This window comes from Pleurodeles waltl, chromosome 11 (genome assembly GCF_031143425.1).
Source record: "Pleurodeles waltl isolate 20211129_DDA chromosome 11, aPleWal1.hap1.20221129, whole genome shotgun sequence".
In the NCBI taxonomy this organism is placed as follows: Eukaryota; Metazoa; Chordata; class Amphibia; order Caudata; family Salamandridae; genus Pleurodeles; species Pleurodeles waltl.
In genome coordinates this window covers 807,175,298-807,319,476 of record NC_090450.1, presented here as the reverse complement: position 1 = coordinate 807,319,476, position 144,179 = coordinate 807,175,298, and the positions used below count along the sequence as shown (strand labels likewise).

General features: G+C 45.2%; 1 protein-coding gene across 1 annotated transcript; it reads right to left on the bottom strand.

Annotated features, from left to right (window-relative positions):
• Window positions 1–32,848: 32,848 nt before the first annotated feature.
• Window positions 32,849–126,339, bottom strand: NEFH (neurofilament heavy chain). The gene is made up of 4 exons (XM_069214582.1): window positions 124,987–126,339; window positions 52,329–52,528; window positions 49,033–49,157; window positions 32,849–36,276 (listed from the first exon to the last, which is right to left on the bottom strand). Exons 1-4 carry the CDS (start codon window positions 125,801–125,803, stop codon window positions 33,414–33,416), a joined length of 4,005 nt encoding a protein of 1,334 aa, XP_069070683.1. The 5' UTR covers window positions 125,804–126,339; the 3' UTR covers window positions 32,849–33,413.
• Between the last annotated feature and the right edge of the window lie 17,840 nt (window positions 126,340–144,179).

The following is a 144,179-nucleotide window of genomic DNA, read 5'->3' as shown; positions in this document are numbered from 1 at the left end:
TATATATATTGTAAACGTGCGCAGATGTGGAGTTAAGAACATTACATCTATATTTTCCTGAAGAAAATAGTGTTATTTGGTATTCTAGACTCAATATTTTCGTAAGTAGATGTGAAAAACTCGATAACGTATTAGAACAGAATTGTCACTTCACTGGAACCAAAACATTTGAGCACAGCTGACCTTGACTTCATGTTGTCTTTAAGCTCCAAATTCACAACCAGGACCCTGTGCACTGCAAGAACCACATCTTTAGGAGTAAATTGAGGAACAGTTCGGTCTGCACAACCTACAGCAGAGATTTTACTAAACCTTTATTAGGAAAGCTAAGAGTGCCTAATCCGTGCTGACTGTCCCTCAATGGAGTTTGCCAGTTGTCTGTATTAAGTTCATACCTCATCATCTTGACATGCTTGTGATGCCCTCCCAATGATTTGAGTAAAAAAGCCGTAGCCCCTGAGACACACCGTGCAGAGCAGATCGCCCTGGATCAGACACAGCGCTATTGAATCGCTGATCCACAACCTCATCCTTTGCCCGAGTTGCCTCTTGCCATACTGGTGTGAATTTAAGTTTATGTTATGTATGTTGTGCCTGCCATCTGCACATTATTGAAGTTTGCGTTCTCTGATGAGATAAAAAAAGGGCCGCCATCTGTAAGTTGTACATGGAAAGGGCCGGTGTGTTAAAGAAACATCCTAGAACAAAGTTCATTTTGTGTACCTCGCTCTTCCACAGTTAAGAGTTTGGCGTCAACTGCAGTTATTTACCTTGCATTATATCCAACCAGTGGCAACACGAATATGGTTGTCTTTTGTTATTTCTAGCATTTTTTGCTGCGGCTGCCTAACAGTTTCACAGGAATTTGTCTGCCTCTTCATATCTATTAATAAACACTGTTTGTTTGTGAAAGTAAATATTAGCCACAGTACATCATGTGTGCTCCTTTCTGCCGCGAAGCAGCCAGCTAAGTGCTGTGGTACAAACCCACCCAAGGTTTTCTCTCCGATTCCTGTCTAATGTTGACGTTCTTTGTTGATGTGCTAATGTTCTTATGTTCTTACCAAGATTCCACCTTCTTACTTTCTGAGCGACCTTTCTGTGACTGACAATTCTTTTATATGCCACAGGGAACCACAGAATCGGATACCTAGTTTGTGTCCTTGGCAGAGCCAGGCAAGAATTCCGGAGAACTCCATGAAACGTGCATTGTTCTGCAACAGACACAGACGTTTTGTGCATTAGGTTTGCAGATTGGTTACCACGCCTGTCTAAGCTCACCTTCTCTGACAGGCGTCTGGTGGGATCTCTGGGGTACCTGGTGCTTCTGACATCCGATCCCATGAGTGTGATGGATTGGAGAGAGTGGCCTTGCAGAAGAATAGCTCATTCAGTGAGGCACTGCTTTCTGGACTTGCTATGGCAGATTTGTAAGCACAGTGGTTGAACACTCTGCTGTGACAGCATAGGTTTGGGAGTGAAGAACAACAAACGTGATACTGATCACAAAATCATCACTCTGTGCCAAAAGAAGATTCATGCAACCGGGAACTTACACAGCTAGGCTTGGCATTGTAGGCAGATCAGCAGAAGCAGTTCTGTGGAATTCGTGTGGATTTTGAACTTGGACGTTGCACTCAGGTCTTGGTATTTGCCTACCCTCCTCACTGTCTGGAATTTCCGCTTTCTGGTGTCTTTTGTAGGAGAAATGACTGAGTCTAGATAGGTCCCCTCAATCTTCTCAACTGGAGAGTGGTCTACTTAACCTCCCCCTCTGGCAAATTACTCTGTATTTCTTTTCTTCATTATCCATCTCTGGGTCCCATTGACCAGGGTACTAGGTCCTGTCTGCTTTAATACTGTGAGTAAGCGTGCATGGGATAAGTGGGCTGGTTAGGCTGCAGAACTCTTTCTTAACTCCACAGGAGTCACCAGGCACCAGGCACTGAGGAACATATACCCAGTTCCAGATGCCTTTTATAAATATTCCATTTAGCACCACTAAAAAGTGATTGGTGTGCTCTATTCCAACCCTGGCAATCCACAAAGGGTTAATACATCAAGTCTATAATTCGTTAGTGATTAGTTCATAACTTCCTAGGCTAGTTAACAATTAATGCACCTTTTGCTCTTTAATCATGTGTTCTTGCATTAAATGAGTGCTCTTGCCACATGTTTGGATTATGGGAAAATATTGTTTTCATTAATGATAAGTCATACAGTGCCTATGAAAATCAGGTTAGATATAGGTACAGAAATAGGCCCTTAGGCATACGATGATATTGGGAAACAGGTGAAATATAGATATGCAGGTAAGCCATCACTGGACGCTCTAAACACGCCCACCCAAATACTGATTAGGTATTTAGTTGCAAATCCAAATTGCTATTTGGTAACGTGTTGCCAAATACCAATCTGGGTTTGTTACATACCAAAACAGCCCAATCAAACCTTTTGCAAATGCAAAATGCCTTCATACATCTGCCCCCTGGTGTGATATATGTGCCGGATGAGCCATGAGTTACAGGACGCTAATAAAAACCTGGTGAGATATGTGAGCCTAGATAAGCCACGAGTCACAGGATGCTTATAGGAACAAGTGTGCTACATGTGCCCAGATAAGATGTGAGTCATACCTTGTGAATAGGAAACTGGTGCGATATATGTGTTGAGGTAAGCCTGAGTCATGGGTTGCTAATAGGAACCTGGTGCGATATATGTGCCAAGGGAAGCCACAAGTCACCAGATCCTAATAGGAACCAGATACAACATATATGCCTAAGTAAGCAGTGAGTCAAAGGATGCTAATAGGAACTAGTGGCCAGATGTATGATAATGAAGAATGGATGCGCAAAAAATGTCCACAATTTGCGCACTGAAGGCCAGATTTACAATGCTCTAGTGCCTCCTTGTGCCACATTAGCATAATTTTTTTTACGCTAATGTGGCTCAACAAGGCACAAATCACAGCGCGCATATTTACAATGTGGTTCAATGCGCGCATTGTGGCACTCTGCAACCCCTTGCGCCACATTATGCCTGCACCAGGCATAATGCATGCAAAGGGAGCGTTCCGGTGTTAGGAGGCCCTCAAAAATGGTGCAATTAAATCTACAAGATCAAAGCAGGTGTTAAAAGAATGCACCCATTTAAATCAATGGTCCTCCTTGTACTTTGCTCTACTAGTGTCAACATTTCTGATGCTAGTGGAGCAAAGTGCCACAATAGCGTAAAGTTTTTTGACACGTTTGGCCTAACTTGCACCATGGTGCGCCATAGTGTAAATACGGTGCACCCATGGTGTCGTTAGGTGGCGGTCAGTACTGATGCGCCAGATTCTTGTATATGTGGGCCCGAGTTTTTGTTAACCCAGCCTGATTTTGTGAATCAAGTTATGTACTAATAGGTCGGTTCACAGACTGACCTACCAAATGTATAATAATTAGGCAATCTTCTACTCGCGGCTACAATTACAAGACTAGTGGCCTGCAAGGGACAGCCAAAACACCATTTCACTGATCGCTTTTCAATGATGACACCTTTTTTAAAGCAGCCTAATTTCCTTTTAGGAAATGATGCAAGTTTCCAGTTTTTAAAAAGTTTCAATGAGTGTGGCCACCTAGACCACTTCCTACTCCCTCTGAAGCACTCAACCCAATTTGCAAGGTATAAAGGCACCCCTTCCCATATGTGAAGAGTACCCTAACTCGCAAGATGATAACATATCAATGGTTGTCACGGACCACTTGACGCATAGGGATGCAAATTGTAATTTGGACTGCCACAACACACCCCTTTCCAAATTGCGATTAGGTATAAATGAGCAAACTCATTTGAGGAGCCGGTAAAACTTTCTTTTTAAATTGCTTTTATTGAGTTTTTTCCTCATAAATAACAGCACACACAAAGCAGTAACTGCATTTAAAAGGCTATGGTTCCACCAGGTCATAATGTACATACAGTACAGCATGCAGCTGAAATGAGGGGGGTAAATGCAAATGAAAAAAGGGGAAAGCAAACTAGCCACTCAGCAAGCGATATAACCTAGAAATGAGGGGGCAGCCACTAATGCAACATCTCTCTGTTCAACAGTTTCGGGGATAGTCTCACACAAGGGCAACTCATTCGTAATAGCAAATGAGCATCACCCCTCCTTGCTAAGCCAGAAGCTGAAAGATAAAATTATATTTAATTATCGTTTTATCTTTCAGCTGCTGGCTCAGCCAGCAGCGTGTTCAGGGAGGGGTGGGGTGGGGCTGGGCCACGGGAGAGGGTAAGGGGGAGGAATGGAGTGCACTAAGCACGCATGTGTGTTTGGCCAGCCATCTCAGGCCGGCCAAACACACATGCCACTTAGGTTTCACCAACTCAGCTGTGTTAAACAGCTGGGCTGGAGAAACTGCACAGAACCCAGGGCAGTGTCAGACCAAGCCGCTCAGACCAATCCTTGTGCTGCTTTCATGCTATTTTTATTATGAAAGCAGCACCAGGATTGTTGAGGAGTCTGTGTTGTCCCAGGGGCTGCTGGGACACCACAAGAAGACCAGAGGAGCAACGCGGCAGGAGGCAGCAGTGGTGACGGGAAAAGGTGAGGTTTTTTTTTATAATCAAATATTTTTTATTTGCTCCCCGTCCCCCATCCCTCCCCTACCCCACCCCTTGAGATTTGCTACAACGGACACTGGTCTCACATCCCTCTAAGGGCCACGAGACAGGACTCCCTGCCGAGGATGACACCCCCATACCATGGTTAGCCAGTTCAGCAGGCCGGGGAGCAGAGGGGGCATCGCTAGAGTCCTCAGGCATGTCCATATATAACACAAAGAGGGAACCATATATATGTGGGCCGGGAGCAGACCAGCATCAGCTCCCAATAAGCGTTCAGCTGCTCCCAGCAGAAAGCAGCATCTCCGAGCCACCTGTCCCTGCGTGGCACCTGGAGTCTACCCCAGTGCATCACCATCCTGCGCTTGACAAGTAACAGGATGATTGCAGTCAGTTTGTGCACCTCCGGCAGGACCTCCTTGACATATTCAAGTACTGTGACTTTCAGAGAACGCTCAGATGCGTGATCTGTGATTTTTGTTAGATTGCCAAACACTGACGACCAGAGTGCTGTATCCCAGGAGTGGGAAGCTGGCACCCTGTTGCAGTACCTCACACACACCTTTTGCCTGGTTTATGGATGCAACTCGGACTGGAGTGCACTGGGATACCGCTAACCAGGTCCCCAGTGCCAGTGTCCTTTCCTTAAAAATGGCAAAGGTATTGATACAACTTTAGCTGCCCCTATAAGTCCCTAGTAAATGGTACTTAGGTACCCAGGGCATGGGTACTAAGGGTACGCCTCTGAGGGCAGCAGCACAGATTGTGCCACCCTCCAAACCATGCATCCAGATGCAACCAGCACTTGAGGAAATTCGATTTTTAATACGATCGTATCGACCCGCCATTTTGTGGCCCGCCGCCATTTTATGTTGCCTTCACTCAGGCAGCACAGCGAACGAAGTCCATTCTGCCTTTTCTGCTTATTCTGCAACATGGTGTTCAAAACAGTCTTCTGCCTCTATCTTTACAAGACTGGTATTAAGGTCTGACCGAGTACACTAATCCCTGTCTGGTTTTCTAATCCTTGTTTCAACTATCTGTAGGCTCACACTATTCTCCGCCGATCTTATCTTATCGTCTGGCCTTCGCTGTCCTTTGCTAGTATTCTCTCATTTCACAACTGTCTTCCAAACGCACACAAACTTATCGCACCACATGCAACTTCGTTGTGGATCGGTTAATGAATTAGTTCAAGGGAGGGGTGACAAACACAGCTGGAGGGGAGGCAACCTTAAGTCACTTGATACTTTGTTCTGTCTTGTTTTCCGACATTTCTATTGACTCTGCTCTATCTTTACATCATTCTTACTGGCTCCTTTCTATGTGTTCTGGGAGTGTATGTAGTTAATAAGTGTTTTTATACGGTATATAAGATTGTGCGCCACAAAGTAAAGTGGCAGTCTCCTGAGAACATACCTTGTGTACTTCTTGGACAACTGTACTAGCTGCAGCTAATAAAATCTGATCTTTTACGCCTGACAGAGTGTCCCGTGTCTCTGTTAGTTGAGGCAGGTGAATCCAAGGAGATTTTAGGCATACCCTGCGCCGCCAGGCCCAAAAGGTTCTGGTTCTTCAACTGGCGCCCAACGTGGGGCGGCTTCAGCGGTACCGGTTCTGCCTGAAGGTCGTGAGGAACCCCGCAAAAAAATTCTGGAGGAATCGCGAGCCACGTCAAGCGACCCCTGTATGTCGAAGTGGTCCGAAGGTCTTTTTCAGCGCGGTTACTCCTTCCTGACGGCTACTGACGACTGCTGCCCTGACTGCCGCCCTGCCTTGGCCCTTTCTTTGATGATGTATGGTAAAGCGAGACGATAGACGGGCCTCTGTTGGTGTAAGAAGACATCCTTAGTTAAGTATTTGGTGGGTCGCGCCCACAAATTTTGGTCTTTGTTTTGTCCTTAGGTTCTTAGATTTGGCCATTGCAGTGGCCAAAGCCGAGGGGTAAGTGCATTTGTGCTGTGTAAACTGAAAGTTTTACCCCCTTGATGTTTGTGAACAGCCAGTAAAAATCGTGAGATGTCTGGTCTGACTAAGTTTGGAAAACTTTGTTGCTTTGGTTGTAATAGGGACTCCCAGCTTGAGGACTCCTGTCCGATTCCTTCGGTTGGAACTCCCACATATGAGCTCTATTCTAAACATGGTGTTGGTCCTATTGCCTTTAATAAGACATGGACCCGATATACAAAGAAAGATGGTGTTTTAAAATGGCCAGAAAATGGTAGTTTCGAAACTGATGTGCTAGATAATTTGGAAGCAACGTTATTTAAAAGAAAAGCCCGGCCGGCAATGTTTGACTCTTTTCGCCTTTGGCGTAAGGAAGCCAAACAGAGAGAAATTAAACAAGCGAAACGAGATAGGAAAACACAGGGAATGACGATTATACAGGCTGCTCAGCAATTCAAAGATGATGAAATAGATAATGCAATGGAAATTTCAGACAGACAGCATCGAATGGCAATAGATAAATGCTATCCGACGTTGCCTATCTCTTCCCTTGATAAAAGAAAAGATTTTGAGGAAGATTCCTTAATGTCCCACTTATTGAAATTGCCTCCGCCCTATGTACAAGGTGCTAATGCACCCCCGATGTTACAGCCTGTTCAGCCGCCAGTTGTGCTTCCGCCTGCTCCAGCTTTTCCACATTTGCCTCCTCAAGTATTGCCTATGCCAGCTTTGCCTTTAACTCCTTTGCCTTCTGCTCCTTTGGCAATTCCTAATGCTCCTTTAGTTAATTCACCTAATACCTTGTCCCCTATCCTTATGTCAAATTCTCCATCTACGCGTAAGCGATTTACCGATACTGTCTCTGGTCTCTTATCACCTTTCTTTGAAGCTTTAAACGTGTCTCCAGCTTTTTCTCGAAGACAGTCTCGTAGTCAATTCCCAGACTCCGAAGAGCGAGAAAAATTGGACTCACTTGCTTGTAGATGGATCAAGAAGGGTCCCCAATATAGTATGTCTGATATTATGTCCACCTTTCTGCAATGGAATGCACCTACGCAGAGATATGTTTTTAAAGTTATGTGCGATACTCTCGCTAAGGAATGGGAGGATATGAATTTGGGTTCGGTCCCACAGGATCTGTTAGATGTTCAGGCTGACTTTGACAAAAGACTTATTGTAGGTCCTAAGGTTGAAAACGCTGTCAGAACACTTATTTCTTTCAGATCCCTATTGTTCTCACAGACTTTTCCTGATTCTGATCCTTCAGTTAGGACAGTACTGAAAAACTATCCCATGAGAGAGGTTTCTCCAATATGGAAGGAAGAAGTTGCAGCAGCAGGTGCTAATCCAGCTATTCCTGCGCATTTTCAGCGCATATGGATACATGTCCCCTGGAAAAGGTCTGAAGTTTTAGCACTTAAACAGTCACTACCAGATTCACGCAAAAATCCTGCTGGTTACTATAAAGAGTTGTCGCAAACAGTTGATGCATGTACTATGAATTTAGCAGATATTGACATGTTGATGGGAAATGTAGTTCCACAGACAATATGGGCTAAAATTCGTAGAGAGGATCACGCTCAAGAATTAGGCGGCGATTGGAACGCTATTATTGCCGCAGATAGAGGTCAAGTAGGTGGTGCAAAACCCGACGCTTTGATCTCAGAACTCCCTGGTAGGATTATTACATTAATGAAAACAATGATGCCTGCTTTGAGAGTTAATTGGGATAAGCTAGCAGCATGTAAACAAAAGAAAGATGAAAGTGTTTCCGATTTCTTTACCCGATTTGAGGAGACATTCATTGATCACAGTGGTCAAGATATGGCTACAGAAGGGGGACAGCTATTATTTGTGGATAAGTTCGTATATAACTTGCTTCCTGAACTATCACACAAGCTAAAAGACTCCGAGAGTTCATGGGCAGTTTCTTCTTCCGCCCAGATATTGGCTACTGCACAATATTATGAAAATAGAGACAAAGAAGAAAAGGAAAAACAAGAGAAAAAGACAAAAGAATTAAAAACTAAAGTTCTCTTGCAACAGGCTTATCCTCCTCGTTATGTTCAGCCTCAGTTTCAACAGCCTCCGCAGTTTCAGAGGTTGTATCAAAAGCCTGAACCATTCATTCCAAGACCTTTGCTAGGTCCCAATCAATGTGCTTATTGTAGGGAGGAAGGTCATTTTAAGAACAGTTGTCCGGCATTGTTGCAGCGTAATGGAGCAACATCTGCTTCACGAGGTCGTGGTGGTCTTCAGTCAGCAAATAGAGGTAGAGGTCGAGGTGTGTTAACCCAAGGGCAGCGTTCTTTTGTTCCTCCAAATTCCGGAAATTACTTTGACCAGCAAAATGTTAGGTCTACACAGTATTACAGTGAGGATCAGTATATTGAAGGAGGGAATGAAAGTCTTCATTTTGAATAGGACAGCCATGGACAAAGTAAGGGGGTTACGTCAATTCCAGTGGATCAGAATGGACCTTATGTTAATGTCACTACAATGGGTGTTTCAGAGCCATTTCTTTTAGATACTGGTGCCATGAGAAGCTCTATCATTCATTCTAAACTCCCTGGCGCACCTTTGTCTGGCTTAACGAATGTATCTGTAGGATTTTCTGGCGCCCCTGTTCGCAATCCAGTTTCTTGCCCTTTGCCTGTTTCAATAGGCCCTTATGATTTAGAAGCTCCGCTTCTTCTGACGAATGGTTGTGGTGAAAATCTGTTGGGTTTAGATCTATTAAAAAGAATGCATGCTACGATATATTGTTCACCTTCTGGTGTATACCTCACTCTAGGACAGAAAATGACTAGTCCAATGTACTTATCAAAAGATCAATTCCCACCTGAATTGCTTTCTCTTCCCGAAACGCTTTGGGCTACGGGTCCGAATGACGTTGGTTGTCTTGAGATCCCACCTTATGTTGTTACTCTTAAACCCAATGCTGAAATGCCACGTATTCCGCAATACAGAATCTCTACTGAAGGAGAGAAAGCACTTCTGGAAATTGTCCATGATTTGATTCAGAAGGGTGTGGTTGAGGAAACGAGAGGAAATATATGTAACAGTCCTGTTCTTCCGGTTCTTAAACGCACTGATCCTTCTCAGCCTCCTGTTTATCGTTTTGTAATTGATCTTCGGGAGGTAAACAAGATTGTCGTACCGCAGTTTCCTGTAGTCCCAGATATCACTGCTCTATTGACGATGATACCTTCTACAGCGACTTGGTTTTCAGTTATCGATTTAAAGAACGCTTTCTTTAGTATGCCCATCGCCGAGGAGAGTAGAGATATTTTTGGTTTTTCCCTCGGAGGCCGAAGCTTCCGGTTTAAACGCGCACCTCAAGGTTATTGTGAAAGTCCCTCTGTTTACAGTCAAGCTCTAAAATGTCATCTTGATGCCTTTTCCTTACCGTCCGGTGCCGCTCTCATTCAGTACATGGATGACTTGTTAGTTGCCGCTGATTCAGAGGAGATTTGCAAAAACGTGACCGTTGCACTGTTGCGTCATTTGTTTGATCTAAATCACAAGGTTTCTCCTTCTAAATTGCAATATGTCTGTCGCGAGGTGACTTATTTGGGTCATCTCTTGTCAAAGGAGGGACGACGATTGACCCCCGAACGAATTCAGGCAATTGCACAAATGTCAGTGCCATCCACACAAAGAGAGGTACGTGCCTTTTTGGGCATTACTTCTTATTGTAGACAGTGGATTCCGAGTTTCTCTTTATTGGCTAAACCGCTGTTGGCACTAACTTTAAAAGATACGCCTCAGCCTCTTCCGTGGACTGACGAGTGTCAGAAGAGTTTTACTGATTTGCGTATTGCTTTGTGTTCTGCTCCTGTATTGGGTACTCCTGATTACAGTAAGCCCTTTACGCTCTATGTCCACGAAAGAGAGGGTTGTGCATTGTCAGTCTTAACGCAGCGTTTTGGAGACCAACAGCGACCATGCGCATATTTCTCAGCTACGTTAGATCCAGTAGCTAAAGCATTGCCTAGTTGTCTTAAGGCGACAGCGGCAGCAGCAATTTCTATTCGACAGTCTGCTGGAGTAGTGCTAGATAATACTCTCATTGTTATGGTGCCACATGCAGTGGATATTTTACTAAATAGGACAAAAACGCAGCATCTTACGAGTGCTCGGTTGTCCGGATATGAGCTGACGCTTTTGGCTAGTCACATACACATCAAACGATGTAATACCCTGAATCCAGCTACTTTGTTGCCTCTTCCAGAAGAGAGAGATGTCTCTGAACAGCATGATTGTTTTCTCCGTACTGAAGAAGAGACTAAGGGTAGAATTGACCTAAAAGACACGCCATTGGTGAATCCAGATGGAACACTATGGGTAGATGGTTCTTGTTTCAAGCTCCCGAATGGAGATACAGTTTCAGCCTACGCTATTACCACTTTGCATACGATTGTGGAGACAGCACGCATTAGACATAATTCAGCTCAGGCAGCTGAATTGATAGCCTTAACTAGAGCGTGTGTGTTATCCAAAGGAAAAAGAGTAAACGTGTACACTGATAGCCAATACGCTTTTGGTGTAGCGTTTAACTTTGGGCGCTTATGGAAGGAAAGAGGATTCTTTACTTCCCATGGTACTAAGATACAACATGGTCAATTAGTGACTGAACTTCTTGAGTCACTTACAATGCCTACTCAGATAGCGATCGTGAAGTGTAGTGCACACAAAAAGATTGTGGACGATGTTGGTCGGGGAAATGCATTTGCAGATGAGGTAGCGAAAAAGACAGCCAGAGACAACACAAGTCGAATGTATGTTGCAGGTCCCGCAAACTGCGTAAGAGAAAAGGGAATGTGTGAAGATACAGTAGAGAGTGTGAAATCAATTCAAGGAGAGGCTACGGAGAATGAGTTGAGAAAGTGGAAGGAAAGTACAGGAATGTTAGATGAGATGGGATGTTGGGTTGAATTATCAGAACATCAACGTTGGCTGTTGCCAGATGCTTATGTACTACCTGTAGTTACTATGGCACATGGTCCAGCTCACCTAAGTGCAAAAGGAATATGTAAACTTCTGGCTCCAGTGTGGCAAAATGAGGGGATCCCAAAGTGTGCAAATAATGTAGTAAAACATTGTATTGTTTGCTTGATGTACAATCCGGGAAAGGGAACCCCAACTCCAGCAGGTCATTTTGCTCCTCCGACATATCCATTTGAGGTGTTGCAGATCGATTATATTCACATGGAACGATGCAACAACCTCAAATATGTTCTGGTGGTAGTATGTGCTTTTTCTAGATGGGTAGAAGCCTACCCTCTGAAGGACAATACTGCTTTATCAACTGCCAAAATACTTTTGAAAGAATTCTTCCCTAGGTTTGGTTTGCCGCGCATTGTCTGGAGTGACAATGGGAGCGAATTTGTGGGTCAAGTCATGCAAAAAGTTTGTGCAGGTCTTGGCATAAAACAGAAGTTCCACGCAGCGAATCACCCACAGTCGGCTGGTTTAGTAGAATGCTACAATGGAACCTTGAAGCTTAAAATTGCTAAGGTGCAAGCTAGCACAGGACTTAATTGGCCTGATGCTTTACCATTGGCTCTTCTGTCCACCAGAACAGCAGTACACTCTCGTTTGGGGCTTAGCCCTTACGAAGTGATATTTGGTCGCCCAGCTAATGTATGGGGAGTTCCTCGCCCTAAGAAATACTCAGACTTGCCATACCCGATGTTGATTGACTACTTGCATGACCTTACAACTAAATTGCGTGTTCTTCATCAACAGGTTCAGAGTGCTCTACCAGAGGCTTCCACAGACCCAGGTCATTCCATCCGACCAGGTGACTGGGTCTGCACGAAAAATTTCCAACGACAGAGAAATTTGGAGCCCAGATGGAGAGAGCCACGCCTGGTTCTTTTGACCACAAGAACAGCAGTTAAAGTCGAAGGAAAGAAAAACTGGGTGCATGCCGTGCACTGCAAGAAAGTGCCTTTGCCTTTGCCTTTCGATCAATGGGTCCGTAGAGGCATCAGTGACTCTGAAAGTGAGAAAGTTCCGCAATTTGTACCATTCAGTGATGCGCGTCTAATTGGAACACTTTCTGAGAAAGAGGACGACGACATCCTTCAAGAAGCAATACCATCGCATCGACGCTTAAACACGACAAATCCAGGAACATTGTTTCAAAACCAGACTGCCTCTGGACAGGAACGCTATAATTTGAGACCAAGACCAAAGAACTTGTAACTTTCTCTCCTATGTAGTACTCTATCCCGGTTGCAGGGTCACGGTAGGAGTCTTAGTCACGACCTGAGTAAGTGGCAATAGGCCTGCAGGACCTCACAGTGTCATAGGACGGTAGATAATCGTGACTACAGTGATTGAGGAAGATTGCCGTGAGCATCCACTTAGAAAGATGGAGGCTACATTAAATAAAAGAGAAAGTAAAAATGTACAGAATAATTGTAAAGAAATATGTAGTCGTTGTAGTATTGCTCTATGCGTCATTATATTGTCGTGTATTCTTTTGGCATCTGTAAACTGGATCATTATTACTCTGCAGCAAAAAGTTGTCTCTTCTCCTACCTCTACATCTCCTTCTACTATCTCTCCGCACCTATTCCACACTCTTCCCCAGCATGAACTCATTAGAAGAACTGAATACTTTAACAATTCCTTCGTCCAGTTGTTACATCAACATCAGTTAGTGATCAATACAACTGACTGTTGGGTGTGTGGACTCATACCACATACGGTAGAAAAAGGAATGCCATATTTAGTTCTTCCATTCTCCTATGAAGGTTCCGCTTGGGCTTATTTTGTCATTTTCAATAATGCATATCAAAGTAAAATTAAACAACCTGTCAGTTCACATAGTGTTGGTTCAGATTTCAGTCATAGTTTATTGATAAAGGGAATGGTAGCTATGGCTAAAATCATGGAAAAAAGTGAAGCTTCCATAGATGAAAGAAAAGCATATACCAATTGGAACATAACTAATTACATTTCCAGCCTCAATGATAAGGTTGAGCAAGGAAAATCTCCTCCGATACGGGTCATACCCCAACAAGGAAATTTCTGTCTGCAAATAAATGGAAGAACTCCAAACACCGGACAAAGAGAAAGTTTATGTTCCCATACATATGTTTATTCAGCCCTGAATTCACCGCCGTTAGTACCATCTCAAGGTACATACTTCGTTTGCCACGATAGGGCTTATACATGGTTGCCAGCTGATTTTTCTGGTACTTGTTATATAGCCTTTCTTCTTCCCCCTACATACACCGCTCCTGCGAACCATCATAAAAATAGATATGGCAGAGGGATTGTGGATTCGAAAGACACAGCAGGACAAGAGGGAGGAGATTTCCTCAAAGGATTTCTTCCCTTCTGGGGTCCAATGGCCAACAGCAGAAATATAAGGCAATTGGTTCGTGTCGTAGAAACCACCATAGACATCACTGTAGGAGCTTTAAGTAACATTACAGCTGAACTACAGGCTGATCGTCTTATGACCTTGCAGAACCGTGTTGCCTTAGACTTTGTTCTTGCGGACCGTGGTGGAGTATGCAAATTGATCGGATCAAGTTGCTGTATTTTCATACCTAATGACGCTCTGACAGTATACCAAGCTATCTCTAAGTTACACATAATCTCCGAGTCGATTCATCAGGACGAAGGAGATTGGTCCTTTTCAGAGTGGTTTTGGGGATTACTGTCCAAATGGGGTTGGAAGGTATTGACATTCTTTGGAGTAATTTTAGCTTTTATATTCTCTTGTTGTCTTTGTATGCACTGCGGTCCTGCCGTCTGCAACCTATGTGCTACTGCATGTATTCCCAAACCCAAGTCACAAAGAACAGAGAATATCAAAATGATGGTACAGCAACAGCTTGATGACCTCATGGCCATAGACATCGACTCAGATTAACATGAGTTTGTGTATCTTGCCTGAGTTCTGGCAAAAGGAGGGTCTGAGGAAATTCGATTTTTAATACGATCGTATCGACCCGCCATTTTGTGGCCCGCCGCCATTTTATGTTGCCTTCACTCAGGCAGCACAGCGAACGAAGTCCATTCTGCCTTTTCTGCTTATTCTGCAACATGGTGTTCAAAACAGTCTTCTGCCTCTATCTTTACAAGACTGGTATTAAGGTCTGACCGAGTACACTAATCCCTGTCTGGTTTTCTAATCCTTGTTTCAACTATCTGTAGGCTCACACTATTCTCCGCCGATCTTATCTTATCGTCTGGCCTTCGCTGTCCTTTGCTAGTATTCTCTCATTTCACAACTGTCTTCCAAACGCACACAAACTTATCGCACCACATGCAACTTCGTTGTGGATCGGTTAATGAATTAGTTCAAGGGAGGGGTGACAAACACAGCTGGAGGGGAGGCAACCTTAAGTCACTTGATACTTTGTTCTGTCTTGTTTTCCGACATTTCTATTGACTCTGCTCTATCTTTACATCATTCTTACTGGCTCCTTTCTATGTGTTCTGGGAGTGTATGTAGTTAATAAGTGTTTTTATACGGTATATAAGATTGTGCGCCACAAAGTAAAGTGGCAGTCTCCTGAGAACATACCTTGTGTACTTCTTGGACAACTGTACTAGCTGCAGCTACTAAAATCTGATCTTTTACGCCTGACAGAGTGTCCCGTGTCTCTGTTAGTTGAGGCAGGTGAATCCAAGGAGATTTTAGGCGTACCCTGCGCCGCCAGGCCCAAAAGGTTCTGGTTCTTCAACTGCCATTGCAGGTTGAGTGTTCTGATGGAATCCTAAAATGCTTGACGGCACACAGCCTGTGTGTCCTGTCCACTATACACTGCATGCAATATAGGTAGGTCACCCCTCTGGCAGGCCTTCTAGCCCTAAAGCAGAGAGCACTATCTTGTATGTGTGGGCATATATGCATGAGCAATATGCCCATACTGGGTCCTTGCCAAACTTAGGACATAGAAAGTGAACAGAGCAGCCATTTTAAATGCATGTACTGGACACTGGTCAGTGCAAGTTTCACAGCTACGTGATGGCTACTCTGAATCCTGGGTTGTTTGGTATCAAACAACTCAGAATGATAAATCCAAACTGGTACCAGTATTGGATTTATTACAAAATGTACCCGGGGTCACCTTAGAGGTGCCCCCTGCAAAAGCTAACTACCCTGGCATGGTTGCTGGCTTGTCACAACCAGCCTGTCACCACCAGACAAGATTCTGTAACCCTGGGGTGGGAGATCCTGCTCTCTGGGTCCCGGAACAAAGCCCTTCCTGGGTGGAGGTGTAAACACCCCCACCCTCAGGAATGTGCACTGCTCTGCTAGCGAGCTTCAAAAGGCTTACTGCCCTTGAAACTCGACCCCCAAGCCTGCTGCTGGCAGCAGATGGACGCTGCCATTGCAAACCTCAACTTTTGGTGGGAGGAACGGCGGAAAACCACACAAAAGGCAGGAGGAGTGGTCATCCCTAGCTTGAACCACCCCTAAGGTGTTGCATGCAAGGTGACCTCTCCATTTCATTTTCCTCCATCTTGCATTGAAGGAAAATAGCCAATCAGGTGTAGGGAAGTGATCTCTGCCCACAGGAAGAGGTCACCCAGTGGGTGTAGCCACCCTAAGGTAGATGACCCATTGGTTACTACTAGTTTCTCCCCTAAACGCCCACTATATACGACAATCGCCGATGAGGGTTTGCTTGGACACTGGACAGCCTCTACAATCCCCCAGAGGACTTCCACTCTTCAAAAATAGCCAAAGATCTCCCTCCAGAGTGAAGGCATCACTGTCCTGCAACCCAAGACGAAAGACCCAGTGAAGGACACTTCACTGATCGACTGCTGACCAAGAAACCGGACACCGCAGCTGGACCAATCTCCACTCAACAGACCGTGGAGACAAACTCTTCAAGTGTGCCAAGTTTGGTGACACTGCACTCTCCAGTGGCCAAACCATGCAGTAGCCCTAGCTATATGTCACTTTGGACACCAAGAAGGACAGTCCATTCTAGACTGAAAAAAGGACCAGGATGAAGCCCCATTTGAGGGACTTCAGAAAACAGCAGGACCTCCCACCAGGGTGCCCCTGCTAACATGAAAGGGACCTTTGAAGTGACCTACCTCCTGCTTCCAAGGGCCCCTTTGCGCACAGCAACTGTCTCACCGATTCGCTCTGCACCCAGTCGCCCTGTGCCCTGCACCGAAAATCCAACTGTACCCTAAGGGTCCCCCACCCCTTGCAACCTCGACACTGTCCACCTGTGCAGTGTTTTTCCAAGTGGCCCCCGCAGTGGCCTGGCACCAGCTTCAACAACTTTCTGCAGCTGCTCCCGCCGAAACCGGGTGCCGCCCTAACTTCTCCTCGACATACCTGCAAAAGGAGACATTGATAAATACATTGCCTAATTTTATGTGCATTTTCAAATGATTTTCTCCATTGATTCCTATGGTGCGTAATTACGCACAGAGACTACTTTAATTAAAACTTCATAAATTCATAACTTGAAAAGTACTAACCCAATTTTGATGATCCTACTCTTAAATTATTTTATAAAAATCTGAAACATTTTTGTAAATTTGTCTCAAGTTATTCTTTTGAGTGTGTGGTCTCATTTATTGATACTGTGAGTACAACAAATGCTTTGCACTTCTCCAAGACTAACGTAACTGCTCGACCAAGCTGCCATAAAAATTAGAGCATTAGGTGGTCTAGTTGTTACCTCTGCAAACCAACGTGTGGTTTCCCGGACCCTCTGCACAGTGTGCCTCACTTTGCACACTACACAGAGGGCCAGCCTCTTACACCGGGGCTTTCCCATGTCAAATGCAAGAAGTCAGCAGTAGGCGCAGCACAGCACGCGCAGCTCACATCTGCTACCAGGCCCATCCTGTGCAGTCTCTCAGGTGTGAAATACAGTTTATGTAGATGGTTAAAATGGACTAAACGCAGCCTGTAGTTCGGGGAGAGAGCCCTGGATTGTGTGTAGCAATACTTCCATTGCTCCTCACTAACGGGGATGTTGAGGTCAGCAGACAATGTTTGGCAGGCTGTGGGTGTGCGAAGCAGTGCTATCTCCTTCATTCCAACATAAAGGTGCATGACAAGTGTGCCCAGGGATGAGTTCATTATTTTCACTTCTAGCATGCTAAGTACTTGGAGGGTCCTCCAGAAAAGTATCCTGGATGGCTTGTAGAGCTGCCTGAATGTGGTCAAGATGGCAGCAGGAGCGTTCACTTGAACTCAAGTTCCATCCCAGCACAACCTGAATCCTAAATTAGCTGTAGCTGTTGATCTCACACCCTGTTGAAAATAGGGGGTAGCGACACCACCTACCACCCCTAACTGCAGTGGAAGGCCGGGCACCTGGTACGCAGCTCTGTCTGCAGCACACACAAAAAGTGCTGGAGAAGCAGGCGATCGAGCTAGCTGCTACAGGCACTCCAAGCCCAAATCGGGGGCTCTGAGAGGGTTGACTCGATACCGAGGCTTGGCGACGTGACACCCTTTCAGCCTCAAGGACTGTCCAGAGCTCCAACCTGGTGGGGAGCTGCACTGTGGCTGCAGAAGGGAGATGCAAGTCAGCTCCTCCTCCACTGGCATTGCTGCTGGCCCTGCACGATTGCAGAGACCGGCCACGATGCGCCGGCTCTGGGGACTCCATACTTGAGCCCGCAATTAGAGGAGAAGAGCTCCTGGCTCTGACCACAATCCTCCCAACATCCAGCCCATTCCACAAGGGGGCAGACCTACTCATCCCCGCACTGCTTCCCTGCTCTTCTGGAGAGGGCCCGGAGATGTTGGCTGGGGTAGCTGCTAACGTGCTGGACCCTGGAGGCCTACAATCATGACACTGGTGGCTCGAGCAAAGATGCTGGATGGCGGAGGAGCAGTCCCACCGGGCGGTGAGATCTGAGCAGAAGCATACACGAGGTAACATCCTCACCATGGGCCCCTCGCCCTGCCTCCCATGATGCTGTAAGAGCATAGGGGTCAATGCATGGCCAGGCAGGCCTGGCTGCAGCACACGAGCTGGTGACATAGGAGGGGGCAAGGGACCTGCACATAGTACTTTGAATCCGATCTGGGCCCTGCAACAAGAATGGCTTTTACTTGCCACACTTCAGCGCTGAAGAAGTAAAAAGCACTAAGGCCACTGATCATTGTTTCAGCTACGGACCCTCATGGACTGTGCATCCTGGCAGGACCTTGAGGCATAGATGAAAACACTGGGCAGTGGTGGCTTCACATGTGAGTTCTTGGAGGTGATGATCTCAGAATGTATCGCTATTCTCAAAGGTGGCACTATCACTGCCCAAATTGAAGACCACAGAAGGGACACTGTTGCTCACGTTAGGGGAGCGATATACGCCTGATGGTGCGGACTGCCTTCCTGGGGCACCTGGAAGACTGCGGGTGTACCACCCGATTGAGGAGCACTGCCTTGGATATATACACCATGTGCTGGATCACTTGCAGTGCTGGTACACTGAGCAATATGCGACAGGCACTGGTTGAGGCCATGCCGACAGTGATGATAGTGGGTGACCGAGGGGGGTGGTCTGCTTGACACCTGGACAATCCTTGGAATGCCATGATTGTGAAACAGAAAAGTTTTAAAGGTGGTGAGAACCATCAGGCCCCATTTTGACCGAGGTGCACTCTTCCCAGACTGGGGCACCTCTTATCATGGAGCATATGGTGCAAGACACTAATGCACAATTTACAGAACTTCTCACCACTGGGCACAATTTGAAGATGTCACTGGAGCCCAAGTTAGACACGTTGATCGTTGACATAGGGCATATACAGGATGAGCCCAATAAACTAAAGGCGAAGGTGATCACGCAGGAGACAACAATATCAGAACTGTGTTGATGACACAGGTATAGATTGTGGCACTTCAACAGGAGGTGGAACTACTGTGGCACAGGGCAGATGATGAGGAGGGGCAATCATGCTGCAACAATATCTGAGGTGTGGGATTAGCCGAGAAGATGGAGGGCCCGAGCACGGATTTCCACATGGAGCAACCTCAACCTTTTTCTCCCTGGATCAGGCTCATCGAGTGCCGTTCGGAGCACCCACACCCCGGGCATCTCCATGCCCAGTTGTAGCGTGATTTAATTATCACGACAGGGATAACATCTTGCTGATCACACACTCCAAAGCCCCCTGGCAGGTGAACAACCAGACAGCCACAATCTTGCTGTGAGAGAGAGCTTCATACTACTCATTGAGGCAAAAACTCTTAAATGCACTTTGATATTCCCAGCCAAACTCAAGGTCCTAGAAGGCAACAGGGTGCCCATCTTTCAGTCGGCAGAGGAAGCCTGGTAGTGAGTGGAATTCAGGGGATAACACCCACCCCCGATCAACTTTAGACTGGCGAAGGATAGAAGTCAGAGAGGAATAGGTGCAGATTAGACTGCAGGTTGTGGACCCACTCGACCAAGGAACAAGCGGCTCAGGAACCTGCACAAGTGATGGCGGAACTGGAAAGAGCTTGGTCTCCTGGTTCTGTTGGCCTAGATGGACCTGGGGTGCCCTCACTGTGTGGCTCCCTTCTGAGACGAGATACTGGAGGCCTTATTGGGGAGGCCCTTTGGTCACCCCGATGACAGCAGATCTACTATGAAGATCCAAACTTTGCTATATCCTTTATGCTAAATCCCTGGGGACAGCAGAGCTGGCCCTGTTGCCTAGTACTGCAATACTGGGGTTTTCTTTGGCAGTGTAGAAGGGTGGGGAGAACCTCACACAAGATGAGGAGCCGGAAAACTCACGGAGTACTTTAATTTCCTCAGCTGTTGTCATGCAGTAACTCGTACCATACACAGGACTTTTATTTTTGTTTATTATATTTTGTAAAGTTTGTGGCCAGTTGCAGCACTGCTGCTCAACGGCTTGGGAAGAGGAGTTCAGGGAGACTATTATATTTGACCAGGTATGGGAGTTGGGAGAGCTAGCCCACCCACATACCCTCGCCCCAAAGTACATTGAAAGTACAGACATATGGTCACTACATGCCCCCACAGAATTTCAGACTACTCACCTGGAAAGTGAGAGTCATTGGTTCATATGTCAAGTGCCACAGGGTCTATTCCTACTTAGGGAGATGACAGGTGCACTTTGTATGTCTTCAGGAAACACACCTTACAGCAGTGGAACTTATCAAACTCTGTCGGCGCTGGAGGGGCAGTGGTTTCGGCATGTCCTTCTCGAGCTATGCCAGTGGGCAGCCCCAAGGTTCCATTCATGGTCTCTCATACTATAATAGACCCCAATGGCTGCTTTGTGGTTGTGTGGGAAACATAGGATGGATTGCCACTGATTTTTGGTAGTGTTGTATGCACCAGGACAGGTGGCCTTTTTGCAACTCTGACACCTACCCTGCTGGTAGACCCTGTGGACCCTACAATCTGATGCGGGGTCTTCAATAGGGTCATGGACCTAATGACAGATAGATCCACCCCTCCCCTACTAATAGGGGCACAGACAGGTATGGTCTCACACCATCTGCGTACAAGGGCACAAAACATGCAGTTATGAGCAATCTGGAGATTGCTATACCCAGTGGATGGGGAATACTTACATTACTCAACACTGAATGCACTACACTCCAGACTACATCTGATGTGATCCCACAGTGTACACATGCAGAATAATTAGGGCGTACCATATCAGATCACAAGCCCTTAATGATAGCTCAAGTGAGGAAGACCCAGACAGAAGAACCCTACTTGGCGCCTACCTACATCTGCACTGGATGATGGAGGATTTATCACCCAAATAGGTGAAGCCATAGAGCGCTACTTTCAGGAAAATGAAGACACTGCCTCAGTGGCACTAATCAAATGGGACACATTCAAAATAGTCTTGAGAGGGCTGTTTTTAAAAATGGTATATCAGGTGCAGAAGTACATGACAACAGAGCTGTGCTCGTTGTAGAAGACCACTGAGTATTTCAGAAAGATGGAATAGCTGACCAAAATAGTCACCAAGCATTGAATACCTTGTGAAAAGACTATAAGACTAGCCGACTACCTAGTTTTGACTATAAGACCTACCTTCAGTGACAACACGAACAGGGGGATAGTGCGGGTCGCCTGATAGCTTGGCTTCTCCACTGGGTCCGGGTGGTATCCCCGAACTGCCAGATCATGGCTCTCCGCCTGCGACCACGCCAAGACGTGAATTCACCAACTGAGATTCCTGCAGCCTTTGAGGACTACTGTAAAGGGCTGTACTGGAAGATTCCGGAAATAACAGCTTACCTGGCTGCCGTGTACCTAGTGAGGATACAAATCCCACTGACAATCCCCCACAGAAGCAAGAGCTAGATAGACCGCTGACTCTAGAAGAAGTAAAAGAGGCCATAACACAAATGGCATGCTGGAATGTACCAGTCACAGATGGGTTCCCAAGTGAGTTCTATGCCTCCTATAAGACTCTGCTGCTGCCCAAACTACTGAAAGTGTATGAGGAGGAGGTGACCTGTGGGCATCCCCCACCCTCCATGAGAGAGGTGGTGATAGTTATACTCCCTAGGCCCAGCCGTGACCCCCCCTGAACGTGTCATCCTATCGGCCCCTATCACTGCTAAACGTAGACTATAAGATGCTCGGCAAGATCTTGGCTAATTAACTGGCTGAAGTGGTGGGAGTACTGATGCACCCCGACTAGAATGGTTTTATGCAAGAGTGGAATACGTTTCTCAACTTGAGGTGACAATCCATACCATGGACTGGACGAGGTGCACGAGGATGGCGGGATGGGTGGCATCCCTAGACATAGAAAAGGCATTCAACACCCTTGAGTGGCATTGTCAAAAAGAGGCCATGAGACATGGGATTTTGCCCTCTTTTTCTCAAATGGGTGGTGCTATTATACACTGGTCCTGTTGCCCGGGTACACACTGGGGAACTAATATCTGATGTATTCATCATAGCAAGGGGAACGAGATAGGGGTTCCCTTTGTCTCCATTGTTGTTTGCTCTGGCAATGGAACAGTTGGCTTGGTTGTTGTGGGACTGAACACCACAATGGGGCCTAACGGTGGTGGGGTAGCCCCAGATCATTTCCCTCTATGCAGATGATGCACTTGTGTACCTGAGGGGGGATGATGCTCCACTTCCTGAAGTCATGACGGTGCTAGAGCACTTTGGGAGTATATCGGGACTCTGTATTAACTGAGAAAACTCCTGCCTATTCCCCCGACACCAGTGAGAGATGATCAGAGAGAGGCATTGCCGGACACCGGGTTGACTTGGCAGTTTGACTCTATCAAATACCGGGGGGTTCAAGTGTATCATAAGGAGGATGCCCTACTAGAAGGGAACCTAGGTAAGGTGATGACATCCATTTGCTGATCACTTCCTTTTTGGACCAGCATACCTCTGTCCCCGATGGGAAGGATTGCCATTTCTAAAATCCTTTGTTTCTCATGGCAATCCCATTGGTCCTACTGAAGACATTCTTCAGGGAACTGAAGGGTCTATTAACACAACTAATATGGGGTAACAGTAGATGAAGAGTGGTTCTAAGCAAACTTTATGCAACATTAGATGAGGGTGGATTAAGCGCTCCAAATTACAATTTGTATCATGCAGCAGCCCAGCTGCAATGGCTGATGTAGTGGCTGGCCCATGCTCCACAGCTGGAATACTCAGGTGTATTACATGAATTAGGTGGACGACACCTTATACATAGACTACTGGATGCCACACCTCCCGGGACCTCGGATGATATTATGTTGCGAGTTGCAATACACACGTGGAGGCATTACGCCTGTGGTGGTGTGAGGTCCACGGATGATATTATGTTGCGAGTGGCAATACGCACGTGGAGGCATTACGCCTGTGGTGGTGTGAGGTCCACGCCCTACACTCCCAGTCTTCCATTATGGGCAATGCCAGAATGTGCAGGCTTGAAGGCAGCATACAGGACGAGGGATTGGGAAGAGGTGGGGATTCGCACATGGGCAGACGTGATGTCTGATGAGGGTTTGCATGCATTCAAGGAGTTGTCACTAGAATACAGACTTGGACCGGAGCAGTTCATGCTATACTCAGCCCTTAGAGGTCTGATGCGGAAGACCTGGGGCTTTATAGGGAGCATATATAAGCTTCTACTAGGGCTCCTCCGGCTTACTCACTCCTTAGCGCTTCGATGCTACGGCCAGAATGTGCTCTATAAATACTAAATACTACTACTACTTCCAACACAGGGTGTCCCACTGGATGCTGTACTGAATGGAAGGCACTGCTCCAAGGCTATTACTTACCTACATGCTGCTCTGGGGCAACATTCTACTAGAGGGACTGAGAATCTAAGGGACTGGTGGAGGACTGCACTGACTGTCTACATCCCAGACAAGAGAAGGACCATTTGTCTGCAATCAGTTAGGCGAAAAACACCAAATGCACGTTTCTGACGTATTCCGTTGTAATGCCTACACCACGCATACCTGTCCCCTAAGAGGATCGGGCAAATGTACCCAGGGGCCGCTAGTGAGCGCCGCAGGTGTGGGGGAGAGGAAGCAGGCTTTGTGCACATGGCATGGTCATCTGCGGTGATATCTCTCTACTGACAGCAAGTCATGCAGACCGTGACGAGGAGAATGGGCTTCCTGTTTCCCCTGAACCCAATATGGTGCATTCGCAATATAGGGTACATTGTTAAAAACAGGAAAGGCCTGATGAGGTTCCAAAATTTGGCATCGATTCTGGCAAAGTGCTGTCTAACAATGGCGTGGAAATCGTCTGCAGTGCCCCTGCTACACCAGTGGCGTGCTGAAAAACACAAGTGGGCCGTGGCTGAATTAGCAGTACATAGAGGACGGCGCACTGGGGGGCGAGGAGACGATTGGTTCACTGCTGGGATACCTACCTGTTAACATTAGAGGCTCACCCAGAAGCTCGCCCTCCGTGAGGACACAGAGGTTCCGTATGAATGACACTGGACAGGACAAGGGACGCACTTAACAGACCAGACCGCTGATGCATACAGGGGTGCAAGACATGGAGACTAGGGGCAACCAGAGAGACACCGCCTATCGTGGTAGGTGAAAGATTACACTTATACCAGATTGTGACACTAGGGGGCACAAGGGGGTGCGCGGGGGCAGGAGGAGGAGTAGGGCTAGACACACCCACAACTATGATTGTTGATCTCCTTTATATGCCGTATCACATTGAACTGTGAAAGCTCTAACCAACCTCCCTTCACCCATCTGGAGTATTGTTACAATATGTGATATGCAGATTCGTTCTGTTTATGTAACGCAATAAACAAATTAGAAAAGGTCCATATCCGGGGCTCCCAGTTTACCCAGTCCACCCTGTTGAAAGGGAAGTGTTAGTATTTCCCATGCCACCTGGGGTTGTTTCCCTGCCCATGCCAGTGTTATACGTGGGATCTAGGCCGCTTGGGAAGTGCACCTGTAAGGGAATCAGCATATTAATAAACAACTACAAGAAATCAGGAAGAACCACGTCTCAGCAATGGCCAGTCTCCCTGTAAGGGACAGTGGGAGCTTCGCCCTCCCCACCATGCGGTCTTCTAGCAGGTCATCAATCTGCCATAGTCGGCTCGCCCGAGCTCCTCTTAACTGAGCCAGATCTCCAGATAGGGCACTGGGCCTTGCGCCCACGTCAAAGGGAATTCAGACAAAACACCGTCTCGCTGCCCTTTAGTGGGGGAATATGATGGATTTAGCCCAATTGATGTTTATGCCTCCAATCCCACCAAAACAAGTGAACCCCCTAATGAGCAGATCCAGATTGTCCTGTGGGTTTCTAATCTACAAAGTAAAGTCATCCACATACATTGAAACCAGAACTCTACAGGGAGCAAATGCCAGCCCGCGGTGGGGTGATGCTGTGCAGTCTAGCTGCCGGAGGTTCCAGCGTGATCGCGAATGGTATGGGGCATAGAGAGTATCCCTGCTGGGTGACTTGATATCGTGAATGGGGGAGGATTGTTCCACTGAACCTCAACCTAGCAACGGGCTGGTTATAGAGTAGGCCAATAAGTCTTGCAAGGTTGTCTCCCACCCCAACGCGCGGCAGAAGCTTAAATAGGTAGGGCCATTCGAGCGAGTTAAACTCCTAAATTGCGTCTAAGGACACAGCAGCAGTGCTAAAGCCAGAATCGATTGTTTGCAAGAGAGCAAAGAAAGTTCGCAGATTGTGGGCCGTGTATTGGCCAGGTACAAATCCAGACTGATCGGGTGGACTATGGTCAGCAGTAGCTGGAGGAGCGGCGAGGCAAACAATTTTGCCGATATTTTATTATCTGTGTTTATTATTATCGACAAGGGTTGGTAGCATTCACGTATGTGGGTGCTCTTATCCGGTTTTAAAGTAGTGACAATCAGGGCCTCACAGAGGGAAGGGAGGAGTATACCTTTAGATAAGGATTTCTCATACTTAAGTAGGAGATGTTGGACAAGAATTTGGGCATACTCCTTATAGAAGGCGGCTGTGAGGCCATCTAGGCCAGGGGCCTTTTTGCCAGGTAAAGCACTAATAGCCTGGACTACTTCCTTCACCGTGAAAGTTTCTTCAAGGAAGCACCTGTGGCCCTATTGCAGCCAAAGCAACTGCACGGAGTCCAAGTATGACACGAGGTCGGGGTGGGGAGTAGTAGCTGAGAGGACGTATATAAGACGGGGAAGAAGGAAGTCATCTCGCGCTGTATGGAGTTCACCCTAGCATGCATGTTCTGCAGCTCGTCTAGTAATTCAACTATATAATCACTCACCCAGGGTTTTCACGGCATGCCAACCAGGGTCTTACCTGCTCTATCTCCCTCTCCGTACCGTCATGCTCAGGCCTCCATCCTCAGACAATGTGCTTCCATGTGCACTACTTTCTCGAACTCTGAGAGTTTGCTACGGATGGACACCAGGATGGATTTGCCACATGTGTCAAAGTATTGAAGTTCTAAGGCTCTAATCTCCACCTCTAGTCTTGTCAGCTCGCCCCACAGTATTTTAAGTAGTCTGGCTTGCTTAGCTAAGGTACTGAGCCTATGGATCAGTACCTTGAAGGTCTCCTGAATGATGGACGGGGAGGAGACTAACTGCTTATTGTAATCAAAATACTCAAGGATGGCCATCCACACCTGGCTAGGGAACACCTGGTCCCGGAGGGCACCCCCCAGTAATCCCCATGAAAAAGTGTGTAATGTGCAATCAAGAGGGGCCATTTCCATCAGGACTGGGGCATGATCTGACAGTGTCTGTGTTAGGAGAGCATCATTAGTGGTCCAAATGTCTCCATCTTTAGTAGCTAGCCAGTAGTCAATTCTTGACCATGTGTTATGTGTAGATGCAATACAAATGCCCTGTACACTGCCAACGTGTCTGGATCTCCATTGTCATTGTCTGACATTAGGATGTGCAATTGTGCTGTGGTGTTTGGGCGTGAGCGTTGGGAGTAACTCAATCTGTTTGCTCCTGCATCAAGGATCACATTGAAAGCTCCCCTCCCATACAATTGCCCCCAGGCCCACTGTCCCAGGTAACTTCCAAACCTCTGTGAAGAAGAGGGGGTCATCAATGAGGAGGTCATCAACGCAGGGACCATACACACATATCAGTATCAAATGGTGACCTTGTAATGTGTCCGCAGGTACAACATATCGACCCTGCTTGTCACATAGCAAGTAGCAGATGTGCCATGGAATGCCCTTGTGTATCAGCACTGCAACCCCCTTGCACAATTACAGTAATATGACACATGCCGCTCTGTGATCCAGCCCGCCCGTTGGCGTGCCTGAGTCACTTCGGTTAAATGCAGCTCCTGCAGAAAGCAGATATCAGCATAATGCCGCTGCAGATGCACCAGCATGTCTCACCTTGCCCCTATTGTTGAGCCCCCTTATGTTCCAAGTCACACATTTAACCAGCAACATCTAGGGATCAGGGACGAAATGAGACATCTCAATAATCAGGCATTGGCATTCAGTGTAAGGGGCAAAAAAAAAAACCTCAGTGGCTCAAAGAGAAGAATTCAAACAGTAACCAAGCATCAACAACAGTGTCCCATAATCTAATCCTCCTCCCACTTTGACCCCCCCAATCGAGCCAAATAGCACCCTCCCACCCACCTAACCAAGTCCCACTTGAAGCCAAAGATATCTGGAACGGAATCATCCGGGGGGGCATCCAGGAGACCCAGCACACTTTAGCCTTGTGGAAAGCCAGGTGGGGGCAGTCAGTTTTCCACTAGTCAGAACTCCAGCCACACACTGGTGAGGGAAGCAGATTCAAGAGGGCAGTCACCAACAACCTACAGAACCTTTCGCTGGTAAAGTCTTGCTAGGCTGTTTCACCAGGCCAACAGTACTTCCTTCCAATACCTTCAAGTTTCAGTCTTGTGAGGCAGTCCTTCAGTCATTGTCACTGGGGGGGCGTGGCCCGAGGCCGTGGGAGATGTCAGGAGTTGGGTATCAGCTGAAGGGAGTCCCCTAGCAAACTTCTCAGCGGCCTTTGGATCAGTGAAATGATGAGTTTTATCTGAGTGGGAAATATGAAGCTTAGCAAGGTAAAGCAATGAGTACCTGGTGATGGTTTTCTGCAGTTATGTGCTTCATTGGGAGGAATTCTCGTCGGGCTGACTGCACGGCCAGGCACAAAGCAGTGTCCATGACACAGTAGTTTAGTAGCCTAGCAATGATCGGGCGTGCATGGGTGACTGGGGGCAGCCACTGTCCCAGAGACCTGTGGTCTCTCTCTACAATTAACATGGGCAATAGTTCTGACCCAAATAACTACGGAGCATTGCCTCTACATAGTCTTCCATGCGTTCCATTGTCGTGGACTTGGGGACCCCTATCAATTATAGATTATTCCGTCTGGAAAGCTCTGCCAGGTCCTCATTTATGCTTTGTATGACCTGTACTTTTTCCATCTGAAGCAGATGCTCCCCAGCTGAGGAGTGTGCATCCTCTACTTCTGATGTATGATGATCCATTTGTTCAATGAATTATGTTTAAGGTCCAAGAACATGGAGTGGATGTCGCCTCCGGTGTGGTCCCCCTCTGGTCTGGGGGCCAGGCCCCCAGTCTACCATGCTTAGTTAAGTATTGCGTGTAACCCTGCGTGACTAAAACTGCAGCTTGGTCTGCTTATGTCAGATTTGCTAGTAGTGGTCAGTGAGGGTGTGGTCTAGACTCGTCCAGGGGCCACCGCTCCCAACAGGCCCTCCCAAATCCAGGGAGCAAGGCTCTAGCCCAAACAAGGTCCTCCCACTCACCCACATCTCCAGCCAAGGGGGCACCAGCGGAGGCAGCAGGCCCGCCCTGCTCAGGAACTCTTAAGCAAACAGTGGCTCACAGCAAAATTCAACGCTGCAGTGCCAACGGGCACTTTGGTGGTGCTCCTCGCTCTGGTAGCCCCCCCGCCAGGCCCCAACTCACTCCGAGATCCAGGAGTGGGGGCATGAACAGGCCCAGGGGCCCCTGGTAGGTTCAGTAGGTGAGGGTCCATGCGCCAGCACAGGTGGCAGATGCCATGGATTGAGGGTGCAAGCAGGGCAGGCCCCAAATCGGTGTACCCTGTCACCAGGTGGCCTCACGCCGGTGAGGGTTTCTCAGGTCTCAACAGGCTTGAGAGCTGGAGCACCACTGCCATCACATGTCCAGCGTAGCCCCACCCCCGAGTGCAAGTCATCGCCACTCGAGCACCCAGCCACTACGCATACCAGCCATGCTCCCGTAGTCAGCTCCTTCATTTGGGCCCGCCATCTCCCCAGAATCTCACACAGGGTAGACGAGTAGGCCCAAGCAAACTGATGAATTTAGGCGGGGAAGGAAAGGTTCCGCAGTGCTCAGGTGGCCCGTGCCACAGGGCCAAGCAGGCCCGGTTCCAGACATTTTTATCTGAATGGGCCAAGGGTGCGTTCCGGTGTGCCGATGTGTACCCAATTTTGGCAATTCTGTAAATAGCCTACAATCACTAGATTTACATATTTTCTTCCCAACACTCATACAGAGCATGTGGAGAGATATTTGAGAGTAAAAGCTGTTGTCTATACTCATCAGGCCTAACGCTCATAATTTTCTGCAGGCCAGGCCTCAATAAAAGCACCTGGACACCAAGCATATTGTAATAGTAGTTCATGTTTGACGAGGTCCCTGTAACCACACCCAACCCTTTTGCATCCTTGCACTAAGAAGACTGGCTTTGGGCTAGGCACAGAGGCACAGTCATTCCCTCATTTGCATGGGGCCATGCTCCTATGAAAACGAGGAAATGCCCTCTGAGATAGCACTGGCTCGAAATGTGTGTTAGTGCTATCAGTATTACAGAAGGGGCTGCACATGCGGCCCCCCTCTGTAATACCATAGGGCCCCAGAGTGCACAAAGTTGTCCGATGCACACTTGAGGCTTTCTGTGTGATACGCCCATAGGGTTACCTCTCGGACTGCAATTACCATTTAGGAAAACTGTTGTCAGGTATCAAGAATTCTGCTTTTTTAAAACTTTGCTGTTTTTTTAAACAGATTAAATTTTCTCCTAAAAATTGTACATATTTATTTTTAATATAGCTTTAACATGTATATACCGTGATGTACACAGAGACTATTCATTTATTTGAAAATCATACTATTAGCGATATCAATTTTAAAACGGTTTCTATGGAATGAATCATTTAGTTCTGAGGTACATTTGAATAACCAGCCGTAATGCCAACATGTGTATATCATGCCATGTTGCATAACTCTTGGTAGCTTGTATTACACTGAGTTTTGATCAATGCCATTACTATTACATGTGAAGAACAAGGTCAATATAAACAGGATTCCTGAAATTATGCGTTGTGGAGGACTACATTATGCAGCAAGAAAAGACACATAATGTGGCATAATAAGGCACATTGTGTGATAGCATTACCTCATTACGTTGTCATATTTATACACTTGTTATCACTCTCTGGGCATAGGTTGCACCTTAGTAGTAGAAGTCTACTACCCAAGTATAGCAATAAGCAACAGAAAAGTGACCAATCAACTTTTGCAAGGGGCTTCAACTGTGTGGCAGCACGAGTTGCAGTATTTTTAGTGACTTTTGATCCATTTGAGTTAGAAATATTTATTTAACGTCTGCAGAGTATGTTCAGAATGTGAATTATGGGGCAAATCCACAATTTTGCAGAAAACACCATACCTGCAAAATTGCATAATTCCATTGACCCCCAACAATAACCTGGGAATGTGCAATGCACTGTAACAAAATTTCAGAATATGAAATGCGCTTGCTTGTAATCCTGCTACAGTGGTGAGAAGAAATACAGTTTAGCACAATTTCTTACTTGAGATAAAACAGTTATTTACTTTATCACAGCATCGGGCAGAGAACAGATAAACGCACGTTCCAGTAGGCATTGTAATTCCACAATATGAACTGCTCATCCAATGAGGCATGTACTGCCACTATCTAAATGGTATAATGCATGCCCTATCCTAAAGTTTATTACTGCGCGCATCCTACACAGACTAAACGAGATAACGCTCTCAGTACCCCTACACAGAAACAACCATAACTGAGTTGCAGAAGGCTGTTCACCGCCCTGGTGCAACTGCACCTGCTGCATCATTGGCAGGTAAACCATTGTCCCTCTTCCCCAACACATACTGTCCCAATGCAGCTTGCCTCAGACACGAGCTAGGGTTGCCACTGGGCTGTTTGACATGATCAGCATTGTAATGACTCAGTTGGTAAAAAATAGGGAAAATCATCTGAATACGTATTTTTCTCCTTAGCAGTACATAATTAAAACAGCTATTATTAGAACAATGAACTTTAAAAGGTATTCTAGAGGTTCCTTGATGATCCCGGATGGATAATTAAGGGAAACAAAGTGAACAAAAATCACGTTTGGCCATCGACATGAGGGAAGCACTTAACAGGTGCTTTCTCTGTGGCCTCTTCTGCCATGGCTGGGAGGCCTAAAGGTCATGTTTGGGTGGATCTGGCCCACCAGCCCATCCTGTAGAGCGGGGCCTGGGGCCAAGGTCACACCACCTCCATGCAGATGTGTCTCGCAGGGCCCCAGGCAACATTTAAGCTCGGCCTCACCTTTCAGGGGGCACTAGTCCCGATGCATCATTCTCTGCAACTCCCCTGCCTCTGATGCAGTCCACGATCGGGTGCCGGCGCCAGCAGAAGCGTGCGTGGGTCACGGGGCCCAGACCAAGCCTGGGAATGTGCAGGCGAGGTAGACCGCGCTAGGAGTCGCGGCCCGCACCTCACCAGGGGCCGTATTGCATGTTTTTCGTCCCCCCCACCAGCAGTAGCGCCTCAGATTGTGCAGCAGGTCATGAGGGATTTAATGCAGGTAGGTGAGGAGCAGATGCCGCCTGACGTGGAAGATAAATGTCTATTTACTGACCCCTCAAATGGGATTAGTAAATTAGAAAAACTAGTTTTACTGTTGCAATCTCTGAAATGTTTGTGAATCGCATCGTTTTGCGACTGCAGAATTATTAGTAGGGATCTAAGAAATCTGATATTTCTAGGGCTATAATCTGTAAATCACAGAATGCTGATAGACACCAGGAGAACTGCTGGTATAGCCATAACTCATCAAGCACAGGAGTCTAGTAGGAGTTAGGTGGCATGTAAGGAGAATCCACAAGCAGCAAGCTCAGGTAATGATGATAGCCTACAGGCTGGAGGGTGCATATCGTAACTAGGTGAGATATATGCAGAGAGACCCTTGAGATACCCAATGTTAATAGACACGATGATCAAATGAGGTATGAGATGCTGACAGCAACAAAGTGGTCCATAGGGTCAGAGATAACAAGCAAGCTATGGCATACTTGCAGAACCCAGGGGAAGCAAAAGATATAGCGATAAAGCAGACATATGCATCAGATGCTTATAGAAACCTGTTGAGATGTAAATGTGGAGATAGCTCATGAATTCTAATAAAAACCGGAGGAGATATACATATTGGAATAATCCATGAGGCTAAGCATGCCATTAGAAACCAATTGAGATACGAGTATGGGGATAGCACAAGAAATATAGGATGTTAAAGGAAACTAGATGAGTTATTATTATGACGATGAACACATGAGGTATAAGGGACAGAGAGAAACAGGCAAGCCATCAGGTTTCTAGCTACACCTCATGGAGATTACATCAAGGAATAGTATGTTTTGTAACAGTAGGTCATCCTTAGCTAAGCAGATTAAACCAGCGAGACATGGTATGCGAACAAGAAACAGATTTGAGAGACAAAGGTGAAGTGGTACTCCAGGAGAGAGGGGTGCTGAGGGCACAGAGTGCTAAGAGAAACCAGGCATACCCATCCAAGTTAAAACTTGCTTGTTTATTTTTATAACAATTTATTACACTTATTAGTAAGCAAAGAGGTCTTCTGTTAGTGCACCATTAGTTTCTGTATATATGTGAGTGTGTTGTGTTGGCATGTAAGCAGTTTGACACCCGTGCCCGACAAAGCCACTCTGTGTTTTTATTTTTAAAATAAAAAAACATTTTGAACATTAACGAGGAAAGGTTCAAGCATATATATGTCTCACAAGCACAGGCTGTGACCCTAGCATTTACACATACACCTGGTCTATAGGGTTGTCCCAGGCCTACACAGGTAGTAAAATAAATGCACTTATTTGAGAGGGGAGTTTTCCAAGTGGAAGTTTTAAGTTTTCAAACATGGCATTTGGCATACTCTCCTATTTTGCTACTTCAAGCTATCATAACATAATTGATCACCATTTGTGTCCTTGTGGTCGCCTAAACATATTGCTAATACAGTTTTTTGCTTAGAGAAGAATGGCACCTACGCCAAGCACAGTCTCTCTTGTCACAATGGCATATCTCTTAGGAGAAATCTTCTCTGTTTGGCCATCACTGATAGTGCTACTTCTTCTCACTCTTGGCTTTGTCATCAGAAGGTTTCTCTATGGCTATGTCATCTTTTGGGTCCGTGCTGGAAGACTTTTCAACCTTCTCAGTTTTGGGCTTGCTGGGTTTAGGGGATTCCTGCTCAGCCTCTGGCTTTTTTGTAACCTTGTCAGCTTTTGGTTTACTGTCTGCTTTCGGTTTACCATCCGATTTTGGCTTCTCCTCTTTCTCTGACTCTTTCTTGGATTCTTGCTTTGTGTCCTTTTTGGGTTCCTCTTTCTTTTCTTCCTTTTTTGATTCCGCCTTCTTTTCCTCTTTTTTTGATTCATCCTTCTTCACCACTTTCTTGGTTTCTTCCTTCTTTGTCTGGTCTCCCTTTACCACCTCTTTTTTTGACTCCTCTTTCTTTGGTTCTTTCTTGGGTTCTTCCTTCGTTACCTCCTTTTTCGCTTCCTCTTTTTTTATCTCTTTTTTAGGTTCAGATTTTTCTTCTTTCTTAGTTTCTTCCTTCTTCACTTCCGTCTTGGGTACTTCCTTTTTCACATCCTCTTTCTTCAGTTCCTCCTCCTTTACCTCTTTTTTAGGTTCTGCTTTCTTTAACTCTTTCTTAGGTTCTTCTTCTTGTACATCGTCTTTCTTAGATTTTTCCTCCTTTACTTCTTTTTTTGGTTCTTCCTTTTTTACTTCATCTTTCTTTTGCTCTTCTGCAACACCTTTTTTGGGTTGTTGTATCTCAGCCTCTTTTTTGGCTTCCCCTTTTTTAGTGTCTTCTTTCTTAGTCTCTTCCTTTTTTACCTCTTTTTTTGGTTCATCTTTCTTTATCTCTTTTTTGGGTTCTTCCTTCTTTACCTCCTCTTTCTTTGGTTCCTCCTTTTTTATCTCTTTCTTGGACTCCTCCTCCTTAGCTTCTTTTTTTGATTCTTCCTTTTTCACCTCTTTTTTTGATTCTTCCTTTGTTACACCCTCTTTCTTGGGTTCTTCCTTTTTCATCTCTTTCTTGGGCTCCTCCTCCTTAGCCTCTTTTTTGAGTTCTTCCTTTTTCACCTCTTTTTTGGGTTCTTCCTTTTTTACCTCTTTCTTAGGGTCTGTCTCCTTTACCTCTTTTTTAGGTTCTTCCTTCTTTGTCTCTTTCTTGGGTTCTTCTTTTTTTAATTCTTTCTTGGGTTCTTCCTTTTCTACCTCTTTTTTTGATTCTTCCTTGACCGCCTTTTTGGGTTCGTCCACTTTAACATCCTTTGTACGGTCTTTGGTCTCCTTAATTTCTGCCTTTTCCTTCTTTACTTCCTTTCTAGGTTCATCCTTCTTTATTTCCTTCTTTGGTTCTTCTTCCTTTAATTCTGTTTGGGGTTTTTCTTCTTTAACTTCCTTTTTGGGTTCATCCTTCTTTACTTCGTTTTTGGGTTCTTCTTTTTTTACTTCCTTTTTGGACTCTTCCTTTTTTACTTCCATTTTAGGTTCTTCCTCTAAGACATCCTTTTTGGGTTCGTCTTTCTTTATGCCCTTTTTGGCTTCTTCCTTCTTTGCTTCTTTTTTGGGAACTTCCTTATTTACATCTTTTTTGGCTTCTTCCTCTTCAGCATCCTTTTTGGGTTCTTCCTTTTTAACCACCTTTTTGGGCTCTTCTTTCTTGGCCTCTTTTTTTGGTTCCTTCTGCTCCTTATCTCCCTTTGGCTCTTCCTTCTTTTCAGTTGCTTTCTTGACGTCAGACTTTGTTTTTTCTTCTTCCTTGTGCACTGGTTCCTTAACTTTGCTATCCTTCTCTTGAGGTTTTGGCTCAAGCTTGGCTTCTGCAGGCAACTCCTCTATTTTCTTTTCTTCTTTTGGCTTTGCTTCCTTCACTTTTTTCTCTTCTTCATGCTCAGCCTTCACCAAATCCTTCTGCTTAGGGGCGGCACTATCTTGTACCTCCGTTTTAGGAGGCTTAGCCTTTGGAGTCACTTTCTCATCATCTTGTGCTTTATCCTCAGCCTTAGCAGGTTTGGTGCATTTCTCTTCTGCTTCTGCTTTGGGTGCTTCTTTCTCTTTTGGCTTCTTCTCTTCTACTGTAGTTTCCTCTTTAGATGGGGGCTTCTTTATAGATGGTTCTTCTTTTTTGCTATCTGTTTTAGGCATGGGCTTATCCTCAGCCCTCTTGGGAGGCTCTTTTTCTTCAGTCTTGGTTGACGTTTCCTTACTGTCTGCCTTTGTTTTTATTTCTGTCTCTTCTTTTTCCTTTTGGTTTTCTTCTGGTTTGGGTTTACTTGGTTGTTCTTTAGGAGCTTTTGATTTTTCTTCAGTTGGAGATGTTATGTCTTCTTTCTCTGGAGATTTGGCATCTTCTTTCTCCAGTGACTTTTTCTCTTCATCTGCAGACATAGCGTCCTCTTTCTGTGGAGACATTGCTTCTTCCTTTGGAGACTTGGCACCCTCTTCATCTGAAGACTTCCCTATTGGAGACTTGGCTTCTGGAGACTTGGCCTCTTTTTTCTTAGACAACTTGATCTTTTCTGTGAGTGGTGATTTGGCCTCCTCTTTACCAGGCAATTTGACATGCTCTGTTTCGGGGGTCCTGGCCTCCTCTGTCTCTGGGGTCTTTACCTCCTTTTCTGGGGACTCAGCTTCTTCCTTCTCTGAGGACTTGACTTCCTCTTCCACTGGAGACTCAGCCTCCTTTTCAACCTCCTCATCTTCCTCAGTTACCTCTTCTGTCACTTGAATTTCTTCAGTTTGCTCTTCTACAATGACTCTTTCCTTTTCAGACTTTTCCACAATTGTGGTTTTCTCCTTACTTTTCACCTTGATGTGTTTTGAAGCCGCAGGAACTTTAGAAGAACTATCTCCATATGGAAACACACTTCCTCCAAAACCAATGCGACATTCCTCTCCCTCCAGGAGCTTTCTGCAGGAAACAGAGAAAAGTTTGAGAGTTTAAAGCTACACATGGAATATGTGATTTGTAGAACAATTTAGGTAACTCTATCTCTTAAATTAAGTTTTGATCAGTGATATAATATAAAAAACGTATACACACTCTACTCCACACTACACACAATTGGGAAATCTTCCTCTAGCATACAAGAACACACTCTTGTAATGTGGATGAAAATAACCAAGTGCCTTGTAAAGGAAACAGTACTGACAAGTCTTCAAAAATGTAATTTGCTATGTTTTGACTGAGTCTCCATTTTTCACCCCTTGACAAACATTACACATGTTCCAAAATCTATAAAATCCATTTTATATGATGTAGGTTCTCATATGTCAGTAACCCCACAAAGCCGTTTTCCTGCATTATTGTGGAATGACCACCAAGGCAGTCATAGGTAAGGAGCTTTGTGAACAAGGCAAAGAAAAGAAAATGGAAAGTACTGTGGTCTGAGAGCTGCTGGTGCCTAAGATTTTAGCAGCATCAGCGTAGCTGGGGGTTGAGTCTGTAAAGAATCCTTGTCCTCTTTATAGTGTGGCTGATCTTGGTGCCTGGATTCTGTCGGCATGCATGTGAATGTGTTTGAGGATAATTGTGACAGAAAACAGTGCATTTTAAGCATTTTATGTCCGTATCAAACATAACCTTTTTCCAAACCTTATTATATTTAAAAACTTTCAGGTGGACAAAAGCTTGCACTTCATGCAGTTTCAATAATGTTTCTACTGGTGGTGCTTTTAGACCTAGCCCCTTGATATATCACTGTAGAAAAATTGTTGTCCAGAGATTTTCATTTTTGATTTGTGATTTTGAGTCATTAGAGAAGTAGTTTAGCTTGGGTAGACATTTCTTATCTGGTCGTTTTTTTCTGGACAACATTTTAAAAAAAGAGATGTGTTGCAGTGATGATGCAATATTTCAGGAACCATGAGACGTATATACTTCATTTTGGTGTCAAAACATATGTTTTGGGGGTCAAGTAGTCTTATAAAGACAGAAAATAACTTATAATTTGGAAAGCCCAGTTCCAGGCAGCTATCTGGGAGGTGCTGGGTGTAACATTATGAAAACGGTATTATTTAGTACACTTGTGAAGAGCAGTACGTCTGCACCAGCATCATGTAGTGGCATTCTAGCGTTTTGCAAAGTTACAGCAGAAGTTCATGGTCCCTATCCAATGGAGAGCCAGGAGCCATTGCTAGTATTCTTCAGTGGTCTCCCTCTGCTCATTACCACTACAGCCCATTGCTGATATGCCAATTCATATGCACTGGAAGTAGGTGCTGCAGTTAGTGCTGTGCCAATCCCCGACCTTGGTCATCTAAACTCCCACTTAGTTTCCCCTCAGAGAATCTCTTTCCCCTGCCAAGCAGAGCAGTTTGTCTGTGTGCAACGAGCAGAAGCAGCATTTTCTGGTACTTTGGTTCTGATGTGGGTGACTTATCTCCGGCCCGTTTGCTTCAAAGCAAATACTCTGGAACTCGCTTCTTGCTGCAGAAGACTTGTTTTAAGGAATGCAGCTTCTGCAGGGTGAAGGCCCAGGATACTGACCCCAGTATCACCTAGTAATGATTCCTAGTCCCAGTATCTAATCACCTAATTTAGTATTCGGATTCTTAATTGACCCGGACTTGGAAAGCTGCGGGGGCAGGTCATCAGTACAGCACACACTCACTTGAAGCTTCATCACTTCCTTGGTAGGAGAATGAGCAAAAACCTTTCTTCACAAGACCTCAATGAACTGGTTATCCCGCTAGATAGGTCAGAGAAAAAAAAACTCTCTAAGTCTCTCAGCGCACCATATAAGTACTTACCCGACCAGGGACTCCCTTCAAGTACCAATATGGTCATCCAAAGAAGCATATTGACCCTTATCTTCACTGGCACCACTTCACAGTGGTCCTACCGAGTTTCTAATGGGACCCTCCAGCAGGTATAGTTTAGGGCTTTTTCTAATTCCATGTCACCGGTACAATTGCTTATGGCACAGAGCCTATGGCACTACAAATGCGCTGCAATTCTGGGCACAGTCAGCCTAATATTCTGCCCTCCACAAACCCCTCTTGGGGATAAAGGTATAGACAAGGTTCACTATGAAAGGTGAGGCACACACAGTATCAGCGGTAGCAACAAGCACCCAAAGGCACCTGTGTCCAAACAGACCGATTGTGCCATAAGGAGAATGCTATTGCCTCGTACCACTTGGATTCACTCCACCGGAGATGACAAGTGTGGGTCCAGGAAGGCTGTATCCTTGCTAGTTTGTAACCATAATCGAATTTGGCTCCAAAAAACGAATTTACAGTGTATGCAAACGTATCTGACCTTTGTCAGTCAACTGTGCACTAAAGTTTTCATTTTCCCTGGACACTGTACATTAATGCCTCCCTTCTAAATAATTGTCGGAGGGCAGCCCCTGGAAGAATACAGGACATAATATTCAAGCTATTTCCCCATCCTTTACAATACAGAGCTAGTCATAAGTGCAATCATAAACCATTTTCATAAACCACCCTCCGTAAGATAGCTGTTAGAAACATGCTTGGTCACAGTGACTTGGGTTTTCTGTTATATCCTCTTTCCTCCTCCATGACAGAGATATTGATTGTGAAACCCATGACACCCTCCTGGGACATTTATCCACTTTAAGCTACCACCACAAAGATTCCCACCAAGGGCATAGCCATTCTTCTTTCTATGGCCTTATAATATCCCAGGGATATTTCATAGCCTGGAGATACATCATCTACAGTTATTGAGCATGACAGCTCATCCGCCCTACAACAAACTATTTTGCAACTACTATGTAGGAGGTTTCAGCTACTTCATGAGGAGTCAAACATTGACAGGATTCTTTCAAGAACTGATCTCATAGGTGTTTACCTTTCCACACTGAGCTGTACCTCAAAGCCAGCCAGTAGCACTTCTTGCTATAAAATAAGGACCTGAATGACGCAGATAGCACAGGTGACTGTGATGCATCATTTCATACAGGAGTTGGCACCAGCCTTAACCCCTATTGAACCTGATCGGTTAAGCCATCTTCTGAAACAATGATGGACCTACATAGGTTTTGTCTCAAGATGGATGGCAAGAAGAAGAACTTTTACATCAAGGGGCAACTTTTTCCCTTGTTGAGTACACAGTGAATAGGCTGAGTTGTATTGAAAGGGGTACTGTAAAGAAATGGCTCCCTGTTGCAGTTACCCCCCACTTTTTGCCTGATACTGATGCTGACTTGACTGAGAAGAGTGCTGGGACCCTGCTAACCAGGCCCCAGCACCAGTGTTCCTTCACCTAAAATGTACCATTGTATCCACAATTGGCACACCCTGGCATCCAGATAAGTCCCTTGTAACTGGTACTTCTAGTACCAAGGGCCCTGATGCCAAGGAAGGTCTCTAAGGGCTGCAGCATGTCTTATGCCACCCTAGAGACCCCTCACTCAGCACAGACACACTGCTTACAAGCCTGTGTGTGCTAGTGAGAACAAAATGAGTAAGTCGACATGGCACTCCCCTCAGGGTGCCATGCCAGCCTCTCACTGCCTATGCAGTATAGGTAAGACACCCCTCTAGCAGGCCTTACAGCCCTAAGGCAGGGTGCACTATACCATAGGTGAGGGTACCAGTGCATGAGCATGGTACCCCTACAGTGTCTAAACAAAACCTTAGACATTGTAAGTGCAGGGTAGCCATAAGAGTATATGGTCTGGGAGTCTGTCAAACACGAACTCCACAGCTCCATAATGGCTACACTGAAAACTGGGAAGTTTGGTATCAAACTTCTCAGCACAATAAATGCCCACTGATGCCAGTGTACATTTTATTGTAAAATACACCCCAGAGGGCACCTTAGAGGTGCCCCCTGAAACTTAACCGACTATCTGTGTAGGCTGACTAGTTTTAGCAGCCTGCCACAAACCGAGACATGTTGCTGGCCCCATGGGGAGAGTGCCTTTGTCACTCTGAGGCCAGTAACAAAGCCTGCACTGGGTGGAGATGCTAACACCTCCCCCAGGCAGGAATTGTCACACCTGGCGGTGAGCCTCAAAGGCTCACCTCCTTTGTGCCAACCCAGCCGGACACTCCAGCTAGTGGAGTTGCCCGCCCCCTCCGGCCCGGCCCCCACTTTTGGCGGCAAGGCCGGAGAAAATAATGAGAATAACAAGGAGGAGTCACTGGCCAGTCAGGACAGCCCCTAAGGTGTCCTGAGCTGAGGTGACTCTAACTTTTAGAAATCCTCCATCTTGCAGATGGAGGATTCCCCCAATAGGGTTAGGATTGTGACCCCCTCCCCTTGGGAGGAGGCACAAAGAGGGTGTACCCACCCTCAGGGCTAGTAGCCATTGGCTACTAACCCCCCAGACCTAAACACGCCCTTAAATTTAGTATTTAAGGGCTACCCTGAACCCTAGAAAATTAGATTCCTGCAACTACAAGAAGAAGGACTGCCCAGCTGAAAACCCCTGCAGCGGAAGACCAGAAGACGACAACTGCCTTGGCTCCAGAAACTCACCGGCCTGTCTCCTGCCTTCCAAAGATCCTGCTTCAGCGACGCCTTCCAAAGGGACCAGCGACCTCGACATCCTCTGAGGACTGCCCCTGCTTCGAAAAGACAAGAAACTCCCGAGGACAGCGGACCTGCTCCAAGAAAAGCTGCAACTTTGTTTCCAGCAGCTTTAAAGAACCCTGCAAGCTCCCCGCAAGAAGCGTGAGACTTGCAACACTGCACCCGGCGACCCCGACTCGGCTGGTGGCGATCCAACACCTCAGGAGGGACCCCAGGACTACTCTGATACTGTGAGTACCAAAACCTGTCCCCCCTGAGCCCCCACAGCGCCGCCTGCAGAGGGAATCCCGAGGCTTCCCCTGACCGCGACTCTTTGAACCTAAAGTCCCGACGCCTGGGAGAGACCCTGCACCCGCAGCCCCCAGGACCTGAAGGACCGGACTTTCACTGGAGAAGTGACCCCCAGGAGTCCCTCTCCCTTGCCCAAGTGGAGGTTTCCCCGAGGAATCCCCCCCTTGCCTGCCTGCAGCGCTGAAGAGATCCCGAGATCTCTCATAGACTAACATTGAAAACCCGACGCTTGTTTCTACACTGCACCCGGCCGCCCCCGCGCTGCTGAGGGTGAAATTTCTGTGTGGACTTGTGTCCCCCCCGGTGCCCTACAAAACCCCCCTGGTCTGCCCTCCGACGACGCGGGTACTTACCTGCAAGCAGACCGGAACCGGGGCACCCCCTTCTCTCCATTCTAGCCTATGTGTTTTGGGCACCACTTTGAACTCTGCACCTGACCGGCCCTGAGCTGCTGGTGTGGTGACTTTGGGGTTGCTCTGAACCCCCAACGGTGGGCTACCTTGGACCAAGAACTAAGCCCTGTAAGTGTCTTACTTACCTGGTTAACCTAACAAATACTTACCTCCCCTAGGAACTGTGAAAATTGCACTGTGTCCACTTTTAAAACAGCTATTTGTGAATAACTTGAAAAGTATACATGCAATTTTGATGATTTGAAGTTCCTAAAGTACTTACCTGCAATACCTTTCGAATGAGATATTACATGTAGAATTTGAACCTGTGGTTCTTAAAATAAACTAAGAAAAGATATTTTTCTATACAAAAACCTATTGGCTGGATTTGTCTCTGAGTGTGTGTACCTCATTTATTGTCTATGTGTATGTACAACAAATGCTTAACACTACTCCTTGGATAAGCCTACTGCTCGACCACACTACCACAAAATAGAGCATTAGTATTATCTATTTTTACCACTATTTCGCCTCTAAGGGGAACCCTTGGACTCTGTGCATGCTATTCCTTACTTTGAAATAGCACATACAGAGCCAACTTCCTACAGGTACTGGCTCCTATATTCCCAAAGTAAAACACACAGAAGTCTGGGAAAAGCAACTCTCCTTCAGTTTCCAATATAGAGAACTAAGAAAATGTACAGACAAGACACTTTTGTAATGTAAAACAGCAGCTGTTACACCAGAGTGTCAAAATCCCTGCACATTAGCTTAATAAAAACGGTGGTGCCTTATCCCTTTTCAATTTAATTGGGTAGACATAGGGCCCCTGGCTTAACATGGCGTTTTAGGGATTTTTGCTGAATAGGTGTGATGATGTTCACAAACTACATATGGGTGGAAGAAAGATGGTAAAGAGATGAGTCTTTAGTAGTTTCTCAGATAAATGGCAGTTTGATGAACTTGCCTACAATCAACTATCTTCCCAATTTAAATGCCCCTTCCAGTTTTAAACTTAAAGGCTATAGTTTCTTCTGTGGCTCATAATCACTTTGGATCCATGGTATCCAGTGATGCTACATAGATGACAAGCACAATTGTCTTTGATATTGCTGCTATGCCTGCCTATTAAAGGAGCCAATTCAAAAGGGCAGTGTTAGAACCCAATGCCTCATTTCTACAGATGATCCTATCAGATTGTCCCATGAAGCACAACATTTGTCTTGCAGTTTGCTTTCCTAGCCTTTCTTTGGATGTTTGACAGCTCTTCACAACCTTAGCAATGGTTTCAGGTTCTATCTCAAATTCACAAGGCCTTCTGATCCATGAAGTGACTCATTATTTACCATGGTCATCACCATGAAGAGATGCTGTCAATGGCCCTAGCGCACATTTGATACACTTGTGTAACTTTGACTGATACTATGCATTGAGGTTGTTTTCCTCTGGTTTTCATGCAGTTCTATTCAAGTCGACCTCAGTGAATTCACAATGCCTCTGAAGGTCATCTACAAGGCAGACAACTAGACATTCCCCCACACTTCTTATGAACGTCAGCATTCATATCATTCTTTGGTTTGGCAAAACCATGTTTATGAAGATTTTTGGCTAAACCGTAAAGGATGTTTGGTAGCTGTTAACCCATCAACATTTTCAGTTCCTGTGAATCATCCCACAACCATACAGCAAGGAAGGCGGTAGAGGTAGAAGGTATTAAAGGCTATTCTCTGTATTGGAATTACAGTGGCATTTTTTAAGTTGTTCTTTCCCTCTTCTGGGTAAAATGGCATGCAAATAGGGAGGAAGGATGTGTGTTGGACCAGAAGTTCAAGAGCTATTACTGTGGTGCATTATAGGATGAAATGCGCCAGCATGGTACAGAGATGGTCTAAATGTCGAATGTGTGATATTCTGATTGGTCCTGGTAAGTCACATTGTGCTGGTGTTCAGTAGTGGGTGAGGTGTTTGTCCTTCATTCAAATGCTATGTGCATCAGACTAGAAACAAGTTGAATTGTGTATATATGGGGGTCAGGCAGTGCATGCCTGCTGCAGAACTCTGCATGTAACCTTCAGAACACTGGTTTCAATCCTGAGTGTCCCAATTCAACCTTCAGCTTTTTCTCATTGATGCACACATCAGTGTGATAGCTATATTAATAAAACGACTTGCTAGTACTATGAGGTCATTCAGATTGCACTGTGTGCTGTGTACATGTTCAATATTATTATTAATTTACGATGTAATTGTTGCAATCAGAGTAGCTAGCGTGGAGGGACTTTAGGCATAGAGTGGATGGGCATAGAGTGGATAAGAGTGTCATAGAGTGGGGTAGAGTGCAGTATAATGTTATAGAGTGGAGTTGCATACAGTGGAGTAGAGTGTCTGACAGTGGAGTGGCGTAAAGTGGAGTATGGTATAGTGACATAGAGTAGGATAAAGTGGAGTAGAGTGGAGTATAGTCGAGTACACTGGAGTTGGTTAGTATAGAGTGGAGTAAAGTGTGATAGAGTGGAGTGGCATGTCAGAGACTATAGTGACGTGGAGTGCAGTAGAGTGGAGTGGCGTAGCATACAGTTGAGTAATGTGTCATAAACTAGAATACCATGTTCTACCGTAGAGTGTATTGGGGTGTCGTACAGTATTGGAAAGTGATGTAGACTACAGTAGGGTGGCATACAGTTTAGTTGATTTTTGTAGAGTGGAGTTGTGCTCAAGACAGTGCAGTGTTGAAGAGTGTGGTACACTAGTGTAGAGGACAATGGCATTGAGTGGCATAGAGCGAAGTGACGTACAGTGGAGTAGAGTGGAGTACTGTGTCAGAGTAGAGTGGAGTAAAGTGGGGTGAAGTGGCATACAAAGAGTTGCATACAGTGTCGTATAGTGGACTGGAGTATCGTAAAGTGGAGTACCCTAATATATAATCCTGCCATCATGTAAATTTCATGTAAATCTTTTCAGCCGCTTTCGCTCTACGTCAAATACAATAGTCAATGGAAAATGCATTGGTGGAAAAACGTGTTTTATGACCCCCTTTCATCTTTGCACCTCCCCCCTTAATGATTCACCACAAAAAAATTACATCATCTCAAAATGTAGAAATTGCTATACGTTTGGAAATGTTTGTGGTGATTCGTCAAATGGGTGGAAGGTTATTAGGGGGATAATATCCAAATAATTCCTAAATTTTGAAATAATAACTATCACTACAGAGTGGCAATCATATTTAATGTGATTTCTTTCTTTTTATTTATTGTGTTTGTTATGTATTTGTTTATTGTTTAACATAGTCATGTGACCATAAACGTGTCTTTAGTTGTTCATGTAGCAGTTGTGAAACTTTACATATGCAATGTAATTTATGTTTTTGGGCTTCCTTGCTGCTTTTAGTAGTATTGTGCTGCATATGAATTCCAAAGTAAATGAAATACAATCATTGTTGTTGTAAAAATTAAGATTATCATTGTTTTCCTAATGGCCAATTATCATGTCCTTTATATAGTAGTTTGTATAGCTGACTGCTAGGTCACTTTTCCATTTTGTTGCACAGGAGTACATCAGGATGATGGCTTTTGTTTGGCTTGTTGGTCCCAGTTTTATTTTGTGAGCCAGAGAGCGTGCAAAGAAAATTTATGTAGATTAATATGTATTCTATCCATTATATATTTGTTTATAGGTTTCCATTAGCATGTGACCATAAATGGATCTTTCAGTTGTTTGTGTAGTAAATCCGAAACTTTACACATGCAGTCTACTTTGTTCTTTTGGCTTCCCAGCTACATTTAGTAGGATTGTACTACATCTGAAGACCAAAGTGAATGAAAGGCATTCGTTATTGTTATAAAAATTGAGTTTTTTTTGTTTTTCCTAGTGGCCAATTATCATGCCTGCCAATAGTAGTTTGTGTGGCTCACTGCTAGGTCAGTTTTTCATTTTGTTATACAGGGGCAAAAGAAATATGTTTTTTGTTTGGCTTGTTGGACCAGTTTTATTTTGTGAGCCAGAGAGCATGCAAGGAAAACTCAGGTAGATTAAGGTTCTATTCGTTATGTATTTGTTTATAGATTTACATTAGCATGTGACCATAAACAGGTCTTTTAGTTGTTCATGTAGTACATTTGAAACTTTATGCAGTCCAGTTTAATTTTGTGGGCTTCTTTGCTACTCTTAGTAGTATTGTGATACAAGATATCACTAAGTTGTAATATTGCCAAATTTCATAACAATTCAGTTGACAGTTTTTGCGCTATGCGAAATACAAAAGTCTATGGAAAATGCATTGGATTTGAAGCCCGTTTTCAGACCCTTTTTTAGGTCAAGCGTGCAAGCGCTTTGACCTGTTGTAAGTATTGTGGGCTTTTAATCATGCCCAATCATTTTCACTTGTTTGTGGGTTTACCTTTCAAAAATCCCTTGATGTCATTGGTAATTGCTTTACATTTGTCTTGCCTTGGGGTGGTTTTGTTACCACCTTGCAGACTGACCCTGTTACATGGATAATTGCACGACTGCCAATTTACTTCAGGGTGGGTGAACTATTTATTTCTTTTGTCTCTCCCCTTCGTGCTCCATGGCAGCTATGGCCCTCACAGCGCCAACAGCGCAAACTCCATTGGTGGTATTGGAGTGCTGGTCACCTTGTTCACACTGTTACCTAACGCTTCTTTTGGCTCTCCCCCTCACGCTCCATAGCTTTCCCAAAAACACTTATAATTGATAAATGCTTTACTAAAAACATAGAAATCTACAACAGCGGCTCTCCCGGCACAGCAGGAGAGCCGATACTACAATATTCACTGCACTCAGGAAAAGTCGCCCCATAATGTTTTGCAAGCATTCTTTTTCAAAACATTTTTGCCCATAACTCAGTCCGTGGGGGTCCTAGGACAATGGGACCACCACCAAAACGTTCAGCATGATGCACGCCAAATTGGTGGGGACCCCAAAATAATAATCCCTCCCAGTGTCCAATCCCTTTTTAAGCTCTCTTATGGCTGGAACTTTTGTTTTATAGCTTGGAGTAGTTTGTTTTCTAAGGGCCTTAGTGTTTGCAGTAGGCCTGCTAGGTCTGAAAACGTGCAAGGCATTACGCTCTCTAGGGGCTAAATATATGGTTTCTCTGCATTATGTTCCTGACATTCTGTTTTCATGTGGTTATGCTTGCTAGGGGCTAATTATATGGTTACATGACCATGTTTCTTATAAATGACATTTTTATTGTGGTGTCCTCTAGCAGCTGTTCTGAACATTACAGTCTAATGATAAACATTTATTTCTGATAAAGGTTTTTATTGGGTTTATATGATAATTGTATATGTTTTATTTATCTCTCCTTATTGCAGTTATGACCATGATTCAGGCCAACCTAACTTCCTTATTACTCTGATTGTTTGAACACTCTTGATATGTTTGGGTGACCCTTTTAGTTTATTTCTCTTGTTACTCCTCCGTGGCTGTCTTGGTTTGGGAATTGTGTTGGCCAGCCAGCAACTCTGATGGTGGGGTGGTGAAAATGGTATTGTATTGGAATTAGCAAGGCAATTTAAATTAGGATGCTAAATGGCAACATTTTCATTTTTGGCTGCAGGAGAAGGTAAATGGAAGAGCTTCAGTTATATGCAGGGTCACTGGAATTATGTGGCAGGAAAAGACCAAATTAAGAGGCACGGTTGACCAATTTATGCTGGGGACTTCCAGCTTCCAAATCAAATAAATAGCCCTGTATGTCATCTAACAACGTCTGTTTGCAATAGATATAGGGAGAGGCTATAGCTTGGATGAACTCAGGATTTGGCATACCTAGCCTGATTTTGGGGGTAGGTGAAAAAAAGCATGGAACTGATGGCCCCACTGAACTAATTTGCATGTAGTTCTTGCTGTTTCAGGTTATTCCTTGTAAAAAAGGCTATGATTCTATCTCCTGAAACGGTTTAGCTTAAGAGAGGTGCTATAGGAAAGGGTTGTGGCGCCGATGTGCAACAAACATACAAGATGTTTGTTTGGTTACCTTGCTAGTTTGCCTTGTGGCCACTGGTGGCAATGGTGATGTCATGATGTATGTGCTTGGCATAACATTAGAGGTCAGGTGCCTATGAGCCTGCTCCATCTCTAGAAGTAGCTGACCTGTGGTTGCTGGATATAGAAGATGGCCATAAAGACTGTGGGGAATTACTTGGTGTTCCCTAGGACTGCAGTCACCATGCCACAGCGATGCGTAAGGGTTTATATGAAGTAAGATGTGCCATTATCAAATTTTGAGGGAATCTTGAAAGCAACTTCAACTCTGTTCCTCCATTAGAATTTACCTTAGACAAAATCTGTTTTCACCAACAAAATGTGACAAAATATGTGCAGCTGAAAAAAACACTTGGTATGACCACCAAACCTTTTATATACTGGTGTGAATGAAATCTCCTTGGTTTTGACCACTCAGTAAAGCAATGAGGAGTGTGCAAACTATCCCCCAGGGTGAGAACTTTATTATCATCTACCGGGTTTACTAAGCCTTTGTGCTGGCACAAAGGAACGCATTGTATTTACTATCCAGCACAACAGGTGTTTTGCACTTGAGAGGTGCAATTTTCTCAGTTCAGAAACTGCTTCACAATATTTTGCATCAAATGGGTGTTCCCAGAGCAGATCAGCGCTATCATCAATAGGCTTTGACATTAAGGCCCTCATCAAACTCGTACCGCCATAAAGCCGCCTGTGCAGCCTGAACACCGACGGCCCTATTAAGAGTTCACCCCAGGGCCGGCTGGTGGAAACAGTGTTTCCGCCTGGCGGCCCTGCAGTGAACAGGGCCTTAACATTGACACCGGCTCATAATGGAGCCGGCAGCAATGTGGCGATGCAGCAGGTGCAGTAGCACCCATCATGCATTCTACTGCCCGTAGCACGGGCAGTGGAATTTGCGACGGGGCAGTGCATGGGGGCCACTGCACTGCCCAGGCCAAGTGCAGGGGCCCCCAGGGAGCCCCCATTCCCCCAGCCTTTCCATGGCGGTGAAACCGCCATGAAAAGGCTGGCGGTATGGGGACTCGTATTCCGAATTACAGCCGCCGGGTCCGCCAGGCTGTTTCAGCACGTCTGATATTGGTTTAATTGATCATGATGTTGTCATTTTGGTATCTGATTCCCATCTGCTGATATACAATGTTGTATCAGAAATGGATCCTCTGGAATGTACAAATTGTTACAACTGTTAATTGGCAGGCAGCATTCAAGCAGGAGAGGTTGTGGGCCTTGACAAAGAATGTATTTTCTGCACATATAGCAAGATGGAGCTGATTTTCCACTCAAACGGTGAGCATCTTCAATGGTTGGGTCCATTCTTTTTCTGCAAAACCTCAGTAAAACCAACTAATAGACATGGGTGAAGCAGGTAGGAGAGGTCTTTTGCAGCCCCTGGATTATTGACTAATTCTGATGTTAACTTTTGACTGACATCTAGTCGCATTTGAAGCAGTAGTACCTGTAGGCAGCAATCTCAATGTCAAGGGCCATCTTCACATTGAGTAGGTCCTGGTACTCTCGTAGTTGGGAGGACATTTCCCACTTGGTGCCCCTCAGTTCGTTCTCCAGCTGTTGTATGGTGTCCTGTGGGCAGAAGAAATTGGGGAGAGATTTAGTAACTTGAATAAAGATCATTACAGCTGGAGAAGAGTTAACATGCTGAGTTCCCCCCACTCAGTGGTGACTCTTCAATTAAACGAATTAGGAGTTGAGAGAACTGATGCTTATTCTGTTGGCACTGGTAGGACATCCGTCATTATGGTTGGGTTGAGGCTTTAATCGCTACAGGAGGCAGATAAGTCATTCAGACTGTGGCTTTTCACAGAGTCTGCTTTTCAGTGAAAGAGGTGATTGCAGTGACGTCAGTATATCTATAAGTTAACACCAGTAAAAATTTGATTTCTCCAAATCAGGACATTATCGTGATATCATAGCCCGTTGCCAACAGCACTAAAGGGTGTTTAAGGCCTTCTTTATATTATGGGCCCAAGCCACAAGCAAGGGCTTATAAAAAGGTTCATGGCCTTTAGCAACTGTTACAACGTGAGGCAGAAGGTCTATAAGGCTATTAGAAAATTCCACTCACTGAGTGTGGAATGTCCTAAAATAAACAGGGAGAAACAGAAAGCCAAGCATGGGAATGTTAGCACAGATGCCCCATTCCAGCCATTATTCACTGTCAGCCACTCCATTCGATGGAGCTTTTCAAAAGAGCTTCAGTATTCCAATGTTTTAATATTTCTTCCTGCCATTAATTTTTCTAAATAGGTCTCAGCAAATGAGATGTCTGTGATGAGCAGCACAATGTTCAGAAGCCTCAGCTCAGTTGGTACACTGTGAGTTTAGGCACCTCTGAGTGTGTGCCTTGTAAAACCTCTCATAACTGTCCTCGGACCTGGTGTACTTTTGATTCTGAAGTCCAATGTGGAGTTTCTCACCCCCATGACAGAAAGGCAGATATGCGTATCTGTGCATACAGGCAATCTGAGGTGTGGCATCCTGTGACACAGAAGAATGGCCTGGCTTGAGGCTGTCATGCCTCTTTGAACACAGACACCTGCGTAATCTAGTGTAAGTGAGAGCTACATTCATAAAAGGTTTTTAGTATATTGTGGCCTCAAAGTCACCACTCTTTTTCTCCCATCTAAACTGGTCTTGTGATCGTTCAGACTTTTAAAATCGTCTTCCTAACATCTATTCCTAAAATTTAATTTCTAATACAGATTTTACAAAAACCTTGTTTACTACTTATCTATTATTTTGAACAAAGCTTGTTTCTATGCATTTTAACCTCCCATCTTAACATCCTTTTATTTACTTGTGTTTTTACATTGTATTTGGGCTTGTTTGATACCAAGTCAATGTAGAGAACTATCCCTGTTTGCATACTCGCAACCATTTTTTCCCCATAAACTTATAAGTTGAGCTCCCGTACCACACCAACCTTAAATATTTGGCTGCCACACCAAACACACACTTTCAAAAATGTGTCACCTCTAAGCATTTATAAGTATTGTCTTTTTTTAGCTTTTAGGTATTCCCCTTTTCTGAATTATATCGGTTGGTTATTAGATATATATGTCAAAATGTAAATTGCAAATTTATTCAGGCTATTATTCATTTGTATATAATAATCAATTCTGTTTGAATATATTCACGTTATTGAGTATGAACCAAATATGTTCTTTTAGTCATTGTTTTGAATGATAGACAAAGTTTCATGGAAGCTGATAATTTGACTTATCACTATTGTTTTTTAAACAAAAAATGTAGCTTCGCAGAAGTAAACTACATGAAAGGGTGCTAATGCCTTTTCCGCTAATTGCTTACTCTGAAAAATTCAACAAATAATAGACATGCCATGAACTAAGAAAAGAGTGTAAAAAGATAGAGGAGACTTCATGCCAGAAATTCGAGACAGAAGCCATACAGAACTGTATCACCTTTCTTTGCTGAAGACTGCCAGAATCACACTTAGGCCCATATTTATACTTTTTTAGCGCCGCATTTGCACCACTTTTTGACACAAAAGCGGTGCAAACTTACAAAATACAATTTGACGCAAATGCGGCACTAAAAAAGTATAAATATGGGCCTTAGATCTTCATTCTGTGGGCTTATCGTCGTTGCTTTCAGTGCAGATGGAAATAGCAGAAGGTATTAGCTCACTGAACATTGACTTGATTGTTCAGCTGAGACATGCTGGTGTGAACCGTCTTTGAAACTCAGAATTAGGCTTGTCTTTTGGCACTGGGGGTAGTTTCGCTAGCCAAAGGCATGAGGGTGGAGCTAGAATTTCAATGTAAAAGAATCTTATGGTCTTACCAATATGTGACAGAACTATTCGTTGTTCTATGTGATGGTAAATTTGACGATCACTATATTATTGATTTTTATAATAGTCACTTGAGTGTGCATTTCTATTGTGAAAGAGGGTTTCAATTACACAGACTGTCCCTGTGATATCTAGTAGGATTGATTGTCACCTAAAGCTCATCCCAATAGTGCCAAGTTGGCTTTTGGGTGGTTGCAGTCAAACTGACTTTCTCTCTTGGGTTGGCACATTGACAAAGTTCTTAGCACCGGGGCATCTACAAAGTCTATTCCCAGGCCATCTTCTTAAAGAATTATCCAGAAAAATTATCAGTGCCACTTACTTTAATCGTACTAAATTGTCTTTAGACATTTTAAATTGCTTTTTACATTTTCTGTTCGCTTTTTAAATAGTAAAACAAAATACAGATTAAAACAAATTCTTAAAACATTTTCAAACTTTACTGATGATTATGTGACATTCCATTCTCAATTGAGAAAAAACGAATTTTCAGTTTAGGGTCCATGGATGGAAATGCAAGAATAAGTCTAAAATATTATGGAGGTGGAGGTTATTTTAAAAGATGCTTCGAAAAGCAATTTTAGCGAATGGTGCTTAGAAAAACAATTTACTTATATGCTGCACTTTTAATGTCATCTAGTATTAGAGGACTTGGCCTGAACATCACTGGCTTGATGGTGGGTGGTTCCTCACTTTATTCTCCTTTCAGCTATACAGTGTAGGGTTCAATTACTACTGTGACTCTTAATTGCGAAACTGTTAAAGCCCACATTACATCAATCATTCTCTGATCTGACTAGAAAAAAATAAAATTGGTCTAATGAAGTAAGTGCCAGGAGATTACTCATACCAACTGTGCACTCTAAAAATAAGCAGCACTGATTAGTTGGAGGTCCAGGTCTACTTGGTGGTGGAGGTACCTGATAGGCCAGCACATCAGCATTGTGTTGGTCTTCCATATCCAAACGTTGCCTCTCCATGGACTCCTTGGATCCCCTCAGGGAGTCCAGCTCAGTCATCTTAGACTGCAGCTGACGGCGGTAATCTGAAATCTCATCTTGGCTGGAGCGAATGGCATTGGTGTTTACGTGGGCCGCCTCAGACAACTTCTCTAGCCTCACTGCCAGGGCAGAGCCGAGAGTGAGGAAGGAGGTGGGTGAAGATGAGTAGATGCAAAATTGGAGAAAAGAAAAGATGTGACAAGATATTAATAAAAGGTACGTACAGAGGTAAGGATACAACTAATTATGAAAGAGAACACATAACAAATAATTTATTTTTGATATAATGTTTCATGATAACGTAGTTTCACATTCATTAGCCAGTCTGTCGTCTCAGAGGAGGTTGATTAGACATGAAACCTCTAGTGCGTCTGTTTTACATCATTTATTGCAGCAGCTACTCATATGTGAATTCTGACAGCAAACAGCAAACCAGTTGAGGAAAGTCTGACCCCTGAACCTTTTTGAATAGTAAAATCAACCCCGAGTAGAGGTGGGCGGCTGGAAAGAGCCAGACAGGTGCACCACATGTCCCTGACTCAACACCGACCAACCATCTGTGGTTGGAGGAATCTTGCAGAGAGAGAAGAGAGCCAACTAGAAACATCCAGGCTATAACAAACAGCTGAATAACAGACCTAACAGAGAGACAGATAAGGAGAAAGCGAGCCAGAGAGAGCAAGTGAGAGGATATAAAGACATAGGTGGGGGAAAAATAAGATAGAGAGGAAGTGAAAGAGGAGAAAGTGAAAGGGAAATACAGGATGTGACTATGAGTGCCACAGAGATGTATTTAGTATTTATTGCAGCTGATAAATGCCAACACTCCTGGGTTTCAAATTTGTCAAGTGCAATAAATAGCTCCAAAATAGCACATATTCTGGGTTGCCATCAGCTGCGAACCATAGCATACTCCAAAATGTTCTTGTCCAGGTAATTACTGGATTTGCAAATGTAGACTTTTGGGGACAGGACTGGTTGGAATATGGTGGGGGGTTTCTCATTGTAATTTGCTAGGAGGGGGGCTAAGATTTAATTACACCATTGCATCTTTCTTTTATTTCTTGCCTTTAGCTCCTCCTCTTTTCTCCATCCATGTCACAGAGTTTTGTTACGGTAACACTCACCTGACCGTAGGAAATGCCATGGACCACCCAATTCGTCTAAAAAGTAGATATTTGCGCTTACAGGAGTTGTCAAACAATGTAATACATTACACAATGGGTATTAAACCTGAATGGACAGGGAATTATGCAGCAGTGGAGGACCACATTATGTGGCAGAGATGACCAAATTATGTGGAAGAAAAGGCAAGTTGTGCATCTCAACGTGACACAATATGTAGCAGTATAATTTCATTATTTTGTCATTTTATCAAATTTATACTCTATGGCAAAGTTTGCATCTCTTTCGTACTAGTTTGACACCTGAGTACAGCAGCTGGAACTGAAGGCTTCCAACAGATGCGCTTCTGTGTGAAACTATATGTGCCTCATTTCTTTAATAGCTTTTTCTCTGTAACCTAGAAACATTTTTGTAGCATCTGTAAATCATGATCAGATGCTGGATTATGTAGCAAAGGCAGCAAATCCATGATTATGCGGAAAACATCATGGCCGTAGAATTGCACAATTGTTGACTTTGTTCAGCAAATTTGAGAGAAAGAAATGGGATAGACCAGTGGTGTCCGGCAGTTGTCTATTACCACCAGCGCCATGCAAAAATCTCAGCATAATCACTGGCTATGTAATGATTCATATTTATATTAATTGTAGGTACATTTATCTCATGTGGATACCTCCAAACTCCAACACAGTTTCAACTTTCCTGTATCCAGTGCTTTAAATGGAAAAATAGAAGTGCAGGTACTCTCTATCAGAGTACCTGCTTGTTTCTGAGAAGTGCCGGTACTCTCCAATTAAAAGTATTACGTTTTTCTTGAGATATGCCGGTACTCTCCCTCTCAAAATAAAAAAGTGCTGGTACTCAGTACCGGAGAGTACCGGCCCATTTAAAGCACTGCCTGTATCTATATTTGATCCACCCTCTGGTATAACAATACAAAGTTCTCAGTGTAAAAGGCCTGGTTGATGACATGCAAAGAATGGCAAGGCCTGGTCAGGAGGGGTCTTCTGCTCTCTTCTTTATGATCATGTCGCTAGGCTTGCTGGTCCGACATCAGGAACTGGCACCTGAGTGTATCTGATTATTTTGCAGAGGAAGGAGACTTTCCACGTTTTTCAAGTGTGGAGTAGGGCCTAGAGAGAGGATTGGAAATGGGAGCTTGGTGCTTCTGAACTCTTCATTTCAGTATCCACCAATTTTTGGAGACCTGACATCTCTCTTGGCTTTCAAGGTCTTCGATGTTCAGTGTAGGTTGCTGGGTTTTATGCAAACCGCTTCCCTGTGCAGTGTCACGAGTCAACTCCCTGTGTCCCTTTGCTTCTGGTACTATTCTCTTATTCTTTTCCTACAAAATATTCCAGTTATGTCCGTAAGTAATTTATTTATAATAGAACGCAGCTGTCCCAAAAAGTCTTTTAATGTGGCTGGCGTTTGCGCTTTGACATATTAAGTGCATTTTAAGTCCGCTTTTTGTCTTTTTCTGCAGTTCCATGAACGTTTTGATTTTTGGAACCTGTACACGTGAAGCCATAATACCTTTCACTCATTCACTTAAGAAAAGTTGTTATCACTCTCACCTCTATGCAATGGCTTTTCTGAGCACTTACATTTTTGTGTGAATCACTTTTCCACTTGTATTTTGTTTTGCACACTTCTCATTGGATTGTTTGATTAGCTCGGATGTGAATTTCAGGCAACTGGTGTTTTTCTTTGTCCTGAGATAGCCTTTATAGCAAATCTCTCCCTCCTCTGAAAAACAAGTTTCAGTTGGGAGAATCTACATATGATCCTCGGGGGATTCTTCTTGGTGAAATTATTCACTCTTTATCTCTCCCAATTCCTTGCATCAGCACCAGTAACATCACTATCTGCCCCGAATAGACTAGTCTAGGCAACCTGCCCCTATTTCCCAGTACCCCATAAATATGGCAGATTCTTGGACGTCAATATTATCTGGGATAAAATTGACTCGAAGTCTTTTTAATGGCATGCAAAGACTATAGCACATCTTCCAAAGGAACACTGCAGGAATAGGTTGCATCTGTCCCTGGGGTGTCTTTGTATGCACGACCCAGACCCCTCTGCGGCATGTTTGTGGAGAATCCACATTTCATCTACTCATGAAATGCTGCATAATCTTTTGAATAAGTAGCCATTCGCCTGCTCATGATATGCTGAATTTTTGGACTGAGGAGTCATTCACATACCGCTAATTTAAGCATTGCTTGAGAGCACACCTCATTGCATCCCATTGATGCCCTTACTCAGTGCTCATGTTGGTGTCCAGATAAGTCAAATCTAGTTGGCACACGGGAAGGTTAGCAGTGAAGCTTTTCTTTAGTGCATGGTGTGATCATACTGTAATCTGAGACACCTCTCGATCCTGGGGAAATGCCTCTAAGGGTTGGTAAGAATGGAGATTAGGTCAGCAGGTATTTACATTGCACTGCCAGCTGGACTCTATCGATAAGCTAGACCACTCAGTTCTTCTTACATGACTAGTGGCCTCTAGAGATTGGTTCAAAGTTCTGAATCATGGAAAATCCTCTTATTTCTGGAGGAAGTGTTAACTCTGGTGGAGAAATCACTGGCAGAATGTCTTCCACATTGGGGATAGAATGGTAGAATGAACTGCACTATGGATTCTCTTTTGCATTTAGCACGTCCTCCATAAATCAGACGACCTGCTGTAACCACCCAAGTATGAATCAAATCCTAAAACCAAATGCAGCCGCCACAGTAAGTGCAATTCCCACTGCTGACTGGCTTCTATGCATTACAAGTAGGGCTTCATCAGGGCAAATATAACTCAAGTCCTCAGGAGTAAAGATCTTATTACGAGTGCTCCTGTAACTACAATACGACGTAAAAGGAGTTACTAGTCCCATCGAAATTATATTATCTGGGGTTTTACTTTGGATACCTTGTCTTTCACCAGAGGACGAAAGGTCTCATTACGAGTTTCTTGGTTACACCATTCGGGCTGTTAACACAAGTTACCAGCCCAGGAACTGGTAGCAGAAGTTACCAATACCACTGGAGTTATGAGATACACACAACCACTGTGGATCCGTTTAGAGTTCGGCTACTGCCAGCAGGTGAATTCTCTGTGGCACACTCTAGGGAAAATATGGAATTACAAGTGGAATCAAATCTGGAATTAGTGATTCCTCTGGTAATTCGTCATCTAGTGGGACTCTCAAGATCCCATCTGTAAACCCCAGTAACTCTGTTCCCCAGAGGTACTGATGCCTCTGATAGAGGGGTGAACTTACAGGGGATAAAAACAGGGACCTCTTAATGAGGTCCAAAATCTCCAGTTCAGACCACACAGAAACGGGGCGTAAGGTATCCCTGATTACGTAGTACATCCCCATTTTGAAGGGGACTGGGTCTGGTAAATATTTAAAATCAGAAATGAGGATTATATGGGAAATTATGCACTGACAAACCCCCTCCATCACTACCAGTCACCAGCAGTAGGCATTCCAGAATCTTCCCTTGTTTAGTGAAGTTTATTTTGAAACCGTTTGTGACATCCTTCACTGCTTGGCCCTTTAGAGGGATCGTGTTCAACCATTTTATCAATAGTAAACTGCTTTAAGCTAGAGTTCGGGTGTAAAGTGACTTGCAGTCCCTCCACCCAGCTAAAGGTGGCAGTATATTATCCTCACATTTGGTGTAAAGAATTGATCTAGTGAAGATCAAAGAGAACATGAATTGTAATTTCTACAAAAACGGGTTATAGTTTTAGAAAAGACTGTAAAAATAAAATAAAAAAAAACTTGTTCAACTAGTACCATATGTTTACGCCATCAGTGAGTAAACACAAAACATATATACTGTACATTACCCAGTGCTGGTTGGCTCCCTAGCTTCTAGAAGACTTTCTAAAGTTTAACAAGGGTAATTAAATCTCAGCACGTTTGTCCCATTACTAATATTTTTTTAAATTAGACACCACCAGATATGGTTGCACGTGGTGTTCCTAAAGCATGAAACTAGACAAAGACACAGGAGCACACCAATTCAGACTTTTTATGGGGCATGGCGCTAGAATATATCATGGACATCATGACAGAAATGTTGTGTTCCAAATATAATTGACATTGCAGTATTGGAGTTATGTTTATCTGTAGTTTTATTACCATAGTTATCTGTCTGTCTGTCTAACATGGTTTTCTGCCAAGTTAGAATGGTAAACTAAAGATGTTTGCTGTAGTGCGCCACGCGTTCTTAACAATGCATGCATGCACATGCGCTATGATGTACGCAAGAATACGGTCTAATGTGCATGCATTACAATATATGTGCCCATCATATTGTGTGAGCATGGATGCATTGTGAACCATGGTTCCATTCCTGTCTTGGAGTGGGCTTTCTTTAACGTAAAACCTGTTGCAGGGATACAGGCCATGTATGGGCCTGTGTCTAGATACATGCGTCTTGATGCATGTGTTTGCATGTGAAACTAGAAAGCATTGGCAAGGCCAATACCTCAGCCTTTTAGATCTGTGGCATGTTGGCATTGCCAATGCCTGTTTTTCCTCTGCCTCGGCCCCAGGTTGATCAATGTGATTTTGGCTACTTCATAAGAAGCTGTAGCATAAAAATGTTCATTGTTCAGCTATACACGTCTGGTGAGAGATACTACTGGCTCCATGGGCAGGGTTACTGCAGACGTTTGCCATGGGGCACCACTATAAACTGCAATAAAAATACAATCAAGCAAGGGTCATCGATGGATGAACACAGAAAAGATCAATTAACAGGATGAAGAAGAACGCCAGACCACTTCCTCAGATGGATGACAAATGCTGCTGGCTTTCTTAAACACAGAGACTTGCTTAACAACAAGCATTGGCAAAGTCAATACGTCTCACCTTTGGGACCCTTTTGCTTTGCTAAAGGTTTCAGCCAGCATCCTTGACACTGTCGGCATGGCTAATAAACAGGAAGAAAAGCCTACACAACTGACTGCATCATTTAATAAGCATGAGCACCATGTATGCACATATCTACAAAATGATGCAATCATATTTTTGTTTTTGTTTTCTCATCTGAGTTGGATCGGTAAGAAAAACAAAATACCACAAGCAAGTGGAGGAGAGAATACAGATAGGGGAAGCAACATGGAGATTGGAATTCTGGAGGGCAGGGAAGTAAGAGAAGAGCAGCAGAAGCAATACATGGGTGTGCCGTGTGAAGCAACACAGGGGGCGTGGGTGGGGGAAGCAACATGGAGGACGTAAGGAGGGGTGGAAACAGAGCCAAGTCAAAGTGGAAAGGGTGTGGAAGCAAAAGAACAAAAGAGAGCTGAACATGGAGTTAAAGCACTCGGCAGAGTGGCTTGAAGGGTAAAGCTGTATAAAAGTGAAAGTGCACGAAAGGGCCGCTCCGTGGACAAAGTTGTGGAAGATGATATTTTTATAATGTTACGAAACGAAATGTGATGAGAAAAGCAGGCAAAAGGGATGAATGGTAAAAACGCATGCACTCTCATGAAAGTTTTAAGAAACGCAGAGTTTAAATTTTTTACATTATAATAGTATAACGATAAGAAATGAAATGTGCACATAAAAGTATAGTAAAGGTCCTAGATGAAATGGTTGCACACTGATAAAGCATGAGAGGGCAAGTATAGAAAACAGTAAATGCAATGGGAGCGGCATGAAGGAAAATATGTTGAAAGTAGAACTATTATAATGTTATGAAAAGAAATGTGCTAAGAGAAGTGGGGGAAAAACAAAGAATGGGTGAAACTCATGCACTCTCCTGGAGTGCTAGTAAAAAAAAATTAAGAAAAGTTCCAGAAAAGTAGACACTTGTAGAAGGATAAAAGGAGCCAATCAGAAAGAAGGATCAAAGGCTATGCGCACTGGAGAGATAAAGACTAGATAGATGGGCTAAAACAATATAAGCCATCTAGAAGAAAGCAAGAAAATAAGAATGACAAAAAGCCAATGGACAGCAATGGGCAGAGTTGCTTTGAGGTCATCTATGAAGTGTCTACAATAAGTCTTTTACATCGGAATAGCTGCACTGTCTGGCAGCCTTCGATCTGAAAAGGGCTAGGCAGTCGCAGAGTGCAAGGCATCACAAACATTTCTTGAAGTTTTCGTTATGTATAAAAGATTAAATTAAGCTTTTGCAGTTTGGAAAATGTCTATTGAGCACTCTCACTCAACAAGCACCGGGTCTCTCTGTCCGTTAGATACACCCAGGGTTTAATTTATAAAATAATAAGTGGCATTGCCCTCATCAGGAGGCCACTACAACTCGCACCACCCATTGCCCCCGCCAGCTCTGCCAGCTACTGTACAAACACAACTAGCAACTATCACACTCCTACAAGTGGGACAATTCAGACTACTCCAGGCCACCCAAAGCCTTAAGAAGGGTTTGGGTGGCAGTACTGGTCATTCTTTTTTTTTAAATACTTCTTATTTAGTTTGTATAGTAGTAACTTTGCAAGCACAAGCCCCACATTATGTAAAAGAGTCTACAATAATTTACACATGAGTACAATTGTGGGTTGAAGCAAAAGGTAAACAATAGTGCCTTTAACTTTGGAAGTGCATATTAGAGGGCTTGCAACCAAATTAATGTTCATTGAAATTAACCGAACTGTGGTATGTAGTCACTTGCACTTGGACCAGTGCTTAATTTATAAATAAAGATGTGCCGGTGCCCAAAGCCCTCCTCGTAAACACACGGCTGCTGCAATTAATTGTGCGAGCAGGGAATACTGAGGCGGCATAATCCTGAAGACACCTCGGGCCTCTTTAATCCATTTAAAGCCACTCCCCGCCCCTTCAGCTCACTCTAGCAGCTTTCTACTTTCTCCCTTTGTGATGCTTTTTCGTTTTTCCCTTCCTCTGTCTTTCCCATAGGTGTCTTTTGCTCGCAGCAACTGCTTTTGGCAGAAGAATAAGCCCCGGCCCTCAAAAATAAGTGCCGGTGCTCAGCACCGGAAACAACAAGCACAAATTAAGCACCGACTTGGATGGGTGTCAGGTGTGGGGGGCTGAATAGGAGGGGATGGAGAGGGGAGAGAATGAGAGAGGATCGCTTGTCATTAACCAATGAGGGACTAGTGCCAATATGGAATTAAATCTGGACAGAAAACATGTTGGTGTTGCAAATAGTAATATAGAGCATCATCCTTAAGAGAGAAGAGTGAGCATGTGTCTTGTGTTCCCAGGAGTGAGGGCAGCGTAACATGCATTCAGGGTGGCCTGTCGTTAGATTTAGCTTCTACCTTCTCCAAATATTTGTTCAATCAGGAGGCCGGACCAGCGCCAAGTGCCCTGATTGGCCCCTATTCAGTGAGTGCCTGTTGCTCACCAGTATTCCAGAGCTTAGGTCTGACAACCACAGACGGATGTGGGAAGGGCCATAGCAGATTTGCAGCTCATGGTTATTCTAAGTTTAGCCGGGACGAAGGCTAAATCAATGAATTTATTAACAGATGTACGCACCGCAGTGCGAAACGCAATGCCCAGCAAGCAATGCAATCCCTCCCTCTGGAGCGGGGAGGCCAAGGCCTCGGAGAGGAACCTCGCTATCTAACCCTAACAAGGGTCCAGCTGAGGGCAGCTCCAGACCATGTGTATGAAATCTGCTCACTAGCCTGGCAGCGGGGGCAGGTGTCTGTGGCCCCCAGGTACATGCAAGTCAACCATTGCGGGGTAAGGTAGATATAGAGGAGTTAATTAAATTGCGTATATTTCAGTCTGGTGTTCGTGGAGATTAATTTTGGTATCCCTATACATTGTCCCATTGTTTGTCTGTAAGCGTGTTGTCAAGGGCAGCATCCCAATAGGCTCAAAGAGAGCAGATGGGACCTCCCTGTCAATGCACAGAGAGCTATACATTTCAGAGATGTGTAACAGCCCTGTGTCCCTCCATGCACCAGCAACACCTGAAAGAATAATGAAGTCTCCAGCTCTCCGTGTGTTTTACGCCAAACTGTGTGTAATTGTCGCGTAAGTGTAGAGTAGATAAGGAAGGAGCCCAGTGGTATACCATAATCATCCACAAAGCTCTCAAACGTACCAAGAACCTTGTCTGTCAAAAGATCGCCCTAAACCGTAAGGCCAGCCTCTGACCATGAGGTTGCATCTGGCTGAGTGTAACTCTGAGAACCCTGGTAATGCCCAGAGAGATTGCTCTGGCGCATATGGAGGGCAGATATGGTCTTGACTGTATATGTGATTCAACAAGTCTTAGCCACGTGCATAAGGACCTTTCCTCCCTTTCCAAGTATCTCTGCCTCAGAGCCCAACAGCCATGGCAACACCAGCAGTGGCATTGCCCTACCAAACCTGTATCCTAGTTCAAACATCTTCTGGCCTGCTAAACATCGCATGGGCAACTGCATCTGGGCAGCAGCACAGTAGTATTCATAGTTTGTGGAGCATATTCCACCCTGCTCCAAAGGAGTGTAGAGTTTGGAGACCTCATCTCGCCTTCAGCCCTTGCCCCATATCAGTGTGGCCAGGAGTGAGCGTAGTTCTGCAAATAGGACAGAGATGGTGGAAAATAAATACATTAACTTGGGGAGTATTAATATCTTGGAGGTGGCAATCCTACGTGCTGGGGAGAGCAAGACATTTGTCCAAAATGGGAGGGATGATCTTGCACCGGTAAGGACTCTGCCTATGCTGCTGTCTGTCAAATCCTTGTCAGAATGATACACTCGGATGCCTAAGTATTTAAAGGAGTCGCAAGGCCAGGGGAGTGGGGTATACAGACGCTCCCTCTGCTGTCCTTCTGACAAAGCTCTCAGGGGACACAGATGGGATTTTTCCCAGTTCATCCTCCATCCAGATGCTTCTACAAACTGTTGTAGGAGTTCCATAAGTCAGGGGAGTACCATAGCATCATCCATCAGGTATTTCAGAGCATCATCAGCATAAAACGAGATTATGTGCCAGCTGTCTCCGGCTTGGATTCCCCATTCCATGGCTTGCGCCTTGAGTGCACATGGAAGGGGTTCCATAGCCAATGCAAAACCTATTGGGTTTAAGGGGCAGTCCAGGCAGGGTAGGACATTTCCTCCCTTTCCAGGGAGTTTAATATTAAATAGGTCAGATGTAGGGCATCCAGTTTTCACGCAGGTTAGAGGTGTATTGTATAGTAGACCAGTCCATTTAAGGAATCTGGGACCGACCCAAACTCTTGCAAGGACTTCTTTCAGATATTCCCACCTGAGGGTGTCAAACGCCTTCTCTATGTCCAGTGATGCATCCCAGGGTTTCGCACCCGAGGTCCATGACCAATTCATCAGCATGAACAGGCAATGCAGGTTCAGGAACGTGTTCCTGCTGGGTATAAACCTGTTCTGATATGCTTGTACTACATGTTATGCCATAGGGTTCAGCCAGCACCTCACCTAGGATCTTATAATCTGAGTTTAATAGGGAGAGGGGATGATAAGAAACCACCAATAGGATGTACCTATGGGGTTTAGGCAGGACAACCAGTACCATCTCCCAAGTGAGGTGTAGAGTATATCTGTGGAATAGGCAGATATAAATACTTGGGGGGTGAGTTGGGATTTAAAAGTAGAGTAAAATTTGAGCGGTCAGCTGTCTGCCCTGGGAGTCTTGCCATACGCCATTTGTTTGATCGTGCCCGAAATTTCAATTTCCATAGGGTGCCTCAAGATCGGCCTGCTGGGTACGCCTGTAATTGCAGCAAGGGTATATTATCCAGGAACGACCTAATGAAGTTTGTATCTACCGGCCTCAGACTGTATATAGCTTGGCATAATTACAGCAAAAATGATATTAATGGCTTCTTGAGTATTGGGCACTGGTCCCGTCTTGCCACGAATAGTGGTAATTGGAACCCAGGGGGAATCAGAGGGGAGGAGCCAGAAGTATACCTGCCTTGTCACACTCCACATGTTTTCTCGCCAGATAGTCATTGTGGTCTAATTTGCCCAGCTCCTCTAGTGTTGTCTTGCGGGCGAGCCGTGCTCGCACAAGTGGGGAAGCCACTGTCCGGTCTGCAGACACCATCCTTTCATACCTCTGGATGTTCGTTTCCCAGGAGTGGAGCTCTCTACACAGCACTAACTTAGTGCCATACATCATCTTGTCCATGAAGGAGTACTTTGAATGCAACACGTTCTAAGCTGGTGTTCGAGGCCGTGCCTTCATTATCTTTGAAGTCTGAGGTGATAGGGTTCAATTGGGTATTGCAAAATGCTCTCTCTTGCAGGGCATCCGTGGGCCCCATGATAGTTGGAATTGTAATGGGAAGTGGTCTGAAGAGGTGCATCCCAGATATTCAGCATGGGTAACCCTTAATAGTGCCTCTGAGCTACAGTAAAATGGTCAATCCTAGTGTGTAGGTCATGTAACCCCAAATAGGAGGATTATTCTCTAGATGTGGGATGTAGGTTACACCACGTGTCCAATACCCGAGTGCGGGAAACCCAGCGTCTAAGTTGTTGGGTAAGAGCTGTGGATTGAGCTCTGGAACTGGTGGGCAAGAGCGGTCACGGTCTAAACCCAGAATTAAATTAAAGTCCTTGCCCCAGTAGCAATTCACTTGTGCAATATGCAGCAAAATAGAGATTGGTGGTCTCACCATAAATCCAATATGCATGTTCAATTCTTCACACTGTCAAAATGTTTTTGATTAATGCGCTGAGTCAAGTCAATGAGTCCAGTGAATATCTATTATAACACACTCCTGAAGCAACAGCCGACATGTGTTTCGCCCTGGGGCTTTCTCAAGGCTGTGAAAATATGAACAAAATAAATGAAATAAAATAAAAAATAGAAGAGTTACCCAATCTTGCTCATACCCAAGGTGTGAAAAAGAAGGAAAGATCATTCAAAAATTACTTTTATTGAATATGGTGCAAAAGGAAAAAGCCACTGCGTGTGAAAACAATATATGAAAGGAAAATAAAACAGAGAAAAACTGAATGTAATTCCATATATTAATCATATAATTGTGATAAGAAAATGCTGGATGATGCACCACAGCCGGGGGAGAGAACAGAGGAAATGGGTCAGATTGGTGTTGGGAGCATACAAAGAAACAAATGACACAGGGAGGCCATCAGGGATCCCTTCCAATACCGCATACCTCCCTTACAGATCTACCTTAGTGTGTAACACCTCCAGCTGTACCCCTGGTGCTACATATATGAGCGCGCCTCTAGCATATTGGGAATAGGTGGAACCCCATTAATGTGCCTTGCCAGAGCCTGTGCATGATCTCGAACTCCGGGGTAGTAAGATGGGTCTCCTGGATAAGTGCAACATGAATCTTGCATCTACGTAGATATTGATGCACACGATATCGCTTCATGTAACTAGCTAGCCCTCTAACATTCTAGGTCAGAAACAGGTATTGTGTCCCAGCTCTACCACCATGCACAATCTTATAACATTAGACATATAAGAAGCATCTCCACTACAGCCTCATGGACCCCCAGCCTCGGCCAGCCACCCCCCCGCCCCAAGCCCAGCAGACTGCACACCTATTAAAACATGCAACAAAGAAGCAACACTTAAAGAATAAAAACAAGCATACACTTGTCATCAATCACCCCCTCCTGGGCTAGTACACCAATGTGTGACTGGCCAGTAGCACTGTAATGCAACAAAGAAAGAAGTTATAAACCAGTCAATGTCTGTGTCACTGTCTATAGAAGGGGTAGTGACAATGTACCAATAACCATATCAATGGATGTGGCACTCACACCCCTGAGCCACTATACCAATATGATGCCCCCCACCCATGCAGTCTATTCAGCATTGTATGGTACTCACAAAATCATAGTGTAGGCAATTTCAAACCCGGTGAATATTTGCAACTATATAATTTACTCAGAACTTTGAGGAATTAGAACAGGACCCCTCCCAAGCAAGGCATCAACCAATGTTAAGGCGTTGTGTGATGTCTTGTCGTCGAGTTTTCCCGTCACTGATCCTGTAGGGGATGGGGTTGCTGCTCGCTGTTCCACTTCTGCAACTGCCTGTGCCCTTTCTTTGGCAGCCTATTGCTTTGTTGAGCCAGCTAGAGGGTGTTTGTTACGAGGTCTATGATGTCTCTGCACCTTCCATGCAGTGGAGAAGTCCACGTTCTCCAGAGGTGAGGCTGCAATGCCTCTTCATCCCAGCCAAGTCCAGGCCTCTTCCAGGGTAGAGCAAAAGATGGCACTATCTCTGTGCATTATCTGGAGCATATCAGGAAACTGTAGAGAAAGTCTGATGTCATGTTTGTGGAGGCACGTTTTCACGGCCAGAAAGGGGTACCCCCAGTGCTGCACCTCTGTGGTGTAGTCAGGGAAAATATTAACTTGAGAGTTCTCTATCTTCCACTGCAGTCGCTCTGTCTTGTTTTGGGCAAGCCATGAGGGTGAATCGCAATGCCAATGAGTAATGCTGCAAGGTAGTCCCAGGGGCCCTCTGTTCACCAGGTGTGGTATGTCTACGTTTGTGTCAGACACGGGGTATGTTAAATGGTGGAGTTCAAAGGAGCAATGGGGTGCAGACCCCACAATGTAGTTCATTGTGATCGCACCCCCCTCTCAGGTCAGCATCGGTTCCCCAAACAGTCAAGTATGAAAGCATAATATGCAGAGTTAGGGGCAATCGTAGAAGGACTGCACTGGGTCCCTGTTTCAAGGTGTTGTTACTAACTAGCGATAATGAGGTGGGGCGATCCCCTCTGTGATGTGCTAGGTTGTGCCACAGGGGCTCCGGCACCGGTGTGTGTCACTGTCCTCAGCAGCCCGGGGCAGCCAGCAGAACTACTCAGGACCTGGTCAGGAGAAGAAAGCCAGCAGGGAGGGGCAAAGTAATGGTGGCCATCCCAGTCTCCTCAGGGGAGTGAGGGGGAAGGACTGTGAGCAGACTTATGGGACACCTATGTTATACATTCACCTGGGTTACTACGGGGGGCAGTGCATCCATGTTACAGCAGTGGCTTCTCATGGTGCTGAAGGGGAGCGGCGGCCATAGTAGCACATCTTTACACGCGGCAGCTGCTTCATGGCCGCGCCCAATAGGGGAGAGCCGACGCGGCCAGGTGCAGCACAGATTGTCCTCCCGGCCTCCAGGGAGGCCAGTTGGCCGCAGAGCGAGTGGCTTCTGCAGTTTCCCAGATAGGAAGCTAACAGTCCGGGCATCTCAGATTTTGCTTTAAGGCAGTCTGGGACCCTCGGGCTGATGTGATCCTGCCAGAGGCCACATCCACAGGTAGCCATTCCTCGGCAGCTTCAGAGGCCTTAGCAAGGGCGGTGTGGGTTACTGCGACGTGCCGTCAGTGGACGGGGTAGTCATCAGCGTTACAGGTGGTGGGGGCCTCCGTGGTAGGTCAGGATGTAGGGATTAGGGCAGAGGGCTGAGGAATTCCATGTTATGGGTCTTGCATGGCTGCGATCTCGGCTCCAGTATTAGTCATTCTTAATGTATGTTTAATTAATAAACAACTGTTGTTGTGCTCATCTCTAAATTAGACAGACATCACCCAATGTGGCAGACTGTCGTAAGTGCCAGTGTTGACAATTAAGTGCCAGTGGCGAGCAACAGAAACCACTGCCTCAGATTCAGTACATGGTACACCTCAACCACCTACACGGCCAATGGACAGTTCTGGATGTGAGTCCAGTGTGCCCGGTGTGTTGACCTGCTTACTCCTGCCTCAAATGGCAGGAATTGTCTAACGTGCACTGTTGTTTTGGAGCCACAGAACTCCTCAATGTGAAGCGCAATTTCCCATAACTGCCAGAGAAAATAGGAAGCTTGAGCACTCGCTGCACTCTGCAAATCTGTTTAAATAAATAACTATACTGCAACATCCAGCCTACACCAAGGAGTGCTTCCTAGACATTACTGCAACAATTGAAATGCCCTCTTCTGAGAGGCAGATGTTTAAAAGTGTTCCCAAGGGGCAGTTCTGTATTCATAGAAAAATTCCAAATGGAGTAATGGGTGTGTCACCAATACTCACCGAAAGAAGTGTGGCTCAAAGAAGTGCAGTGTACACAAAATCCACGGATTACTTCAAAATTTACCTCATAACAACACAATTCTCTAAGGCCTCGGTTGGAAGGCCAGAAAACGACTCCCAGTGGATCACTCTTACGTTTGAAGTGGATTTCCAGTTTCATGGGGAGTCACAAACATTACCAGAAGTACATATAGTTATATATATATATATATCAGTCAGAATTTCCAGAATTTCTACAATAATATGTAGAATTACCATATGCAGAACTTGCAAGAGGTGGAAACGTCTGCATATAGAAATGTGCATTTACACATGTAACTTATCTTTTTGTGTTGCCCATTTAAAAATCTTTTTCTCTGTTGCGAAACCCATGCACCTATAACCCCCGTTAATTAAGGGGCGTTCCCCTACTTCCCTTCACCCTGACAATTCACTAGTGCTTTTGGCAGCAGCAGACTTGTGCGCGTATTTCGAATGGATCTTTACCTGGAAGGGGTTTGCGAACCTCAACTCACTTGTAAGGAGGTCACCCCCTCTAACGAGCCCAAATCTTCCCCTACCCACAAACCTGTAAATATTGTAACTCTACCATACTGACAGAATGTCCACATCCGTATAGAATTGTGAAGGTAAACTTCCACCAATTCAGAGTCAGGGTAGAGGTTTTTCTTCACCAATGTTCAACTTTGAGGGTGCTAAATGCTTATGACTTTGAGGGTGCTAAATGCTTATGACTATGAGGGGCTAAATGATTTTGACTCTTCCTGCAATTTCCACAGTTCCAGCGACATGCAGAGACCAGTGCTTGCAAGTACATTATACTGAGGGGAACTAGTGAGACAGGAGTCCACTGGGGTGTTAATGACTATAGAATTCATTTCTGAAGGCTGCCATTATGCAGGGGTGGCTCCTTCACTATGGCGAAGGAGCGTTGCTCCCCTGGCTCACCCAGCAGTACAGGGGAGGGGTGGGGCTGGGCCACCCAAGGTGGGAGGGGGAGGAGGGGAGAAGGAGGTAGTGCACTAAATGTTCATGTGTGTTTGGCTGGCTGTCTGAGGCCGGCCAAACAAACATGCGCACTTAGGTTTCTCCAACCCGGCTGTATACACAGATAAAAATGGTACCTCACAAGTGTAGGTAGGCCTAGTGCTCGCGATAGGGAAACCCCCAAAACACAACATGGACACATCACATTTTCCTAAAGAAAACAGACCTGTTTTTGCAAAGTGTAAATCTGCAACAGGCTGATGTGCCACCAAAGGGGCCAGAAATGGCCTAAAGACAATTTGCCCCCAGGGAGCGACCCTTGCCTAAGGGGTCGCTCTCCCACATGTAAAAAATAAAACAAAACAAAAAAAAATTATCCCTGGTGTCTAGAGGTTTCTGCCTCCCGGGGGAAGATCAGCCTAATTACGATAGGCCAATAATTTGCCCCCCAGGGAGCGACCATTGCCCAAGGGGTCTCTCCCCTCATGTCAATAACACACAAAAAAAACCATGCCTGGTGTTTTGTGGGTTCTGCCCCCCCCCCCCGGGGGCAGATTGGCCTAATTAAAATAGACCGATCTGCCCCCAAGGGGGGCAGAAAAGGCCTTTTAAAAAATGCCCCCCCCCCCCTTGGGGAGCTCACCTCATGCCAATTTCACAGAAAAACGAATTCCCTGGTGTCTAGTAGGCATTTCTGCAACCCGATTGCTTCACGATCGCTCAGAGAGACATCAAAGGAAAGGGCTTTCCTTTCCTTTTATGCCTCTCCCGCCCCCATGAGGTCCTTGGCGGGGAAGGGGTTAATTGAACCAAAAAACTAAATACTCCAAAAATAATCAGTTTGTCACAGAGTTGTACATTGCAGAAAGTCGGGAAGTAGAAAAGTTGGAAAAAGTTGGTGTTAGCATGAAAGTTCCAACATCCTGTGCATCTTTACCACCCCGCCATTTATCCTATGCCCCTGAAGAGTCACCTTTTTAAATTTTTGACAACAGTTTGTGGTGACCTGATTTCAAGGGCTCTCCAAACTGAAAATTGGTGATTCACAAGGAAACTATTTGGGTGTACTCTTAGAGAGAAGTCAATTCATTTGTCTCCAAATATTGTAGTTATCGGCGTAACCGCCACTGTGCACAAGCCTATTTTGATGGTGGCATATCATAGTTTTAGGGATGCAGTAGCGGAATCCATGTGAGCAAGCTAGTGACCATTTGTAAAAATCATGCCCAGATGAATGGGGGCATACAGGGATCCCATTGTGTTTATTATATTTTGTATGTCTGCACCTATTGTTGCCATAACATTTTTACAAGCTTAATAGCGATAATCAGAGTATGTGCACATAGGTAATGCTTTGGAAACACAACCAGTACATTTTTTGTTAGGAGTACCTCTAGCTATTAACAATCATTTTTTTCAGTAAAACAGGGAGTTGCAAAATGGAGGATGGCTCTTGGAGAACAAACCAATCCCCCACCTTTTCCACTGCTGATTCTCAGTTTACAATGTTTGGGGTTGTTAGAAGGGAAAGCACAAAGCTTCCCCCTGAGGAGTGCCTTGAAGAGCGCACCTGGTTCTCTCAACATTTTCATTGACGACTGCAATGCCTTCTGGAGAGAGAACCTCTCCAAAGGTCTCTCCAAAGAGAAGTATCCTGCCCCAATGTAATTAGTTGGACCATTTGAATCTCAAGGATGCATTTATGGGAATGGTAGTTGGTCATGGCCTACATGCCTGATCTTGGACAAATAATCTTCCCTATAGTTTAACATCTGGCTTGTCTGGACTTCCCTGTTTCCAGAACCTGGCAGAGAGAGCCTGTCAATTTCCTCCTGGGTAGCACCAAGTCTGAATGCTCCTTCTAATCGGATGGGGTTCCCAAGGGACCCTTCTCTTTTGAGAATGTTACAAAAATGAAAGTTAAACTGTTTCTTTTTTAAATGAATCCCATTTTCCTTGAAGGACAATGGGTTTCATTTAAAAAAAAAGCTTTATTTAAAAGCAATCATAGACATTGTGGTCTGCTGACCCCAGAAGGCCACCATTCCTGTGATGGCTGTAATTCCAAATCGGTCTCAAATTGCGACCTCCCTCATTAATATTCATGAGGTTGGTCAATTTGCAAAGTGCTAGGAATCCCTAATTTAAAAATAAAAGTTTCATACATTAGGAATAGCAATTTCCTAACTGAAATTCAGAGAAAATCATAATTTATAAATCGCTTATTCCATTGTTAAAACACCTGGCCCAAAATCTTTCCTTTGCAGGTTATGCATTCGCATTGTTTGAGGTTTTCGCAAACACAAATGTCTGAAACAATAAATCTTACAGTCTTGTAACAAAGTTGTTCCAATTTGGGTGAACACTTGCCTGTACCAAGTTCACTTTGAGGACAAACCATAAACTGCTTAAATACATGTTGACTGCAGTTGGAGGGACCATTCCAATAGCACAATTTAGCAAATTTGACTAAGTTACAAGCTATTTGTTGTGAGGTTGAAAATGTGCAGTTGAATTTCCTGGATTGAGGCCTGTGTGAACTACAGATGAGGTGGATTGTGATTAGCTCAGATGGACACTGGTGATCAAGATTAGGTGGATAGGTGAATGTCACATCATCATGCTAGATAACTTGAATGGAGACAAGAGTCTGACATAGTGGTAATTTTAGAATAGATCAGGAATACATTATTGTTGGATATTTGGATAAAGGAGATTAGACAGAGTGTTGTAGCAAGGGGAAATAAATTTGATCTGCCAGTGAGTGTACATGTTAAGTACTTTAATGTAGCCTTCATGGGTCATCTGGGCATGTTGTGTACTGAATGGAGAGTCATGCAGAATCTTTTATGATTGGCTTTGGATAGGGAGATTGAACATCTAATTCGACAGTGAACCAAGTGCAATAAGAGTGACTAGGGTGAAAGCAGGTACCCCATGTCCTACCCTGATGCCTTTTAAGACACAAGGGAACCTGGCCAGTGATATTATGGGCCTTTTTTTCATTATAACACACAGACGTTTGTCATTTGCATTGATCAATTAATTTTTCCACGTGGCTAATACTGAGGTTTTCTAGCAAGTGGACTTTGTGAGTTGTTATTAGGTTTCTGAATGAGATGATTTAAAAAAAGAGTTGATCGTAAGCTGATATTAGATAATGAATGGCTTCAGTTTGTGACACAGAGTGTGAATATTTCATGACAGAAAGACATTAAGCACAGAAATTGGTCTGCACCATCAATGAGTGAATGATCAGGAGGCGCTCATGAAAAAAAGAAATAGAGTAAGAGAATGTGTGCACAAGGAGGAAAAGATCTGACTAGAAGAACAGAATGCCTTGATATCTAATGATAACCTTTATCATGGAAACTCGAGTGTTAGAAGATTGTAACCCTATCTTGTAAGATATGGTACCTCAGGGATATAGAATCCTGCGCTGCACCTGTCCCTCTAGATAATCAGTGGGATGAATGTCTGTATTTCCCATAAATAGATCCCAGTTCATCTTAAACCCTTTTACCAATTTAACAGCATTGAGACACTTTTCTTTGAAATTGGATTGGCTGAAAAAAACATTAGAACAAAAACATGATAGACTGTATTTTACTTTATCACTTATAAGTGACTCCTGGTTAGAAGAAATTGTTCTGCCTTGAGAATTTGGTCGTTTTTTGAGACTCTAACATTTAGGGGAAATGTAGTCAGGACTCCAAGGGCCATGAAGTATTGTCAGCACTAAACACCTTCTGCCTTGGTCAACACATTAAAGAACCAATTCCAATGGTAAGCCATTCATTGGCTTTGGTGTCTAGCTCACCAAATTGCCTTAGGACCACACACCTTGCACATGCATCCTCTCCTGGCCATTTTTGCATGAATTCTCCTCGACATAACAGGTCACATTAAAGGTAACCATACGGAACTTAGAAGAGAACCATTTACTCTGGTGATTGGAAGAACTTTACACCACCTGTCTGAATCCAATGATTAGATACAATGACATTGCACGCTATCAACAATTCAAAGAACTTGAACATCCTTGTATAGAGCGTTATGCTGTGATGAGTACCTACTTTAGATAACATTAGTCCCATACTGGAAAGAAACATTAATGGCAAATACTAAATATGCTAATGGTATATGCGAATACTAAACTCTGAAAAACAAACATTGAAGAAACTGAAGTCAAATGGTGGAAAAACTACAAAGACATTTTTTACTAAACATCCGCATCAATACAACTAGATAATCAACGCAGTCAAAAGAACATATTATTTACAAAACAAAATTCCTATGAGAACAGCTCTAGAGACATTTAATTTTCAATATGTTAAATTCCTGAGTCACTCCTGTAGAAGCTACCACTGATAATCTGCCCTCTCAGAAGTTGGTGAAAGCCATGGTCAAATCTTCGACAGCAATTTTTTCAAATTAGAGAATATTTTCTTTCAGTACACAGAGGTACTTTTGCTTTTGATGAAAACATACCTGCACACCAGTTTCCAGAATTCCAGCCACTTACAGTGCAGCAATGCGAAGATTGAATTGCAGCTAGTAACCCTTCTGGATACCCAAACGGTCCACTTCCAGGCCATTGTCGAAACCCATTAGAAAGCAAGCTGGCACCCCATAATGTGGAAATTAATAATTTGTTTCTGTGTCCCAGTTTGCTTTCTCTCCAGGAAACTTTCCAACTCTTCAACTTGTTGATTTTGAAATCAATTAGTGGCTACAAATATAGGCCCATACTTATACTTTTTTGTGCCGCATTTGCATCATTTTTGGACTCAAAAGCAGGGCAAACTTACAAAATACAATTACATTTTGTAATTTTGCGCCACTTTTGCGTAAAAAAATTATGCAAATGCAGTGCAAAGAAAACTTTAAATATGGCCCTTGATGTGCCCGGGTTTATTTCTGCTAAATGGAGTGGTATAGCCTTGAGGGTACAAGGAACTAGGCTCTGAAATTCTCTTCCAACCTCCTTAGGAGCTGACCCTAAATTATTAAAGTTCAGACACAGCCTAGAAACATGACAATGCATTTTATAACTTAGGGGGTCATTCTGACTTCGGCGGACGGCGGAGGCCGCCCGCCAAAGTTCCCCCGACAGAATACCGCAGCGCGGTCAAAAGACCGCCGTGGTAATTCTGAGTTTCCCGCTGGGCCGGCGGGCGACCGCCAGAAGGCCGCCCGCCCGCCCAGCGGGAAACCCCCTTCCACGAGGATGCCGGCTCCGAATGGAGCCGGCGGAGTGGAAAGGGTGCGACGGGTGCAGTTGCACCCGTCGCGATTTTCAGTGTCTGCTATGCAGACACTGAAAATCTTTGTGGGGCCCTGTTAGGGGGCCCCACGACACCCGTTCCCTCCAGCAAGGTTCTGGCGGTCAAAACCGCCAGAACCAGGCTGGCGGGAAGGGGGTCGGAATCCCCATGGCGGCGCTGCCTGCAGCGCCGTCATGGAGGATTCCTCAGGCCAGGGGAAAACCGGCGGGAAACCAACGGTTTCCCTTTTCTGACCGCGGCTTTACCGCCGGGGTCAGAATTGGCCTGGATGCACCGCCAGCCTGTTGCCGGTGCATCCGCGGTCCCCGGCCCTGGCGGTCTATGACCACCAGGGTCGGAATGAACCTCTTAGTCTTTACTGCTCCACTGGTTTGTCCTGTGGGCATGCACCCACAGCACCAGGAAACTCTATGGACGGGTGTCAGTTGCACTTTATAAAAAAACTCTTCAATAAAATAGTGACTGAACTGTCATTCAGAAGTGAGGAGCTGTCAGAATAAGTTGTGGATTCCATTAGAATTACGGAATTAGGGCACAACAACATGAGGATGGAAGGTTGCAGGATTGTGGAATGTTGAAGGAGCAGTCAAATGTGGTAGTGGAATAAGAATATTTGAGGGTAATGATGATTTCGATAGACAGGTTGATTTTGGTGAAGTACCAGGCATGTTTGGAAGAGTTGAAAATGTCGATGAAGCCACTAGTAATAGCATTTCCACAAGGAAATAGAGATAACAGAAGAATCTAGGGGGTAAGTATGCAGTGATGGTAGGGGGAGTTAATATGTTGATGACATTACCAGGTAGGTTTTAATGTTTTGTTACAGGATGATACTTGCTGTTTGTGGTGATCCTAGGTGGTTTTCTCCTTCAATAGTTTGCTGTTTGTTGTGGTAAAGACTGGGTGTGGTCATGGGAATGTAGGAGGAGCACAGACAGGCCTTGAAATCTAGGTACAGTTCTGTTGCAAAAGGTGTTGAAGGCGATACTTCTTCATCAAAGTGGGAGCTACCTAACACCATCCTGGTCTGTGGGTGTTCGATATCTGTTCAAATTGGTGACAAAGGGGCTGTTCTTGAACAATTTTAATGAGCGAGCAATGAGGAAGGCATCAGAGGTCATTACACCCTTCCTCAAGCCCAACACTCCCAACCACTAACTTTCAAAGCATCTTTGTCCCAAAATATTTCATGGTTCTGTGGTTTGCACTCTGTGGCTCAATTCATTAAGCAGAGGCTATCTTTCCTTCTAAATGTTGGGTCTTGCACTGATTTCTGACAAAAGTAGCCCTTCTCATTGAACAGTCCCAGAAGATTCCCAGGTGTCTGGAGCAGAAATTGCACCTAGAAGATCTTCAGACTTCTGACCCATTTAATTTGGGAGCATTCTCGTTCCCACCAGGTAAAAGTGCCTATATCTATGGTTGGGAAACAAAGGAGAGCAGAACGACTTGGCTACTCTCTTCTCATCAGGCTTCGATCATGGCACTGGCCATAGAGGTCGTGAGTGCCCAGCAGTCCCGCTCCGTACTCCCCTCAGACACTATAGTTCAAGTGCCGTAGGCAGTTCAGAAGTGTCTTGTGCGCTCTCCTTGATTTGAACTGACCTTACTACTTACAGACATACGCAATGGTCCGGTTTTTACCAGTTGTCTTTTCTTTCTACACAAACTCTACAGGCAACATTATGTCCTCAGTTGATCTCTACTTTCTTTTTGCCAGTGGATCTCAAACACTCTTCACCTTCCTTGCAGCCTCACTTCATGCTCAGGTAAAGGATTTTCTGCCTGGCGTCATTTATTTAGGAGCTCGTTTAGGGTTTGGCAGAGGAGGAGAGATGACATAAATCGTCTTGGATTTGCCCTACCAAACTTGAAGTTTTCCTGCCTCATTTAATAGTGGGGGGCCCTATGTCTCCAACAGCAGATCTTCAGCTGACCTTGCTATTGGAAACGAAAGCCCTAGTAGTCCATCAACCCCAGGTAGATTTGACCCCTGAACAGGCACTCCATCTGCAGAGTTGAACCCATTAATTCTGGGTCTGCACGTTATTCCCCGATCCAGGGGCAAAAAATATGAATAACCAGATTTAGGGGTCTGGATACTGGCGAGAAAAGTTAAATCCAGCTAACTTATACATCCTTTAGCCGGCTGCTGAGAGTAATACTGGTTGCTTAAGGCCCTGAACTGGAGTTATACGCCCAAGCTGAAGGTCTTAAACAACCTCTATTACCCAATGTACTAGAGCTGTAAGACTATTAGAACATTCCACCCATTGAGGGTAGAATGTTCTAAATTAAAAAGGGACAAACAGAAAGACAAGCATTGGAATGTTGGAACAGAACAGAAGGATTATGCCAGCCATTCTGCCACCAACTCATGGCATGAAGTACTTTTTTTTTTTACCTACGGCACCCAAATATGGCAATATATTCAGTCTTTCACCTGGCCTAAAATCTGCTACCTTCATAGGAACCTTCTAAACCATCCTAAAAATTTATTTTATTGTCAAATTGAAAAACCCTGACTCCACCATTGTTCTTCCTGGTGACATGCCGTCGGGTCTGTGAGGTACATCTGTTCTTCACAATGGCTCTCTGGACTTGGAAATAGCATTTGATGCTTTTGAGTGACCCCATCAGTTGTAAGTAGACACAAATCATAACCAATGTTCTACCAGCGAGCACTCACCCCTATCCTTGTGTTGTGCCTGCAGTCAGTTACCACTGTGATTGCCCCCCTTTCCTGATGATCAATTTGCTGGTGCTCACCCATGTGCTGTCTTCTCTGGTGTTGTTATATAGAAAAGTACACTGTTCCAAGAGACAACAAACCTATTTACTGTATAGGAAGATAGGGGCGAAGATATATAATTAATATCAGGAGAGCCCTCAAGCACCCAATAGGGTGACAGGTTTCATCATTGGGCTATCTCCTCGTCAGACCAGTGCTGCAATGTCTGGCGGACCACCCAGAAATTGGGATGGTACTCAACTGAAGGCAATTTGCCAAGTGAAGGTCTGGAACAAAACGCGTCTTTTTTTGGTCAATAAATGATCCCATGACGCTTCGTCAGGACCCAGAAAACTACTTCCATGCCTAGTAATACCTCCTTGGTTGAGGCTAGCGCGGTCCTAGGAAGGTCAATCTCGAATATGGGATGGTAAGCCATTCCATTTATTTTTATATGCGGCACTTTGGGGTGGGATTTGCTGTGATTGCACCATTTTTTATGCTTATTTGCACGTTGGCACTCCTTTTTACTTGTCTTTCACTTTCATGCAGGGCGACTGATTGACCAACTGACTTTGACAATTTTGTCTTCAGCTTGTAAGTGACATTCCAGCACTTCATAATGTTTTGAATAGGAGAAGTAGTTTTCTGGGTCCTGACGAAGCGTCACAGGATCATTTATTGACCAAAAAAAGACGCAAAACATGTTGACCACAAATAGGATTAGGTATACTACCCTTCCTTCTTTATAGAGTACAGTGGGACATTATTCCCACTAAGACTCTGAATGATTTTAATCTTGGCCTGAACCTTTCTTATGATTCATTAAAGTGATGTTTTAGGCTCAGGGCTAATTTTATCTTACTTACACTCTCCTTCACTCGCACACCCTTCTCTGTCCTCTTAGTCAGTTTTCGTTCCAGACCTTCACTTGGCAAATTGCCTTCGGTTGAGTACCATCCCAATTTCTGGGTGGTCCGCCAGACATTGCAGCACCGGTCTGACGAGGAGATAGCCCAATGATGAAACCTGTCACCCTATTGGGTGCTTAAGGGCTCTCCTGATATTAATTATATATCTTCGCCCCCATCTTCCTATATAGTAAATAGGTTTGTTGTCTCTTGGAACAGTGAACTTTTCTATTTAACAGGTAATTTTGGGAGACCGTGCACTGGACCAGTAATCTCCCTGTCCCTCGTTTGTAATTAATAATTCTCTGGTGTTGTGTCTGATGTGCCTCACCCCTGTGCTATGCCCTCTGTCATGATGTTCCAGCTGCTGTTCTCTCCCTAATATACAGTTGTCCAATCTATTGGTGCTCACCACTGTGTTCCCCAGTATATTGCAATTGTGTATGAAGTGACTCGCCCTTGTGCTCTCACCTCTATCCTGGTGTTCCATCAGTTGATGCTCTCCTCTGTGCTTCCCCTATTTATTATGGTGTTCCAATCTCTGATATTTCACCGTGAGCTCCCCCTATTTATCATGCTGTTGCACTGGTTGATGCTCTCCTATGTGCTCCCTCTATTTATCATGCTGTTCCATTGGTTGATGCTCTCCTCTATGCTGCCTTTGTATATCCTGGTGTTTAATCGGTGCAAGCTCTAACATATCCTTCCCTTATTTCTCCTGGTGATCCATCAATTGATGCCCTCCCCTCTTCTCCCTCTAACTATCTAGGGCCCATATTTATACTTTTTTTGTGTCGCATTTGTGTCATTTTTTGATGCAAAAGTGGCACGAACGTACAAAATATAATTGTATTTTGTAAGTTTGCACCGCTTTTACATAAAAAAATCACAAATTCGGCTCAAAAAAAGTATAAATATGGGCCTTGGTGTTCCATTTTTTGGTGGTCACTCGAGTGCTTTCTCCGTCTATCCTGATGTTCCATAGGTCGATGGTCATCGCTGTGCTCTCCCTTCTATTCTGGCTGTGTGCCTGCAGGGTCTCACCCATGTGTGCAGGTGCCACCCAGTGGTACTTAATTTGGGGATGGCACTTAATTTAGACTCATTGAAAAGCAGGCACTTCTGATGCTGACTGTCTCTAATAAAGTTGAGCGACTTTTCCCACCTGCTCTACTTATTTCAGCAATGGAAAGCAAAAGCTGAAATAAATGGATCAAGTTGACAAAAATCACTATAGTGTAGTCAAACTGTGAGCAGCAGCACACCCTCTACCGAGTCTCACCTAATATCACCATTTTCTCTGTGAATGTTTAAAAAAAAGCAAAAAAATCCAAAGAATTCATGTTGATAATGAGGTAAGCTGCCTAAAGCACTGTGAACAGCGGTGGCACTGACAGCAACAGCAGAAACTGTTCACAGGCACAGAAGAGGCACATCACTTGAAGTAGCAGTGCAAGATTCCTTAACACACAACACAGGTGAGGGACAGCTGGGGTGGGCAGAAGCTATCATTAGTGCAACAGGTACAGTGGCACATTCCTATTTTACCACACGTTTACCAAAGATTCTTGGGGAGAACCCCACTCATCCTTGAGGGAGTCAGGCTCACTCACAATACTGCTTTAAGGGGTACAAGTAGTCAGTGAAGGAAATGGCCAGCGCGAGTGATAGGAGGTAATGACATCAGAAAAATCTGGGCACCTGTACTTTTTTTGTTTTAACAGAGTACTGCTGTGCTCTCTCCTTTATCTTGTTACATTTCAGTGCTCATCCATGTGCTTTCCCTCTATCCTGGAGTGACTCGCCGCTGTGCCACCCCTCACTATCCTTAAGTTGCGTGGATTGATGCTCTCCCTGTGCGCTCCCCTCTATCCTGGTGTTCTGTTGTGGTGACTCTTCTCCCTGGCCATGTGTTTTCCACAGTGGGCTTGATATCTTCAACCCCACTGGAGGTGCTCCCCATTGCTTTGCATACTCCCCATAAATCTCTGCCAGATAAGTAGTGCCCACAAAGTGTACTACCACGGATAGTAAACGGTGGCTCCTGCCCCTTACATGTGTGGGGCTCCCCTCGAGTGCGTGGGTCCCCACCACTGCATCCCCAAAGAGATAGGTCCCACATACAGCCCCCTAAAGATGTTGATACGCTTGGGTTGTCAATGGTGAGGTCCCTTTCTGTTTCTAGTACCGTGAACTTATGGAACAGTTTGGAGTCTCATTAAGACCCAGAAACTGTGTCCAGTACCTCTTATTACATGCCATGGGGTTTGGGCGTCCTGGAGGTGCACCATGCGCCACAGAGAACTGACCCTGTCCGGTTTCCTCTTCTCAAAGAGAATCACCTGCCTTTTTCATTTGTGTAGGTTCCTAGTTTCCATTTAGGTGGTAGGGTACTGTGTTTTGGGAATGATCAAGTCAATACTGGCTCTGGCTCAGTAAGCTATTGTCCTTGAACCCTGAACTGCAGAGTTCTAGGACAAAGGACAGAGGGTTCATGATATCTGAGATACACTGACTGTTATGTAGCTACTGCACAAGGCAGTGTGCATGAAGTTAACAATACGTGTAAAGAATGAAACAGCCTTTTCTGTTATACCTGCTGCTCACTGTTAAAACCTGTAAGCAGTAGAATAATGGTTGTGGTTGCATTTGAGCTTAAGAAGGTGCTAACAATGGGGTCATTCTGACCCCGGCGGTCATGGACCGCCGGGGCCAGGGTTGGCGGGAGCACCGCCAACAGGCTGGCGGTGCCCCGCAGGGCATTCTGACCGCGGCGGTTTTGCCGCGGTCAGAAGTGGAAAACCGGCGGTCTCCCGCCGGTTTTCCGCTCCCCAAATGAATCCTCCATGGCGGCGCAGCTCGCTGCGCCGCCATGGGGATTCTGACACCCCATACCGCCATCCTGTTCCTGGCGGTTCTCCCGCCAGGAACAGGATGGCGGTATGGGGTGTCGTGGGGCCCCTGGGGGCCCCTGCAGTGCCCATGCCAATGGCATGGGCACTGCAGGGGCCCCGTAAGAGGGCTCCACAAAGAATTTCAGTGTCTGCTCAGCAGACACTGAAATTCGCGATGGGTGCAACTGCACCCGTCGCACCTTCCCACTCCGCTGGCTCCATTCGGAGCCGGTGTCCTCGTGGGAAGGGTGTTTTCCACTGGGCTGGCGGGCGGCCTTTTGGCGGTCGCCCGCCAGCCCAGTGGAAAACCCAGAATCACCGCAGCGGTCTTATGACCGCGGAGCGGTGTTCTGGAGGGGGGAACTCTGGCGGGCGGCCTCCGCCGCCCGTCAGGGTTAGAATCACCCCCAATGTGTTTTTTTCTGTGCTGTACCTCATTCTAACCACCCCACCTCTCCTATATATAACCATAGACCCATTTTTTAGGTTGAGTGTGCAAGTGCTCTGACCTGCTGTAATCTATCTATCCCACCTCACGCTCATCACTACCGCTTGCGCATGGGCTTGCCTTTCAAAAATCCCTTGTTATCATTTGTAAATGCTTTACTTTTGTCCCTCCTTGGGGTGGTTTTGCTACCTCTTTGCAGACTGACCCTTTTACATGGATAATTGCACGATTGAAAATAAGTTTGACTGTAGGCAAACTTCTTTTTCCTTTTGTGTCTCTCCTTCACGCTCATGCTCATGGCGGCCGTTGCGCTTTGAATCGGCTCACTTAGCTCAACTGTTTTACTTTTCATTTTCAATTTATGTGTGCAAGAAAAGTCCATTTAGGAATTTACAATGTTAACAGCTTCAGGCAACGCGAGACCCATTGCATTGCAAATGCTTGTTACATAGGCTGTAACTGTGAATGGACATTGTGATTTATGTATCATGCTGTACCTCACGTTCATTACCACCCCTGAAATAAGCCGGAGCTGCACGCCCGCACTAGGTTAGGAGAGTCACCTGGTGATCCCAAGTTTACTATAATAGTGACACCAAAGGCAAATAAGCCGTTCCCACCAAAGTCAAGGCCGAGCAGCCACAGACGTCTCAGAAGCCGAAGAGAAGGCCTGACGGTGACTCACCCCGGGCTCGCCGAGAGAAGGCCTGACGGTGACTCACCCCGGGCTTACCTTTCTGTTCCTAGTATTCTGCCTACAGGGCCTCTTCCCAGCGCTCAGTGATGTACAAAGCACGTGTCTAGAATAACAAATCATTTTTAAACAAATTGGTGATAGGATGACAATAGAGTGCTTTTTACGAGTGCACCGGCAGCTCTGGATGAAACGTCTGCTCCCACAGATTAGAAAAGAGCTCTTTTGAATGTTTTGAGGGATGTTTATAATAGTTCCTTTCTCGACATCACAGCTTCTTACGCCCGGCTTCGAGGCAGGTTCACTGACAGACTATGCAGGTGCAATAGAGCAGGACCCCTAAGCAACTTGTACTTCAACCCTTTCTTAGATAATGCTTCGTGGTGGCTTCTCATGGGCTGTAGAAGGTCTTCCTCTGGAAATGTCGTGTGTGGATGATCAGCATTGATAGTGCTTGGAGGCCGGATGAACAGCGGAAGCAAAACAAGCATTTGAGCAGGCTGCAAAAGAGTACTGTTGGTGGACTGCTGTTTTGCTTGGAAAGCTCTGAGCCTAAAAAGGGAGCTTACCCAGAATTCCTGTTTTGTTTTGGATTTTTTGCATAATTTATGTGTTGATGCCAGCTTCTGAGATGTTTGGTTTTACCTGGAGACCTATTCAAGCTGGGTCAAAGATATACTCCTGTGTCAAGCTTTTGGCAGAGCCAAACACATGCCAGGAGTTGCTTTTAATTTGATTCCAGGTGGGACTGGATGGTGTTGATCTCATCCAAAACCTTTAATTCTTTGCCTGGGAGAGTAAATGCCATTGTTGTTTCCCAAAACACAAATTCATGAAATGGGCAAGATAGAATAGAGGAAGAGGTTAGTGGTGCTTGGAATGCCCTTGACACGGTGCTTAATTTGAGACGGTAGTTTACGGTGCAAGGAACTGGTTCTTATTTTTGAGGGCAGGCACTTATTTTTCTGCCTCAATCATTTACTGCGAGCCAAAGACACATATGGGAAAGACGGAGGAAGAGAAAAACGAAAAAGCGTCACAAAGAGAGAAAGCTGCAAGAGTGAGGTGAAGGGGAAGGGAGTGGCTCTAACTGGACTAAAGCGTCCCGAGATGGTTTTAGGATTACCCTGCCTCAGTATTCCATGCTCGCACATTTAACTGCAGCAGCTGCGTGTTTCAGACAAGAGCTTTGAGCACCAACACGTTTTTATTTACAAATTAAGCACTGCCTTGACAGAAAATGTCTGTGCACAGGGCCTGCTTTAGGGCGGTGCGAACGGTGCGGGCGGTCAATAGAACTGGATATGGAGTTAGTTGATCCAGGAGATTTAAGAATACATGTGAATTATTTTTCCTTTATTCCAATTCCAGGAAGCTCCCTTTAAAATTAACCATGTTCTATTCTATTAGAGTTGGGACCTGGAAGCGGGAGGCCCGGGGAGTGTCTGTTTCTTTTGAACCACGTTGCTTGTTGTTTCTGATGAGGTCTGGAGTAGATTTATGTTTTTTACATTATGCCCCATAACAAATTACATATGGAGCAGAATCCTGCTTCGAGCAAGATTGTTCCCTGGTAGGGGAAAGCTAGTGTGGATGCCTACTTAGACTAATATTTGATTGTGTTCCCGGAGTTATTGTCTTCTCTGAGTGATGTTGGGTCCTCCTATAGACAAGAACTGGAAATTGTGTCTCCTTTATATAAAACAATCGAAAACTACTCAATGCCCACATGAGATGACTTAATGTGGAATCACTTTTGTTTCGTCTTCAGGAACTCGAGCCATGAAATAGTCTTCAAAAGCAACACCCTAACTATAAAAACTGTTTTAGGCAATCAGAGGTGAGACAGCTAGACAGATACAACGTTGCCAATTAATAAATATGTTTGTGAGGAAAAACATACCCGGATCTACTCTCTTGCTGGATATAAAGGACTCTTGGAAGATTTAGAAAACCATGAAGGTACTGGCTTTCAGAGATGCATTAAGGGAAAAAGAATCACTAGTACAACTTTAAAGAGAGGGCATCCTGCAAAACAGGGCTTTAGCTTTACAACTGTTATGTGAAGCATTATTTTTCGAGTTGACATGCATGCCCAATTTTGCATGATATTCACGTAGACTGGTAGAGACTCTTGCCTTACTACCTGTCTGGACAAACAGAGACTCCGGCTATTTGGCACGGCTACTGGGGAAAAGAAGGCTGGCGATGGAAGCTGAGATTGCACGAACAGTAGGCGTTGGAAGGACCGGCCTCTCCGTCCCTTCACCTCATCTTCTATTTTATAAAGTAGACATTCCCAGTTGATGCAGTCACCTGGCACTGACAACAGACATTTATTGTGAAGTACTGGAATCTGGCACCGTTGACACATATAGACTTGTGGGTATTATCAGGGCATAATTGCAAGCTGAAGCTATAGCCCGAGGATGTTCCCGAGTGTTCTAGGATATTAAGCCTAGTGTTAAAATTAATCATATTGAATATTTGCTCCAAGTTGCAAATTGGTGTGCATGGGTAAAATCCTTTTTTTTTTAATTTTGCCACAAGTTGTATCAGTTGAGGTGTGAGAATGTGGCAAAATTGGACAAGTGTGCTCACTGACACCCCTGTGTTCATACAGTGCAGTCTGTGACACCTGAAAGGTTCACAGGGGCACAGAAGGGATGGATGGGTCCCAAAGGAAGGTGCACAATGCACTGGAGTCCCAACAGGCATGTGCCCAGCATGTTTAGGCTAATAGCTGCATCTGGTGCCAACACCTCAAAATGACCATTGAAGGTGGCACAAAAGTTCAGGAGCCTGTAGTAATAAACCCTCGTATCGGAGGTGCAGAATTCCAGTGGCAGAGGTGCCCTCAGATCAGGGGTCACTGGCAATGGCCACTGAAAAGTAGGAACAAATCTGGAGACAATGTATTATTAAGAGTAGAGCTCGGGGTTAAAATGTGAATTTGTGCAGAACTACTTGGAATAGGAAAATGCGGTCAGCTTTTCCAGGCTCAAGGTGAACTATTCCAGATACCTCTCTGAATCTCCCGTCCAGGTGTTGAAGTCATGGTAATCCGTGCACAGGCCCCATGCTGCACAGGGGAAGGGGGTAAAGAAGTCTCATCCTACAGCTATTGCTCTAGGCCTTGGCGGTGAAGTGCAGCAGATGGTGATAGATAACTCCTGAGCAGCTGGTGGGGTGATCTCATGAACAGGATCAGTTGTAGTTCAGCATCACTTCCTGCAGGTCCTCTCAGTCACAAGGGCACCTGAAGTCGCTGACGTCAAGCAGCCAGATCTCCCTCAGTTCATGTTGTGCACAGATCGCCTCTCTCAGACCTTGGGACTTGATGTATACCTAGTCTAGAAGATAAATGGAAATCAGGAATGTTTGAGCCCTTGATCTCAGTCCTTCTCGGTTACAAAGGTGCACAGCTCCTCCAGGTGATGATATATCAGAAAGCGAAGTCCGGTCAAGAGACTCAGTACTTCTAGGATATCTGACCAATCAAATCACCTTTCGAAATCATGAGGTTCCTTCCGTCCTGAATCTTTTACATACGAAAAGAAGCAGAAGCCAATTCCCCGTACATGGGCCTGTCTCCTCAGTAGAATAATGCTGTAACCACGGTCAGTATAGATTAACGGCAGCCAAGTGGGCAGCAGGCACTCTCGGGGTGCACTTTGGGGGTCTCTCGACCTCGGAGCACAGCTGTAGGTATTTCTACCAGTGGAACGGGGGTACCCCTAGTGAGTTTGCTTTATTGTTAAGCTAACTCGGTGAAAATAATGGTGATTCAGCAACAAGACAAAAGGTAGGACAGCACCTCTCTCCAAAGCCATACAAGGGACTTTCCCCCCCAATAAGGTCACCTGGAGTGAACCCCTAAGTATAAGGCACGTCCTTGATGATGCTTTAGGTATCATTCCTTTGCCTCTGCTAACAGTGTCAGGCACAGCCCTTTAACAACAAAAGGTAACCTAAGGATGCTGGGGGCACTTTTCAATGCCAAATAGCTCAAAATGTTCAGTGTGTCCAGAATGCTGCTGCTTACCTAATTTGTGACACAAAAATTTAAGGATTCTCAATCCCAACTTTTGGACTGAGGGCTGCACCTGCTACATGTTAAGAAAATCGCCCCTTTAAACCCCTCTGCGTGGGTGACTTCACTCTGTCACCACAAAATACCTAGTGCCAAGATTTGTCTTTCTTCTCTGGATGACCAGGTCCAGGGATTGGGGCTCATTAGGAGTGGCCCAGTTTTCCTCTTTGTGTTTTCCTCACTCCACAGGTTGATGCCTGGGGATTACAAGAAATTTCAGGGCAGTCAATTCTCCCAGTAATTTTTCATGTTTACCCCTTCTTTCACCTAGTGATTTTACATGGCAATTTTGCAGGTGAAGTGTGCAGATAAAAATCCTGTTCCTCTGAGCTGCTGTGGATCGCGTTAGTTCTGATGGGGCTGGTGACGGCAGTGACCGCCCACATTGGAATTGACAGGACTTTCGTAATGATGGCCTACTTTTTTCTGTCAAATCCTAATCTTGATGTAATCGTAACATACATAGTCAGTTCACCAGCCAGGCCGGCTGGTCAAGCTATATTTACTCAAGCTCCATCAGATGGCTTACAGTCATTTCTAACTTTGGCAATAGCCCAAAGCCCGTATATTTGATTCAGTTTCTCATCCATTTTTATAAAAGAATATTCTAAAAAGTCAGACCAACAGCAGCGGACCCTATGGTTTGTTTCTTGAAATACACAGTCAGCATTTTCTTTAATTCTGTAGTGTGAAGCTGGCAAATGGAGATTACGTTCACAGTAGACACCATGTAAATGACCACCCAAAATAAAGTCAGGCCATTACTGACAAGTGAGTGGTCAAACTCAACCTCACGAGCGTAGTGCGAGAGAGAGAGAGGGAGAGGGAGAGAGAGGGAGAGAGAGAGTGCACAAGGGCCCAATAACATAATTTCTTTGTTGCATTCAATTGCCTTACGCTAATGTACTCTCTCGGATAAGATGCTGGTACTATTAAATTGATGCATGGTCCTTGCTGCAATACTTTATGCAGCAGAAGCAATGCCTCCCGTGGTTGTCCTCATTGTTTGGGGTTAAAAATGTGGCTACCCTGGGAGTGCAATTTTTGATCACACAAGAGATGTTCTCTCCTGTTAATCCCTATTAGTGTCACTAAGTTACATGTTTATCATTTTGTTGACCTCAAAAGCATGATGGACATTACTGGCTATGGTGGGATTCACACTTGTGGCATGCAGGGCGATAGATGGGTACTAACCCGCTCAGAGATCTTTCTGCAGTTTCCTCTTGGAGATACTTTAGAGGCACAGAGGGGGGTTTATAGCAACGCAAAACCCAATTCTTGTGAGATTTATCATTGTGTGCCTGCACCCATGGAGTTTGTGTGCCAGCCTGGCAGCACCCAGCACAACTTATGGAATATGGTGCCAGGTGCAAATTTATGTTGGATGAAATGTGACTGATTCAGAGCCCATCACGGTTTAAAATAACACCGTCCACACTGCCATTAGCTGGTCACCACAGACTCAGGAATAGGGTAAGCAGATCCAAAAGCTCCATGGCTGCCAATGAAAAGGAAAGTAAAACCATTGAACATGATTTAGTTAAATGATGTTCCAGATACCATGAGAGGGGAGATGGTACTCTCCAACCATTGATTTTAAATGGCAAGGTCATACCTGAATAAAATACGGGCCTAGGTTTCTACAACCTGAGGACTATTTTATTGGATCAAAAACGAAGTGCAAGGTACTTTCTTCCCTGTTCCTTGTCAGACGTATGTTTATTTGAAAATTCTTAATCGTCTTTGCCAAGGTTGGACTCTCTATATACAGAATAACCAGGCAGGACTGGAGGACAGTCTGCTGCTTTCAGAACTAGGTAGGTAGGTGTTGCTCACACGCCTGGCACAACTGGCAAGCCTGAGTGAGAAGCACTCAGTTATTGTGGTCGGACATTCATGGTAAAACAACCAGGAGAGGAGCTGAGGCTTCGCCCACATGTTGAGAGCCAAGAGAACATGTTTTGATTAGGCAGAAGTTGTGTGCTTTGACAAAAAAACAGCGCTTGCACTCCACACATCTGTGGTCATTTTATTTATCCAGCTGCAGGGGCAAATATATGGCATTGTAATGCTATTAAAATTTCTTAGCTAATAATCAGCTAGATAATGTATGTTTTTTCCTCTGGCAGCAGCACAGATGGGAGGAGGGCAGTTATTAACGTACATGTATTTTTAGGTCTGGCTTAACATTGCAACTGTAACCTGACCTTTTAATCCTCACCAATATTATCCTACAGTCCTTTACTTCCACACAAATACATATCCATTTCCATGGTATCTACTTGTAATGCTTCTCTTTGTCATACAACAGTCCTTTAAATCCCAGCCTTTTGACAATACCAGTGCTTGTTTGGAAGGTATATGCATGGTTTGTTGCTGTGGAGAAATATTGCTTATCGAACTGTAGCTCACCCTGGAACTGATTATTGCATGAGGTTCTCTTGATAACCGTTTTGTAGCTAGTTGTACTGTAAAGTCAATTGTTTGGACCTGTCTTTTCAGAAAATGATTTGGAGAGGAACCAACCCCCAAACCACTGTACTGTGTTGGACTTCTTTTAACAATGACTGTTTGAAACCAGTTCTATGAGGGCTGGTGATCCCGTTTGCCCATAAAAACTTATGTTTTCTGTTAAAACGTGATTACAGGTGTCCCAGTATTTCTAACCACATATCCACCACCAAAAGCGGTCTGGAAACATACTTGGAGCAAGCATTGGCTAAGCCAATAGGTCTCAACTTTGTGACATATTGGCATTGCCAATGGTTGTTAGCTATGCTGCACAGCATCTCCAATGATGTGCAGCATGTCTAAAGTAAAACAAACAAAAAAACATTTCCGCAGCTGCCTGCGTCATTGTGTAGGCATCACCCATGTGCGCGCCGACAAAATTAATTAAACACATCCTTTTTTTGTGTCAAGTCTATGAGTGCATGCACTTGCACATGCGTGTCGTATGCAAGATGCTGTTGTGTTCAGTAAAAAAGCTTGGAACCTGCCTGTCACACACCATTTGTTGGTTTGCATGGCACTCTTCTTTATAGCCTCGTAATTCATCAAGGCATGTCTGGGATCATTTCCGTTGCTCTGTGTGGAGCGGGGATCAAGAACTAACTGATTTCAACTAGATTAGTGCCCGTCCACTGCTCCTGACATGATCGAGGTACTATTTTGTTTTAGCTTCCAGTGCCCCGTAAAAAGAAGGCTTGTGACAGGCAAAAATATGCCTAGCAGGGCAAATAAAATTGCTAAGTTTTATTTTTTAAAGCTAAGTTTATTTATTTTTTAAGTCATCTTTTCTCAGTTTCCATTCATGTTTATTTTTGTTTTTGTTCGTGCATGCTGTTGTCAAAAGATGACAATTAACTTGTTTGAACTCTGGGAGAGCTATTGCATTCAAAATGTTTGTTTTGTTTTAGTTACTGATACAAGTTGGATCAATAACTTAAAACAAAAAATGCAAAAGCATTTTACTTTGAGGTGCAGGAGGAGCAGGGCCGGTCTGGGATCCCAGGCAGCCCTGGCAAGTTTTGTCAGACTAGCCCTAGTATTGTGCGTAGCAAGCAAACACAGCGAGCAAGCCTGACTGGTACTAAGGAGTTTGGGTGGGTTCTCCCCCAAGAAAAGTTTGGAACAATAAAGACCAAAACAGTGCATTTTACAACATGTTTTTAATAACATATTTAATTGTATTAACTTCCAAAGCATGGTAAATAGTAAATGATGACCTTAAAGAGCACCAGGATAACCAGTAATACATATCCATAGACATTCTTACAGACAGCACCAAAATATCCACAAGAAAGTAGTGAATAAGAAAACACAAAGTATACGTCAGACCACCCTGTACAGTGCGTACCCAGGCCAGAAAGCATGGAACTGTTACACATATGCAGCCAGGCCACTGAAGCCAGAAACCGTGGACATGTCACACATAAGCACCCCAGCCAGAAAGCATGTAAATGTCACAGATAAGCACCCAGACCAGAATGCATGAAAACGCCACACATAAGTATTCAGGCACGAAAGCATGGATGTGTCACACATGAGCACCCTGTCCAGAAAGCATGGAAATGTCACAGATAAGCACCCAGACCAGAAAGCATGAAAACGCCACACATAAGTATTCAGGCACGAAAGCATGGATGTGTCACACATGAGCACCCTGTCCAGAAAGCATGGAAATGTCACACAAGCATTCGGGCCAGAAAGCATGGAAATGTCACACATAAGCACCCAGCCCAAATAGCATGGAAATGACACACATAAGCACCCAGGCCACTAAGCATGGAAATGTCATACATAAGCAACCAGGCCAGACAGAATGAAAATGTCACGCATAGGCACCTAGGCCAGATAGCACAGAAATGTCACACATAAGCACCCAAGTCACTGAGACCAGAAACCGGGGAAATGTCACACATAAACACCAAGGCCAGTAAGCGTGAACATTTCACACAGAAGCATCCAGGCCACTGAGGCCAGAAACCATGGAACTGTCACACATAAGCGCCCAGCCCAGTATACATGGAAATGCCACATATAAGCACCCAGGCCAGAAAGCATGGAAATGTCACACATAGACACCCAGTCAAGTAAGCATGGAAATGTCACACATATGCACCCAAGTCACTGACCCCAGAAACCGTGGAAATATCACACATAGGCACCCAGGCCAAATAGCATGAAAATGTCACACAAAAACACCCAGGCCCCTGAGGCCAGAAACTGGGGGAAACGTCACACATAAGTATCCAGGCCAGAAAGCATGGAAACACACATAGACATCGAGGCCAGGTAGCATGGAAATGTCACACAAAAACACCCAACTCACTGAGACCAGAAACCGTGGAAATGTCACATGTAAGCACACAGGCCAATAGGCGTGAAAATGTCTTACAGAAGCACCCAGGCCAGAAATCATAAAAATACCAAACATATAAGCCTAGGTCAGAAAACATGGACCTGCCACACATAAGCACCAAGGCCACTGAGGCCAGAAACCGTGGAACTGTCATACACAAGCACCCAGTCCAGAAAACATGCAAATGTCACACATAAGCACCCAGTCCAGAAAGCATTAACATGTCATACATAAGCACCCAGGCCAGTAAGCATGGAAATGTCACACATATCCACCCAGGCCAGAAACTGAGGAAATGTCACATATAAGCGCAGAAAGCATGGAAATGTCACACATGAGCACCCAGGCCAGAGAGCATGGAAATGTCACACATATCCACCCAGATCATAAACTGCAGAAATGCCACACATAAGCACCCAGCCCAAAAGGCATGGATATGTCACAAATAAGCACTCAGCCCAGAAAGCATGAAATGTCACAAATAAGCACCCAAGCCAGAAAGCATGGTATTATCACCCATAAGCACCCCAGTCAAAAAGCATGGTAATGTCACACATAAGCACCCAGGCCAGAAAGTATGGAAATGTCACACATAAGCTCTCAGGCCAAAAATCATGGTAATGTCACACATGAGCACCCAAGTTAGAAAGTGTGGAAATGTCACACATGGCACCCAGGCCAGAAAGCATGAAAATGTCACACATGGCACCCAGGCCAGGAAGCATGGAAATGTCACACATAAACATCCATGCCAGAAAGCATGGAAATGTCACACATAAACATCCTGGCCAGAAAGCATGGAAATGTTACCCAGAAGCACCCAGGCCAGAAAGCACGAAAATGTCACACATAAGTACCCAGGCCACTGAGGCCAGAAACCGTGGAACTGTCACACATAAGCACCCAGTCCAGAAACAGTGCAAATGTCACACATAAGCACCCAGACCAGAAAGCATGAAAATGTCACACTTAAGCACCCCGGCCAGAAAGCATGGTAATGTCACAGATAAGCACCCAGGGAAGAAAGCATGAAAATGCCACACATATGCACCCAGTCTAGAAAGCATGGAAATGTCACACATAAGCACCCAGTCCAGTAAGAATGGAAATGTCACACATTAACACCCAGGCCAGAAGCCCTGGAAATATCACTTATAAGCACTCAGGCCAGAAAGCATGGAAATGTCACACATAGGCACCCAGGCCAGATAGCATGGAAATGTCACACATAAGCACCCAAGACACTGAGACCAGAAACCGTGTAAATGTCACACATAGACACCAAGGCCAGTAAGCGTGGAAATGTCACACAGAAGTATCCAGGCCAGTAAGCATGAAAATGTCACACATAGACAGCGAGGCCAGATGGCATGGAAATGTCACACAAAAACACTCAGGTCACTGAGGCAAGAAACCGTGAAATGTCACACATAAGCACACATGCCAGTAGGCGTGGAAATATCTCACAGAAGCACCCAGACCAGAAATCATGAAAATGCCACACATATGCACCCAGGCCAGAAAACATGGAAATGTCACACATAAGCACACAGGCCACTGAGGCCAAAAACCATGGAACTTTCATACATAAGCACCCAGTCCAGAAAGCATGGAAATGTCACACACAAGCACCCATCCCAGAAAGCATGGAAATGTCACACCTAAGCACCCCGGCCGGAAAGCATGGAAATGTCACACATATGCACCCAGGCCAGAAACCGCACATAAGCACCCAGCCCAGAAAGCATGGAAATGTATACCTAAGCACCCTGGCTGGAAAGCATGGAAATGTGACACCTAAGCACCCAGGCCAGAAAGCATGGTATTATTACCCATAAGCACCTTGGCCCGAAAACATGGTAATTTTACACATAAACACCCAGGCCAGAAAGCATGGAAATGTCACACATAAGCTCTCAAGCCAAAAATTAAGGTTAATATCACACATAAACACCCAGGCTAGAAAGCATGGCATTGTCACATATGGCACGTAGGCCAGAAAGCATGAAAATGTCACACATGGCACCCAGGCCAGGAAGCATAGAAATGCCACACATAAACACCCACACCAGACAGCATGGAAATGTCACACATAAACACCCTGGCCAGAAAGCATGGAAATGTCACCCAGAAGCACCCAGGCTAGAAAGAACCGAAATGTCACACATAAGTACCCAGACCACTGAGGCCAGAAACCGTGAGACTGTCACACATAGGCACCCAGTCCAGAAACAGTGCAAATGTCACACATAAGCACCCAGACCAGAAAGCATGAAAATGTCACACATAAGCACCCAGGCCAGAAAGCATGGTAATGTGACAGATAAGCACCCATAGAAGAAAGAATGAAAATGCCACATATTTGAACCCAGTCTAGAAAGCATGGAAATGTCAGACATACGCACCCAGTCCAGGAAGCATGGGAATGTCACACATATACACCCAGCCCGGAAACCGTGGAAATTTCACACATAAGCACCCAGGCCAAATAACATGGAAATGTTACACAAAAGCACCCAGGCCAGAAACTGGGGAAATGTCACACATAAACATCCAGGCCAGAAAGCATTGACATGTCAAACACAGATACCGAGGCCAGATAGCATGGAAACGTCACACAAAAACACCCATCTAAGTGAGACCAGAAACCATGGAAATGTCTCACAGAGGCACCCAGGCCAGAAATCATGAAAATGCCACACATATGCACCAAGACCAGAAAGCATGGAAATGTCACACAGAAGCACCCAGGTCATTGAGGCCAGAAACTGGGGAAATGTCACGCGTAAGCACCCAGGCCAGTAAGTATGGAAATGTCAAACACAAGCACCCAGGCCAGAAAGCATGAAAATGTGACACATAGACACTGAGGCCAGATGGAATGGATATGTCACACAAAAACACCCAGGTCACTGAGACCAGAAACCGTGAAATGTCACACATAAGCACACAGGCCGGTAGGTGTGGAAATGTCTCACAGAAGCACCCAGGCCAGAAATCATGAAAATGGCACACATATGCACCCAGGCCATGGAAATGTCACACATTAGCATGGAAAGCATGGAAATGTTACACATTAGCACACAGGCCACTGAGGCCAGAAACCGTGGAAATGTCACACATAAGCACCCAGCCCAGAAAGCATGGAAATGTCACACATAAGCACCCAGGCCAGTAGGCGTGGAAATATCTCACAGAAGCACCCAGACCAGAAATCATGAAAATGCCACACATATGCACCCAGGCCAGAAAACATGGAAATGTCACACATAAGCACACAGGCCACTGAGGCCAAAAACCATGGAACTTTCATACATAAGCACCCAGTCCAGAAAGCATGGAAATGTCACACATATGCACCCTGGCCAGAAACCGTGGAAATGTCACACACAAGCACCCAGCCCAGAAAGCATGGAAATGTCACACCTAAGCACCCCGGCCGGAAAGCATGGAAATGTCACACATATGCACCCAGGCCAGAAACCGCACATAAGCACCCAACCCAGAAAGCATGGAAATGTATGCCTAAGCACCCTGGCCGGAAAGCATGGAAATGTGACACTTAAGCACCCAGGCCAGAAAGTATGGTATTATTACCCATAAGCGCCTTGGCCCGAAAACATGGTAATATTACATATAAACACCCAGGCCAGAAAGCATGGAAATGTCACACATAAGCTCTCAAGCCATAAATTAAGGTTAATATCACACATAAACACCCAGGCTAGAAAGTATGGCATTGTCACACATGGCACCTAGGCCAGAAAGCATGAAAATGTCACACATGGCACCCAGGCCAGGAAGCATAGAAATGTCACACATAAACACCCACACCAGACAGCATGGAAATGTCACACATAAACACCCTGGCCAGAAAGCATGGAAATGTCACCCAGAAGCACCCAGGCTAGAAAGCACCGAAATGTCACACATAAGTACCCAGACCACTGAGGCCAGAAACCGTGAGACTGTCACACATAGGCACCCAGTCCAGAAACAGTGCAAATGTCACACATAAGCACCCAGACCAGAAAGCATGAAAATGTCACACATAAGCACCCAGGCCAGAAAGCATGGTAATGTGACAGATAAGCACCCATAGAAGAAAGCAAGAAAATGCCACATATATGAACCCAGTCTAGAAAGCATGGAAATGTCAGACATACGCACCCAGTCCAGGAACCATGGGAATGTCACACATATACACCCAGGCCGGAGACCGTGGAAATTTCACACATAAGCACCCAGGCCAAATAACATGGAAATGTTACACAAAAGCACCCAGGCCAGAAACTGGAGAAATGTCACACATAAACATCCAGGCCAGAAAGCATTGACATGTCAAACACAGACACCGAGGCCAGATAGCATGGAAACGTCACACAAAAACACCCATCTAAGTGAGACCAGAAACCATGGAAATGTCTCACAGAGGCACCCAGGCCAGAAATTATGAAAATGCCACACATATGCACCAAGACCAGAAAGCATGGAAATGTCACACAGAAGCACCCAGGTCATTGAGGCCAGAAACTGGGGAAATGTCACACATAAGCACCCAGTCCAGTAAGTATGGAAATGTCAAACACAAGCACCCAGGCCAGAAAGCATGGAAATGTGACACATAGACACTGAGGCCAGGTGGAATGGATATGTCACACAAAAACACCCAGGTCACTGAGACCAGAAACCGTGAAATGTCACACATAAGCACACAGGCCGGTAGGTGTGGAAATGTCTCACAGAAGCACCCAGGCCAGAAATCATAAAAATACCACACATATAAGCCTAGGTCAGAAAACATGGACCTGCCGCACATAAGCACCAAGGCCACTGAGGCCAGAAACCGTGGAACTGTCATACACAAGCACCCAGTCCAGAAAACATGCAAATGTCACACATAAGCACCCAGTCCAGAAAGCATTCAAATGTCATACATAAGCACCCAGGTCAGTAAGCATGGAAATGTCACACATATCCACCCAGGCCAGAAACTGAGGAAATGTCACATACAAGCCCAGAAAGCATGGAAATGTCACACATGAGCACCCAGGCCAGAGAGCATGGAAATGTCACACATATCCACCCAGATCATAAACTGCAGAAATGTCACACATAAGCACCCAGCCCAGAAGGCATGGATATGTCACAAATAAGCACTCAGCCCAGAAAGCTTGAAATGTCACAAATAAGCACCCAAGCCAGAAAGCATGGTATTATCACCCATAAGCACCCCGGTCAAAAAGCATGGTAATGTCACACATTAGCACACAGGCCACTGAGGCCAGAAACCGTGGAAATGTCACACATAAGCACCCAGCCCAGAAAGCATGGAAATGTTACACATAAGCACCCAGTCCAGTAAACATGGAAATGTCACACATACGTACCCAGGTCAGAAACCGTGGAAGTGTCACACATAAACACCCAGACTAGAAAGCATGGAAATGCCACACATAAGCTCCTAGGCCAAACAGCATGGAAATGTCACAGATAAGTGGTCTGCTTTGCTTCAAACTAAGAGGAAAACGATGCCAAGGAATGCAGCACTCTTAGTGTGAGTAATGAATTTATTAAGGTACTTCCCAGATATCAAATAAATGCACACAAACCTATGAACATGAGCATTAACTTGAATGCAGTAAAACACATGTAAATGCTGAAATACTCACAGCAGTTAAACAATGACGGGCATAAAAAGTGCAATACATCAACAATAAATTTATGCCAGCCAAGCTATATAATTAAGAATAAAAATGCTTCACCATGGGGGAATTCATCACCATCCTTGCCAACATCAAGCAAGGGAACCCTGGACGGTTGAGACAGGAGAAACTTCCCCGATGGGATATGTAGGAAGTTGGCTCTGTATGCACTATTTCAAAGTGAGGAATAGTATGCACAGAGTCCAAGGGTTCCCCTTAGAGGTAAGATAGTGGCAAAAAGAGATAATACTAATGCTCTATTTTGTGGTAGTGTGGTCGAGCAGTAGGCTTATCAAAGGAGTAGTGTTAAGCATTTGTTGTACATACACACGGGCAATAAATGAGGAACACACACTCAGAGACAATTCCAGGCCAATAGGTTTTTGTTATAGAAAAATATCTTTTCTTAGTTTATTTTAAGAACCACAGGTTCAAATTCTACATGTAATATCTCATTTGAAAGGTATTGCAGGTAAGTACTTTAGGAACTTTGAATAATCACAATAGCATATATACTTTTTACATAAAACACATATAGCTATTTTAAAAGTGGACACAGTGCAATTTTCACAGTTCATGGGGAGGTAAGTTAATGTTAGTTTTTGCAGGTAAGTAAACCACCTACGGGGTTCAAATTAGGGTCCAAGGTAGCCCACCGTTGGGGGTTCAGAGCAACCCCAAAGTCACCACACCAGCAGCTCAGGGCCGGTCAGGTGCAGAGTTCAAAGTGGTGAACAAAACGCATAGGCTTCAATGGAGAAGGGGGTGCCCCGGTTCCAGTCTGCCAGCAGGTAAGTACCCGCGTCTTCGGAGGGCAGACCAGGGGGGTTTTGTAGGGCACCGGGGGGGACACAAGTCCACACAGGAAGTACACCCTCAGCAGCGCGGGGGCGGCTGGGTGCAGTGTGCAAACAAGCGTCGGGTTTGTAATAGGAATCAATGGGAGACCAAGGGGTCTCTTCAGCGGTGCAGGCAGGCAAGGGGGGGGGGGCTCCTCGGGGTAGCCACCACCTGGGCAAGGGAGAGGGCCTCCTGGGGGTCACTCCTGCACTGGAGTTCCGATCCTTCAGGTCCTGGGGGCTGCAGGTGCAGGGTCTTTTCCAGGCGTCGGGATCTTAGAGTCAGGCAGTCGCGGTCAGGGGGAGACTCGGGATTCCCTCTGCAGGCGTTGCTGTGGGGGCTCAGGGGGGACAACTTTGGTTACTCACAGTCTTGGAGTCGCCGGAGGGTCCTCCCTGAAGTGTTGTTTCTTCACCAGTCGAGTCGGGGTCGCCGGGTGCAGTGTTGCAAGTCTCACGCTTCTGGCGGGAATTGCAGGGGTCTTTAAAGTTGCTCCTCTGGAAACAAAGTTGCAGTCTTTGTTGAACAGGGCTGCTGTTCTCGGGAGTTTCTTGGTCCTTTTAGAGCAGGGCAGTCCTCTGAGGATTCAGAGGTCGCTGGTCCTGGGGGAGAGCGTCGCTGGAGCAGTTTTCTTCCGAAGGGGGGAGACTGTCCGGTAGGGCTGGGGCCAAAGCAGTTGGTGTCTCCGTCTTCTCTGCAGGGTTTTCAGCTCAGCAGTCCTCTTCTTCTTTAGGTTGCAGGAATCTGAGTTCCTAGTTTCAGGGGAGCCCTTAAATACTAAATTTAAGGGCGTGTTTAGGTCTGGGGGGTTAGTAGCCAATGGCTACTAGCCCTAAGGGTGGGTACACCCTCTTTGTGCCTCCTCCCAAGGGGAGGGGGTCACATTACTATCCCTATTGGGGGAATGCTCCATCTGCAAGATGGAGGATTTCTAAAAGTTAGAGTCACCTTAGCTCAGGACACCTTAGGGGCTGTCCTGACTGGCCAGTGACTCCTCCTTGTTATTCTCATTATTTCCTCCGGCATTGCCGCCAAAAGTGGGGCCGTGGCCGGAGGGGGCGGGCAACTCCACTAGCTGGAGTGCCCTGTGGTGCTGGAACAAAGGGGGTGAGCCTTTGAGGCTCACCGCCAGGTGTTACAGCTCCTGCCTGGGGGAGGTGATAGCATCTCCACCCAGTGCAGGCTTTGTTACTAGCCACAGAGTGACAAAAGCACTCTCCCCATGTGGCCAGCAACATGTCTCGAGTGTGGCAGGCTGCTAAAATCAGTCAGCCTACACGGGTAGTTGGTTAAGGTTTCAGGGGGCACCTCTAAGGTGCCCTCTGGGGTGTATTTTACAATAAAATGTACACTGGCATCAGTGTGCATTTATTGTGCTGAGAAGTTTGATACCAAACTTCCCAGTTTTCAGTGTAGCCATTATGGTGCTGTGGAGTCCGTGTTTGACAGACTCCCAGACCATATACTCTTATGGCTACCCTGCACTTACAATGTCTAAGGTTTTGCTTAGACACTGTAGGGGCACAGTGCTCATGCACTGGTGCCCTCACCTATGGTATAGTGCACCCTGCCTTAGGGCTGTAAGGCCTGCTAGAGGGGTGACTTATCTATACTGCATAGGCAGTGTGAGGTTGGCATGGCACCCTGAGGGGAGTGCCATGTCGACTTACTCGTTTTGTCCTCACCAGCACATACAAGCTGGCAAGCAGTGTGTCTGTGCTGAGTGAGGGGTCCCCAGGGTGGCATAAGATATGCTGCAGCCCTTAAAGACCTTCCCTGGCATCAGGGCCCTTGGTACCTGGGGTACCAGTTACAAGGGACTTACCTGGATGCCAGGGTGTGCCAATTGTGAAAACAAAAGTACAGGTTAGGGAAAGAACACTGGTGCTGGGGCCTGGTTAGCAGGCCTCAGCACACTTTCAATTCAAAACATAGCATCAGCAAAGGCAAAAAGTCAGGGGGTAACCATGCCAAGGAGGCATTTCCTTACAGGATCCCTATGGGCAGTGCGTCCACCCGCAAAACAAGTTCCCTTGCCTCGGTGCCAAGATTCCCCACCTTATATACCTTAAACAAACTCCAGAGGAAGATTCTGGCAATCTCCTCTTCCTTCAATTGTGAAATTCAAGTGCTGGTTGTACTCTGTCTGCGTCGACAGCACGTAAAGGAATGGGCCCCTGCCCCAGTGCACATTCCAGAGAAAGATGAGGGAAAAACCCTGCACCACCAATGTGACAGCACCTGAAGCTAAGCACAAAATGGAGTCAGTGATCAAGATGGAGTCGGTGGTTAAATACAGATAGCATTACAGTAAGCACCCAGGCCAGAAAGCATGGAAATGTCACACATGGCACCAGTCCAGAAAGCATGAAAATGTTACACAAAAGCACCCAGGCCAGTGGCCCTGAAACAATTTTCAGAGTGTGGGTGCTGCAGTCAAAGTTCCATCACTGAAGAACAAGCATAGCAAATGGGCCATGCCTATTCTGGTGGAGGTGGTGAGGGTGTGGTATGTAGGTAGTGGAGCATTTTGAAGACCACTGTTGCAAGTATATTACTAAAGCATGGTGTGTTAGTGCTCTGCCATTTACACACAGCACATTTTCCATTGAAATTGCCAAAACCTCCCACTGACGTGCAGTTTTACTGATAGAACTATGTAACATTCAAATGATAATGAGTGGAAACTGATCTTAATAAAATATTTATAATTTGCACACCACCAGGTAAGGTGTCTTGATTTATGTTAATCCTATTGAAATCATTATTTTTATCACAAGATGAAAAGAAAAAAGTAAAGTCATTTTATTGCCCATTTCCCTTTTGAACTCTACCCTGATTATTTTGCGACACTGCAGCAACACCCGCATCCCTATTTCCAGGACCTATGACTCAGACCAGAAAGCAAGGAAATGGCACACACTAAGGTCAGACAATGCAAAGTTATCAGGTCATACTCACCACCACCAGTCTGTGCTACCTTGTGGCTTGACGACACTGGAGAAAGCTCCACAAACTTCGAGGTCACTCTGCCTCTGAACAGAAGCACCCAGGAAGCCCTATGGAGGTTTGCAAGGCAAGGAGCAGCCAGCTAGAGTTTACATATCACCTTTTCTTCCTCTGACTCTGCCAGAGGTGTGAATGGCCAAATATCGGAAACCATCCGTAGCCATTTGGAGGCTACGGGGGAGTATGGTTGAATCAAATGGTCCATAGGGGTGGCACAGAACCAATTTATCCCAGTTTACATGGTAGCATGCATGCGGCTAAGTCTCAAATGTCTGAAGGATAGCCGGGATCATTGCCACTGGCTCTGTGACATAAAGCAATATGCCATCCGCATATACCAAGACCTTTCCTTCCTCTAAATTGGCACTGAGATCTTGAATCTCTGAATATCGGAAGATGCGTGGACTATGCATGCGAAGGGCTCAATTGTGATGGCAAATAAGAAGGGGGCAAGAGACACCCCTGTTGGGTCCTCCTCTAAATTGGAAATGTCCAGGAAAGGGTGCCAGTTACTGTCACCGCTGACGTAGAGGACTGTTATAGTAGGGCTACCCACATTCTAAAACTGGGGCCTAAACTAAACTTCTTCAATGTTTGGTGAAGGAAGGACCAGTGAATTGCGTCAAAGGCCTTTTCAGCAACCAACGCAAGGAATACATGAGGTTCCTCTCTGTTTTGCACTTCTGACATCCAGTTATGCAATCAATGCAAATTAAGTCTGGTCAATCTGCCAGACATAAAGCCAGACTGGTCTCTATGGATAAGTGGGACCACCATCGTAAGGAGCTGTGTGGCAAGTATCATGGCCAGCACCTTTGTCTCAATAGCAAGCAGGGAAATCAAGTGCTATGAATTGAAGGTAGTTACCAATTTACACTTCTTGTAGATTACAGTGATAGTATTGTAGATCCAAAGGTAGCTCCCCCTTGTCCCATGACCCTTGGAAAAGGTGCAAAAGACATGGTCCCGGCAGCCCAGCATAGCACTTAAAGGATTCAGTTGGGAGGCCGTTAGGCCCTGGGATTTTCCCTGGTTTCAGTTTCGCTATGGTCATCTGGACCTCAGTGAGAGTGAAGTCCTCCTCCAGGGCTCTTAGCATGCACCACTGGCATTTCTAATGTGTCTAGGTAGTCTATGATGCGTTTAGCGTCTACCAGCGGGTGTGCCTGATAGAAAGATTTGTGCACACATTTTCATTGATTTATGAAAAAATCAAGAAGAATGTTGTTGGAAATGGCCTATTTTGCAGGGTTATCCCCAAACTTTTTGCCTTCTTCCTCCTTTTTTTCTGACCCGTTTATACTGGCTTTAGGACTTTGGGAAGTTTACCACTGCTGACCAGTGCTAAAGTGCAAGTGCTCCCTGTCTAAATTGTGTTGGTGATTGGTTTATCCATGATTGGCATATTTGACTTACTAGTTAAGTCCCTACTAAAGTGCACTATGTGTGCTGAGGGTCTATAAACCAAATGCTACTAGCGGGCCTGCAGCACTGATTGTGCCACCCATGTGAGTAGCCCTGTAAACATGTCTCAGACCTACTACTGCAGTGCCTGTGCGTGCAGTTTTAACCTGCCATTTTGACTTAGCAAGTAAACCCACTTGCCAGGCCCAAACCTTCCCTTTTACTACATATACGTTACCCCTAAAGTAGGCCCAAGGCAGCTCCTTGGGCAGTGGTAATGTATATAAAAGGTAGGACATGTACTGGTGTGTACTGGTGTGTTCTACTCTACTCTAATCGGTTTTCACTAGTGCAAGTCCTCTCTCACACATATGGTAATATGGTGATTGCCTTGAAATATCTCTTAAATGTAATTTCCCATTGGAAGCAGATAGAGATATGGGGGTTGGGGTCTCTGAATGCGCAATTTAAAAATACACCTTTTAGGGAAGTTGTTTTTTGAATTGGAAGTTTAAAAAATGCCACTTTTAGAAAGTGGGCATTTTCTTGCTTAACTATTCTGTACCTCTGCCTGTCTGCTGAATACTGGGTCATGATGGCAGTTGGACTGTTTGTGCATTCACTCTAGACAGTTACACAAAGAGAGCTAAGGTATACCCTGCATATCCTGATGGCCCATCACCAGGTTGATGGGTCTTCCTGAGCTTGAGTGGTGGGAGGAGCTGACACTTGCACCTGAATAGGGCTGTGCCTGTCCTCACACAAAACAGTCTCCAACCCCCTGGAATGTGTCTGTGGGCAGGGCAGGGAAAGCAGTGTCTTGTGCACTACTAAGGCTTCTCTTTGAAGTTTGCCTACTTCATAGACAGAAATGGCTATAAGTACTGGACATCACACACTTCTGGACTGAGGATATTCAAGCAGGAAAAAGAGCCAGATGGTGTAGGAGGGACTGCCACTCTGCCTGTTGCTTTGCTGTGCTGGCCTGCTGCTTGCTGCTTCTGTCCTGGGAGTGAAAAACTGGACTTTGCTTTCTACATCCTGTCTTCCAAGGTTCTCCAAGCACTTAAACCAAGTTTGCCTCCTATTAAGAAGTCTCAGGGCCATCAAAGACTTCACCTGCCAGCACCTGGGCTCTCCTGCTGAGAGTCCCGATTTGCCAAGTGGTGCCAAATCCAGTTCCAGGGCCCTTGGGAGTGTGTTCTGGTGCAGCAAGTAAGAAACTTGTGGATCGGCTTCCAGAACGACTTCAGAACCGGCACTACTCTTGGATCCCACGCTGCTGCCTGCACCAGAGATGTGGTCCCTGCTGAGTGCAACAACCGTGACCTACAACACAGGCCGGACACTGCTGCAGCATCTCCGAAGTCCAGCCACAGTCTGAGTCCATAGTTCTGTGTCACCGACGTCTGTGGCACCCGACTCTGCTGCAGCACCTTTGGCCCCATGGTGTGATCGCGACACAGCAAAGCCAATGCCTTGCATCTTGACCTGCTGGATTCATTGACCCCGCTTTGTCATAAGGAACTGATGCCAGCTGCCAATGCCGCATAAGCTTCCCTGCAACCGTAAGGAATCAACACCTCACCTACCCTGCCTAGCAGTAAGGAACTGGTGCCTCATCTCCCCAATAGCAGTAAGGAAATGACACTGCACCAACTCCGTGCAACTAATTGTTTCGTCATCATTTTCCATGGTGCTGTACCCCGGAGTACATGCAACTCCATGGCTGGCCCTGACTCCCTTGCGAGTGAAGTAAGACTGTTGGAAGCGACTCCCTCAAGACACTGTGATAGCCCCAGTTGGATCTGTTGTTTCTAAGCACTATACTAAGATTTATTCTTTAAAAATGTGTGTCTTTACTTGTGTATGTTGGATTTTTGTCATTTTGGTCTTGTTTTACTCAGATAAATATTGTCTAGTTTTCTTAACTGGTGTGCAGTAACACTGCGTTACTGTGTGTGTGTGTACAAATACTTTACACATTACTTTTGAGATAAGCCTGACTGCTTGAGCCAAGCTACCAAAGGGGTGAGCAGGAGTTATCTTAGGTGTGTGACTCCCTTACCCTGACTAGAGTAAGGGTCCCTACTTGGACAAGGTGCAAACCACTGCCAACTAGAGACCCCATTTCTAACAGATGTGATAGAGGTATTTTAACTGCGGAGTATGAGAATCATAGGGTGCATTTTCCAGAAAAAACAAATCCATTTGGCCCACATGCTGCATTTTTTATTTGCTACTCCATGTTTGATGAACCCACAAAGTAAACTGGCGCAATTCGAGTAATTGGGAAAACCTCACATTTTTGCTAAGCAATCACTGGAATAGGTGCAAGGGTCAAGAAGTGTGGGAGCCCAGTTGTGAATCTCATTCCAGAAAAAATACTAGAAAGCATGTGGAAATAAATGGACAGGAGAAACAAGAGAGTAGGAAAACATATTTCCCAGAAATAGTATTAAATTGTGACAGGTGTTTGCAAATTGAAAACTCATATTTGTGTAACTACATGCAGCAAAAAATTGCAGAATTCGAAAGAATTTCCAGACCTCGTCACTGTTAACAAATAGGGTTACAGATCTTTTTTCGGAGATAGCAAAACTCTTGTATTGAATGTCCTACAGTCTCTGGCATTGGGGGACCTGAAAAAGTCACGGCCATGATCTGCACTCAGAACCCAGTGGCGATTTCAAATAACAATGGAGATTTCATTTGAACCTGTCCTGCGGGGTGTGGGAATGGGGTATTGGGCTCTTTCCCTATGCCTTGTGCAGAAAGTCTGGTGGTTACTACTGAAGACCAGAACATGCAGACTATGAGAGCATTGTGATAGAATACAGAATATTGGCTAAGTCCATGTCCTGCGCTCAGAGCTCAAGGGCATGCCAAAGGACTAGCCATGTGGTTCTGAGGGAGGGATAAGTGCATGGCAGAGGCTTTGTGCCCACTGGGATTTGGGATTCCCCAGGTGTTGTCATCTGATGTCCCAAGGGATGTCATCAACTATGTAATTTGTGATGTCATTGTACATCACATTGCTAAGCTGGCACACTGTTGATTTTCCTGTAAGGCGCATGTGCCGTTTTTGGAGGTGCCTAGCTCGGTTTTAGGAGTGCCATCTTAGCCATACCATTAGAGTCTGCTATAGTGTTTTTTTTTTTATCTGTATATGTGTTTAATGTTTTCACTGTTATTTTAGTTTTGCGTTTTCTTTTCACATAAGCCCACTACAAAGGGGGGGTCTTCATTAGTAAGGGGGAGCTGTTGGACCCAAGGTTGTGTTTTAATTTTTTCCTCTCTGTTTTTGCCGAGTGTGTTACTTCTTAGTTAGCCATGCCCGCGTCAGAGGCTGGGCTATTTACACTAAATGGCAGCGCATCCGTGCAGCGGGTACACTGCTAGCGCACCAAAGGTGCACCAAAGGCAAGCCTGTCTGCACCCGTGTGCGCCTGGACTGTGGCATGCACCAGGGATGCTGTTGGTTTCAGAGCTGAAGGCTTGCACCTTCTTAACATATATTACAGTTAGTGTAGCACCGACCTCCTGGTAAGATGGTGGAGTGCCACACTTTTGACAGGGATTATTTGTTAGAGGACACCTGCCTTGGTTGCTCTTTTCAATTTAGAACACTGGGCTAGGAGGAATCACCTGACATTTGCAAAATGCTCTGTCAAACTCTTCTTCTCGCCGTTTTTTTTTTTAATAACAATTTTTTATTAATTTTTATTAATTTTTGTTAATAACAAAAGTGGGTTATGCAGGAAGCACATGGAATAAAGCTGTTACTTCTTTCATCAAAGAATACAACACAATTATCAAATAACAGGTATGGTAGCACCGGATTTCACATTTGGTCCGTCATCAGATGACACTTTACTTATATTTGTCCCACTCATTTCCCTCATACTCGACCATGTTTAAGGCGGCAACCTCATAGACTGATTTCTCTTGCTGGGCACACCAGTCAACCCCACCCCGGCGCCACTGTGAGAGGGGTGCAGGCTTTCAAATGAGTTGCAATGTCTTGCTTGGCTATCAGAAGGGTTGAGCATAGTCATCTCTTGTACCTCCAACACCCTCCTAAACCCCCCGGTAAACTTGCTCGTTATATTGGACCAATAATTTTGGATCTGGTCACACACCATGTGGTAAAAGTTGGCCAGGGAAAAGCCACATCAGGGGCAGATGGGTTCAGGTAGAAGATGCACTTGATGGAGTCTGAGCGGGGAGAGCGAAGCACTGTATAAGCAATAAGTCTGGATCATGCGTAAATAAGGGGCTATGGTAAGAGTCCTTGGTACCATTAATGCATCCCTCCAATCATTTTCCTCAAAGGGATCTATCCAGGCCTCGCAACGAGTCTTGAGATGATTTAGGTCTCTTCAATTGTGAAATTCAAGAGCTGGTTGTACTTGGTCTGCGTCAAACACACCCCCTGCCCCAATGCGCATTCCAGAGACAGAGGATGGGGCAGGCGCCCTAGCAGTTTTTAAGGGTGAGTTGGGGTCTAGAGCCTTGCCATAGGATTGAGGTTGCGACCATAGCTTGGGTTGGAACCACTCCTGCGGTAATGTAAGCGGAGTATTTTAAAACACACCGAGGAATTGTGGTAGTATCATCATTTTATAGAGAGCTATACGGCCCATTACATTTAAAGGAATAGACTACCATTTGGCGAAGTGCTGCTTGGTTTTCTTCGCCAAAGGTTCTAGATTTAGACAGGAGGAGTGTCACCCAGATGCCTAGATATTTGATGCTAAGACAGCGGATAGGAATATCTGTTTGCCAGTCAAAGCAGTCCCGGGATGGGTTCAAGGGCATTAACACTGACTTGAAGGAGTTCATTCGAAGGCCCGAGGCCTCTTCAAAACGACAAAGGATATGGAGACACCTGGCTGAATAACGGAGGACGTCATCTGCATGTCTATGCGGTCCTCTGTTCCGTCCCCCCAAGTTCCAGCCCTGGATCAGAACGTCACTGCAAATCAGGAATTGTAATGGTTTGATTGAAAGCACAAAGAGAAGGGGGGATAAAAGGCAACCCTGTTGGGTACACCCCCGATGAGGAATGCTTGGGATAGGATCCCGTTTATTGGTACCCATGCGGTAGGGTTGGAATAGAGGACGTTTAAGAAACCTGGTCCCAGTCCAGCAAACTCCAGCACTGCTCCCAGATAGCCCCAGTCCACCACACCGAATGCCTTCTGAAAGCCAAGAAAAAATAACTCTAGATCTGCCCTGAGGCAATGTCATTGGGCCAGAGCCATGTGGAGGTGTCAAATGCAATGTGTTATGCTGCGGGTCAGGATATATCTGCATTGATCATGATGTAACAATTTGGGCAGGACACACTTGAGCAGAGTCACTAGCACCGTGGCAAAGACCTTGATCTCAGAGTTGAGGAGGGAGATAGGACAGTAAGCTGTAGAGGAAGTGGGAGGAAGTTGTGTTTTCAGTATCACTACAATTACAGCTGTGTTTAATTCTGATGGGAAGGTGCCCGTTTGTTCTACTTCCTTGTAGAGGGCCAACAGTCTAGGCACTAGGATTTCCCTAAAGGTGGTATAGTACTCAGTAGGAAAGCCGTCAGGGCCGGGAGTTTTCCCTAAAACAATCCTTGATAAAGCTGTGGTTATTTATGCTGGTGTGAGAGGTTTGTCCAGCATCTGGGTCTCTCCCTGAGACAGTCAGTGGAGGGATAATTCTGCGAGGAATTGTGCAGAGCACTCAATGTTCTCTTTAGGCAGGGCTACATATAGTTTGGGATAGTACTGGGCAAAGGTTTGCGCCACTTCTGCTAGAGTGTGTACTGTATTGCCTTGATCTTCAATAATTTCAGGTACAATCCTAGTAGTTTGGTGATGGGAAGTGAGCCAGGACAGAGGTTTGCTGTTCTTGTCACCCCCGCTGTATATTTTAGACATTGTGGTGCACCATATATGCTTAGCAGCTTCGAGAGAGTGGTCGCGTATTTCATCTTTAATGAGACTTAGCTTTCGGGTTGTGTCCTCGCCTGGGTCTGCCGTGATGCGGGTCTCCAGGCGGAGGGTACAAGCTTCTAGCTGGGTAACGTGAAGTGAGCGGGCTTGCTTTCATACGCAAAGGTGTGCCTTAGTGAATGGTGGCCCATAGGTTGCCAACAGAAGAGACAGAGCCCTTGTTGCAAAAGTAGGTCTGAATTTCTCCGTCAAGGGCGCAGATATAGGAATTGTCTTGCAAATACTAGGCATTGAGGTGCCACATCGGCTGTTGGCCATCTCTGGAGGAGCCAAGATGAAGGAGGATTGAGGCATGGTCAGAAATGCCTTGCTGTAAAATTGGGATCTGGGTGACTTTATGACAGTCTATTTTGGGCATAAAGACTAGATCAGTTTGTGAGTGAATGTGGTGTGCTGCAGACATGTGTGTGTATTGCGAGTGCCTTGGGTGCCATATCTGCCACACATCGCACAGGCCAAGTGAGGTGGCGAACGCCAGTGCGCTGAGATACGGAGGAGGGTCCTGAGGCATCAGCCTCGGGGACAGGGACCGTGGTAAATTCGCCCCCTATCAAGGTCAAACCCTGCAGAAGATCCTGGAGGTGAGAAGCAAGGTCCTGAAGGAAGGTGTGAAGGACCACAGGAGAGGCGTATATACTGACTAGACTGATGGTACACCCCTTGAGCATTCCTGTAAAAGCGACCAAGAGAGTCCCTCACCTCATAGGACAGCACCATGGGAAAAGAGTGTCACATATAGCCCCCCTCTGGGTCCCCGGGTATATCTCGTGTGGAAGACCCTATTGTATCCCTTATTGGTTCGGAAAGGACAGTGGTTGTGCTTGAGGTGAGTCTCCTGGAGCAGTAAGACATCTGGAGAGTATTGGTGTGCAAGGGCGAGAACTGCTGTGCGTTTTACTTGATCTAAAAGACAATTAACATTCCAGGAGAGGACATGGAAGGTTGTCATGGCTTGAGCGCTGTGAGGTGGGAAGTCCTATTCTGAGAGGATACGGAATATCACCACTCAGCTGGCAAGTGGTAGACAACATGGTAACGTGCGTCACTTAGTGCGACTCAGGACGTATCATTTGTGTTGTATAGGAGGAATAGCATGTCTGCTTGTAGAGAAAGCCTAAAAAACTAGTGGATAAATAAGGTCGTACTGATAACAAATAAAACATCAAACACAGATAGGTTACTGCTGGAGAGTCATAGTGTAGGACTGCGAGAAAGGTCAGAGACATCACCGCAATACTGTGGCGTAGGTGGTGCTTCATTGGGAGCGCCCTCATTGGGTGTTTTGCATTCTTCCGTGTTGGGTGTTTGATGGTGGTGGAGACATAAGGCCATTTAGAGATCTATTTCGTGAGCTGGTCTGCTGTGCTGCGGCCAGGGTTTCGGTCCATTGGCAGCTAACGTTGGAATGTTGGACGTTTGATTGGGGCGAACTGCAGGTTATCGGTGGGGACGTTCCTCTGTGAGCTACTGCATAGCCATTGCAGGGGTATAAAAAAAGTGGGTTTTGTTTGCGTGGATCACCCTGAGCCTTGCGGGAAAGAGAGGACGATATTGGAGCCCCAGTGTTCTTAACTTCTGCGTGACTTCTGTGTATGAGCGGCATCGCTGCTGGACATCCCGAGTGTAGCCAGGAAGGAGGAAGACTTTGGCATCCCCACATCGAAGTTGCAGGTGGGAGCAAGTCTTGTGAAGAATAACATCTCTGTCGCCGAAGTTAAGTATACAAGTTATCACAGGCCTTTGAGGTGTCCCAGGGGGTGACTTAGGGGCCAGGGCTTGGTGGGCTCTTTCAACTGCGAACTAGGGTGACAAGTGGTCAGATGGCACCCAAGTTTTCATTCAGTTTTCCAAAACGTCAGTGGCTTGCTGAGGTTCTGTGCCTTCAGGTATGTGGATCACTCGGATGTTGTTGTGCTGGGACCAGCTTTCTGAGTCTTTGGCTCGATGGTGGAGTTCTGGTTTGTGTGCAAGAAGGCTTGTCACTTGGGATTTGAGAGTTGTGACTTAATCTTCTACTGTGGAGAGACGGTATTCAGCCTCTGTGATCCTTGCTGAGGCATTGTGGAGGTCTTGACGGAGTAAAGCAATGTCCTCATGTGCTTTACCAATTTTGGTTTATACCGCTGACTGAGAGGATTGAATATCTTGGAGGATGATGGCAAGGTCGCTGGAGAGGGCAGAGGTTTTCCCTCCTGCGCCTTCTCCAATGGCGCCAGCATTGGGACCAGTAGTATATTGGACCATGCAAGTTTGTTAGGATGCTGCCTGGGCTGATTTGTCCTTGCATATGGTTTACATTCCCGACTGACAAAGCCCAGCCCACTTGCCACGTTGCCGCGGCAGCACGAGGACCTGAGCAATTAGGGGGAGTACTGCCCACCCGGCGGGTGTCCGGGCCCCGAGGTCTCAGACACCTGGTTTCCCTAATGAGTTCTGAAAAGGATACTGAAGGAGGCAGTTAGATCCAATCGGCCAGATGTGTAAAGCATAGCAAACGCATTACCTTACGCCTGGAATTCACTGTGCAGCTTTGCCCCGTAAGAATGTAAATGGGCACGGATCACGGGGCAGCAGTTTGGACCCAGGCGGCAGGTCTTGATGGCAGTGTTGAATTCTGGATTCAGGCTATAATGTTAGGGGGTGACCGGTGTGAAATGCCACCCTTGACCATGGAAGAAGAACTGAACTACTAAGGTAGGGAGGCAAGTAGAATTGAGTGGGGTCAAGCTGGGCCGCTGAAGTCACACATTCCTGGTTAGGCCGCCCAAGCTCAGCATGTCGGTACAGGGGGTGTCTTAGGAGCAAACTGAAGGCATTTGTGTGAGGTTTGCCGGTGCTTTTTTGCCTGACTGGCCACATCAAGACTACCGGGGTGAAGCTACTCCCTCACCCCCGGGGTCAGGTTGCTGCAGAGATCCAGTCCTTTCTTCTTGAGGCCCTCTCCCTCCCAGAGTTCTGTGACCAGTTGGGCCCACTACTCTTACCTTTGCGGCACTGGGTCAGCCAATTGCTCCCAGCCCACATTGTGCAGCAGTAAGGGGGCGGGCTGGGATTATTTCCTGGAGTGCGCCCCGTCACTTTATTTGAGAGGGCCTCCTACTACCCCCAGTTCACCGCCTCGGCTCCGGGCACTCTGCTCCCTCCCACAAGGGTCACCGAGATTTCTTGCCTTGCGTGCAGCCCCCACAAATCCGCACCCTCCAACAGGGTGGGAGCCCTCGAGGATGGCACAGAAGGGAGGAGAGAGGCTGCATGGTGCCGCAGAGACCTATCCGCCCAGTAGGGGCGTGGCAAGCAAGCAGTCAGTCCAGCTGGAGGCGGTCCTCCCCTTATCCTGCTCCCCTGTCTTCCCACGGAGGCAAGCAATGGTATCTCATTTTGGGGGAGCTGCAGTTCTGATCATGCTTGACCTGTCTGTGGCCTTTGATACAGTCTCCCTGAATCTCATGGTAAACCGCTTACAACAACTGGGCGTGTAGGGCAAAGTGCTCAGTCTGTTGCATTCTTTTAATGGACAGGCTGCAGGTATTAAGTTGTGAACAGTATAGGGCTAAAGCTTTTAGTCTGTCTTCTGTGTAGGGTGCTGCAGGGCTCCTCATTTAGTCCTACCCATTTTAATCTCTATGTCTCTTCCTTGGCGACAGTGGTTAGATCTTTTGGTTTACTGGTGCTGTCCTATGCAGACAACACTCAGATCATCATATCAATAATGGACAGTGTGCCCTTGTTGGTAGATAATTGTAAGAACTGTATGACCAGAATTAGTAATTAGATGGAAGAGCATTTACTTAAGCTGAGCACTGATAAACCAGCGATTCTGCTGTTTGGAGGTCTGCAACCATTTGGTCTGAGCTGTAGTGATCAGAGTCTTGCGTCCCCTCCCTACTGCGATTGAGTCAGCCAAGAACCTAGAGGTTACTTTTTACTACTTCTTGACATTCAACCTACAGGTTAATGACACTATCACAATGTGCTTCTATGTTATTAGATCGATTTAAAAGGTCCTTCCCTTTATTCCGGCAGAGTTGTGTAAATCTGTGGCTGTGCCACTCGTTTCCTCCTGCCTAGGTTATTGTAATGCTGTCTTACTGAACTCCCCTCAGCAAACTTCATGTCATCCAAAATGCAGTGGCTCAGCTTGTTTTAGGCATTCCAAAACATCTCTCGATTGCCAAAGGTCGTCAGACCCTCCATTTGCTTCCAGTCATGAAACAACAAGTGACTTTTAAAGTTCTTTGCATTGCCCTTATGGCATTGCATAAAAAGGGTCCAAGGTTTTCCAGACAGTTTGTCAGTAGAATGTGCCCCATAGGCCCCTCTGTACCTCCCACTGGAGGAAGGAGGTGATGCCCAAGATTCGCAGAGCCAGGGTGGAAAGTCGCTCTTTTGCTTATAAAATTGGCCAAACTTTGGAACACCTTACCCATCCACATTGCTGGATGTGAAAAGATTTTGGCCTTTCGTAAACATGTGAAAACATGGCCTTTTTCGACTTTGTCCCTGGTTCTTTTCATCCTGATTTTCCGTTCAATTTTGTTTTTCATTTCATTTCATCACGTGTGAGGGACAAGTATATATAACTCAGTGTTATGGTTAGAAGTAGGTGCTTGTTCTATTGCACCCAGGAAACCTTTGTGAAGTCGACCAAATGTTCCAGATTTGAACCATCTACTCAAGGTGTAATTTAAATCTACTGTCCCAGTTTCTTGTGACCATTTCCTTTGGCAGCACATCCTAGAGCAGGAAATCCCTCAAGGCTGCACCCTCCTGCGATCACTAATAAAAGGTACCTAGGAAGGTGGCAGCAGAGGCCATGCCATAGCTGGGCTACTGCAGGGTGTGGGTGGGTGAGGCAGCTGGGAAGGGCAAGCATAGGGTGACCAGATTTTCAGGAAAAAAACAGGACAGTTGTTGACATAGAAATATGACTAAATGTTGGCAAAGGTCAGTGCATTGTCTTTAGCTGGCTGTCCTCAAAGCTTTTGGAAATATTACTTCTTCTGTTAATGCTCTACTCTCTCGGGGACTTAGGGCATGTAAGCAAGTTGGGTTGGTTTGATGAAGCCTGTTCTAGAACATCAAAAAAGTTGCACCTCACTCTCAATGTATCCCCCAAAGATCGTCCTTTGATAGTAGTCCTTAGGAAATATTATAAGGAGACACTGTTTTCTAGGGAAAAGGAGCTACAGGAGGAGGCAGGGTCTAAGCTGGAGGAAGCCGCTGCCACCAATAACTCCATTCTGTTTAAGAAGATGATTCATTCTTCTTTTTCGAGAAAAAACACAGCCCCTGGTCTTGAATCCCACGTACCAATGCAGGCATGGGTCGATCAATTTTCCAGCATCTTTAGTTCTCTATCTATTAGAAACAGTGGTTAAGGATCTACCCCATCTTTGGTCAATTGAACTTCGATTGTAAACCTGTATTGTTCATGTGGCCATTGAACAATAAGAGTGCCAGCAGGAAAGCGGTAGGTCCCAATGGTGTCCCTGGCGATAAACGACCTGGGCAGAAAAACTGGTAATCCTGATTTTTGAAAAGGGGCGAACTTAAATGCTACTGCCCCATTTCCATTCTAGACTCCTCTGCCAATATTTTGGGCAGAGTAATTCTGGAAGGATCAAAATATTGGGCTTAAGTCAATAGTGTGCTGACAGAGTCTCAATATGGGTTTAGGAAGGGATTGGGGACGGTTGAACTATGTGTAATCCTGGACCACCGCACAGGGCAATACGTGAGGGCCAAACCTGCAAATCCACATATACCTTTGAACTGGTCAATCACACAGTTTTGTGGCAGACCCTGTTTTCTATGGGCTCACTCTCTGAAATTGTGCCTTTATTGCTCCAGCTCTACAGGCATTTAACAACAAAGGTGTGCTATGGGCCTAACGGGGAATCTATCCCAACGTTGCATATTCAGAGAGGTGTTAAGCAGGGGTGTGTGTTGGCACCCTTCTTGTTCTCTCTGCATATAAATGGAGTGCACACTTTGCTGCAGGTTGTGCCCACTGACCCCGCACGTTTTATATATTATAACAGTAGGGCTGTTCCGGTCATCCTTATGGAGTCGAGGGAACTGAAAGGAGGGAAGAAAACGTATACTATGGTCTGTGGAGAGGGTGTGTGTAAATCATGCGTATTGATGATGCAGGGATCATGAGGGTTATGTTGTTCTCCTATCTGGGCATTCTCTTCACTTCCAGCGGTTCATGGTCTAAGCACACCGAAAGTAACAGGCTAAAGATGGTGCGGTCCTGTGAGGGGATCTTCAGGTTTACCTGTAATTAGGTTGTAAACCAATTAGGAAAAGGATCTACAGAGCCAAAAGTACATCAGCAACCTCCTATGGTAGTGGATTTTGGGGCTATGCTAAACACTCTAGCCTACCCCCTCAAGGGAACATCTTTCTTTAGCGATTACTCACTGTTCCGTCCATACAGAGTTGGGGTTGCCGTATTTGGAAGACCTACTTCTCTCGAATCCTTTATAGCTGTGGCACTCTATTTGGTGCAAAGAGAAGAGTGGGTTCACAAAAACAATCATATTTGATTGTTTGAGTTGGGGATGGCTTTAAGAATTCAGTGGCTGTTGTGTTTTGCCAGTGAGTTGGCCCACCCTGATGACAGCCTGTCTCTAGATTGTCCAGACAGTATATTGCACTTCAGCAAGAGGGATTTGAAGCTTTTACTTCTTAACAAAAATCTGCTGTCAGACGTGCTAAATTTCCTTCTAAGGCCTGCTGTAGTCACCCTTCACTCCGTAACACCATATGAAGGGCTACAGCAGTATTTGCAGTTTATAATTAATATTTAAGTGTCCCGTCAGATTTTACACACACAAAACCATAGAAATTCAGCAGTTATAGTTATCTCAAGTAACTGTAACTTGTGCTCTAAAGTAACTATAACGCGCGGCCTCACCAGCACTGCTAATTACCCCACATATTACATCACTCATGACATCTTCTATGACATCATTGATAATAGAATTGCAACATTTGCTGTAAAATTATTGATGAGAAAACTGTATGGCAGGGGCTCGTTTTATAACTATCTTAGGGCATGACTTATAATTACTTGAGGAAACTACAACTACTGAATTTCTATAGTTTTATGTGTGTAAAATCTGAACCTAACTATAATCTCCCTGTAACCTTTGTTTTTAGTGAATATATGTTTGTGTGTTTGTGTGTGTGTGTGTGTGTGTGTGTGTGTGTTTGTGTGTGTATATATATATATATATATATATATATATATGTATATATATATACACACACACACCGATTCATCTGTAGCAATGAAAGTTAAAGACAACCTCAGCCATGCTGTGGTGGTTTCCAAGGAAAGGTTTGTGATCCTGGTCTTGGGTGATGGGCTCTGCAGAGATTGATTCATCCCTTATTAAATCCTGCTGTGCTGCCTGAATGAGGTCACGCCACACAGAAGGAGACTCATTAAACAAGTAAACCCTGTCCCTGATGTTATTAGAGGGCTGGTGTGAATGTGTGTCTTCACAGCACAGTGACAAACGTGTGTGCTGACCCAAACCTCTCTCAAAACGGGACATGTTTTTATTTTTGAAGAAGTATCGGGTCGGGAAGCTGGGACCATTCTCAAAAAAACAGGACTGTACAGGCTACTCTGGGATGTCTAGTCACCCTATGGAGGCACTGGAAGGACAAATACTGGCAATGGTGGGGGCAGGGCTCAGGGATTGACCAGCATGTCAACTTCGTTAGTGGTAGAGAGACAAAGAGCAGGGGGCTGAAAATGACTGCTGAGCAGTGTCAGTAGCCCCAAGCTGCCACTCATATCATCCCATTGGAACCATTTCCTACTACTGCAAGGAGTCCTTGACACTGCCCGTTTTATTTCTTTTTTAAATTGGAACACTTCATACTTTGCAAAGCTTTTGAAGTTTAAAGGAAATGTATGGGACCCTCCCCATTTGGAGGGCCCCGTATATGGTGCCTTTGATGGGCAGTGAGTGCCTTGTTGGTGGTGGCGGGGCGCAACATGTCCCCACCTATTCGGCGGGCGCCTTGATCATTGGATGAGTCATGCAGTGCGGCTCTGGAAGCACTAGCTTTTCCGGGCTGTGCACGGTGATGGCGCATGCCGACCCCGCTGTTAAAAGGGGTCGTGGTTGGTGAGCGGGCCTTTTGCACCACTCGTCGACCAAGATTAGAAACACGCGTCTCCACTGCACCAAGGAAGAAAGAGCGCTGAGAAAACCCACCCACTCCCCCACGGCATCTATTCAGTGTTGTGTTATTCATGCTATCTTGCTGTGTTGTTTACCCTATGTAGCCCTTCTTTTTGTTCTTGTTGTTGAATGATGATTATGTGCTAATCACCATAATCTCTACTAAGAGCACGAATGGGCTCATCGTGAAAGTATGTTGGTTGTATTTTATGTTGTTTTATTGGAATGGGGGGTGAGATCATGATTGGTGGGACAATTAGGTACCTTTTTTCTTACCTGGGCAGGACGGCAAAGTAATATGACCCCCCAAGGGGTGCTGGCTGGGAATCGAAGATAACATCCAGGGGTGCGGGGGTTGCGAGTGGTCACTGGCATCTGGTCCCTAGAGCCAACAACCCACGCATGCGCAAAGGTCTTGAAGCTAGCACAGGCCCTTCGGGGATGGAGTTTAAGGGTGGAGGGGGTGCCCATGGTAGGTATCCTGGCGGGCAGTCAGGCCCCCTGCACAACAGCGTACACCCAGGAGGATTTGGGGAGGAGATAGGATGTGCCCCTCTGGAGGACCTTTTAGCCACGGGGAGGAACATGGCCAGGGGTGTCAACTTAGGAACCAGTCATGATCTTATCCGCAGTCAATGATTTTGGATACGCAGGAACGTATTTTTAGTTAATGGTAGGAAATTGGATGTATTAGCATACTCTGTTAAGGTTAGGCATCGGAAAATTGTAAAGTATCCAGTAAATTTGATTGGGGTTACTGCATACATTCTTGTTGATTGATGGTTAAATTTTATTATGTTATAAATAAAATACAGCCGGGGATTTACGACCCCTAACCCAATTTTTTTAAAAATTTATTGACTAAAGGTGATGTGCTGTCATGCAGGAGGGTAGTTTTGAAGGGGATTTGACAGAAGGCCTCAGTGGTACCTGGCCATATGTTTGTGGTTGCAAGCCCTTGGACAATGCACACCCTCATTAATGGCTGTGTAGCTCATGGTAATTGGTTAATGTCTGGGAATTTAAGGTTTTGGACTCTAACAATAATATCAATTCAAATGAAGACTTTTAGGGGGCCTTATATCGTTTTTTATAATGCTTTAGTTTATGGTATCAGACCTCAACTTTAGCTTTCCTCTACCAATGTTAGAGTGTTTGTGCTCTTGTATAAACACATATGCAATTATATGTACAGATAGATCTACATATATATTTGTTATCAAGGTGGGGATGGATACTCTAGTTTTCTTAGAGGTGTGTAGGTTTTGAAAATTTATTTTTTTAATGTGTTAATAACTTTGTTTTTTTTATGCCATTTTGGCAGCAATTTGGTTCAGCAACCCAAGTCTCGTCCTTTAGAGTTCTGTGAAGACTGGTCAAGGAGGTCAAAACATATGTGGGGGATCTAAAGGATCAATTTTCCACATGCACGACTACATGATTACCCAGATTTACACCAACATTGGCGTGACAGTCAAACTTTACTCAAAATAGACCATTCAGCTGCTTGCACTGAGGACGAAAGCATAATTTAATTACATGTATTTCTATGTATGTTATTAAGTTGGTTAACCAATTTGTGAGCCACAATTTCAACATGAAAACGAATCTGATTGGCTTGCTAAATAGAAAATTACTCCAGGTAACGAAATGAATGGCAAACCACTATCAGTGATTCAGATCTCATGTTGCAGAAATAAACTCTGAGGGGCTTGTGTACACTCCCTAATACCAGGTAAACGAGGGCACACCCCAGAGTAGTGGAAACGAATATTTGTTCCCTAGTACTGCAGATAATATCTAATTTCTTTCTTTTAATCCTAACATAACCCAAAAATTGCTCTGGTTCCGTATATACTCTGCAAAAGAGTGTGATGTGGGCCCAGTATCCATAAGTACTGATGCATATTGATATTGTAGTTTCATGCAGCTGCGAAAAAAGGATTTTGGATTCTTTAAGACATTGGCAATTTAAGATAAACCATCCTAAAAATTTCCGAAAAACAATTGTCCACTTAACTTCGAAAGTTGATTGGCGAAAATCAACAAATCCCAAAAATTACACTATCCATTGCAATTCAGATTTCACAATTTTGAAATTGTAAAATTGTAAAATGAATTGTAAAACCCACAACAAAAAGAATATAAAGCACTGCCTGAAGACCATGCCCAAGTGGTATAGAACGCATCGCATGGTGTAAAACCACACCCTACAAAGGGAGCCTGCTGGGCACAGCCAAAGGGAGTACTCAGTGTTTACTGAGGCCTGGTGGAATAAACAAATAGCAAGGTTAATGTCCTGTGCCCAGCAGCCACTTTTCACGGTCAAAATCCAATGTAGCATGCTATGTGGACAATGACACAGGGAACCCCTTTATGAAGGCTGAAGATTATGCAGAGAAGGGCACTGTGTGTTGTAAAGACCATGCCCTCTAATTGGAGCCCAATGTAAACTGAATGCTTTACCTATTTATGCCAAATATGGAATGAAGAACCAATTTAAAAAAGTTCAAGTCTGCCAAATTTAGTGTATCAGTGAAACAAAAGGTGCATTTCCTACTGCAAATACACTCTACTACAACTACCACGAGGAGCAATGTGGATGAGACAAGACAATAACTTCAATTAGTTACTTATGGTTACTGGAATCCTATATATCCAACACACCTCAAATATATTCTGCATGGTTCCGGTGAAGCAGATAGCCAAACAAAATCACTTTAATGTGGCTTTTGTTCTGGGAGCAGCGAGTGATCACGATCATTATAAAGATGACTGCGGCTGGTGAACTTCCTCAAAAACTTTGCGATCACGATCAGTTTTTGGGCCTTGAACCACTCACATCTATTTTATGAACTATCTCTGATGTGGGTCAGTGTTCATTAAAAGACGTCAACCTCGTTTATGAACCCACACCAAGCTTCAAAATCTGGATCTGTTTAATTTTTTTGGGGGGGGAATGTGAGCATTTTTCATGTTCTATGGTGTAACTTCACCTTGCCTTGGAAGTCAGTCTACAGCTAACTTGTCTCTACAAAAACTACTTAATCAGTGTTTGCTGAGTGTTGGTGAACCATACAAATGGAAGATAAAGAGAAACATCTCATTTCTACAAGTCCAATCAAATGAGCTTTGGTTTATGAACTGCCATTCCCAGTTTGCCAGCTGTAAGTCTTCTTAGGTAATCTCTTTTGAAAATATTTATCTGAATTAAAGAGTGTAAACAAATTTGTGATCGTGAAGGCGAACATGCACAAATTATAGCTCAATTATGGACTGTCGATTTTTGGAAAAAGCGTTTGAAAAAGTACTGAATGCATCTATACCAAATCTGAGTTTAGACACCAGCACAGTCTTCATGCCATGTTTTATGTAACCTGTCTTGTACTTTGGCCTGTAATTGACAGAGTAGATGAAAATTAGGATTTGGTATGCACACTATCATAGTGCTAACCTTGATAACATTTGAACTCCTCAAAATCTGCCAAATTTGCTACACAGAGCCAAAACAAAATGGATTACCTCTCTGTCAAAAGTAAAGTAGACTCATCAAATGGGCAAAAGCTTTCAGTGAAACGAAAAAGTGCATTTCCTGTTGACACACTGACTCTCCTACGAAGAGAACTAATCACCCACTCCAGTCTCACTTTCTCATGATCCCTCGCTGCTGTTTACCATAATCCCATAGCTCCAGGATACCCAACTGTGTGACAGTCAGCGCTTTAAAAAGAAATATTCATTCATTCAAACATAGCTACGTTTGATCTACCACTCTGGCCCAAATGTACTAAAGAATTACTCAGTGCAGTGTTGCATGACAATCAGAAATGTTGTGTTGTGCAAAGGGTACTGTATTTACAGAAAATAATGCTCTGAAAATGCCCCGGCAGCGTTCATGCAAAAAAAAAAAAACATTTTTAGGAGACTGTTGGAGCCTGGTTCACAAGGGTGAACTTACACTTTTGGGAAAGTTTAAGGTTTTTTTTGCAATTCACAAAGGAATTTTACGAGTGGCATCTTTAAGACTGCAGAGTCATCGCACCCTTGGCAAAGACTCCACACGTGAAAAGATAGATTTAAAGATACTACTCATAAAATTGTTTGTGAAACGTTAAAAAAAATCGTATGCTTAGAAAGACGTTTAAGAGTGTCTTTGTGCATCAGGCCCTATGAGTAGTGCCCCAGCACAAACATGAGCGAAACGTATTTTGCATGAGAGTTGGAGTTGATTGACACTTTCCAGTACAAATTTCTACGTACAGACAACGGCCCATGAGTGAATTGTGCAATATGTGTAATTTCACATTGAATGCAAGTATTATGCAAAGAAAATTCACATAATTGTCCTTTGTACCCACTCGGATTTTACACAAGAACAGAACACAGCATTGCAGTAGTATTGGCTTTGCACGGCAGTCGTTGCTCCTTTAGCACCCTGTTCTCCCCCTATTGCATACATTAACATACACTGAGGAACACAAAACCGTTATCAACTTTGACTCATGCTACTTTGTCCACCTCCTTCTGTTCCGTGAACACTGGCACAGAAACATAGTCGATCTGGACTCCGGTGTATGCCCTAAAGGAATGCTGCAATGTTTCAGCATCCACTTCCGGTGATTCATCTTCCCTGATGAACTGTAATTGGAAGAGCACAAGCCGGGCTTGTCTGTCATCTGCAGAACTCGTATGCAATCACAGTAAAAGACTGCATACTCAGCTCAGCTGCGGGTGTTCTTGGGCTGCAGGTGTATTCGGTGAGCTTTTGCTTTGGTGGGGGCGGGGAGGGTCTTCTGCAGCGAGAGCAGAGCCATGACTCAGCAGTACAGTAACCAGCGGCGTGCCAAAGCGCCCCTCCCTTCACTGAGCATTGACGCACTCTTGCTGCACTGGTGCATGTGTGGGCAATCACAGGCTGTTCCAAGCTGTCAGAAGAGGCACAGATTGGCCTATTAAAACACCACGTCACACCAACGTCATTTGTTACTGCGGCTGTATTTTCATACTGCGCTCTCAGGAGGTATGAAGGGCAATGCTAACTATATACTCTAAGCAGCGTGGCATACATTAGCTATAACATACACGGACCCAACAGTTCAACTGTAAGGGCATAGAACTATGAGATGGCTGGAAATATTATCTTTGCAATTAATTAATTATTGATACTGTTGTCCTTCATAATTGTCCACCCTTGCATGCACCCTTTCACCATCCGGCCGCACCCACTTTTTCTCTACTGCAATAATTGACCCAGCACAAAATACAGAGACCCACACTTAAGCAATATCTGTGATTTAAACCTCAGAATAATGCACAAAAATACAGAAAGAAGTTACATCAAATCGGAAATTATGAAAATATTGTATTTAATTCCCAAACCAAAAAAATGGGAAAACTGAAATGTTCATTTTAAAGGGAAGGTTGGAGCTTTTCAAAATGTAGCTTTATTTCCAAAAGACAAAGCAACATGGTACACTGTAGGATATCACTACCTTTTTTCCTCCTAATGCATGCACTCTTTTTGTCAGTGCATACCAGTGCTTCAATTGAGGCCACCAATCGTCCATAATGGATTCTGTTTGGTGTACTGGCGCTGCTCCATTCAATCAAGATAAAGATTACAATTTAGGTTTAAGTTTATAATTTCAAATTGATTCAAATTTACAGAGTGTTTTCACATTTAAGTTTTTGCTTTTATATTTATATGTACTTTTTAATCTGCTAGTAGTCTTTATTTTTTTTTAACACTTGCAGATTCCCTGACTAAGTATTGTGGATCACAGGTGAAGAAACGCTGTGTTAAGTAGTTGATCACAGCTCACTTTCAAAGCTGCCTCTGGGGAGCAGGGCTAGACAGACATCCCTTGCTACACACATGGTGACACCTCACTTCGAGTATTTTTAGACGTATTAAAGTGTAAATGAGAACACCATGGTGTGAGAGATGCAGCAACTTCACAGCCCCACCCAAGGGATGTAGGCTGCCTGCAAAAAGAAGGTCACCCCTTATCAAAATACAAGCACTTTCTGGCGGACAGAAGGGGCGCTATGGCGAAATATAGTGCCACTGTCCCTGAGAAAAGACACTCTGTCCCTCAGGAACAAAACTAGACTTCCACCTCTGGTAGTCTAAGATTTTTCCTTTAACAGCACTCTAAGTGCAGCACTTGCAAGCAATGCAAAATTATAACATTTACACAAATTTTAAAATATTTGGGGGATTTTTAACTTTGCCCAAAGTATTCCAGAACTGGAGTTACAATAGTAAATTAGCCTTCGATGTGTCCACAAAAACCCTCGGCTGCCCTGAGAGTGCATCTGAAGGCACACTACATCCCTCCTAAAGATATGTGTGTCCCACCTAGTGCTCACAGGCTTGAATTCCAGAGTTAGCTCAGACTTTCATCATTCCAAGGTCAGTAAAATAAGTACAAAAAAATTGCCTAGTAGTAGCTGTCTTCACTGTCACTTTTTCCGTCTTTTCGTTACTACCATCTTTTCCACATTTCTTCTCCCTCTTTACCTTTATTATTTATTATTTGCTTCTTGTCCGTGCTTCTCCCTTATTTCATTCAATCCTTCTTCTTCCTCTTTCTTCCCTCTACACTCTCTTCCACTATTTCTCCTTCTTTACTCACTTTTCCTGGGAACCTTCCAATTTTCTATTCTGACTTTTACTCACATTTTTCCCCTCCTAATGCTGCATACCCCACATGTCCCCTTTCCTTTTTCCATTCCTCTTTTCACTCCTCGTATTGCCTTCTTTTCCACTTCCTCACTCTTCTTCACCTCCACACACCCCTCCATCTTTTCTGTCTTCTCCTTTTCCCTTTTTTCCCCTTACCTCATATATATGTTTGCTTGTTCCATTTCTTTCTGCCACCTCGTTGCCAGCTCTCTCCCAGCTTGAAAAAGGTACCATCCCTCCTCCCACTAGGTTTTAGAGCCATCTTGATTTATGAAGTGGTTACCTCTATTCTAGGTCACACTAATGTTTTCTATTTGCACTTTGTTAAGAAAAGCCTTAAATCCTCAAAAGCCATCAAACAAGAGTCTCCTGCGTCTATGGATTCACTGGCTTCCTTCAGGCGCTATAATCCAATCAAAGCGATAGTGAGAGTTCTCTAAAATCCTTAGACGGGATCTATCCCTTTTATTTAATAAACAAGTGGGCTTTCCTTCCTAGCGAAGTGCTTTTTTCAGTGGACAACAATTTCCTATACCTGAAGGCATTACAATGTATTACTGTCAAATGGCACATAGGAGGAAGTCTGTAGCTTAGGTGGTGGAATGTCTAGTTAGACAGACTTTTACAGGAAACCTTTTTAAATCACCAAAACAAGTTTTAAAACTAACGTGTTCTAACTCTGGTCCTCACAAGGCAACGTTATCGGTGTGAGAGCCTAGAAATAACTTTTTGTATGGTGTGCAGTATCTATCTAACAATCTATCTATCTATCTATCTATCTATCTATCTATCTATCTATCTATCTATCTATCTATCTATCTATCTCCCCTTCCGCTCTCCTCCTATTCAATTTGCCACTCAACCCCGTCTCCTCAACTCTCCATTTCTCTCCCCTTTTCTTTGTATTCCCTTTCTCTCTATCCATCTCACTCATTGTTAGACACATCCTACCATCGCCTGGCTGCCCGGTTCCCTTTTATTGCCTTCTCTTTTATCCTATTCATACTCCTCATCACTCAGTTTCTTTTTCTTTCAGTGCTATGTTTTGCATTCCTACCTTCTTCCCCATATTGTCATTACCCCCTCACTTAATTAATATTCCATTTCCTTTCCCATTTTTCTCGCTTACTCTTCCGTGCTCTGGTTCACTTTTCAGTTTTAACGCCCGTATCCATATTTTATTCAACCTTGTACTCTTTTTCAAACCATTCACCCCATTCTTCTCCCTTTTCATACCTTTTGCTCTCTCCTTCCCCCATTCTCCTCTTTCCCCTGGCACTTCTCTTCTCGCTCACCCTTCACACACTCTCTCGTTCCATCCTGTTCCACTTTTCACTGCCCTGTCAGCTTTTCTCACATAGGTTACTCTTCTTTAATATCTCCCTGCTCTTCCAAAGGTACGACCCTAATCTCCGCTGCCACTTGTCACTCTCTCACTCACCTTTGTAGCTTTACCTTCACTCTCCCAACACTTCCACTCTCCTTCCAGTTCCCATTTTTGTTTGCTTTCTGCTCTTTACTCGTCGCCCTCTCACTCTTTCTAATCTAGCGTCCCATTGTTCATGTTCACTCTGCTCTCTTTGCTACACTTCGCCACCTTCTAATACATGTTAACAACCTAAGGGGCATCAGAATGCTTCAAAGAAATCGACAATCACCTATAAAGAATAGCCAACTGTTGTAATGGTAGGTTGGTGGGTAGAACTTGTATCTCGTCTATGTTGCGCGCGCTATGTAACCTGCGCCTCAGTGAGAGGCAGCCCACTTCCGGGAAGCTTCTGGAACTCGGAGAACGTTGGTGGGGACGGTTAGAAAGCCGCTTAGAACGTGGAGCCCACTGTTGGAGGTCAGTCAGCGGTTCCTCACAGTGTACTGAGACGGGTAAAGTATCTTAAAGTTGCCACTCTCGTGTTAAGACTTCATTTTAACGGGAAGATAGACTTTACAGAGGGAAGGCCAAAGGGAAAAGTGGACCTTGTAGTGGAAAGGGAAAGCGTGCTGCTTCATATCTGCATCACATTGTCTATACTAAAGTGTCTACAGGCCCGTCTTTCTTGTAGGATCCCATATGTAGTCACACAGACATCCTATGGGGATCCAGACCTGCAAATATCAACTATGTGGGTGCATCTACTGCATATCTTGAGTTCTAGTGACCTTGCAACAGTCCCAAGGCTGCTACAACTATCCTGAACCTGATGCGGAGGTTCACGGATAAAATGTGCCATTACCTGAAGACTTTGGGTCATATTCTCCAAGCCAGAACCCAATGATAACATCTCATTGACTATGTTCTTTACTTTTTTCATCTGCCTCCCTCTCTGCCTCACCATCATCTCTTTTCACTTTTATTTCCATCTGTCATTATCTCGTGCAGAGGTGGCCAGGCCTATGGGGAGTTTTTGTAACAGAGCATTGCCAATTAATAGCTTTTACAAGGGAGTAATAGGCCTGTCAAGATATCCCCTGAGCTTCTTAGAGGCCAAACGATGACCTAGATTTTTTGGTTTGAGTTCTGTAGCAGGTACAAATATTTTTTTGTCCTAGAAAATGTGATATTTTGCCACCCTCTCCCACCCTCCCAACAGTAGGGTCATATTTCAAGTTTGCATGGTTTATCTGTCCCAATGTAGGGTGTCATAGGTGATTCCTGCACTGAGTAGAGATCAAACCAGCACTAAGACCCTTCTGCTTTGGCACTCACCTCTAAACCATTCCTCACTGTGTAGGGTGGCCATGGCAGTGTGCCCCTCCATCTGTGCCCGAATCTCCTTCAGGGCGGAGCTGATGTCAGTCTTGGCCGCCTCCCGTACCTCCATGGACACCTGGCTGCCATGGATCTGGCTCAGCATCTCATCTACCTCCTCTTGGTGGCTCTGGCGCAGGAAGCTAGCCTCCTCCTGGAGTGAGAGGGCCTTCTTCTCTAGTTCAGACTGTACCAGGCCGGACTCCTCCATGTAGCGGGCCAGAGCTCTGGTGGCTGCGTCAGTCTCCTCCCGCTGGCGGGCCTCCTCATCTAGTCGTTGCTGTAGGTGCTGCAGGTCTTCCTCCAGGTGCTCCTGGTCCAGCTGCAGTTGCCCTTTGTCAGTGTTGAGTTGCACCATAGAGGCTCTCATGTCGCGGATCTCGCGGTCGTAGAGCTCTCCGATGGCCGACCTCCCAGCCTGCTGCTGCCTAAGTAGAGCTGCCTCAGCTTCAAGGCTCTGGTTCTGGGCCTCCAACTGCCTCACCTTGTCAATGTAGCCAGCAAAGCGGTCGTTGAGTGCTTGAAGCACCTCTTTTTCATTGGACCCACCATTGAGGGTCTCCAAGCTCTCTGTAGAGGAGGTGACCTGGCTTGGGCCGCCCCTGCGGTAGGGAGAAGACACGGCTGAGCTGCGGGAGTATGACTGGAAGCCACTAGAGGTCACCGAACTCGCTGACCTGGAGGAGAGGTGGTGGTGGCGGGCACCAGAGAGGTCAAGGTGCTTGCGGTAGCCGGAGGAAGGACCATACAGTGGGTCAAAGGTGTAGCTCATCATGATGGGGAGATGGGCAGGGTATTGTATGGGAGAATATGGAAGGCAGAGGGCAGTACCTGAAAGCGAGTGGATGAAGGTACTGTCCCAGGAAGGTAGCGGCAGAGGACTGCCTAGGAAAGGGGTGGGCAGAAGGCACTATCTAGGAGCTGGGGAGGAGGTCGCCCCCGAGAGATAGAAAGTGGCAGATGGCACTCTGGGAGAAAGGGATTAGAGGAACCCAAGTACAGCCAGAGAGGGATGCACAGAGGACTCTGCCGTGGAGAGGCAGATGGGGAGAGGACACTGCCCAGGAGGCAGAAGGGTAGAAGGGCTACTGCCTGGGAGAGGGGACAGATGGGGATGCACGGAAGACGCTACCTGAGGGAAAGGAGTGGGCACGTAGTACTGCTATAGGGCAGATGGACGACCACAGACCACTGTCTGGGAGCGAACGATGGAGGGGTGGCACTGCCCAGGAGAGGAGGATGCAGGGAGGGCACTCTCTAGGAGAAGGACATAGAGAGAACAGGCACGGGAGGTTGCAGGGGGGACACTGCGGCAGAGAGCAGGCGCTGCAGCTTATATACCGCAGAGCAAGAAAGTTCTGAACTCAGCAGAGCCGGGAGGTGGCGGCCCCCACCCTGCTTAAAGGTGCAGAGCAGGGAGAGCGGTGGAGAGGAGGCGTGTCAGACACATAGAGAACGTGCCTATTCCGCATCCCAAGAGTGGGTCACAGTGCGGGTCCCTAGATAGGATACGTGATATTACGAAGCATAAATTTCAAGGCACGGAAATGCAGCAGCGTACGACGAGCAAGCTATGGAGGGGCAAGGGGCTTTAAGAGGAGAGATCTGGGAGGTGGTCGGAGGTCCTCAATAAACACCCCCAATTATAGTGGCAATTAACTTATAATAAAAATGCTTTCTTCCATCAGGTCTCCAGCGCGAAGCAGGAGCTCAGACGTGCTGGCTGAACCCCCTCTTTCGCGAGCGCTAGCACGCACACAACTCTATTTGCCTTTTGCGAAGTGATCATGAACAGAACACGGCGCTTCTGCTTGCCCATATGTGCTCTTATACAATGGAAGGGTGGAATAGGTAGCTGTTGGGACTCCAATATTCAACCAGATAGTAGATATGATATAGGTGCCGCCCCAACCCATCCTCTCCCAGTGTTCTCAGTCAATAGATACACTACGGCGGGGCGATTCCTGGGGCAACCCTGGTATTAGAAGAGAGGTCGTCTTACTCGCTGGCCCCCTGTTGGAAAAACCCTAAGTTATGAATCCCTTGGGTTGGTCACTGATGGGATAAGCGTCATGCGATCACTTTACTCCTAACTCAGGGCTGTAACACCTAATTCGGGTCACTTATAAAATAACTCCATATGTTTTGAATTGTGGTTGTTTGGACCTTTGTGGGACGAAAACGAAGGGACCAGTTTACAAAGGTAAACCTAGACATGAAATCTAAGTTTATCGTTGTGAATTGTGTCCTTAGAATTCAAGTCTAAACTTAGACTTCAGGTCTAAGTTTACGTTTGTGAATTTGGCTGAAAGTGTGAGCGCTGAACTGGCTGCATAAAGAAGACCTACATTCAGAACAACCTACATTCAGATCACACTCAGTATCATCCTTGATGAGCAACTTTTTATTAGTTTAAGTACAATATAAAAGGTCATAAGCACTTCAAGCACATAATCACCAGAAGGGCTGTATCCTTGTAACACTATATTCAGTACTGCACCTTGGAAGTCAGCAGGACTGCCCACCAAACAGACATATTAACAGATTCAATATGTCAAGTCCAACCTAGAATCCCGCACAATTTGTTCCATATTTTATGGTATTTAGCTGGACATCCCATGGCCTTGTACACCTGCTTCTCCTGTTGGGCGCACCAGTCCACCCCCGGCAACATCGAGGTATTGTGGGAGGCTCAGGTGTTTTCCAGCAGGATGCTATGTCTCGTTTTGAGACCACAGTGGCTGCACCAAGCAGGGCCTGGTCCGCCTGCATGCTTCCCACACCCTCAAGTACTCTCAATGTCAGCACCAATGGGGAGAGGTTCGCCTCCCATCCCAATACCACCTAAAGTTCTGCGGCTACTGCCTCCCAATAGCGCTGTATGACTGGACAGGACCAGAACACGTGGTAAAAATCTGCATGTTCAAAAGAGCAATGGAAGCACTCAAGGTATGTAAGCAGACCTGCCCTAACTAGACGGTCTGGAGTAAGGTAGGCACAATGAAGATAGTATGTTTGTATCAGCTCAGTCTGGAGGATATCATGATGAGTCTGGGAGCCATCACTACTTCTCTCCAGTCGTTGTCCTCAAGAGGGCCCAGTCAGCCCTCCCATCGAATTCTAAGTTGACTCATTGAGTTAGGAGCATTAATTATAAAGGTACAGTAGATCTGGGAGTCTCCTCCCTTCCAAGAGCTCCCATCATGATCTTTGCCTCGAGAGGACTGAACTCTGGGAGGGACATACCCTGTGTGATATGTGTGTGTGTAAAGCATGTCGTAGCTGCAAATATTTATGGAATTGGGTTGTGGATAGTGCATATTTTGTCTGGAGTTCTTGGATGGTGTGCATATGCGTACCAGACTAAACATCTCCCAACTGTGTAATGTTAATAGTGTCCCAGCTACCAAAGCCTTCCAATGCCGGTACCTCTTCCAGCCACCTACCATGCCACAGCGGAGTCTGCTGTATGAATGCAATGTTCCATCCAGTTTGGTAAAGTGCTGCCCTCCAGCCAAGAAAAAACATCCGGGTCATGTCTGGTAGTGTAGTTGGGACAGTGTCCCCATAAAGCATGTCCATTAGTCTGTGGAAACCCAGCAAATTAAGCCCAGCTCTGTAGGCTGGGTCAGACCGCCTTCCAGTAAGCCAAACTTTTATCACCAGGGGCTGTGATGCCAGAAAAAATAAGTGTAGGTTAGTCATTCCAGGGCCTCCATCATATGGGGCCCTTTGAAACTTGGCGTAGGCCAAGCACAGTCTAGAGTTATGCCACAAAAAGGCAATGGCCATGGAGTCTAATTCATGAAACCAGTGGCGTGGGACCATCAGCAGGATATTTTGGAAAAGGTAGAGGAACCTCGGCAGGACCACCATTTTAAAAAGGGCTATTCTACTGATTACATTCAGTGGGAGAGACTGCCACTTCTTAAGATCTGCTTTGACCCGGCGAGTCAAGGAGGTATTGTTAAGTGACCAGGTCAACTCAAGGTGAAGCACCACCAGGATGCCTAGAAAGTGAAAACTTAAGCGACTTACCGGGATAGTGGTTTGCCACTCCACGCAACTGTACACTGATGACAGTGGTACTAGGATAGATTTTGCAGGATTAATGCCTCAGTATCATTCGAAGTGGCAGTGAGTTGTGATGGTCTCCTTCAGGGTCAGGAGCACTGAGGTAGGATTGGCAAGCACCAGATCAAATCTCTGTTGAAGTAAAATCACACAAAGGATGGATTGTTCACACCAAAAGAAAATACTTATTTTCTTTTGGTAGCTAGCCTAGTGTAAAGCACTTCTTTTAGAATTGGGTGGGAAATAAGCAGTACAGATGAACTCAGTACAGCAACAATGAGTTAAGCCACAAGTTTTCAACTGAATCAAAAAATAAAGCTGAATTAAACTAAAACCCTGATAAGTAATCCAAATCCAAATGGAACACATAAAGATTCAGTACCTCTGTAGTAACTTATACCTCTTTCAATCAAATAAAGTACGCTTGTGAGAGAGGTGGATCAGTACTGAAACATGAAAACTACTATGGCCCTCATTACAGGTTGACCATTAAATTCCAATATGCGCAGTAACCCCTGCTGCGGCACATTTTGGAATTAAAAGTGTTGCTATAATTATCACTTGCTCTGGATACATTTTGGCAGGCCAAGTCTGCCTATATTTATTGAGGGGAAAATGTCTGGTATTCATCAAAGAAAAATGTCTGTTAAATCTGAGGGCATGCAGATTTTCGTTTGGGTCATTATCAGGAAAAAATGAATAATTGGGTGGTAATTATCGCATTCGATAAATACGGATCCAACAAAGTCAGAATTTTTTTGGTATTATATATATTGCATTGCAAGGAATTGGGGTATTAGTAGAGAGGGGTAGGTACCCACCACATGTAAGCACAATTTAATAAACAAAATGACATAAAAGATGACAAAAATCCAATAAGGGGAACCAGAAATATTAATTTGTAATGTTTTAAGGCGTAGTCCCAATCCACCACAGGAGTACATGTCTAAAGCTCCACAGGACCTCAGAGGAGGCATGTAGAGACTTACAGGATGGCAGCGAGAGACCAACATGAGACTCCAGTTCAGGTCCAGTTGCCACTGGTCAGTTGGACAGTTGCACGAAAGGCCTCTTGGAGCTTGTTGTATCCCTATAACTTGAAAAGGAGGTTGGTCTTATGACCAATGGAGCCCACTTTTTTGTCATTGGTACAAGAGAGTGAATAGGTCCAGTCCTTCAGTGCTCTTCTCATGTTGCAGAGGGTAGGTTCAGTACTCTGATCTTCCTCAGGTCCAGAAAGTGTTCTAAAGTGTGGCCTTGGACATGCCACATTTACGCCCGGCTTGAGCTACTGGGTGGAAATGACCCAAGGGGACGCCCTAAAAATGAGTAAAAGTTCCCAGGACTAACTCTACCCAGTTTGGGATTTTTCAAGATAGCTGAAATCTTTGGCCACCCTCAGCTTGGGCTCTGAGGGCTGAGTATGTGTGGGGAGGGTAATGTAGTAATCCTTGTGTCCTCCTACATCTAACACTAAAATCCAGTTTGAAGCAGGTCCTGGCCCCAAAACAACCTCAGACACAGAAGTCTAGCAGAACAAAGCTGAGATTTCAGCAACCCAACAGTAAATACACACAAAGGGTTTTGCTATCCTATATTCCTCCTTTGGTGTGCTCCCCAAATTTTATACTAAATCCAGCAGACCTGTCATACAGGCTTTTACACTGTAATATCAAAAAGAGTACCACTGTAAATTGAACCTGTCTGACTGGGGGACAAAAGAACGGCCCTGCACAAGTGTCTACTAACGTTTGCCTATGACAGGGGAGGCCTGTTTGAAGTGCGCCTCAAGTGTCATACGAAAAACTCCAGCAGACCTATCAAGCACAATGTGACACTCAAACAGGAATTGACACTTCAGTGTCAAAAACGATCATCACAGCCCCATCCTGCATATTCTATCATATGGGTCATCTCTGCCCGTTCTGGGTCAGCCTATTTTTTGTTCCTGGGAGCAAGTTCACACCTCATTCATGGCAATTCAAATGCTAATTACTGGCTGACCAAAATGGGAGAACGAAATGCAGATTTACCTTCCAGGGACTTCAGGCTGAGAAAAGGTAACTGTCTTAAAATGATCTTTCCAAAATACTTACTACAAATCTGACTTCTCCAGTGAATTGGGCTTGTAATAAATATTTCAAATAGTCCAAAAATGTAATCTATAGCTGTTAATAATCCAGAGATAATATTTATTAGGCTTAATATTATACCCTCATGCTTTCCTATGGATAGTCAAACCTGCTATAGTGAAAATAGCTTTCATTGCTTTTATACTGTTTGGATAGCATTAAACATTTAGATGTCCTACATTTAAACACTGCCTTATGGGCAATAAGGCCTTTGTAGGGGTGACATTAATATTTAAAAGGAAGGTTTCGACCTGTCATAGGGAGTTATTTTTACATATCGAATTTGCAGTTTTAAAACTGCCCATACAGGCTACAGTGGTAGGCCTTGGGACACGCTTCACAGTGCCACTGTAGTGAATGCCACAATGAGTGCTGCAGTCCACTGGTAGCATTTAATTTATAGGCCCTGGATACCGCACATTCAGGCTACAATGGTAGGGCCTGAGACATGCTTTACAGTGGCACTGCAGTGAATGGCACAATGAGTGGTGCAATCCACTGGTAGCATTTAATTTATAGGTCTTGGGCACGTGTAGTACCATATACTAAGGTCTTCTAGGTAAATTAAATAAACCAATCAGGTGTATACCAATTTTTACCATGTTGAAAGGAGAAGCCCGTGCACTTCACTTCTGGTTAGCAGCAGTAAGGTGCACAAGTTCTATAGCCAGAAAACATGGGGTTCAGCAAAAAGAAACTCCAGAGTGAAATCCAGGGTGGCCATGCAGAAAGGGCAAACTTGCAGCAAGCATCAATTACCAGCTGGCTTATAATGAAGGCTAAATAGTTTTCACTAAGTCAAAAGGTCATAAACCACCTTGCCAGGGGAAGCCTTTTCTCTCCTGCTATCATCTTCTAGGTAGTACCTCCAAGAAATTTGACTTCCCAGAACTAGCAGGTGTGGAACACGAGTCTTTATCCAAAAGGAGCCTAGAAAGGTTTTACCAGGCTGCAAAACTTATAACTTCCTCATAGTCCTGCGCTGGTTGCTCCCCCAATGAACCAAGCAGGCGAAGACCAGAAAGAAAGGCCATCAGCTTCACGCCTCAGGTGCACCCCATTATGGGTAGAAGCTGAAACACTGGGTTACCTGCACCGAATTTACAGAACCTCAGACCACAAAGGTCTTCTTTCCTTTAATCTGACTTATACTGTAAGCCAAGGTGACTTGTGCCAACTGTGCCATGAGGAGGGCACTCTCTAAAGTGAGGACACCTAGTTATCCACAAGCTTCTGAGTCCCAGCCAGCGTCCAACAAGTATCACCTATATCGCCCTTATCAGGAAACGTTAGCACATCTTTTTTGCTTTTCTCCTTAGCTAATCAGTGAATATAGATCATACCTTCAATGACCCCTGGTTCATCATGGGTACTGTCAGTTCAGGAGTCCGTTGATTTTTTAAAAGATGGAGTATTCGTGTTAGACTTATAAGATACTTGAATATAGTAGAAAGATCATTAAGGAACATGGCTTCATCAGCTTCTCCTGCAGGAACCAATCCTACCCCTATTTGGAAGACCTTCACTGATTAAAGGAGTACATGTGGTCATAGCGGTTAGGCTGCTAGTGGAGGGTTGTCATCTTTTTCCAATTTCTGTTTACAAACAATTTCTTCGGTGACAGTCTTAAGTTGATAACTCTCCCTATCCTTCCATTATAAGTAACCCAAAGCACAGCCATCTCATTATTGTGTTATGAGTGATTACTGTCTTTTGAGTCTGCATGTACTCAGTGCAACAAGATTTTGCAATCATTGGTGTCTGTTTGCACACACCTCTTGTATACTTATTAGTCACTTCTGTTCCTCTGCCCTGACTAAGGACAGTTTGGAGTATACAGCATTTTGAAACCGATAATGACACTGGAGGACTGAGCATTGGCATACCATTTGATTTGTGGCCGTTTTAATGTAATTTTTTACATTTTGAGTTTCTTTTAGTTAGAAAAGTCGATTGGCTTTTGAGACGTTTGCTTGTGTTCTCTGATTTGGAAACGGTGTAGCACTTTGTTTTGCAACGAGCTTTGCATTTTGTAAATCAATGCAGTATGGTAAACAACAGTGTTACCTTATGTATCGTTGTAGGCATCAATAGAGATAAATAACCTTAACAAGCAAACAAATTCCGCTTTAGAAATTCCGGGTCCCTATTCCGGACCTGCTGAGGTTTTTTGTTAAATAACTTCATGATCACTAAGTCACTATTATTATGCATATCCGTATTTTATATTGGAAATTGCAACAGGTCTTTTATGTGCTTTTAGCAGTTTGTAATGAGAATATTAAGCGTGTTTTGTATATTTCTTTTAAAAATGACTGCACTTTAACTGACTTGATTTCCAAAATAAAGTAAGTTAGTTTTCTAACTAAGTAAGTTAGTTTGTCTATTGACAAGATTCTCTCTCTATTGTTACTCTTCCAATAGACCCTGTCATTGTCGAAGAGGAGTAGCATTTTAGGTTCCACGTCAGAATCTTCAGCATGTCTCGAGTCCAGGGAGACAGTGTGTAGCTGACTGTCTGTTTCTAAGCAGCAATTCTCTGTTTAAAATGGTACCAAACGTATAATCCCAAATGTTGGCCCAAGGGTGTGTATTTGGGGGAGGTGTGTACGATGAATTGCAGGTACACTGTAACTGTTCAAACTACTAACTCCTCAGATATATTATGTTTTGTAGAAAGGATTAAAGAGCTCATACTTTGAGTCAGATACCCTGGGCCCTTTTTTTAGCGCTCCTGACACAGAATCTTGTATGGGAGTAGTCAGATACACTGGATGAGGCTGCCTGCCATGTGCTGCTCCTTGTAAACAAAGGGTATCCTGATCCTAGATGACTCATGTAATTACAGACCAGCAGTGGACTGTGTGGATCTTTGTGAAACCAGCATCTCATTAGGCCTCAGTGACAGGCCATCACACCAGAAATGGAAAGGGATTGACTCTCGCCCTGCCCTGTTGACCCCTGAACACTGCAAGCGCACGTGACGCCTAGAGCAACAGCATGGTAAAGCTAAAGATACCTGGGAACGCATTATCTCCCAGTGTGTCCATGCTGCTTGCATACCTACTGCATACAACTCATTCATAGCCACCACTCTCTTGATTGCACGGTCATGATTTATTTCCGAAGCACAGACAATCAAAGGGGAGCATTTCATAGCTAAGTACTCTAAACTGGCACCCTGTTGGCTAGGAGCAGACCAGGCTCTATGGAAGGATCTTTATACCTTGGAGTTGCTCCCTCATTTGTTCAACTGATTGTATGAAACCCATACGTTTATCATTTACTAGTAACCAAGGATATCAGCTGCCCTTGGCTTTCATTGTCTTCTCATAGCGCTACCCCTGTCTACACTCGATATACCTGACATTGACACTGCAGGCAGTAGCAGCAGGGACAGACAGTAGAGTTGTTTAATTTCTTTTGTTTCTATTCCCCAACCCTCTCCACACAACTAGAAGGCTTATGTAGGGACTGAGGTTGGCATCAACCCTGTGATGTCTTTGGGGGTCAGATGGTGTGTGTGATTTCCCTTCTGGTACCCCAAGGATTTTGGTGACTCTACGTCCATTGGAACCCCCTGCAGTGGGTCAGAGGAGGATCCTGGAGCCTGCATCCCTTGAGACCATCTGCTTAACCTTAGATAAGCATATTCTTCAGCATCCCCTGGGTCGGTTCGGAGAACATGTGGCATGGTAGTTTCCTTATACAGAGGTCTGAATAGGAAACCATATCTGTCCTGTTGAGTTTGCCCAGAACCCTCCACAGCTCTGTCACTGCAGCTCGTCTTCGCCTGTAGCACCCAGGTTTACTCAAGAACTATCCACACTCGCTGTCAGAGCACTTTGTTCTGACCTAGTACAAACCTGAAACCTCACAATTGTACCTCATTCTTGTCTTGCGTTAACCTTCATGTTACAGACTTCGAGTAACATACTGGGATGAGCCAGTGCGCCTCAGCCTCGGACAGCGGTACACATGTTACTCTAGGACTGGGGTTGCACACTCGTGCACCCTGACCGGCAACTCACATTCTATTACAGCTAAGGAAACACACTCAGATCTGCCAAGTCACCCGGCCACGATAACTGGCACACGCTCCGTTCAAGAACACTCAGTTCTGCCAGTGCATCTCAACTCTGATTCGCCGCATGGTCCCCTCCGAATAAAGATGACACAATCAGCCCTGTAGGTGCAGTTCTGTTATTACTACCAGCTGGTTATCGCAGAACTGGCCCTTTCTATATTCTGCACATACACCACCCTGCCAGGGCGTCTGAGGCACGGCCGGAAGCACCTCTTGTTCAGATACGGGGGCCATGGAGGTCTCTCCTTTCGGCACAGGCCGGGTTAATGCGCGAGAGCGGCATCGATCCGCAGTAAGTTATGTCAAGCAGGCAGGTGCAGAATTCCCCTGCGCTGCTTCTGTTGGGAAGAGGAGGCTTGATTCGCGGCAAGCGAAGGGGTGGAGTGGTGAGCGGAGCGAGAGGGGTGGTAGGCGGATCCCGAGGAAGCCTTTTAGTTAAAGGGCCAACCACAGCCTCCACGGTACTTCAGAGTAGATGCACCGTGCCTCAGAGATCAAAGGGCGTTCTCCGTCACAGGGAGCAAGGCTGTCAAACAGCCTGTGAGAACGCAACTCAAAAATCACATTAACACTGTAGACACAATGTAAAAGGGCCGAGTGCGCAGGAACACGGTGAGAATGTTCCTCACTGGTAGGGTTGGGACTTCTGGTGGCAGTGATTAATACTCCATCATAGGGCCGTGACATCAGGTGTACAGTGACTGATACTCCATCACAGGGCCGGGACATCAGGTGTACAGTGACTGATACTCACAAGGCATGGACCTCACGTGTGCAGTCAGGGGCAGCTTTAGCGCTGCTAGCGCCCAGTGCGACAATCATTTTTAGCGTACCCCCAACCCCATAACCCTCTCCTCGGTGCCCCTCATAACCACCGAGCAAAGGTGCCCTTCATCTCTCCATACCCCCTCTCTCACATACACGTCATTTGTTTTAAAGGACTGGTAAATGCTGGCTTTACTAATAAAAATGTATATCTACCCAAACGAACCCTTTTTAGCAACATTAGGAACAGATAATAGGAAACTGGGGGAAAGCATAACGTCCTAATCCATTTTATGCAGTTTGTATTCAGCTCTTTGATGACATTTCTAACAGTCACTGTTCTATAAAAGAGCTGTATCTTATGAAAAGCAGTAATAAAAAAAAGTGCACATCTCCCCAGGTCACCGCCCAGTGCAGCCGCACCCGTCGCACTGCCCTAAAGCCGGCCCTTGTGCAGTGACTAATACTCCATGACAGGGTGGAGACTTCAGGAATGTAGTGACTGATACTCCGTCACAGGGCTTAGGACAACATCGGGTGTGCAGTGATGGATACTCAATGCACCGGTCTGGGACTTCAGGTGTGCAGTGACTGATACTTCACCACAGAGCTGGGACTTTGGGAGTGCAGTGACTGATAATCCGTCACAGAGCTGGGAATTCGGGTGTGCAGTGACTGATGCTCTATCACAGGGCTGGTACTTCCGGTGTTCAGCAAAGATACTCCATCACAGAGCTAGGACTTCAGGTGTGCAGTGGTTGATACTCCATCACAGGGCTGGGACTTCAGGTGTGCAGTGATTGATACTCCATCACAGGGCCAGGACAACAGGTGTGCAATAAGTGTTACTCCATCACATGGCGGGGAGTTCTGGTGTGTAGTGACTGATACTCTATCACGGGGCTGGGACTTCAGATGTGCAGTGGTTGATAATCCGTCACAAGGCTGGGACTTGCCGTGACTGAATCTCCATCACAGAGCTAGGACTTTGGGTGTGCAGTGACTGATACCCCATCACAGGGCTGGTACTTCCGATGTGCAGCGAGGATACTCCATCACAGGGCTGGGAATTCAGGTGTGCAGTGACTGATACTCCATCACAGAGCTGGGACTGCAGGTGTGCAGTGACTGATACTCCATCACAGGGCTGTGATCTCACACCTGCAGTCAGGATACAGAGCTCAACTTCAGTGTACAGTGAGGATACTCATCACAGAGTTGGGACTTCAGGAGAGCAGTCAGGATACTCTGGGAGTGAAGCAGGTCAGTGCAGACACTCCATACCACTGTTAACAGCATAATAGTCCATACCAACTGCTCCATAATGCACAAAGCAGTGCAGGAGTACAGTGCAGGCAGTGCTTAACACAGTGTAGATATAATCAGGCTGTGACATAAGAGTACAAGGCAGATGCTCTGAACATGGCTGGAAGTGCAGAAGTACAGTGCAGATACTGTAGAGGTACAGTACAGATACAGCAGGCACTCAGTTTATTGGCTGGGAGTGCAGAAGCCCTGCAGGTACGTCACAAAATACTTCATAGCATACAGAGGAGTGCAGTGCAGACATTGCTTAGTTTGCAAAATAATAAATGCCAGTGCCCAACATCTTTCTCAGTAGTGCACTGCTAGAGCTGACAGATGTCGGCATTGATGAATACCAAGGCCAAGTAGTCCTTATTCCACCTCAGGCCCCTTTCTTCCATCATCAGACACTCCGTCCCACTTTATTTCATTCTTGCAGGTTATTTTTCATCTCCTTCCTTGTAATTCCTCCCATCTTTCTCTTCCTCTTCCTTGCCTCCTTTTGTGTTTTTCTCTTTTTTGCTCTGGGTCACAGTATAATGATGGAAAACGAGCCTTGGTGGTCCCAAAAAATGAGTGTCATAGGCCTTACCTAGCTGAAATTAAGCAGATACTCTATTACAGGACTGAGATGTAGGGGTACAGTGCTGATAGTACATTTCAGGGATGAGAGTGCAGAAGAACAATGCAGATACTCTGCAACAGAGCTATGATGTTGGGGTACAGTGCAAATACTCTGTAACAGGGCTGGGAGTGAAGATGTGCAGCGCAAATACTCCAATACCAGGGCTAGCAGTGCAAGAGGCCGCACCAGATTCTCCACAAAATAGTGAGGATTGCAGGAGTACCATGAAAATACTCTGTAACAGTGCTGTGATGTAGGGGAAAAGAGAGGATACACTGCAACAGGGTTAGAGGTGCAGAAGTACAATACCGGTTCTCCAGCTAAGAACTAACAGTGCACGAGTACAATGCAGATACTCTTTAAGGGGCTGTGATGTTGGGGTATAGTGCAAACACTCTGTAACTGGGCTGGTTGTTAGGAAGTATGGGGCAAATGCTCCACTACCAGCAGCGATGTAGCGTGGTCAGTAAGAGTAGGGGAGGTGAGCCTCAGGTTTTCTGACAATCAGTCTGGCATATAATGTTACCTACATTATACAACAAGCAGGGGGCATGAGATGGCCCTATGTGGCAGTGGAAAGAGGGAGGAATGCGGATTGGTAGATGTAAGAAAGAATGGGCAATATTTAGTAAAATAACCAATATTTTTAAGGACTTTCAAAACAGAGAGGGACTGTTTGTGTACTTTTGGTTGTATGTATGTAAAACTTCCTGGTGAAATCCGACTGACATCTCAAAATACCCAACTGAAAGCCCCTAAACCCAAGTATTTATCAGAAAACACTTTTATTGATGGTGTATAACACCCCAAACAGCCTCACCTGAAGCTACACTCGTGACGATCCAGGACTGGCAGTGAAGGCGTCCACATTAGATTCTCTACAGAATGGGGAGGAGTGCAAGAGTACAGTGCAACTACACTGTAACGCGGCTCTAATGTAGGAGTAAAGTTCAGATACTCTGCAACAGGGCTGTGGTGTAGAAGTACAGCACCTATACTCCACACCAGGTCTAGCTGTGCAGGATTACAGTGCAGATACTCCATAACTGGGCTGGAAGTGCAGACGTACAGCACCTATACTCCATACCAGGACTAGCAGTGCAGTAGTACAGTGCAGATACTCCCTAACTGGTCTGGGAGTAGAGAAGTACCGGCAGATACACCTGTGCTACGAGTGGCAGTGCCAGAGTCCATTTCAGAGCTTCTATAAAATGGCGAGGAGTGCAGGAGTACAGTGCAAATACTCCATAATAAAGCTCGGGTTTAGGGGTAAAGTGAGGATACAGATAGTGTGCAACAGGGCTACCAGTGCAGCTGTACCTTGCCTGTAATCCATACAAGGACTAGCAGTGCAGGAGTACAATGCAGATACTCTCTAAAGGGGCTATTGTGTAAGGGTTCAGTGCAGATACTCTGTATCAGGGCTGGGAGAGCAGAAGTACAGTGCTGATACCCCACGGCCAGGGGTGGGCAGCGCATGCGTATGGTTCAAATACTAAATAGGAGGGCTTAGATGTTGGAGCACAGTGTAGATACTCCTTAAAAGGGCTAAGGAGTGCAGGAGTACAGTGAAGATAATCTACAACCGGCTAGGAGTGCAGGAGACAGTGCAGATCAGTCCAACTGCCTTTAGTCCAACAACTCCTTGGGCAGAACAAAAATTGACATCCCTATGAACTGACGCGCCATCCTTCCTAAGCTTCCTGCTCCCAAGCGCCCTCTCATTGTATTTGCCAAAAACCTATATACCACAGGAAGGCAGCTGAAGATGGAGTGCATGGGCTTAAGCTGTACAATGAACTTATAATGTAACTGGCAATAATGCTTTATTCAGTGGGCACTATTTCCTATTTTAAAAAAAATACTCCACTGGCTCCCTTAGGAACAATGCATGTATTCATAGTTTTAGTGTGGGGTCCCTACCTAACAAGCATTAACAAAGATCCCTTGATGGAATGAGTATGAAGGTGTGTTCAGAATCACGTTTGTATTGTTTTTTTATCTGAAAACAGTAGTTTGAATTGCTAGTGGCTCAACTGCAATGGCAGGTATAGCTAAACTCGTGTTACCCTCCTCACCATGTATAGTGCAGAATAGCAGGAAATGCAATATGCAACCATCTCTAGTCAGGACTTTTAACACTGCCACTGCTTACTCAGCAGGAATGACAGCGAATTGGCATCTCAGCATTGCAGCTATATCCGGAACCAGACAACAGCAGCATTTCTTAGTAAGACTTGTGTCCTTGTAATAAAACGGGATAGACACACCCAGCTGGGCTGCCACATTTTGAATCAGACAGAACTAGCACTTCTCCGTAGAGCTGTATGATGTTAATGGGGCAGTAGTTGCTCGTCCTAGCAGGAAAGTCGCCTTTTAATTGGGACAATGAATGCACTTTATATAGGGAGACCAGAATTTTAAAGCCCCAAACAGGGACATTTCACAAAAACAGAAGGACTACAATTTTACTTCAACTGAATGCACAGAATGACAGCGCGCATCAGCATGGAATTACAGGAGAGGCAGTAAGAAAATAAAAAAATAGCAGCTTTTGAAGCCAGTGTAATGGCTGTTAATTAAATTACTTTCTTATATCACCTGCTATCTCTGCTCTGGAAAACAAACAATATCACTTGCCACTGTTTTCGGGGTGACCCTCTCAAAAAACCGGAGCATGAGCTACATTTCTCGAAATCTACCGGGTCAGCTGGTAAAAAACCAGGCCTGTCCGGACAAATCCGGCTGCCTAGTCACCCTAACTTTATAGCAGGGCTATTGTATTCTAAGTGAAACTGCACTTTTTAGCACGGCTGCTACATATCAAATGGAGGCACTTTTCAGCAGCACTGCCACAACTTCTTTGGGACAGCCCCAGCTCTTCCCAGCGGAATATCACATTTTAGTGGCGAGTTTAGGAACATCTAGTTAAGAATACCATTCTTGTAGCGGAGCATAACCAGTGTTGCTCAACAGGACCACTCTAGCTTGAGCGGGATAGTACTGACACTTTTAAAATGTATGCATCAAGAAGGCAGTGTCGGGGGTGGGGGCTGTGGCCAAGATGGCAGCCGTGTAGGACGCTCATAAACGAGCTCCGTACGGGGCCTGAAAATATCCTATACAAACACTCACAAGAGGAGCTTTGCATACAAAGGAAGCCCATTGCGAAATCACGGATTGACGAGGGACAAGCTGTTAGTGCCAGCGGAGGCGATGGATGAGGTATTGCTCCTCACACGGCGCCTATAACCGGCGCCTCTAAAACCAAGATGGCAGCCCGACCAGCGCAATAGCCGCTCCTGCAGTGAAGCTCCAACCGGATTTTCGCCGGCGGCTCCACTTCCAATCTACCTGCGGTGCAAGCAAAGAATACCTGCGTAACACACCGGCGCGTGTGCGACCCAGCATCCCAGCGCCGAGAGGAGGCCCTCCGTTGCCTCGGACCTTCGACGCGGCATGGACCACAGCGGTGAGTACATCGCGCATGCCGCGGAGCAGCTCGCTCCCCTGAATCTCTTAAATAAAAGAGCTGCTCGCCTTCCCTCACATCCCCCACTGCCGGCTACACACGTCTGTGGCAAACTGGGGCCCACTGAATCCCTGGTCCTGCACAACATGAGCAGAACAAGATGTGACCCACAAACATTGAACACGGTGCAGTGAGGCATAAACTTTTAATTGATACGTTACAATCCCACCTTCACAGCATTCCTTGAATATATTTAGAATACAGTAACCAGCGCCCAAATGACTACCTAAAAGACGCCATAAAGACCAAACCCGGCACTTTTCAATACCGGGCGCCGCCAACACGCAACATTCAGATATCGCCAGGTGTTCCTCGATCCACTCTTTTAGGTTCTGAATAGCACAAGGAGACACCTAAGGAGCTCCAAAAAACTATCAGTCGCTGCATCACAGATATTAAGCAGTGTCACAACGAGACCATTACTTGCAGTAAACCAACAACAAAGACATAGCGCACAAATACAATTCTCTCGTCCATCGCTGCCATGAGGAAATCGCGGCCTAACAAAACCATCAACGAAACTATAGTCACAACTGACAATGACTTTTCAGAACCACTCTCACAAACTGAACGGTTTTGCCAACTGGAAAATACATTACAACGTCACTCTGAAAATTTTTAATCAATCCTGCATGCAATACTAGACACTAAAACCTCACTAGAAACCAAGATTGACACAGTCTCATTGGAAGTTAATCTACTGAGAACTGATCATCGTAAACTCACAGAGCGAGTCACTCAGACGGAAGCAATCACTCAGACTGTACAACCAACCTTTCAATCGCTACAGACGCAAGTAGCAGCCATGCAAGAAGAGCTCAATGTGCTTCATCGCAGAGCGGAGGATGCGGAGGGCCGCTCGAGACGTAACAACATCCGATTCATTGGATTCCCTGAACGATCTGAACAACCTAACGCAGAAGCATTCCTGGAAAAATGGCTTAAATCCACGGTATTTCATGAAAACGTACCAACCCTGTTTTCTATTGAAAGGGCTCACCGAATACCGGGTATACCACCTAAAGCAGGTAACCCCCCATGCCCTCTCATAGCTCGCCTTTTGAACTTTCGTGATCGAGATCTGATTTTACAACTATTCCATACCAAAGGGCCTTGGCACTTTGAAAATACAATAATAACGGCATTCCAAGATTACACAATGGAAGTGCAGCGTAAAAGGGGATCATTCATGGCAGTTAAACAGCGCCTCGGCTCCCTACAAATCAAATACACTCTTCTATACCCAGCAAAACTTAAAGTCATAGACCAAGAGACCACGCACATCTTTCAAACACCTGAGGATGTGTGGACCTGGCTTCATGCAAAGGGCCTGTTGACAGCTAACGAAGAAGAGAGGGAGACGGACACATGGATTACTCCAAGACCGAAATGTCGTCGCAGGAAACCAACTAAAACCCGTCCAAACCAAGAACAAGTGGCAGCTGAACGTAATCAAGCAGTAGCGGCAGCCATACGATGCTGCAAAAAGCCCTTTGACCCCTCCCGTTTGGAACACGCACAAGTATCAGGATCAGATTCTGGCTCTGAGATTTCCGAGACTGGCAGCAATAAAGCCCCACATATCACACCTGGCTCAGTGGATGACATTATTTGATAGACAATAACAGGCCACACGATCAACGAATTCCACCAACCTCAAGACACTTCATCATAGAACCCCTGGACAGCCCCGCAGACACCGCTTAATTGGATCCACTCTCCTCTACTGCATCAATCGTCAAGGGCCCCGTAATGGGGTAGATTCTCTTAAAAGCTGGTTACCACCCCACCAAGATATACCTTTGGACACGTTGTTCATTGCGACATAGAGACACATGTTTCCTGTTACTAGTTAACACACATTGGGCGGCACAATATATAGGTGCGGCCCGGGAGGGATTGTTTCCAAGGTTAGGGTTTTTTCTTCTTAATTTTATACATGTGTCACCATGCTCTTTACTATGCAATGTCTTACATCATCGCAGCCCGAAATATTGGGCCACATCCCCGCAGTTGCTCACACACATGCATGTCACGGAAAGTGAAGTGTACAAATGTGTTACATTGTCTGTAATATTTTACATAAGAAATGATGTCTCATACACAACAACCGACCCAAGCCCAACAGTTTAGAATAATGACGTGGAATGTTAGAGGTATAGCAACATACACTAAACGATATAAAATACACTCATATCTCAAACGCCACAGGGTACATATTGCACTACTCCAAGAAACAAATCTTACAAAGGCTGAATTGACGAAAGCACATTCCCGCTGGCGAGGTCAACTATATGGCACTGTTACTTCAGCATTTGCCAAAGGTGTCCTAATATGGGTAGCCCCCGGAGTTCCCTTTGCCCTCACCTCCCAGACAATAGATAAAGAAGGCAGATTTGTGATATTAGAGGGTAAGTTAGATGGCGCATCCATCAATCTAGCGGCTATTTATGCTCCAAATAATAACCAGATCCCCTTTTTAGACTCCCTCACACCAGCCATGTTCAATGATCCACTCACACCTACAATCTGGGGTGGTGATTTCAATTACATAATGGATCCACAACTAGACCGATCCCATCCCCCAATATCCTCAGCCCCCGGTCTGAGAAATACTCGTCATCTCTGTAC

Coding starts and splice junctions, on each gene's coding strand:
- NEFH (XM_069214582.1), bottom strand. CDS start 125,803: ATGATGAGCTACACCTTTGACCCACTGTATGGTCCTTCCTCCGGCTAC. Junction 52,529..124,986: donor CAGTGAGGAATGGTTTAGAG/GTGAGTGCCAAA, acceptor CTGCCCTGGCAG/TGAGGCTAGAGAAGTTGTCT. Junction 36,277..49,032: donor ATTGAGATTGCTGCCTACAG/GTACTACTGCTT, acceptor TGTTTCCTGCAG/AAAGCTCCTGGAGGGAGAGG.